This window comes from Muntiacus reevesi, chromosome 10 (assembly GCF_963930625.1).
Source record: "Muntiacus reevesi chromosome 10, mMunRee1.1, whole genome shotgun sequence".
Classification (NCBI taxonomy): domain Eukaryota; kingdom Metazoa; phylum Chordata; class Mammalia; order Artiodactyla; family Cervidae; genus Muntiacus; species Muntiacus reevesi.
The window spans coordinates 32781265-32924889 of NC_089258.1; the positions used below are offsets into that span (position 1 = coordinate 32781265).

Below are 143625 nucleotides of genomic sequence, written 5' to 3' on the forward strand. Positions count from 1 at the left end.
CGTCTCTTTCCACCTCTGATTTCCGTTAAACATTAGCTCCGGGATCTGCGCGCAGACCCCAAGGGGCCGGGCTCCGGGAGACGAGCTTGGACACTCGCCCGACCTCGGCAGAGGGCCGGGGGCGCACTTCCTGCGGGACGGCGGGCGGGGACGGAGCTGACCGCCTCCCCTTCCCCGCCCCTCCCGCGCTCTCCCCGCCCCCTCCCCTCCCCCTGCCGGGACCGCCGGGCGCCGCGGGGGCGGGGCCGCGAGCTGGCTGGGCGGCGTGGCGGTGCGGCCCGGGCGCCCGGGCTAGGGTGCGAGCGGGCCCGCCGCAGGCTCGGGTGCCGAGCGGGGGCGCGCGGCGCGTCTCGGAGCGGAGCAGCCCGGCCCAGCCCAGCGCGGCGCGGGCAGACGCAGCCGGCGGGTGGCGGCGGCGGTGGCGGCGGCGGTTCCCGACCCCGCTGGTGCTGGGCCTCCGATCGAGCGCGGCCTCGGCCGGGGCGCTGGGGGATCCCGCGGCGGCGGGCTGTAGGAGGAAGCGGCGGCGGCGGCGGGCGCGTCCCGAGCCGAGCGCGCCATGTCTGGCGGGCCCCCCAAGGCCCTGCCGTCCACGGGGCCCCAGTCTCTGCGCGACATGCCGCACCCGCTGGCCGGCTCCAGCAGCGAGGAGGCCGTGGGCGGCGACAGCACGCCCAGCCCGGACCTGCTGACTGCCCGCAGCTTCGGCGACAAGGTGGGACGCGCGGGGCTGCGGGCTGGGAGACTGGTTGGGCTCCCGAGGGGGATGAAGGATCTAGAGCCCCGCTGGGCACCGGGCCGCGCCCACCCTGGCGCCCGCTTCCCGGGCGCCGGCGTGCCCTCGCCCCGGAGCCTTGCGAAGAAGCGTCTCCTCTCTCCCGCCCCCGTGGGGTCGCAGCAGCGCAGGGGGAGCGGCCAGAGCCGAGGGGCTGGCCCGGCTTGGCTGGTCTCGAGCGCCAGTGACAGCTGGTGGGGAGGGGTCCCGCCTGCTCGTTGAGGCTGGAGGCGTGTGAGCAGTGCTCGGCGCGGGTGTCCGGGGATGGGGTTCCGGTTCCTCTAGATGCAGTCACTTGTGGCTCCGCCAGTTTGCTGGGACTGCAAGGAAAAAAGAGTTAATGGTTTTCCGTGGTCTTAACTGCCAGAGGCTTCTTAACCCCCGTCTGTCACGTGGGGAGTGATCTTTGTTTAGGTTTGCTGTGTGCCGGGGAGAGTCACCTGACCCAGATCCCCGCCGGCTGCGGGAGGAGAGTGAGCGCCCCTGTGGTTTTCTGTCTGGGGCTGCATTTACCTCTGACGGTCTCCCACGCTGTTTAGGCTTGACAGAGGCTGGGTTTGTGGCTGATGGGAAGAAAGGTCGCCCTTTGACCTCCTTTGTGTAGAGGGAGGTTCCTGATTCTCTTAGAGCAGCATGACCCTCCTGCTGCTTTGAGGTACAGGAGAGTCCAGTGAGGGGTTAGGGACGGCATGTCCCTTCCCCCCACAGGCATTTCGGCTGTGATCAGGACTCAGCAGTGATTGTATCAGCGCTGCTGTTGTGACTTAGTCACTAATTGCAGACATTAGAGTTGTTCTCAACACCTGTGATCAGGATGTTCTCTCCTATTAAAATGCTATGTGAATGCCTCTTTGTCCCAGTACTAAATGAAATCAGGAGACCCAACTTTCTTTCCCCCTTAGATGGGAGGACGTGTGGTGGTGAGTAAAATGAGTTTGAGAGCACTGAGCCGTCAAAATAGCCAGGGAGTGGGACTTGATGAACCTTCCCAAGAGCTTTGTGAAAGCAAGGAGTAGAGTCCGGGGAGCAGGGGGAGAGAGCATTCATTAGGAGCAAGGAAACTTACAAAGCTAATGAAACCAATGGGTTGAGCAACTGGAGGCATGTGTGTGTCTCTTTGTAAATATTTCTCTTTATTTTATAGAACATTATAAACTATATGAAGGCTTCAGTCGCATATGAAGGCTTCAGTCGCTCGGAAATACCTTGCCTATGTTTGCTATTTAATAAGTAATTGTTGAATGATGCTAATTTGTTGCTTTCTTACGGACAGAGAACTTGGTCCTGTGTGTGCATGTAGGATAGGAGTTGAGGTTAAGCTTCTGATTTCTTTTTCAGGTCTATATAGGATAGTGAATTAATTATCTATGGCTGTGTAACCAATTACTCCAACGTTTAGCGTCTGAAAATAGTGTCTGGGTCAGAAATCTGGGAGCAACTTAAATCTCAGTGGTTCTGACTCAGGTCTTTCGTGAGCTTCCCTTCAAGCTTTGACAAGGGCTGCAGTCACTGAAGACTGGATCGGGGTTGGATTCCAGCTTCCAAGCTCACTCACTTGGCTGTTGTCAGGCCGTAGTTCCTTTCCATAAGGCTGCTTGAGGTGACAACTGGTTTCCCCCAGAGCACGGAGTCCAAGAGATGGAGAGATCCCAAGATACATAATCTCAGAAGTGACATAGCTGAGCCATATTCCGTTGGTCACACTGGTCATCACTGGTACAGTCTGGGAAAAAGGTATGAATCCCAGGAAATGAGAATTGTTGGGGCCATCTTGGAAGCTGATTGCTTAATGAACCACTGTTGGTCTCAGAAGTGTGGGCATTTTTGGTGAGTACTGAAAGGACAGATGCCTTGTACCCCCAGGATCTAGTTGGTAGCCCCGAAGTCAAGCTTAAGTCTAATTACCCCTGGCTTCCTTTACAGGGACAGTTCCCTGAGAAAGACAATCTTGAAGGCATTATTTATTATTAATTATTGAAATATTTAATAAGTCTCATTAGAGCTATGTGGAGCATCAAAATGACCTCACTCCCAAGGGCCTGATTTATAGTGAGCCACTTTTCCTTAGAGGCTTATAGAGCAATAGAATTTCTTTCTCTGACTGGGAGGAACATTTTCCTTGAGTCTTGGCATACACATATGTTCTTGTAGCTCTGGAGAAATTTCTGCAGAGAGAAGCTTATCAAGCAACAGAGGTGAATTAGGACCCGTGGAAGGAAGCCTTCGCTTTGCCCCGGTTTCTCTTGCCCAGGAAATATCGGGGTCATTGGAGGGCAGGTAGGAGCATTGAGTGCTATGGTCTGTCTTTGAAAAGAAGCCTGTGTCTTCTTGCCTTTTGGGGCCTTGGGGTTGTGACCCTGGATGCCTGACTCATAGTCAGTTCTGGACCTGGAGAATGAGTGTTTGACAGGCTGCTCATAGTGGAAGGTTATTATATTCTGCAGAGGGGAATTGCTTTCTGTAGTGCTATGAACGGGAAAACCTTGCGTCTCAGTCCAGCAGACACTTCTCAGTGGCCTCTGGAGTTTTGGGAAGGAAGGAAAGACCAAATGTGATGGCCTTTTCACCCACAAAGTCTAAAATCATTCAAACCTTGCTGTGAAGGGCAGAATCCATTCTATTGACCAAGGGTTGCTAGGAATTCTTTTGATACCAGCTAAACTCACCAGGTCTTCTAGCACTGTATCTTTTATCGCCGCCTGAAATATAAATAAACCACTCAGCCCATTTCTCTTTTTTACTTTCACCTGCAAACCACTGTGGGCTTGCTTCTCCCCTAACTCAGCCTCCGGCTCTTGTGTTCCTCCCAAAATGTAACACCAAGTCCTCTCAAGCCCCACCTGTGGTTAACACCTCTACCCACATCCTCAACCTCTTCACTGAACTCTTCCACCTACTTCCTTCCCCCTTAGGTCACTGCTTCTCCTGAACTCCAAAACGGAGGTATCTTTTCCTCCTCCATTCCACTTATTTCAAGTTCAGGAGATGGTGGTTGGTGTCCTTTTTCTCCACTGCCTTTTAATGACCAAGTGCTGCTCCTTTGAGGCTCATGTCATATTTGCTCACTCAGGACATGTTTGAGGGCCTCCTACAAGCCAGGCACTGTTCTAGGAACTCAAGTCAACCAGCTGAAAACCCCTGTCCTGGTTGGGTATATTTTTAGTGATTTTATGTAATGCTGTGAAAGGAAGTCAAACTGGAGGGGCGGGGGGAGTGTTCAGGATCACTGGCTGTACAGAGGTGGGTTTGGGTAGACCTTATTGAGGACCTGAGATTTGAGCAGAGAATTTGAAGGAGGTGAGGGAGTTAGCGAGTGGATGTCTGGAGGAGTGTCCCGATGGAAGGAAGAGCCAGAGCGAAGTCCTGATGGCACCTGCTTAGCGTGTCAGGGGCTACCCTAGAAGCCTGTGTGGTTGGGGCAGAGGGCTAGTGGGGAGGCCTTGACCATGGATCGAAGGGGGAGGGGGCCAGATGATCTAGGGCCTGGTATGCCAGTCTCAACTTTTGCCTTGACTTTGAGTACCTTTGCAAGGACTTGAACAGAAGGAGGGCAAGAATACTTGAATTAAGTATTGAAGGATCACACAGGCTGTTGAATTGAGAATCCTTTGTTTGACTGCTCCACTGAATTTAGTTTCCTTTTAGTCAAAAGGACGTAAACTGAGTGCAAACTGGCTGAAGGAAAGAAAAGAAAAAAGTATCTCTTGGCTCGTGTTGAAAAGCCCCAGGTATTTTGGTTTCCGGAATGGCTGGAACAAGGTATTCAAACGATGCTGGGAGTCTGTCACTTCCCGACTCTTGGCTCTGCTTCCTTCTTTCTGTCTTAACTGGTGATGTTCTCAAGCTGGTGAAGGGATACAGTCTACAGACAAGGTTTGCAACTCCAGCTGAAAGAGAGCACCTCTTTCCTGATATTAATAATTCCAACCAAAGCTCTGGGCTAGAGTCTTCTGGGCCTGATTGGGTCAGGTGTTGACTCTTTGATTGCCCAAGGGCTGGGCCAGGTCCTTATCTTTGGAGGGTGGAGAAGGGAAGTTTTTGTCTGTATGTTTTAACTCTGAGTATAAATATAGATGAAGTATATAAATGTTATCTGTATTAATAAAATGCACCTATACAGTTTAAAGAATAATAAAATGAACACTTATGTTCCTACCCCCACCCCCCGGACATAGAGTTAAGGCATAGACTCTTACTCCTATTTTGGAAGCCCTCTTTGTGCCTGGGAAGAAGAGGCTGGTTTCCAAAGCAGGGTCAGGATGCTACTAGGAGGAGGAGGAATGAATGAATGTTGGACAAGCATCTGTTGTTTCACAAATGTCCATTACAGACCTTTCACTGCCGCCGCCTTCCCTGCTTCTTCGTAACTTCCCTGTTTCTCTTATTCGTTAAAATTTTTAAACCCCCAGCTATCTTCAGTTACATCTTCACTGCAAGAACTCTGTCCAAATCTCTCAAACTGTCAGTTGCTTGACCTCGTATCTTTCACCTTCATCCTTTTTCCCAGTTCACTTGTCCTCCCTCGTGGCCACACCTCGCCCTGTAACACCTGCAGCGGTGCCCGCTCTGAAAAAGTGCCATCAGAGAGCTCTTATCTCGCCTGTCCTCCTGCCAGTCAGTGGGACCCACCTGCACCTGTTCCCCGAAGCCCTGGTCTCACTGGTCTCCTTTAGATTCCACGGCTCAGCTTGTCAGTTTCTTCTGCCGCTGTCCTTGACGCAGTCCCCTCACCCTCCTTCTTCTCCATCCAGCCTGGGTCCTTCCATTTGTTCCTGCCTTTTGCCCGAGCCTCAGGAGGGGAGGTACCTTGAGAGCTGCCGCCAGTGCAGCCTCACAGCTTCCAAGCACAGTCGGGGCCTTGGTGATGTTGGGCTTGTTGTTGTGTAGTTGCTCAGTCGTGTCTGACTCTTCGCGACCCCATGGACTATAAGGACCCCACCAGGCTCCTCTGCCCTTGGGATTTTCCAGGCAAGAATACTGGAGTGGGTTGCCATTTCCTTCCGTAGGGGATGTTGGGCTGGGCCCTCCTTTCTTTCCTCCCGTTCTGCACCGTGGCTGATGGAAACTTTACTCCTCACACCTTGCACCCCGCCTCCACTCCACCTATTCATTCTGTTGGCCTCACTTTCTGCCTTAGAGAAGTTAGAAGCTGCTGTGAAAGAACTTCCTTTCACCAAACGCAGGAGGATCAGAATCCGTGGCCACTCTTTCTGTACCCCCCACCCGGATTGCAGTAGAAGAGATTCTGAGGCCCACCCTGGACTTTGGTATAGCCCACCGCTCCCGTCTCTCAGAGACCCTGCTTTTTGTTGGCCTGCCCTCACTCCTGTGTCTTCACACTCCTGTCAACTGGCTCATTCCCATCAATTTTTTTTAAAGTTTAAAGAAAATAAATTTTTTTAATTAAAATTATTTTTTAAATTGAAGTATGTTTGATTAGCAGTGTGTTAATTTCAGGCATACAAGCACAGTGATTCAGTTTCTGTACCTATATCCATACGTATCTTTCAGATTCTTTTCCCATATAAGTTATTAAAAAATATTGAATGTAGTTCCCTGTGCTATACCGCAGGTCCTTGTTGGTTTTCTGTTGTAAATATACTGGTGTGTTCGTTGATCCCAAGCTCTGAATTTATCCCTCCCCCACCCTTTTCCCCTTGGTAACCATAAGGTTGTTTTCCACGTCTGCAGGTCTGTGTCTGCATTCCCATCAGTGTTTAAACGTCCTCAAGTTGTTCTCGCTTCTAAAACAAAGAGCACAGGGAACTCTTATGATGCTTCCTTCATCCATCTCATACCCTATTTTGTGACTCCTCTTCAGAGCCAAATCTTTCAAAAGAAAGGTTTGCCCCTCTTGTCTCTAGTTCCTAACCTCTGGCTTACTCGGCCTACTGCTGTCTGGCTTCTGGCTTTACTGTAGGTCCCTTGTGACTTCCTTATTGCCAAATCCAGTAGGCACTTCATGTCTTTGTCTTCTCTCATCTCTTGATAGGTTGAACAGCCCTTGATCCTGCTGAGTAACACCCTGCTTGAAGCTCTCTCCTCGCTGGGATTTGTGTTTTAGAGTGTATGCTCTTCAGCCAGGCTGTCTGGGTTTGAATCCCAGCTCCACCATGTGTAGTCTTTGTGACAGTAAGTTATCTAACCTCTCTGAGCCTCAGTTTCCTCCTCTGAAAAGGGGGTAACAGAACTGAGTGCCTCCATCACAGGGTTGATACAGAGATGCAGTGAGTTCATACTCAGAGTAGCGCCTGATGCATCGTGAGGCTTGAATAGCTGTGAGGTGGTGGTAGTGGTATTTGTTATTCCCTGTGACTGACCTCTTCACGTTTTCTTGGTACATTTCTGTCTGTTCTTTGTCAGCTGGAGGATTGGTTGTGGTCTGGTCAGGGAGTTAAAAACTACAGCAGGCTTTTTCAAACCGAGAGACTATAATGCAGGGAGTTAATTACATTGGTGCTGGGAAGACGTGCTGAAGTCGTGCCGAGGACAAGGAGGTAACCCAGAGCCTAGGAATAGCAGGAAGCTGCAGTCACCCAAGGGGGGGGGGAGGCGGTGAGGTCAGCAGAATCCAGGAGCTTCTGCGGGAACTGAACCATGGCTGGACAGCCGAGCCAGTACAGAGACCATAGGAGGAGGGACCTCTGAGAGGAAGCAGCTGCGGCCAGGGGTGCTCTGTGAACCAGAGGGGAGGGGTTAGGGTCGGGGAGAAACACATTCTGGCTTCTCTCCTCCTCCTGCTTGAGGTGTTTCATCTGTAGCATCCATTGGCCCCAGTAGCATCTTTGGGGGACACGTGATCCTAGCAGAACCAAGTAACCAAACAGAGATTTGCTCAGATGGCTGCTGGGGGGAAAGAATCTCTCTTTTTGTTAGATCGTGAGCCATTGTTCCCTGTGATGTGGAGAGTGGAGCCAGAGAGGAATGTGGAGTTGGAGAGGAAGAGGGGGACGATCCCTGAAGATCACTTGAAGCCTGGATCCTCCTGTGCCGGCTGTGACTGAAGCCAGCACATCTGCCCAGGCATCCTGGTTACAGGAGGCCATGATGCACTTTTAAAAAGTTAGTTTTTATTTTTGGCTATGCTAGGTCTTTGCTGTTGTATGCGGGCTTTCTCTAGTTGCGGTGAGTGAGGGCTACTCTCTAGTTGCGGTGCATGGGCTTCTCATTGTGATGACCTCTCTTGCTGTGGCTCATGGGCTCTAGAACGCAGGCTCAGTAGCTGGGGTGCAGAGGCTTAGTTGTTTCCGCATCATGTGGGATCTTCCAGGACCAGGGACAGAACCCGTGTTGCCTCCACTGGCAGGCAGATTCTTAACCAGACCACCAGGGAAATCCCATGATTGCCTTTTTGTTTATACTGTTTTCAATTTGATTTGTTCCTTGAAACTTTAAAAAAAAAATGACCAATACAGCTACTTTAAAACATGAAGTGAAAATTAAATTTTACTTTGGGGACATGGAGTGGAGGGTGCTTAGTTCCTCTTGGTCAGCCCCACTGCTGGATATATTATAAATACAGAGTGCGTTATCAGCAGATCAGCTTTGGTGGCAGAGGTGTGTTTTCACCAGGTCCTTGAAGTTTGAGGAGGCTTTCAGGTGCGGGGTGGGGAAGGCATCATGGGCCCAGGGAGCAGCCTGAGCAAAGCTCCTGAGATGGAAGAGACTTGTGTCCCCTGGGTCAGGTGGCATTGGGTCAGGTCGTGTGTTGGGAGTGGGTTTGGAGAGTCAGGATGGGGATCAGGGAGAGAGGAGGTGGGAAGACAGAGCAGAAGGAGGCTGAGACTGCTTTGGATGCTCTGATGTGGAAGTTGTATTTCTTAGGCAGTAGCCAGCCCGTGAGAATGTTTGAGCAGGGGAGTGTGTGATCAGTGCTTGGGATGGGGAGAGCCTGGCATGAGAGAGCTAAGTTGGGAAGGTGTCAGTTTGGTTTAGGTTGCCGTTGTGGCCTGAGAGAAGAAAGAAGAGAAAATGAAAAGATGACTAGTTTTGGTGCAGTGGGAATGGCTGGTTTTCTAGTCTAAGAAAGACACTGGCACTCTCACTGAGGGAGAACACAGCTGGGGAAGCATATGTGAGCAGGTGTAAAGATGGAGGGAATGCAGCAGGAAGTCAAGTTGGGACAGTTTGTCTGAACCCTGCTGCTAAAAGCCCACTCAGACTTCAAGGTTTAGCACACGTGCTGCCTCTGGGTAGCTCTTCTGTATTATACGAATGTGTAGCCCCAAGAGATCCAAAGCGAGATGAGAGTGGTTGAGGTCAGAATTTAAACATAGTAGTTATTAGCAATCCAATGGAAGGCAGGAGGTCCTAGCAGTTTGTAGGAAGAACGGTGGTAGCTTGATTAAGGGCAAAACAGGGTTGAGGGAAGGTCTTCAGGATGGGGGATCAGGGATTAATAGAGGTTACAAGGAGGAAGGCAGATGTTCCTTGGTAAATGAGTCTCTGAGAGTAAGTACATAAGTAACAGCTTGGCGAAGGTGCAGTAACTCCTATGTGAACAATTGGGTTTGTTTACTAGATCCTGGGGCGGGGGAGTCATAGGCTATCTCAATTTTGACTTGCCAACAGAATTACTCATTTTGGCTGCCACAGAGCAGGGATCAAGAATGTGTGTGTGTGGGGGGGGGGCAGGAGGGGACAAGGGCGCGAGTGACATGCAGAAAAGGTGTTTCAGGACTCTCATTTGAGAAAAAGGCACAGAGGCAGGAAAAGCAGAGAGTGTCAAAGTTGGGGCACTTCTCAAAACCTGAACCTCTGCAGTATCTGTTACATGCTTGGCTCTGTGCTGGATGCTGGGGACATTGAGAAAGATGAAAAAAAAAAAAGACCTCTCAGGACTTCCTTGGGGGTCCAGTTGTTAGGACTCTGCCCTTTCACTGCAGGGGGCAACGGGTTCAATCTCTGGGTGGGGAACTAAGATTCTACATGCTGCATGGTTCAACCAAAAAAAAAAAAAAAAAAAAGGTCTGTCTCTGAGAGAGTCATGGCCCAGTGCAGAGGAGAGGAGACATATACCCAGATGGTTTGCAATGGAATGTGAAAACCCTAGAGTCACTGGTGCTGTGGCCTTGGGCAAGCTCCTTAACCTTCCTAGTTAAGAAACTAGGAAGTTCCTTAGTGTCTCCCTAGTTAAATTTTGGATTATTTCAAAGTAGTGTTCTGAAGTTTAGAATAGTGTCTGGCACATAGTGAGTACTATGAAAATGCTAGGTGTTGTTACTGCCTTAGAAGCAATAACTGGGGGTCCAGGGAGCCTGTATAGAACATGCCGTTACCTCCACCCTGGGAAGGAGCTGTGTTTTCAGACAGCAGCCCTCGTCAGTTACTGGTTGACCACTGCATGGATGTGGTATTGGAGCGTCAGTCTCTGAGCACTTTTCCAGCCTGCCCCGTGGATGGGCGAAGCAGGTTCAGCAACGGGGGAAGCAGTGTGGGCCAAGAAGTGTGGGTGCTAGTGGTTGGAAGCCAGGCCAGTGGGCACTGAACTGGCCAGCGAGAGGAGACAGATGGACACCCACAGCATCTATGTGGTTATTGTGGAAATAACATGTAAGGGGTGGGGTAAGGAGTGACCATGCTCAGGAGCGTGGTGACTTTTCCAAAGGAGATGCTCTTTAAGCTGCAGGGTGAAGTAGATGTTTCCCAAATGGGCAGAAAGGAGGGCTAACTGGAGCAGAAGAACCGGTCTGTGCCAAACCTTTAGCGGTGTCTTTTTGCAGGAGTGGTGGGTGGAGGGGAGGCAGTTTCAGAAGGGCTTTGACTCACTGGATTCAGGGGGTGTACTGGTCAGGAGTTTCGTTTGCAAACAATAGAAACCCAACTCACACTACTTTAAGCAATACCATAAGCACAGACCATTAAAGCTGACTTTTAAAAACGGACAGTGTAGTGAGTTTTAGTATATTCACAAGGTTCTACAGCTGACACCATTATCTAATTCCAGAGGGTTTTTGTGACTCTCTGGAACCCAGAAAACTTGTGACCCCAGAAAACTCTTCATTCTCATTAGTAGATGCTCCATTTCCCCCACTCCCAACCGCCGGCAATGACTAATCTGCTTTTGTTCTCTATGAATTTTTTTATTCTGGCTATTTCGTAAAAATGGAATTATAGAACATGTGGCCTTCAGTCTAATGTTCTTAAGGTTTATCCATGTTGTGTGTATCAGTACTGTTTCCTTTTTATGGGTGAATAATATTCCATTGTGTGGATGGACTGCTTTCTGTTTATCCATTCAGCAGTTAATGAGCATTTGGGTTGTTTCTTAGATACATATGGTTGACCCTTGAACACTTTGGAGATTAGGATGCTGACTCTAACACAGTTGAAAATCCATATTTTAACTTTATAGTCAGCACAGTTCTACATCCACGGTTTCAATCAACCTTGGATTTTGCAGTGAGAAAAATCCAATAATAAGAGGACCCACATGTTGTTCAAGGGTCCACTGTATACTTAAAAAAAAAAAAAAGACACTAGACTTCCTGGTGGTCCAGTGACTAAGACTCCATGCTTCCAATGCAGGAGACTTGGGTTCAATTCCTGTTTGGGAAACTCGGATTCCAGCTGCCCTGCAGTGAGGCCAAAAAAAAAAAAAAGATAGGAAATACAATTTATTTAATTTTCAACAATAATTTTGACATTTGAAGTTAGTAGTAGTTTTAGACATGAATGTACAATTAGATGGTTGTAAATACCCTGATTTTTTTTTTTTAATCATCTCAGCCATTTTTAGGTATTTAGTTCAGTCATGTCTGACTCTTCTCGACCCATGGACTGCAGCACGCCAGGCTTCCTTGTCTTTCACTGTCTCCCAGAGCTTTGCTCAAACTCATGTCCATTGAGTTGGTGATGCCATCCAACCATCTTATCCTCTGTCGTTCCCTTCTGCCTTCAATCTTTCCCAGCATCAGGGTCTGTTGCAGTGAATCGGCTCTTTACATCAGGTGGCCAAAGTATTGGATATAGTTCGGTAGTGTTAAGTATATTCATATTGTCGTGAAATTGATCTCCAAAGTTCTTCATCTTGCAAAACTGAAGCGCTGTACTCATTAAATAGAACAGCTCCCATTATCTCCCTCCCCCCAGGCCATGGTAATCACCATTCCACTGTCTTTATGAATTTGAAGCCTCTGCTTTAGATTCTCCATATAAATAGAATCATACAGTATTTGTGTTTTTTGTGACTGGCCCATTTCACTTAGAATAATGTTTTCAGGGTTCATCCATGTTGTAGCATGTAACAGGATATTCTTTTTTAAGACTGAAAAATATTCCATTGTATGTATATACTACATTAAAAAAATCCGTTATCCACCGATGGGCATTTAGGTTACTTCTGCCTCTTGCCAGTGCTGCAGTGGATATGCAGCTATCTCTCCAAGATCCTGTCTTCATTTTTTTCTTTTTTTTTGGATGTATAAACCCAAAAGTTGATATATAAAAACTGGATCATATGCTGATTCTATTTTTAAAGTTTTGAGAAGCTTCTGTACTGTTTTCTATAGTGTTTGCACCATTTTACAGTCACACCAACTGTGCTCAAAGATTTCAATTCCCTTGCATCCTCACCAGCACTTATTTTTTTCCATTTTTTCATTAGTGGCCCTCCTAATGACTATGAAGTTGTATCTTGTGGTTTTGATTTGCACTTCTCTGACTGAGGATGCTGGGCATCTTTTCATATTCTTGTTGGCTATTTGTATTATCATCTTTGGAGAAATGTCTATTCAAAATCAGATTATTTGATTTTTTTATTGTTGAGTTGTAGGAGTTCTTTTTATATCCTGGATATTAACCCCTTATCAGATATATGATATACAGATGTTTTGTCCCATTCCGTAGTTTGTCTATTAACTCTTTTGATTTCATCCTTTGCACAAATTTTTTTTTAAGTTTGACGTAGTCTCATTTGTCTATTTTCACTTTTGTTCTGTGTTTCTAGTCTCATAGCCAAGAAATCACTGCCAGTTTCAGTGGCATGAAGCTTCCCCCCATGTTTTCTTGTAGAAGTTTTGTAGTTTGGGGTCTTAGGTTTAGGCCTTTAATCCATTTTGAGTTTATTTTTGTATATGGTGTTAAGAAGAGGGTCCAATTTCATTTTTTGCACGTGAATATCCAGTTTCTCAGTATCACTTGCTGAAAAAATTATTCTTTCCCCTTTGAGGGTGTGTATACTTTTAAATATAGTTTCTTACTAGAATCAATAGACCATTTTAATACTTGAAGTGCTAACGTGAATTTTTGTACATGTGTTTGAATGACTCCTCTGTATTATGTGCTCTGGGAGGCATGATGTTCCTTGGGAGTTAAGATACCTACGTTTTGGAAATAACAATTGCCTGGGAGAGGTCAGGGCTCAGACATTCCAGGTGAAAATGTCTTACTGGATATATAGAATAAAAATGGGTTGTAGAATAATTCTTTTATTGTGAAAATGGAAACCTAGACCTTCTTTTCAGGCTGTTTAATTAGGCAAGAGGTATGTTCTCAGGAAGGCTTCCTTGGTGGTCAGTGGTAAAGAATCCACCTACCAATGCAGGAAGATCCCCTGGAGAGGGAAGAATGGCAGCCCTCCCCAGTACTCTTGCCTGGAAAATCCCAGGGACACAGGAACCCAGCAGGCTATAGTCCACGGGGTCACGAAAGAGTCGAATACGACTAGCGACTAAACAACGACGTTCTACGGAATTAGGCTTATCATCTTGCTGTGTCAGCATCTGTGCTGCAAAAATGCAGTATAGCAGCCTTTTCTCTGCGCTATCCGGTCCGGTAAATCTTGTTTATTTCATGACTTGCGTCAGGACTAGTGAAGGACGCTTGGACTTTTTGTTCATTCCTCCGAGATTTACATGGGCCTCTCATGTGCCACGCTTGGGGAATGCAAAGATGAACAGATGGCCTTACCTTCTAGCCACTCAAAGTCCAGGAAGGGAGATAGGGAAGTACAAGTGAGTCTTTGCTGTTTAACGTGATGACAGGGGTACGTGCTGAATGCCAGGGGGTAGTCCGAGTAATTTATTAAAGAAATTTTTGAGTGAAGCACGTTGGAAGGAGGTCTTGGGTTAGCTATTAAAGATAACAACTGCATTTTGCGTTCTGAATTAGCCACTGTTGGGATTTCAATGATCTGAATAATTGTTTTTTGGCCTGAGTTAAGAGTAAGTTTTTTTGTCCTTTAGCTTTTATTATATGCATGTTAATGCAGTGACTGTTCTTTACCAGTGTATGTATATCCAAGATTGGCCATATAATTTGTGGGGCCCAGTGCAAAATGAAAATTCTTACCCCCGTGTTAAAAAAACTATTAAGAATTTCAAGATAGTAATAGCAGAGCATTAAACCTAGTGTGAAATCCTTCAGAGCGTGGGGTCCCTGTGAAGCTGGCCCTGAGTGTATCCTTTGGATGTCCTGGTTTCCAGGTTCTGTTAAAATCACCTCTTGCCCATCTCAGTCTTCTGGGTCAGGACTGTTGCCATTCTGGGGGTATGTTTGCAGTGAGTTGTGGTCCCCCAGGCTGGCTTCTCCATTCTGGGTTGACTGTAGGGCTTGCCCGGAACACTCCACCCCCCCAGTCAACATCTAGACTAACTTCACAGGGTCTCCTGTCTGCCCAGACTGTCATGTTTAACATCTGCTTGGGACTGTTGTCATGTCCCTGACTCTTGCTTCTCTTCTCTTTTCCTTTTGTTCTGATGTCTTCCGCATCGAGGGTGTCCCCTCAGTTATCACCTTTACCCAGAGATGATAGTAACGTGTGTCTGTGATCATTCCAAACCTTTAGGGAGCACTTCTTTTGGTTGGGAGCCATACTGCGTCCTCCCGGAGCACTCCCCTAACATGCATTTACTGTCTCCTTTTTCCTTGATAGCTGGGGAAACACAGGCTTTGAAAGGTGAAGTTGCATTTACATATTCAAGGTCACAGAGCTAGAAGAGAGTGGGGCTGGGATTTGAACTTGGGTCTGTCCAGCCTTAGAGCCCACTCTCTTCACCACCACAACTGCTGCGAACTGGCATCGTTTTCCAAACCCGCTCCCCACTGTTTTGAACATTTATTTGCATTAGGCACTGTAGGTTGTGTTTCTTACACAAAACACAGTTTCAGGCCAAGGGAAATGAAACCAGCCCCTGTGTGTCTTACTCTTGTCTCTTCCCTCATCTCAGTTTCTGTTTTTTTCCAGCCTCTTCCTCATCCCCTATCAGCCTCCCTTGTTAGAGAAGTCTCCCAAGGCTCGCTGCCTCCTGCCTGCTCGCTCTCCCGTCACCGGCAGGCTCCTTGGATGAGCAGTCATTGTGCCCTGCTTCCATCTGCCTCGCCATCTGCCGCTTCTTGCCTCAGCATCCAGCCCCGCGGGCCGGGTCCTGCCTCGACCACTCACAGCCCAGGGAGAAGCGCAGTGGCTGCTTTTGTGCCATTAACAACCCAGGCCTTTAGAGCCGCAGAGGACTCCGTGGTCTCTCCCCCAAGACCCTTTCTTTTCAGTGGAGGAAACTGTGACTCGGAGAGAGGAGTGATTATCAGATAGGGTCCCCCAGCTGGTTTGTGGCAGAGTTGAGGTTAGGACCCAGGTTTCTAGACCCTTGGTTCACGGCTCATTTTCCTTGAGTGATATCATTAACTAGCTTCCCCTCAATGCTTTTTTTCTCTGCCTTTTTTTTCTCAGTGTCTTAAACTCTGTTCACGGCCCAGTGCCTGGCACATAGTGGATGCTTCATTCACTGGATGAATTAATTCTCTCCTCTCTCGGCCTTCCTTCCCCTGCTCCGCCCCTGCTTCTCTGGGCCCTCCTCTCTTTCCTCCTAAGCTCCAACGGTGAGCCCCTCCAGCCATGCTTCCTGCCCTTTGCTAGTTCCTTAGGTTTCATCTCTGGGTGGACTTTACTGCTGCAGCAGAGCGTAGGACTCCCACATCTTCATTTCTAGCTTTAAACACATCTTTCCAGGTATTTTTGTGATTCTTGTTTTAGCACGTTATAATCTCCCTATGGTGAAAGTATTTGAAACCACATCTTCCTTTGCCTCTTTTTTTAAACACCCTGTTTTTGTATATAACATCTTTTTTTTTTTTTTTTTTTTTTTTTAAGGTACAGGGCCCAAGTATTAGCAAGAGCAGATTTTTCCTAAAAATGCAGGCATCTAGGTCTTTTCCTGTAGGCGGCTGTGCGCCCTGATGCGGACGCTCACTACTGTGGCCTGCATATCCCTGGCCACACTTTTGCTCTGTTTTCAGAAGAGAAGCTTCAGGTCAGAGAGAAGTTCGTGCGAGCAGTCAAGGAGGTCTGTTGCCCAGGTTGTCTCTCCAGGTCTTCTTTACTCCAGTCTGATGCAACCGAGGTGTGATCCCCTCTAACTGGTCTCAGGACTCAGTGAAGCTCAGGTTCTCGATGTCTCATTGCAGAAAGAATTCACAAAGAGACAAAGTGATAGGTAAGAAGCGGATTTATTTAGAAAGAAACACACTCCACAGACAGTGTGTGTAGGCCATCTCCGAAGGCGAGAACAGCTGACATCACTATTCTTTACATGTCCTTCTTCATTTCCATTGTCATTGTGAATATCCTAATCGAGATGTATGTAGCTAAACACTCATCATCCGAGGACTTTTTAGACAATGCTGTTGCCTGGGTCCCATCTCAAGAAATTTGGACCCAATGAATCTAGGATGGTCCAGAGACCAGTATTTCTTAAAAAGGGTTTTCCAGAGAATTATAACGTGTAACCAAGGTTGAGATCAGTTGCTTTAAAAGGATCCTCTGAGTCGCTCGGAGGGAATGCGCCCTCAGACGTGTATCTCCTAGACTGTACTGTAAACTCCGTGAGGGCAGGGCTCTGATTGCTTGATGTAATGGCAGTGCGTGAACAAAGCCTCGGATGGGGTGAGTACCCAAGTACGTGCTGACTCAATAAATAGACACGTGCACAAATGTATTTGTTGCAATATTATTTTTAATGGCAAAAGATGAGGAGCCTAAATATCCACCAGTAGGAAGTTAGTTGTGTAAACCGTGATAATCTTTAAAATGTATTAAAAAGAGTATACACACACACACTCATATGCCGTAATGGCAAGATACAGTAAGTGAAAAGAGAAACGTTACAAACCACAGGAGGCCTGCCGTCGCCTGTGTGCGTGTGTAAGAGTTGCGCAGGTGTGAATGTGTACACTCGCCTCGGAAGGGTGCACTGATGCTCCTCAGAAGGTCATCCTCGGACCCTTTGAGAGCGTAGCCTTCCTTCCTTGGAGGCTCTCTGACCCAATCAGAGAGAAAGAGCCCTCCTTCTCTCTTCCTAATTTGGTTAGTAATAGTTGGTTTTGATGGAAGAGGGAAAACTTGACTAACCCTTGTGTAACTGTGTTTCAGACAGACAATGTATACACCTCTGATGCTGTGTATAAAGTGGAGAACTTTTATCAGTATTGTATATAGTGAGAACCTGCCTAGAGCACAGGGAACTCTGGTGCTCTCTGGTGACCTGGATGGGAAGGAAATCCGAAAAGAGGGCATATGTGGATACATGTGGCTGATTCACTTTGCTGTACCGTGGGAGCACCATATTATTGTAAAGCAACTAGACTCCAGTAAAAACTATTAAAGAAAGAGACGTGGGGCTTTTTACTCGCAGTCACGTGGGGTGGGACGTGTGCGTTGTTCCTGCCTGAAAACAGTTAAAACGGCGCGGACCCGAAGAGGACACAGCTCGGCTGTTAGCTGAGGGGAGAGGAGACGATGCCCTTCTGTGGTTTCTTGTTAATATTTATCTGTTTTTGGCTTGGCTGGGTCTTCCCTGCCGTGCGGGCTCTGCTTTTGTTGTGGAGAGTGGACGCTCCTCTCTGGTTTTGGCGCACAGACATCTCATTGCCGTGGCCTCTCTTGTCGTGGAGCACAGGTTCTAGGGCACGCGGGCTTCGGTAGTTAAAACCCACAGGCTTAGCTGCTCTGAGGCATGTGGAATCTTCCCGGACCAGGAATCGAACCAGGGTCCCTTGCATCGCAAGGCGAATTCTTAACCACTGGACCACCAGGGAAGCCCTTTCCTGTAGACTTTAATCTGCTCGCATCAAATACGGGTGAATACCGGCTCAGAGTGAGCTTTTACCCTTTTCTCCCAATGGTCATCAGCTTTCTGAACTATATTTTTTTCCCCACGGTTAAGACGTTTTTTCTTTCCTGCTTCAAGTCACCGAGGAGGCGCAGGACCCTGTCTTGTTTCACCAGCTGCCGGACCTTGCCAGACCCTTGTTTCTTGCCTTGCCCCCACCCTCGCTGACCACAGGGCTGCCGTGGGCCTTGCCTGTCTCCGTGAAGGAGGAGCGTTTTCGGCCAGTGATGTCAGCTCTTCTCCCTCCCAATTTTCCTCATAGCAGTCCTTATCCTGCTGAGGGGTTCTGGGCTTCGTTGCAGCTTCTTAGAGAGAGGGGCGATCAACTTACAAACAAGTGCGGATGGAAGGCGTGGTACAAGGGGGTGGCGATGTTAGTGATGGAGGAGGAAACGGCAGCCCACTCCAGTCTTCCTGCCTGGAGAATCCCGTGGACCCGGGAGCCTGGTGGGCTGCTGTCCGTGGGGTCACACAGAGTCGGACTCAACTGAGGTGACTTAGCATGCATGCACGTGTTAGGGATAGACCGACATCGTTCTGAAATAGTGCAGTGGACTTTTTCAGTGTAACCAAATTCTCCTTACCAGGTCTTCTGGGAAGCTTGGCACATTATTATAGGTATCTATGGAGCTTTCTGAGTAACCTAGGTAGTATTTTATATAGTATTTTAGACTGGACTGTTTAGATTTTTAGAGTGAGATCCAAATTTGGAGCTAACGTGCATCTACAGATATCTTTTTTTCTTTAATCTTTATTTTTTTTAAATTTATTTGGCTGGGTCTTAGTCTCGGTATATGAGATTCTTTTAGCTGTGGTATGTGGGATCTAGTTTTGTGACCAGGGATCAAATCTGGGCACCCTGCATTGGGAGTGTGGAGTCTTAGCCACTGAACCACTAGGAAAGTCCCTACAGATTACTAGCATGTCTCAAGTGCTGTGGTTTGAGCAAAATGGTCACATCTCCACTTTCAACCTGGCTCTGAAGAAGGTAGCCACTGTTTTTTGTTTCTTTCAAATCATTCTTCTCTTGGACATGTGAGTGGAAAAGGATAGCATTCATTAAAGACACACTACAGTGTCCCAAGATTATAAGTTGTAGAAGCAGTGTTTGCATTTTATATAAACCAGTTCTGGTATCACATAGCTGAATATGTTTTCAGGTGTTGACCTTGACAGGCTGGCTGCTTATTTAAAACAAAATCGCAGGACTGTCCATTTTAAACTCTCTTGGAGGTTAAAGTGTGGTGAAACTGACAGAAGAGTCTTGCTGTTGACTTATTCATGAATCAGGGAAACTTCATTTCTCTGTAGGTCTGTGATGTTGCAGGAAATGGATAGAGAGAATCTGTCCATCATGAGAAACAATGTTGCCAGCAGCAGGAGGAATAAAGTTTTTTTTTGCTCCTCTGGTTCCAAATCAAAGTAATTTTGAACTGTTACATTAGAGAAGTTAGAGTAATGTAGGTTTAAACAGGGTGTAGCTGAGTAGGAAAAAAAATGGAACCTTGAGAGTTAGCCAAGGGAGTCCTAATAGAATCACTTACTGGCTGGGAAGTCACTTAACTGCCTGAGGCTCTGTTATCCTGTCAATAAAATGGGAATTATAGTGCACGCGTACCTGCTTAGTTGCACAGTTATGTCCGACTCTTTGGGATCCATGGACTGTAACCCGCCACGCTCCTCTGTCCGTGGTATTCTCCAGGCAAGAATACTGGAGTGAGTTGCCATTTCCTCAGCCAGGAGATCGTCCCAACCCAGGGATCAAACCTGGGTCGCCTGTATTGCAGGCAGATTCTTTACCGCCTGAGCTACCAGGGAAGCCTAGCAAGGTGGTTCTGATAACTAATGACATGCATAGTAGGCCCCAGAAGCTGTTCTCATAACTTTATTTACTTAGTTGTTATTTTTGGCTGTGCTGGGTCGTCGTTGCTGTGTGGGCTTTTCTCTAGCTGCAGAGAGTGAGGGCTCCTTCCTCGTCGAGGCGTGCAGGCTTCTCCTTGTGGCTTCTCTTGTGAATTGTGAGCTCTAGGGCGTGCGGGCTTCAGTAGTGTGGTATATGGGCTTAGTTGCTTTGTGGCATGTGGGATCTCCTGGATCAGGGATCGAACCCATGTCCCTGGCATTGGCAGGTGGATTCTTCACCACTGAGTCACCAGGAAAGCCCCATAACTGATCTTTGTAATTGATACAAGCAACATATTTTAGATGACTGCAAAGATTCCTTGCCTGTTTTGATAGGTACCAGTGGTAGGCATACGTGCATCATGTGGTGTGTTAACATCCAGAACATAACAATATAGGTGAAAGAAAAGAAAAATGCTTCCTGGACTATAACAAGGTTGTATAGTTAAGAATTTTTATAAGACTTCACAGAAGGAAGAGGAAACAGACCCAGTTCTACAGAAAGAATGCATAAATTGTGGGAAAGAAAACCTTGAGTCAGCTGTAGGCATATTTTCTGCACTTCAAGGCCAGATTATAGATAGCTTTAACCAATAAACAGCTCACAATAAACATTCACAATCATGTCATATTTACATTACCACTGATCTGATTATTGCCATGACTTGATTACGGTAGATATTTTCACTTCCTCTCCTTTATTTGATTTTCGTTTTGTTTGAATAAGAGTAAATTACTCTTGGCTCATTCAACATGATTCTAAAAAGGAAAAGAGAAATCTTTCTGACATGTGAGCTGTATACCTTGAGAAGAAAGGTCTGTTTCAACTGGCAAGAAAACAGAACTCCCTCCTAGAGGAAATAGATGAGAGGAACCAGACCTAATCAGGAAGCTCATATTCCATTCATTTATTCATAAAATATTTATCCGGTACCCGGCACTGTTCTAGGTGCTTCTAGCCAAATCCCCTTTGGACAGACCATTGCATTTCTGGGCTTTTCAGGTTCCTGTTTTTCTTCCTCTGCCCCAAGATCAAAAGATAAAGTTCTAAAATAAGAATTACTGTTAATTGCAGTTTCTTATTGCCTGTATATAGAGAAGCTATTTGTTTTTGAAATTTTATCATGCACTTAGCCACCTTATTGAATTCCTAACATGTTTTGAATCATTTTTCATTTATTTTCTACTTGGAAATCCAAGAGAATCATATACATTGCAACTGAATGTTTCTTTCCTAAAATATATATTTTTAATTTTATTGCACTGACCATGACCTATGGAAATTCTTAAAATAGTGAGAGCATTTTTGTCTTGTTTCTTGTTGAAGGGGATGATGGATAGAGTATTTTCTCATTAGATATATTTGCTATTGTTTTCTTATCAAGTTAAGGTTTTTTTGTGTGTTCATTGGTTACCAATTAAAAAAAATTAGGGAATTGGGTTTAATAAAATGCCTCATTAGCATCTATGAAAATTATTTTTTCTGCATCAATATTTTAATATAATTCGTTTCCTAATATTTATACTTAGGATGAGTCCTACTTACTCTTGGATTCAGTTTGCTAATATTTTATGTGGAATTTTACTTTTCTTCTTTATTTTCTATTTATTATGCTATCTTTTTGTTTTCTTTCTCCTTTTACTAACTCTGGATACATTGATCAAGTGTGCTTTTGTTCAATTTTCTTTTTTTCCAAGTTCTGTTTCCTGTTTCTATTTGACTAATGTCTATAATTATATTCTTCTACCATAATCAAGGTTTAATTAGTATCTGTAACTTTCTCCAGAACAAGGAGAGACCTTTGGTTAGTTTTTACTTCCTCTTTTAGGTTTTAGTGAAATTACTGAGTTCCTAATTGTGATCAGTTTTTTTAAAGATTAATGCCTCTTCTATTTTATGAATTCTTTTTAACAGTTGAGTCAAATTTCACAGTAGCATCAGCTCTCCCTTAAACGAATGTTTTCTTTTTCAAACAAATCTTTATGTGATTTATTTTTCAGTATACTATATTTTATGTCTGAGAGTAACTTACCGAAAAAAACACAACCATCCTGGATGGTATATATTATATAACAACAGCTGAGTGGTATATATTATTCTTTTCTTGTCTGAAAGGTAATTTGGCTGAGTATTTCCTCTTGAGACATATACAGAGATTGCCCCCACTGCCTTCTTTTCCACTTTAAAAACATAAATTTAAAGCATTGTTGAGAAGTTACTTCTTGGGGTGTAATTTATATAAAATAACTGTGTCATTTAAGTGTGTGATTCTCAATTTTGACTCTTGCATATATACCTGTGGAGCTGCTATCACAATCCAGATACAGAGCATCACCTACAAAAGTTTTCATGCGCTTTTGCAGTTCATGTTTTCCCTCGCCTAGTTAACCAGTGATCTGCTTTCCGTCACTATGTTAGTTTGTACTTTCTAGAATTTTGTATAATTGGAATCATAAAATATATACTCTTTTTGTCTGGTTTCTTTCAACATGATGACTTTATATTGTTGCTCTATCTATAGTTCTTTTTTAAAAAAATTATTGACTGCATTCATTCATTGAATGAATATAATCGCTATCTGTTTGTCCGTTCACTCATTAATGAATATGTAGGTTGTTTTGAGCTTTGGGCTGTTACAAATTAAGCTACTACACTGAAGGAAGGAGAGCAAACTAACCTTCAAAGCAAACAGAAGGAAGGAAATAAAGATTAGAGTGGAAATTAATGGAATAGAGGATAGGGAGGCAGAAAACAGTCAACAGAATTGGCAGCGTTTAGCTGGAATTGACCAAGAAAAAGAGACGATTCAAAGTACTAAAATCATAAATAAAAGAGTAGACATTCCTGACCTTACAGCAATAATAAAGGATTATAAAGTAATAGTGTGAACAGTTCTGTGTCAGTGAATTGTATGAGTTAGATGGAATGGACGCGTTCTCAGACACAAATATAGCTGCTGTGAACATTCACGTTCCTGTCTTCCATTGACAGGTTTTCATTTCTCTTGGGTGCGTACCTCAGAGTGGAGTCGCAGTGTCCCAGAGTTACAGCAGCTCCATGTCTTTGCTGAGACTTGGTGTTGTTTGATCAAGTCTAGTGGATGCATACTAGTGTCTCATTGCCACTTTAGTTTTTTTTTATGTGGTTACTAATGATGTTAAACCTATTTGCACATGCTAATTGGTCATTTGTATATGTTTTGCGAAGTATCTTCAAATCTTTTGCCTATATTTGTTGGGCTGTTTTTTTACTGAGATATGTACATGTCTATCTATATATTGAATATAATATATATACTGAACTAGTTACATATTCTTCTTTTAAAAATTACTTTATTGAGGTATGATTGACATACAGAAAGCTGTATATGTTTAATGTATATAATTTGAGTTTGGAGATAAGCATGTATCTGCTGAAATTGTCACCATAGTCTATGCCATAAACATATCCATCGTATCCAAAAGTATCCTCCTACCCTCTTTATATTGCTATTACTAATATTGTTATTTGTAATAAGATCTACCTTCTTAGCAAATTTTAAAGTGTACAATACAGTATTGTTTTTTTTCTTTTTAATTTTTTTCTTTGACCACACCTCACTGCATGCAGAATTTCCCTGACCAAGGATTGAACCCACACCGCCTGTAGGGGAAGCGCAGAGTGTTAACCAGGGAAGACTCACTACCGCTAACTGTGGATGCCTTGCTGTACGTTAGATCTCTAGTACTTTCTATCTTGCATAATGGAAACTTTGTACCCTTGGACTAATCCGCCCCATCTTCCCCTTCCCCAGCTCCTGGTAGTCATCATTCTACTCTTTGCATCTATGAAATGGACTATTTTAGATTCCTCAGATCAGTGGGATCAGGCAGAATTTGTCCTTGTGTGACCCACTTATTTCACTTTGCATAATATTAATAATATTCTCCATGTTCGTTCATGTCATTGCAAATGGCAGAATTTTCTATTTTAAGGCTGAATAACATTTTATTGTATATATATATATCTCACATATATTCTTTTTAAGAGTTTTTGATATATTCTAGATACAAGTGCTCATCAGATATGTGTATTGTATTCTCTCCCATTCTATAGCTTGTCTTTTTTACTTTAAATTTGAGTGTGTGTGTGAGAAGGGGAGGAAGGAGGGAGGGTGATTGAAAATTTTTGGTGTGTGGTATAGCTAGTGCACTGCCGTGGCACAAAATTCAGAAGATACAAGATGTTATCCAATGAAAAGTCTCCCCTTTGCCCAGGCCCCATCATTTCCCTTCCTCGACAGCAGGTTTGCCTCCCCAGAAGCAACCAGTTTTACCAGTTTCTGGAGAAACTTTCTAGAGGTAGATGTTACGCGTGAATATGAAAGTACACGCATGTAATCCTTTTGAACGTCAAATGGCAGCATCCTGTACATAGAGTCTTGTGCCTTTCTGTACACCAGTTACAGACCTTAGAGGCCATTCCATATGGTACATGGGTCTGTTCCTCCCTCCCCTCCCTCCCCTCCACTCCCTTCCTTTTTGTTAATGACTGTATAGTATTCCTTGGTCTCAGTTCAGAACTTACAGCCCCAGACGAGAACTCTGTGCCAGTGATTCTTTTTCTTCTTTACCTGATCTTCCACGTATGCCTGCGATTTTCTTCTTAAATTAAGAAGTGTAGCAGCCTGCTTGTATTTAGGTGTATATTTTTCTTAGAGATTTCTACTCTAAAGCCTTTCCATTTTACTGCTTTGTATACATCCTTTTTATTCTTCATTCTCTTTTCTAGGAGAAAGGACTTGTGGCTGTTGGGACTTTAGTCTGTCCTTTTCGAGGCTCCACTTTTTCTGGGCTGATTTTATCAGGTTATATTTTCATTCTTTATATTGGGAGGATTCACTGATTTGATCTTTTGAATGATGGATTTATTTTTAATTTCATTCTACGCCATTGTTTCTGCTTTTCTGTTTAAATTGAATCTAACTTGTGTTTGTTTCAGCAATTATGTTTCTGGACGTACTCTCACAACATGATGTCCGTGATGGTGATCCTGGTGTCGGGCAAGAGCTGACCACCTTTAGATGGAGATGCATGGACCTTCTGGTCTGCACTTTGGGTTTGGCTGCTTCTGCCTTCTTGGAGAGGCACATGCTGTTGTCCCAAGTAATGAGATTTGCTCGTGGGCCTCCTCTAGGGCGTGCATTTGTTTGGCCATGTTATACCTATGTTTGCATACAAACGTGCATATATGGCCATAAGCTGGAGAAGGAAATGGCAACCCACTCCAGTATTCTTGCCTGAAGAATCCATGGACAAAGGAGCCTGGTGGGCTGCTGTCCATGGGCTCGCACAGAGTCGGACACGACTGAAGTGACTTAGCATGCATGCATGCATTGGAGAAGGAAATGGCAACCCACTCCAGTATTCTTGCCTGAAGAATCCATGGACAAAGGAGCCTGGTGGGCTGCTGTCCATGGGCTCGCACAGAGTCGGACACGACTGAAGTGACTTAGCATGCATGCATGCATTGGAGAAGGAAATGGCAACCCACTCCAGTGTTCTTGCCTGGAGAATCCATGGACAGAGGAGCCTGGTGGGTTGCTGTCCATGGGCTCGCACAGTCAGACACAACTGAAGCGACTTAGCATGCATGCATGCATTGGAGAAGGAAATGGCAACCCACTCCAGTGTTCTTGCCTGGAGAATCCCAGGGACGGAGGAGCCTGGTGGGCTGCCGTCTATGGGGTCGCACAGAGTCGGACACGACTGAAGCGACTTAGCAGCAGCAGCAGCCTCTGCCTGACTGCAGTGGTTGGACTGGGCTGGGATGCCACGCGGTAAGAAGAGGATGGGGAAGAGATCTGTGGCATTGCTCTTGGGCAGGCTTCCTGTCGGGGTGGGTGGCAGATAACAGGACAATAGTCTGGGTGGACCCTTCTTAATTGAGGAAGTGGGGAGAGAGTTGCTCTGCAGATGGAGAACTTCACAGTTGATCCAAAAATACCCTTCCTCTTTTCTTTCTTTTGTTTTTTTCTTTTTTTGACTTTGCTGGGTCTTCAGTGCTGTGCAGACTTTTCTCTCGTTGCAGCAATCAGGGACTGCTCTCTCGTTGAGGTGCACTGGCTTCTCATTGCGGTGGCTTCCCTTGTTGGGGAACCTGGGCGCTGGGGCGAGAGGCGAGAGGTCTTCGGTAGCTGTGGTTCCCAGGCGCTAGAGCACAGGCTTATAGTTGTGGTGCATGGGCTCAGTTGCCCTGCGGCATAAGGGATTTTCCCAGACCAGGGATCAAACCCCTGTCTCCTGCATCGGCAGGCAGATTCTTTATGGCTGAGCCGCCAGGGACGTCCCCGTTCCTCTTCTCTTTCTTCAAGTTGCATTAGAAACTCAGCACTTCACTGCCCTTCCCTTACCCCACCTGCCAATTCTGTGCCTGCTTCTGTTCTTAGTTACTCACTTCTGAATTTGGGGTTTTCTCAGACCCTTCACACATCCAGCATTTCCCACCGTGGTCCAGTTAGGTTTTGGTCTCTCAACTCTGGCTCAATTTGATTTTTATGTAAATTTGATCCTGTCTTATCACATCTTTTCCAGAAATACTGGAAAACAAAATTTTTTTTTGAATGATGGCATCCATCCCCACTTTCCAGATTTTGAAAATAGACTTATTCTTAATTTTATATTTCATTTGTCATTTCTGTGGAATTTGATGGAATGCAAGAGTCAAGCCCAGGGCTCAGCATATACCCACTGTGGACGTAGTGGATTTCATTATTTTTTACTGGCAGGAATGTACCTGCCTCTTTCACCAGTTTCTCTTTGTTAGTTCCCCTTCCACATAATTTGAGTAGCAGCAGCAGCAGCAGCTGTTAAATTGAGGGCTGAGGGCCGCATGTTATGTCAGAGCTGATTTAATTGTTCTTTCACTTTGTGCCCACTGTGTACCAGGTGGACGGTGTTTTGGTTATGCACTGCGCTTAGCAGACTGCCCCAAAATGAGGTAGGTTAAAAGACACATTAAAAAAAATTATGTATTTATTTGGCTGCACCGGGTCCTCGTTGTAGCATGTGGGATCTTCGCTTTTCACTGCAACATGCAAGATCTTTGTTGAAGCATGCAGGACCTACGTCTCTGACCAGGGGTCGAACCCGGCCCTCCTGCATTGGAGACGAGCAGAGTCTTAGCCACCGGACCACCAGGGAAGTCCCAAGACACGTTTATTCTCATGCCTTGTGGCTCTGTGGGTTCCCTGGACTCAGCTCCGTGGTTCTTGGTTGGTGTCTGTCGTGTGGTCATCTGAAGGCGCACTTGAGCTGGGTGTCTAAGTTGGCTTGTGGCTGGCAGTTAACTCGAGTGACATTTTCATTTGGCTTGGGCTGCTCAAGGCAGGCTGGCTGGGTTCCTGGAGGACATGTCTCCAAAACGAGCATCCCCAGAGATCGGAAATGGGAGCTCCTGGGCCGTGTGAGGGCTGTGCCTGTAATCGGCACAGCATCACTTTCACCATATTCTTTTGTTCAAAGCATACAAAGGGCCTATGCGGATTCAGTAGGGTGGGCTGATAGCCTCCATCTCTTGATGGGGAAGTGGCAAGGGCACATTGCAGATAAACATGTGGGGTGAGAGATACCATTGTGTCTGTCCTTTAAAGTACATGAACTTGACCCAGACACAAAGATAACTGATCCTCAGACCTTCTGGGACAGAGGCAGGTGGATAGACAGACAGTCACAGCACAGGTGATAACGTGTTTTGAGAAGGGTAGGCACAGGCATGATGAGAGCAGTGTAGGGGATATCTGACCCAAACTGGGCAAGTGCTGGTGTGGATGGGGAGATCTGTTAAGAAAGGAGGCGTCTTAGCAGGAATATCTCTGGAGCTGAGTCTTAAAGCACACGGGGGAAAGAAAAAAAAAAGCACACGGGGACACACATTAGGTAGGTAAAGGTTCTGAAGAGTTCAAAAGATCAATTGCACAACAGTGTGAATGTATTTAACACTGTTGAACTGTACCCTTAAAGATAACTATGATGGTTAAGTTTCATGTTACATGTATTTTTCCACAGTTGAAAAAAAAAAAAAAGCAAACATGGGACCTGTTTGGCACAGCCTAAGGAAAAGGAAATCACTCTCGAGTCCTGAACACTTGATGTGTGGATTTGCTGAAAGCAGTTGGAAGGAGGTCTCTGGGCCTTTTACTTGCACTTTTGGAAGTTGTTATCTTTACACCAAAAGAATGGATTTCCTGCCTGCTTTACAGAGACTCCTCCCTTGGTGCAGTGACACCATAGTGTGTAGAAACTTGCTCCTTACTCTGAGTTTTGGTACACCGTTTGGCTGACTGGCGTTTGTGTCCTTTGCTTCCTTGGGTGATTTTGAGGACTGTCTGCTTTCCTGGGCTTGAATCTCATAGGCAGATGAAACCCACTGGGTATAAATATGACCATCTGCTGTTAGTCTCAGCTGACAGAGGAAAAGCACATGGGTCATTGAAGACAAATACATGTGGGCCATGTCTCCAGCATCTTTGTTCCTGATAGGAGTATTGATGACACCTCGGCATGGCTGAAGATTGAAGGGGGCCACTAGCTCTTATCACCAGCATTTTCTCATGGCCGATGAAGGTAGTTCCGCCCGTCACAGACTCCCTGCATTCTGTGTTGTCACCCGGCCCCAGTCTCTCTTCTTACTTACAGGGTCCTTCCTTGCTCTTCCCTGGAAGCTCTTGGGCTTTCCTGGTGGCTCAGATGGTAGAGAGTCTGCCCACAATGCAAGAGACCCGGGTTCGATCCCTGGGTCAGGAAGATCCCCTGGAGAAGAAAATGGCAACCCACCCCAGTATTCTTGCCTGGAAAATTCCATGGACAGAGGAGCCTGGCAGGCTACAGTCCACGGGGTCGCGAAGAGTTGGACACGACTGAGCGACTTCACTTTCTTTTCTTTCCTTGCCCTTTCTGGCTCTGAACAGAGCTTTGAAAGCCATTTTATCTTGTTGTTGTCCTGGATATTTTTTTAGTGGTGTTGTTCAGTCACTAAGCTGTGTCTGACTCTCTGATCCCATGGACTGCAGCATGCTAGGCATCCCTGTCCTCCACTATCTACCTGAGTTTGCTCAAACTTGTGTTCACTGGGTCAGTGATGCCATCCAACCATCTCATCCTCTTGTCTTCCCCTTCTCCTCCTGCCCTCAGTTTTTCCCAGCATCAGGGTCTTTTCCAAGCAGTCAGCTCTTCGCATCAGGTGGCCTAAGTATTGGAGCTTCAGCTTCAGCATCAGTCCCTCCAATGAACATTCAGGGTTGATTTCCTTTAGGATTGACTGGTTTGATCTCCTTGCTGTCCAAAGGACTCTCAAGAGTCTTCTATTTTAGTATGGTATAGTAGAAACAGCATGACTTTAGAACCAGAAGTAATCTTTTTAACCTGTACTAATTTGACAAGAGAAATTATATCTTGTTTTAATTTTCATTTTGTTGTTTACTGTTGAAGTTGAATAATTATTATTTTTCTTTGAAATATAGTTGATTTACAATGTTGTGTTAGCTTCACGTGTACAACAGAGTGATTCAGTAGGTCTTTTTGGTTATCTGTCTTATCTGTAGTAATGTGTATGTGTTAATCCCAAACTCCTAATTTATCCCTCCCTGCCACCTTTTCCCTTTGGTAACCATAAGTTGGCTTTCTGTGTCTGTCAGTATATTTCTGTTTGGTATAGAAGTTCACTTGTATAATTTTTTAAGGTTCCACATATGTGCATGTGTGTTGGTTGCTCAGTCATGTCCAACTCTTTGCAACCCCATGGACTGTAGCCCATGAGCCTCCTTTGTCCTTGGGATTTCTTGTGATATCATATGATATTTGTCTTTTTCTGTCTGACTTACTTCACTTAATATGATAATCTCTAGGGCCATCCATGTTGCTGCAAATGGCATTATTTCATTCTTTTTTATGACTGCATAGTATTCCAGAACTATCATTATTTATTGGCCATATTTACTGTATTGTCCATTTTTATATCAGGTTCTGTCTATCTTTAATATTGATTTTCAGAACCCTTAATATGTTAAACAGTCTGTGGTCATACATGTTCAAATCCTTTTCCCAGTTTTCTGTTTATACTTTTACTTTTATTGTTTTGTTGACATGGAGGAAAAATTGTTAAATATGTTGCTCTTCCTTTATGGATTCTACTTTTGGTTTTGGGAAAACTCTGGAAAGTTTTTCCCAAGCACAGGATTTTATATACTGTTCATCTAAATTAGGAACCAGCAAATGAAGTCCAAGAGGCTAACTTTGGCCAGCTACCTTGTTTTGTTTTAAATATATATAACTCATGAGTAAAGAATTGTTGTTAACTTTCTATTTTGAAATAATTATAATTCACAGTCAATTATAGATTCACCAAAAGTGTGTATAAGAAGATTCCATGTGCTCTTTATCCAGTTTCCTCCAAAGCTAACATCTTGCTTAACAATACCAGCAAATTGATGTTGGTACGATCCAAAGAGTGCATCCAGATTTCACCCGTTTCACAAACGTTCCTTTGTGTGTACACACAGAACTCGTCCAGATTTCACCTGTTTCACAAGCGCTCATTTGTGTGTACACGCATGCCCGTTGCCTGCTCTGTGCAGTTCTGTCACGTGTGTAGTCTTCTGTAACCAGGACCACCACGGTCAACACGCCGGCTCTCCCCCCACGGCGGGGCGCCCTCCTGCTGCCCTTTAATAACCGCGCCCACCCCGTCCTCCATGACACCTTCAGTCCTAGGAGATTTTTAATGGCATTTTTAAATGACTGAAAACAATTTATATTTCATAACATAAGAAAATTAGTGAAATTCAGACTTCTGTGTCCATAACTGAAGTTTTAGTGGAATGTAGCCACACCTGTTTGTCCACCTACTGTGTAAGACTACTTCTGGACCACGACGGAGACTCGGCTTGGTGCAGTGGAGACCGTGTGACCCAAAAAGCTGGAAATATTTACTGTCTGCTCCTTTACCAGAAAAGCTTGCCAGCCTCTGATATAAAACGTCATCTGGTTATTTTTTTCATCTTGCGTTTCGTTCTTTTTTAAACAATTTAACATATAGTCAATGTATTGCATTTAATTTGGTATATGACATGATATTTATTTTTGTACTTGATGTAAGGATATGACTTAATTGTTTCCTAGTTGGTTAATCAAGTTCTTCATCAGCGTTTATTGACTAATCTGTTCTCTCCTATTTGAAATTCCATAGTTATCATATACTAAAAATTCAGATCTGTTCCATCAATTTAGATATTGACAGGATTAATCATTAGGCTATTTATTTGGGCAGAATATATACTACCCAGAATTTCTCTGGGGATGAGAAGCCCTCGCCTCCTGCATTAACACTAAGTGTTCAAGCCAGATGTACCCGGGCACAGTGATGACCGACCTCAGGTTTATTTCTGTGTGCAGACCCTGTGATGGCTCTGGCTTGATTCTTCTGGAGCCCGTGGGGGATTGCGGATGGCCACATGGAGCTCTTGGTTAATGGATTCTGGTCCTTTATGTTGAATCTTCTCTGGAGCTGGCTGGCTCTTAAAAAATCCTTTGAGAGGCAAAGTCTCTGGCACTGGTGGATTGGGAATTTACTGGTTTGAAGGAACACACGTGAAGGATTGCTCATGACCAGGCTGTGCTGCAGGTTCCGAGGTGAACGCGGTGGTGGTGGGTCTCTTGTTGGGTAGGTCCTTGTTCCGAGAGATCGCCCGTGACCAGGGGCTGGTGCCTCTGCTCTGGACTCAGGGGTGGGCTCCAGTTGTGCATTCTGCTTTGTACTGGCAGAGTGACCTTAGGCCCATCCTCTAACCCTCCAGACCTGTTCTCTTAGTAGGAACACTATAATCAAGCTCACCCCCCATCCCACCCCTGTATTATTTTGAGGGTTGAGACGTACCACGTCAAGCTTGCACAGTGCTCAGCAGAGAGTATGAGCTTAAAATATTTGATTTCTTTGTTTTTCCTTGACTTAGAGGTGTGTGTGTGTGTATGGGTTTTTGTCTCCAAGTCCTGTGATCTTTCTCAGTCCCAAGAGTTTGCTTTCGGTTTTGGCATTTTGTTTTGTTTTGAGTCACTTCATAGCCCAGGCTCCCAGGACGCTCCGCTGGCTCTCTGCCATAGGTGGGCTCAGGTGACAGACCCCTCCGGCCAGGTGCTGGAGCCAGGCGGTGCTGACGGTCTGCGGGCTGTTTGCTCGTGTGGCCTTAAGTGGACGCTGCTGTGAGATTCCCCCCGTGAGTTCCTGAGTGAGCGTGCTGGCTGTGACAGAGGGAAAATGGCCTGAGACAGGTATCCCAGACGCGGGTGATGGAAGGTGAGTGGGTGGAGTCTGCTTGATGGAGACCGCTCCCCCCCATTAAGAGTGGCAAGTCCCCGGCCACCTTGGGGTAAGCCTTGCTGAGCACAGTCGTTTTGGCAGGACTTGCCCGCTCGTCCCAGGGATGGGCTTCGTGGATTTAAGCACAGCACACAGGGCTGTTGACCTTCCGTTTACTCAGTTCTGCTGGAACTTCAGGAATTTCCAATCCTCTGTAATTTACCTGTGTTTGAAACATGATCCTTCTGGTGTGGCCAGACTCTGTTTTTGTTTTTTTTCCTGCGGAGGAGACTTTCATCAGAGTCTCCCAGGCCACCCGACCTTATCGTTGGCGACTCTTCTCACCTGTTCTTCTCTGTGGCATCTCCCACCTGGCTCAGGTACCACCGGGGGCAGGGCAGGGGAGGTGTGCCTGGACAATTACAAGTTCTTCCTAAGTGATCCCTCTCTCGTCTCCTATTTCTTCCCCTCTCTGTTTGATCTGTGTTTATTTCTTTTTTCCTTTCTGAAGTCTTTTTGGAAACCTTACATATGATCGCCACTTTCTTGCCTGAAAGCTTAGCCACTGCCTGTAGGGTGCATCGCAGATTCTTAAGCCTGGTATTTGAGATCCTGCAGAGTTTGGAGCGCATCGGCCTCCCAGCCTCCGCCCCTGGTTCAGCCCACGAGGCCAGTCCCCAGCTGTGTCCTTTGCCTCTGTCCCTGTGTCTGTCCTACCGAGGCCGCGCTCCACGCTGGGGACGCCTTGGCCCCACCTCGCGTGGCTCTTCGCTGTGTACACAGGCTTTGACAGACTTCTCTGTACCCTCCATGCTGCCTGGCCACCTGGATGGGTTGGCCTTGCCATTTTCCAGTGAGCGTTGGTGAATTCAAGTGGTTTTCTTGCTGCCGCAGAGCTGGTAGGAGGGCTGGGATGGCAGGGTGCCTCTCTGGAGCCGGCCTTGAAGTGCAGTGACTCTCGCTTTCCCTGGACCCCAGCACGGCGGTGTCCCCTTATTCGTGTATTTGTCTCACTGTATCATGTTGCTCTTTGTCCTGGGTCCATGCCACACCCGCACTCCACCCCAAAACTTGATTCCTCAAATTCCCCTGCTTCTAGAATAGTACCTGGCACTCAGTGGGAACTCGATAAATGTTTGTTTGGATGGAGACATGAATGAGTAGATTTTTTTCTTTCCATATCCTGTAATTTGTGGTTTGAGGGAAGATGGTACCCTGGTAATTAGGCTACTTAAAACGCCTGCGTGTAGGAAAACATCTCTTTTGGCCTACAGAAGAAATAGAAAGTGGTCATTATTTTGTCCCACTCCCTCTGCCGTCTCACAGAGATTCCTTGAAGTTAGATGCTGAAAACGTATTTAATTACATATATTGTAAGAAGGTAGTCTTTCAGCTAAATTTTGTCAAACAACAGCTATACCTAAAAGTGGCTTTGAAGAAAGTTAACTCTCCCTTGATCTATCAGTCCCCACCTCCCCACAGCAATCACCTTAACTGGAGAGTAATAATAAGCATCTTCACTGTGGACAGGTGACATCTTTCTCTGTTGTGTGTGAAGTGTAAATGAAAGCATCTTGAGAAATCCTTGTGTCTGTTGCTCCCTTGTATACTGGCTTCAAGACAGACCTCCACACCTCCCCGCGGGGATGCATACCCTCCAGCCTCTGCTACACCATTACATGGAAGCTGCCCCTTTGCTGACTTTGTTTTGATTTATGTATTATTTAATTAATTTATTTTTGGCTGTGCTGGGTCTTGGTTGCTGTGCAGGCCTCTCTAGTTGCGATGAGCGGGGGCTACTTTTAGTTGCCAAGCTCAGGCTTCTCGTTGCAGTGGCTTCTCTTATTTTTTGAGTGTGGGCTTTAGGCACACGGGCTTCAGGAGATACAATGCAGAGTCTTAGGTGCTCCTCCGCACGTGGGATCTTCCTGGGTCAGGGATCGAACCTGTGTCCCCTGCATTGGCACGTGGATTCGTGACCCCTGGACCACCAGGGAAGTCCCTGACTTTGTTTTATTATCCTCATAGTTCATAGGCAGAAAAGGTCGCAGTATTTTTTTTTTTTCCTGTCATTCATTCCTTGACTTTTATCTGTTTCTGCCCTTTACGTTTGTACTCGGTCTGAAATACTTCCACTCATCCTTATATTAATATTTACAGGGCTCATTTCTGCCTCTGAGCTCAGAACACCCACTTAAGAGGGCCGGACCAACCAGCATGAAGCCCGGGGCCCTTTTCTTGCACGTTCTTTGTTCCTGCCTTTCCCCCACTTTCCTTGTCTGGTTACTTAGTTGTGAAACTCTCTGGAGCTGTTTTGGTGTAGAATGTCCTATTCTTGCTTTTTCTTTCTCTCCTGATTGTTTAGACTGTGATCAGCTGGATGTTGAGTGCCTTCTTATTTTGCAGTAGATCCATTCACCATGGAAACAAAGAGAGATCCCCCACATCCTGGTCCAGTCTTGTCAGTAGGAGTGTGGGATTTAGATCTGGAGCAACCAGGTAGCCAGGTAGGTCTCAAGCCTGGAAGTGCATTTGTCCTCTTGGGTGGGAGGTGGGCATGCTTCAGGTTTCTAGAAAGGATGCCATGGGGGTTCCGTATCTCAGGCTTTGAAGAATTTCTCAGAAAACCATCTGTCTTAGCTCCTCTGTGGTTAGATGCAGATTCCTGAATCAACATCACAGTGTTTTAATACCACAAGACTAATATTGAGAGAATCCTATTAGGGAAAGAATCCTAATAGATCAAGCAACTGTGACCTATTTGAGTACAATCACATATTTGCTTCTGATTTGACAAATGCTCACCTCAGGTTAGTTTTAGGCTTGGGTGGAGGTTCAAGGGCATCCCTACCCCTAAAGGCAGGGTCTGTGTGTCATGGATCGTTGAGTGTGACAGCACTCAACTCAGAAGCGATTTGAATTTGGGGAGCTCGTGTAAGTTCAGATATACTTCTTCATTTTCTAATTGAGAGAGACAGTTTAGAAGCAGTGGGGCTTAACTTTGTCCCCCACGGATACTTTTGGGACTCTAAAAAATGCTAGGTTCTCTCCAAAGGAAGATTCAGATTTACAAGGGCATGTGCAAAATCTTGCACATTATTTTTGGCATGGGGTGTCTTTGGATTCTAGAGAAAGAGTCCCCATTATGGAGGAATGGTGAGCCTCAGGTCATTTTTGAGGACCAGACACTTTTAGTCTTGCTCAGGGCACCAGGCTATTTTAAGCACAGCTGAGTGGTGTAAGCGTGGCTTTAAGAGTAACCACTTCAGCTGAATTGGTGGTGGAGTCTTGCCCTGGTCTGTTCCTCACTTGAATGGTTTTTGTCCTTGAAAAGGAGTTTGGTCTGAGGTGATGATTAATCAACAAGTGTTTGATCACCTAGTAGATATTTAGCCATGTAAGTATATTGTTTTGTCTCAGTCCTTGTTCTGAAAACCAAGATGCTTCCCTTATCTCTCTGTAGGCGTCTGACTCGTTACCTCAGACGCTTGAGTGCATTCCACGTGTGCGGCGCCGTGTCAGATGATAACGAAAACATGTCAGTTAGGACCAGTTTGTGAGGTGAACAAACGGTACAGTTAGGAGTGTTGTGTGAAGGGTGGAGAAGAACTAACACATTGAAGGGATTGTGGTAGCACACTACTTGCGTGTTTTCTTGAATCCTTACATCCTCTGTGTCGTAGATGGAGAAACTGGGGCTCAGAGAGATTGAGCAGCTTACTCCAGGCCTGGTGAGGAGCAAAGCCAGAATTCAAGCCCAGTCATTTGGACTCTAAGCCCAGGTCTTCCTTCCTGCCTTGCCTCTTCTGTTAAAAGACCAGAGGTAGATGGAATGCGTTAGGGTTGGGTTAAAAATTTTATTTGACTGCACAGGATCTTAGTTGCAGCTTGTGGCATCCAGTTCTCCTGACCAGGGAGCGATCCCAGGCCCAAGCTTGGAGTCTTAGCCTCTGGGCCACCAGGGAAGTACCCCCAGTAGGTCTTTATGAAACGCTGTTTCTCCTCCTCAGTTGATTCCCACCCATCATGGAGCTTTTTCTCAGTTGGTCTTCTGGAGCTCTTCATGCGCCCTGTGCATCACTCTCCTTATGGAGTGTCTGGGTTATGTGGCCTACCACAGAGCTAGGTGAGAGAGCAGAGACCTGACGTCCTCACATTACCGTCTGCATGACCTCTTACATACAGCTTCTGAGTCTTTTCTTGTAAGTGACACAACCTGGATGATCTGAGGGGTTCTCTGCCCCAGACCCCTGCACGATTTTGATGTAGAAATGTCAGGGAGAGAATGCCTTTGCTGCTGAGCTTTCAGTTGGCAGAATGCATCAAGGTGGGAAGGAAGCAGGTTTTCGGAGAGATTTTGAGAGTCATGTTCTCTCCGTTGGATACTTTGGCTGAGGTTTAATTCTTGTGTTCAGAAATGGCTTGGCTTTTTCATTCCTCCACATCACACACGTACTTGACCAGCAACAGCGTTAGAACCTTTGTCATGTGGGTCCTCGGTATCAATCAGTTAGGGACAAGCTTGGAGAAGGAAATGGCAACCCACTCCAGTATTCTGGCCTGGAAAACCCCATGGATGGAGGAACCTGGTAGGCTACAGTCCATGGGATCGCAAGAGTCAGACACGACTTAGCGACTTCACTTTGCAGAAATACCTCTCTTCCTTCAGAGGTAGCGATTTCTTAGCCTGGAATGTCCAGACTAAGCTCTCCCACTATCTTGTTTTTCTGTTCAGCAAATTTCCTTGTTCCTCCCGAGTTGCCGCAGCAGCCTTTGCCTCCTTCATTTTGCATGGACCTCCATTGTATCCCATATTGTTTTGCATCAGAGGTAGAGGTTTTTGTGGCCACGTGCCCAGCCAGATTGAGTCATCTAAACACAGGTGTCGCATCCTCGTGGCTCTGTGTCAGCACTTTGACTAATGTGTGTTAGATGTTTCACTGTGTGGTTGATGGTTCACGATCCATCTTTAGAAGGGTGGAAAGAGATCATGTTTAAATTCATCTGAGGGTAGGAGATAAACCTGTCCTCCCAAAAATCGCAGGAATGTCTGGAGAGTCTTAGAGACAGCTGGTAGTAAACATTGGAAGCTGAGCTGGAGAAGGTGGATGTGGGCTCTTGCTCTTCATTTGTAATCTTGTCGGAGGTCATCTTTTGGGTCAGTCCAGTAGAGGAATTTACTTGAAGGGAGTTTTCCTAATAGAAAAGTTGGGGAAACCGTTTCATTTGAAATGACTTTATTAACATACAGATACTTAAAAGTGATCTCTTAACCCGTGTCTAAAGAAGAGTCTTTCCCTTATAAGTAATGCTCCAGAATCCGAAGTGGGAAAATGTAAGTCTGTTCAGGGAAGATGCTAACCTAGACATCACAGACTGCTGGGCTGTGGGAACTTGGGGACGCTTGTGCAAGCAGCCTTGGAGGTTTTGGAGAATATTGGAGATGCGATTCTAGGGCAGGGGTGGAAAGGAAGGAAGAGTGAACTGCTGATGAGCAAGTAAGAGTTCTAGGACTTAGGTCACATGGTTAAGATGAATTTTATGTAACTCTGCAGAAAAAAAAAAAAAACTATACCTCTTAAAATTCCATGTTCTTTATACACTATTTCCTACCCAGATTTAAAAAAAAAATTACACAGACATTTTTGGGACTTCCCTGGTGGTCCTGTGATTAAGATTCTGAACTCCCAATGCAGGGGGGTTTGATCCCTGGTTGGGTAACTAAGGTCCTTCGTGTTGCATAGCTCAGCCACAGAATAAATTGCATAGCCATTTTTATAATTATATGTATTAGCCTTGCTGTGGTAGTGAACAGCTCCCAAAATACAGAGGTTTGCAGCAAGCATTCATTTCTAGGTCAAGTTTTGTGTTGGTGGCTATGAGTCCGTTGCTATGGCTCTTTTCCACAAGTCTCCGTTCTGAAAGCTCAGCCTGTTTGGCACGTGCTAGTTTCAGAGCAGAGGAGGGAAGAAACCTTGAGAACTGATGGAAACATGCGTGGCTGTTAACGTGTCTGCTCCCATCTGGCGTAGGTCACATTTGCTCATGCGCCATTGGCCGATACAGGTTACTTAGGAAGTGGGGATGAGCCTTCCTGGCGGCAGTCACTTGGCAATAGTGTGGGTATATAATCCTCCTAAAGGTACGGAGTGAATAGTTGCAAACGATAATACAGTCTACCATACGGTTTGGTTTCTGTCCTCTCCTTTTGTCGCTGAACCATGTAGTAAATGCCTTACGTTGGTTTAGACTTACCATTTTAAAATGCTTTGCATGCATTTTCTCCCTGTTATGGGTATCACAGTTTTAGATTAATTTTTGAAGAAACCAGCCTTTTGCCAGAAAGTGATGTGGCAGGTCACTGCATGTTTGGCTTGAATGATTCCAGTGCATGGAGGCCTGTCGGACCTTGTGGCTTTAGCTCAAGTCTCCGGAGCAACATGAATAAAGGGGTGATATTAGGTATCAGAGTCTTGTTTCTGAACTTAATAGACATGCCTTCAGGGTTTCATATTACTTCCTTCTTTAAAACTATATTACTGAGATCTAATTCACGTACTCTAAAATTCATCATTTTAAACTATACAGTTGAGTGGTTTTTAGTGTACACAGAGCACTGTGCAGCCGTCATTAATGCTGAATTCCAGATTATTTTGTCACCTGGAAAAGAAGCCTCGTATTTATTGTGTTCACTCCCATTTCCTCTTACCTCCAGCCCCTGGCAACCAAAAGTCTGCTTTCTGTCTCTCTCATTTGCCTGTCTGGCTTCTTCAGATAAATGGAATTATACATGTGGGCTTTCATGTCTGGCTTCTTTCACTTAGAGCAGTGTTTTCAAGGTTCACAGCTGATGTTTTCTGATATATACTCTTTAACATATTTAGAGACCTTTTTTTTTTCTTAATTAGAGATTTTAATGGAATGAGTGATATTTACCAGTGAATGATGCCAACAAACATTTTGGCAGATGTGGGCATGATTATATTTGACAATGATCAGTTAATATAATACATAGCATTATAACTTTTTTAATGTTAAATAAATTTTTATTTCCTAGAGAATGTTTGAATCAATCCTGATATATTATTTTTCTTCTTTCTTTTAAAAAACAATTGTTTTACTGTACCATTTGCTGTTATTTTATTGACAAAGTTTACACTTAATCTAATAAAAAAATCCTTTTTTTGTCCTACTATTTTTTTTTTTGGTCCTACTATTTTGATATCAGATATTCCATGATGGCTCAGACAGTAAAGAATGTGTGTGTAATGCAGGAGACCCTGTTTGATCCCTGGGTTAGGAAGATCCCCTGGAGAAGGGAATGGCTACCCACTCCAGTGTTCTTGCCTGGAGAATTCCATGGATAGAAGAGCCTGGCAGGCTACTGTCCATGGTGTTGTAGAGTTGGACTCGACTAAGTGACTAACACTTTCAGTTTTTCATAGGTAACTCCTATAATAAAATGATTTGAAACCATCTTCATTTTTTGAAGTGTTTTGGAGTGTTTGAACAAAACAGAGCTTTTTTCCTTGAGTCTCATCAGAGCTCAGCTGTAAAGCCATTGGGACTTAGCTCACCTTTCGGTAAAGGTTCTCTGACCACAGTTCTGAGGTTATTTATTTGTTTAGATTTTCTACCTCAATTTAATTTGTCCTTGGCCATACATTTTCCTGCAAAGTCATGAAATTCATAGAGACTTACAGGCATATTAACATAGCTATTCATAGCACATGCTTGTAATTTATAACTATACATAGAAGTAAGATCTAAACTGTTGTTGCCTGCTGATTTTTCCCCTCACTCTTTCTATATTGATCGGGCTTCCTAAGTTTTAGTTTATGTAATTCACCTTTTAGAAGAATTAAATTTTTGTTTCATTTATAACTTTGAAAATTAAAAAAAAGCAAAACATTTTTTGGCCAAGCAGCATGTAGGACCTTAGTTCCCTGACCCGGGATTGAACCCGTGCCCTCTGCCTTGGAAGCGCAGAGTCCTAACCCCTGGACTGCCAGGGGAGTCCCCTGTTTATTTTCATTTTATGCTTTAGTTTTTTTATGCCCTCTTCTACTTTCTGCTGACTTTTCTTTTTAAATGAGAGTGCAAAGTAAATGTGGACTAGAGTGTACTGTTTCACAGGATAAATCTTTTTCAAATGTGTACATTTTTCTGCTCTTAAGGGCTGTTGCTTTCCTCAAGTTTCAGCTTCCTTGGGTCTGAATGATGAGTTAGTATAGGCTGGATAGATTTTTCGGTTTTCTTGGGTCTAGTAAGGTAATACAGTCCTGCTAGTTGCCTCTCACCAGAACAGGTGAGTAACTGGATACCCTGTTTGCACTTGATGTTACATTTGTCTTCTTGAACTGTAGGTTGAGTTGAGTGACCAGTTGACAGGTCAGTTGAGTGGTCTCGCTGTGGGAAGAAGCCCTAGAAGAAAGAAAGCCAGGGTCAGGGACAGTCGGTGAGGAAGACTTGGCTTGGTTCCTCTTGTTGTTTGGGTCCAGTGTAGCCTGGCCTCCTCCCCGTTTTAGGTGCTCTACTCATCTCGTAGAGTCCAGCCTTTTCAGAATCTGTGATCTTGCCTCCTCTACGCTTGGTGGACCCACCCAGGGCAGCTGACTTCATGAAAGTGCAAGCAGGCACGTTCTTGTTGCTCTGACCCTTCTCTTGTTCAGGATGCCTTGAGCAGCTTTGGTAGGTTCTTCTGGTGGCTCAGAGATTAAAGCGTCTGCCTACAATGCAGGAGACCTGGGTTTGATCCCTGGGTCAAGAAGATCCCCTGGAGAAGGAAATGGCAACCCACTCCACTGTTCTTGCCTGGAGAATCCCATGGACAGAGTAGCCTGGTGGGCTAGAGTCCACAGGGTCTCAAAGAGTCGGACACAACTGAGCTACTTAACTAACTTTCTGAAACTAGATCATCATGGTGGCCACATTTCTCTAACAGTATCAAAAAGAGAAATTGCAGTATTTTAGCATGACTTGTTTTCATTACGTCCATATTGGCTCCTAATGCATACCACTTTCTTTTCTAAACCCTGTGTTTAATATAGCAATAGAATTTTACTGGTGACTTCTGTTAGTTTAATAACCTGTCTTGCGGTTGGCTGACCATGATGTTGGATCTTTTAACTGAATTTCTTTGAATAAGGGTAGTTTCCAGAGTGGCCTAGTTATGTATTTCTCTTCCTAAGTAAAAAGGGGAAGCTGGGAGAAGAAATTCTTTTATAACTGAAATTGCATAGTAAGAATTGATCGTTTGGAGCAATGAGAAGTTTTCATTTATTTGTCAACTCTGTAGTTGTAACTCTCACAAGGGCTACTGTAGATAGACTTATTGTTACAGTGAAATACTAACACAGATATGGTTAGGGCAGGGACTGTGACGCTAGGTGTAATTTTAATTTTCAGCAGCATCTATTGTCTACTGTGAACCCAGCCCCATCGTCTATAAGGGTATGCGTGAATATGTGCAGACAAGTTGACTTCTGTGTGTGTGTGTGTGTAAGTATTTTAATAATGATGCAGAGCCTACCATGTTCCAGGTACTGTTCTAATTGCTCCATATGTTAACTCAATCTCATTATAACCATTTTATAAGTGAGGAAATTGGGACATAGAGAGGTTAGGAATTTGCTGAAGTCATGCTGCTTGTAAATGGTGGAACTAGGCAGTCTGGCAAAGTTGGCCTGTTTCAGTCTCCTTCAACTGGCATTTATTGAGTACGTTATATTGACAAGAGATTGAGTTGGATCACTTCCAAAACTCATTCATTCATCAAATTCTCACTGAGTACCTACTATCTGTCAAAGAACAGAGGGGTGGACAAGACAACGTCTCTGCTTCTGTGGAACTTATGGACTGGTGGAGAGTCAGACATAATTAATTAATATGCAATACATTTTCAGAGAGAGGTGAGTCCTGCGATGAAAATAAAGCCAGGAAGGGACTGGAAAATGCTGGAGGGGTACAGGGCTGTTTTTAGATTTTTGTGGGCTGAGAATGCCTCTCCGAGTGGGTGTCATTTGAGCAAAAACCAGTTCGAGGAGAAAAGCCAGCCCAGTGGCGATCAGAGTGGGGAGAGCCGTGTCCAGGCAGAATGAGCCGCAAGGATGAAGGCCCCGAGGTCAGGATAAGCCAAGGCCAGAGTGTGTAGAGCAGGATGAGCTGGGAGGATGTCTGGAAGGAGGTCAGAGACAGTGACAAGATCATGCTGGCCCTGGTGGGTTATGGGAGGGAATCTGGATTTTATTCTGAACGTAAGTGGATGGAAGTCTTGGAGAGTTTTGAGCCAGTGTGTGTATGTGTGTGTGTGATGTGTTTTGATTGACATTTTTCAGAGCACATTCTGGCAGTAAGGAGGACTGACCATAAGGTAGCAGCAAGGAGACAGGAGGCTTTTGAGTTGAGCCGAGGGGCTGTCTCCCTTCTCCCGTCCTGTAATTCACATTGGTTGCGAAGGCACGGCTCTCCGCAGCACTCGCTCAGGTCTCCGTGACACAGACACGCTGCCGGAGGACTCTGGGACAGAGGAGTCAGGTCACTGCGTCCACCTGACCCCCTGCCCTTCCTCCGAAGATTTTCATATATTCTCTTTACCTTTGTTCCTCATGGAGACAGTATCTTGAGAGGGGTTATCTGGGGAATAAGGTGTATTCAGACCCTCAGGGAAAATGTTTGCGTTCCTGGACTTGCTTTAAAAACAGACACTTTGTGTTTACCTAGAAGGATTTATGGCCTGAGATGGAGACAGGGGTCAGTGTTGGGTTGGGAAACGCTGCACAAAGGGGATTCAGCTTGAGCACACCCTTGACCCCAGAAGCCTGGGCTCAACTCCGCAGAGTGGTGACTGGCTTCCATACGTTTGAACACAGTCCTCAACTTTTTCGAGTCTGCTTCCTCCTTGGTGGAGTATTTGGCTGCTACCCTCACAAGGCTGACGCAGGGGCCGGTGAAATAGGAATGTGGAGGCCCTGTGCATAGGTGTGGCGTGGAACTCGAAGACCGCAGCTTCCGTTTTTAGGAGATTCCAGGCACATCGCTCGTTGACTGTGCGTATATACTCAAATAACACCCCAGGGAACACCTCGTAGGACAGGTACGGGTGTTTTTCCTGGTCGTGTAGTCTAAAGGAAACAATCTGCTATGTGACAAGGTCTGGTTGACGTGCTCTTGTCCTCCCCAAACCCCACTAACTGGCTTGAGAACTGAAGTTCCCACTCTCCGGCCAAGACTTTTCAGACCTTCTTGTGGGCTGTTCCTGGAGGGTTACTGACTGAGGTCCCCAGAGCAAAGGTTAGGGGAGGTGGCTGGAGTCATGGGGGGACCTGCAAACAAGCAGATAATCACACACACACACTCACAAACAAGGCACAGTTACAGTTGTCGGGGATGCACAGTGCTTGTGGGTAAGCTGTATATGTAAATAAATGATTAAAACTATGACAATTGCTTCCATGGAGGTATCTTTAAGGTATCGAGAAGGGAGTGGCTGTTCTGCCTAGGCGTGGATCCAGGAAGGATTCCAAGAGGGGGTCATTTGGGCAGATTCCTGTGAGATCCTTGGAGCCCCGTGCATAGAAAGAGGGGTGTGTATGTGCCGTGCAAGCCATGATGAGGAATATGAAACAGCATAGTGAGTTCCGGGATCAATTCACACCAGACTGTGGAAAACTGCTGTCTGAGCTGGTGTTGGCTTATCTGACTAAAGGTTTTGAATTCTTTAATTCTTTTGTGTAATGTTTAGCTATAGGTGATGAGGCTTTTCTGAGGCCCAGTGAGCTAGAGTTGATTAAAAAAAAAAAATCAGAGGGGGCCCCTCAATGCTGGTTGAGTGTCTTGCCTGAGGTCAGCGTTTAAATATTTACTGGGGAGATAAAGATGTGATGGTTGTCTCAGAGCTCCAGAGATGTCCTCTCACGGATCCCTAGACCCTGGGGTAGGGACACTGCATGCCCCGTGGCACCAGTGTGCTGAGGAAGCAGTTTGCAGGATCTGCTATATCAAGGTTCTGTGGTCCACACCAGAGCAGCTGCCGAGGGGCCTGCCTTCCCAGCTAACAAGCCGCTCGGCTGAGAAGTGGAGGGGTGGGGTCCATTCCCATTGAGTACCTTCTGTGAAATGGTACCCTTTCAGTAATTACAAAACTATTTTTGATGGCGTATGTTAAGAATGTGTTTAAATTATCTGTGGTCAGGGAGACAAAGGAAGGTGCTTTTTTTGTTTACTTTCCGACACCCGTTGAGTTGGGTGACATTACCCTTGACCCCAGACTGTGCTTCTCTCTGCCTTGTTCCAGACGAGCCATGTTCAGCTGGAGCTCGTGGATATGATGGCTTGGTTGACTTTTCATTTCCTGTATGTTCTTTTCTCTGGGGGCTAAGTCATATCCAGCCTGCACACAAGAAGACATCATTCAGGGGAAAGCACCTCTCCACCTGCAGCCTGTGATCTGTTTTCCGCTTTCCTGACCAAGGCCCTTTGCTTAGTATCATGTCATTTTCTTGCCATATTCCTTAGTCTTTGCCTTCTAATTATTCCAAAGTGACATTCAGAGGTTTTTGCATCTGCTAGGACAGGGTTTTGTTCTCTTGTCAAATCTTAAAACCAGAAAAGCAGCAGTAGCATAAGGCAACTGGAAGAAAAGCAGAAAAGGTAACTGGAAGACTGCATATTTTTTTGATATTAAAGGGACATAATTGATTCAAGTGGCTTCCTGCTGAGACCTCAGAAGAAAGAAGTCCCTGAGTTTTTAACCTTTCCTTCCCTTTCTTTGCTGGTACTTGCTCTCCCCACCTCCTTTAAGCTTTTCTATTGTGGGAAATTTTAAACAAATATGGAAGAGGAGAGACTTTATAATGAATCTGCAAGTACCAGCTTCAATAATGATCAACATTGGTGCATCTTGACTCTTTGTAAGTGACCCCATGGACTGTAGCCCACCAGACTCCTCTGACTGTTGAATTCTCCAGGCAAGAAAGAATACTAGAGTGGGTGGCTAGTCCCTTCTCCAGGGGATCTTCCTGACCCAGGGATTGAACCCGGGTCTCCTGCTTTGCAGGCAGTTTGTTTACTGACTGAGCCCCCAGGGAAGCCCATTACCCACCTATCTGTCCTTAATTATTTTAAAACAAATGTTAACACCACACATTCTATCATTTAATCTATGAATACCATAGTTACATGTTACTAAAAGATGAAGACTTTGTAAAATCATCATACTTCCATTACCACACCTAATAATTCCTTCATGTCATCAAATAATTATTTGATATTAAAATTTCCCTGAATATCCAAAAATGTTTTAACCCTGTGTTTTAATCAGGACCCATTGCAATTGTTGATAGATCTCTTAAATTTCTTTACATCTATAGGTGTTCTTTCTATCTCTTTCTCTTTTTTTTCCTTGCAGTTTATTTATTGAAGAAACTGGATCTTTAGTTCTCTTTAGTTTCACATAGTGTAGATTCTGCTTATCACATCCTTAGAGATTGTTTTAACATGTTCCTCACTCCTCTGTGTTTCCTGTAAATTGATGCTGTATCTAGAGCTTTGTTCAGGATATAGATTCAGTTTTCTGGGAAGCATGCTTAATAGGTAGTGGTGTGAACTTATTCTGGGTATGTAATGTTTAATTATCTCTTCGTGACGGTTGGTTGAGTTTTCAAATGTGTTAGGTATTTAAGAGGGTTCTGGCCCTTTAATGTTCACCTGGGCCCAAGTGAAGGTCTTGAGAAAGTGGGGAAATGAAAGAATGTGGTGTGCTCAGGAGTTCCTTCTCTGTCCAAGTCTGACGATGCAGGTGACTCTTAAAGGTTCTCCGTCCCCGAACCATTGGTTCCTGCAGCGCTGGGAGATGAATCAACAGGATTTGGTGGAGAGCGCTGCCTGTCGTGTGTTTCTTGTGGTCATAAAAGACTCTGTTCACGTAAGAAATGTTCAGAAAGGAGAGGATCAGATTCTTTTAAGTTATTTTTGTGTCTGGAGGTGTTTCTTGGTCTGGCTGCACCAGCCGCCTGCCCTGCTGTTCCCTAGGAGAGCGTTTCAGCTCACGTGTAAGGTGATCCTTCTCTTCCCCCAGGATCTCATTTTGCCGAATGGCGGGACTCCGGCGGGCACTGCGAGCCCAGCTTCTTCATCGTCCCTGCTCAACAGACTGCAGCTTGATGATGACATGGACGGTGAGACCAGAGACCTCTTTGTCACGGTTGATGATCCTAAGAAGCACGTCTGTACGATGGAGACCTACATCACGTACAGGATCACCACCAAGGTAGGTCCCCTTGTTCTCTCCCATCTGGTGTGCCCTGTCTTGGAGAAGTGGTCCTCCCGCCCTGATCCCTGCCTTCTCCTTTTCCCTCCCTCTGCACGACTGTGTTCACCTTTATCACAGTTGTGGGTACAGCTCTTTCAGAGAGTGGATATATTCAGATTTAAAAGGGTTATATGTGAGTTTTTTCTTTTATCTTAAAATGCATGAGAAACTGTGACTCCAGTCTTCCAAATTTAGTCATGGAAATAAGACACTTACTTTCTATGGTGGTAGTGTTTAACACGTTAATATCTCATTACTTTCTCTCTCTCTCTCTCTTTTTTTTTTTTTTTTTTGGCTGCACTGTGTAACATGTAGGATCTTAGTTCCCCAAACAGGGATTGAACCTGAACCCCCTGGGCTGCCAGGGAAGTCCCAGAATCTCTTTAAATCTATGAGTCATTGTATCAACCCGAAGCTCTGTGATGAGACCATGATTTTAATTTGGTGTCATTAGACTTGATGTCAAAAAAGGATGGGCACTAATATTTACTGACTTTCTGCCATGTGCCACTGTGTTACATGTGCCTGGGCTTTTCTGCAGTGGTTGACATCTGAAAATTTGTGTGTGTGTACATGCACGTGTGCTAACACAGTTTTCCCCCATCTCTTCTGCCACTAGGTAATATTCCTCAGCATCGCTAAGTGCTTCGATGTGTATTATGTCCTCGGAGGTCCTAGGTTGATACGTGTATTCCCTTGAATCATTTCTAGTTACTTGTTTTTTCCCCCTTGTTGTTCAATCGCTAAGTCATGTCTGACTCTTTGAGACCCCATGGTCTGTAGCCAGCCAGGCTCCTCTGTCCATCCCAGGCAAGAATACTGGAGTGGGTTGCCATTTCCTTCTCCAGGGGATCTTCCCCACCCAGGGATCGAACCTGCGTCTCCTACATTGCAGGTGGGTTCTTTACCACTGAGCCACCAGGGAAGCCCTGGAAAAACCAGAACTTTGACTATATGTACATTTGTCGGCATTTTTCACCCTGGGGTCAGCTTATTTTTTAGCCTGTAGTCAGTGAAATGTAAAACCTGGTTTTCTTGAATTTGTGCTCTAAACAGCTGAATGACAAGGGGACCACCTTGCTGGCACAGCGGTGCCCGCCTGTTCTGGCGCTTCCCTGCCCGTCTGTCCCGCGCCTGCAGTGTGCCTTCTTGGGCTGACGCGGTTCTGCAGCTCACCACGCTGTCCTCTGCCTCCTCTCTGCCCTCCCGTGGCTCCTTTCTCTGTTGTTCTCTTACTTCTGTTTTCCTGGGGTTATTTTATTTTCTCTTAAGTCAAGATTATCTCAGGATAATCTCTTCCAAGTTCCAGTCCCACATTTTCCCTGGGCTTCAAGGACAACACCTCAAGGCTGAGCTTGTTGTGAGGATCAGTTCTTGTTTCTTACTGTGAATTCCACTTCTGACCTCAAACCAGAGTCCTGTTCTTCTCCTGTTTCAAATAGCGACACCAGGTTTAATACCTTGGTGATTTATCTGGAGCCTTCTTTCTGAGTGTTATATAGAAAGGATGCTTGATGTGAAATCAAACAAGACCAAAAAAAAAAAAAAAAAAGAAAGGATGCTTGAAGTGAGTGAAGTGAAGTCGCTCAGTCGTGTCCAACTCTTTGCGACCCCATGGACTGCAGCCCACCAGGATCCTCTGTCTGTGAGATTTTCCAGGCAAGAGTACTGGAGTGGGGATGCTTAGGGATATGTGAAAAGGAGAAAAGGAAGTCTATATCCATCTGAATGCAGAGTTCCAAAGAATAGCAAGGAGAGATAAGATAGCCTTCCTCAGTGATCAGTGCAAAGAAATAGAGGAAAACAATAGAATGGGAAAGACTAGAGGTCTCTTCAAGAAAATTAGAGATACCAAGGGAACATTTCATGGGGAAGATGGGCACCATAAAGGACAAACGGTATGGTCCTAATAGCAGAAGATATTAAGAAAAGGTGCAAGAACACACAGAAGAACTACATAAAAAAGATCTTTATAACTCAGAAAATCATGATGGTGTCATCACTCACTCAGAGCCAGATATTCTGGAGTATGAAGTCAAGTGGGCCTTAGGAAGCATCACTGCAAACAGTTAGTGGAGGTGATGGAATTCCAGCTGAGCTATTTCAAATCCTGAAACCTGATGCTGTGAAAGTGCTGCACTCAATATGTCAGCAAATTTGGAAAACTCAGCACTGGCCGCAGGACTAGAAAATTTCAGTTTTCATTCCAATCCCAAAGAAAGGAAATGCCAAAGAATGCTCAAACTACTGCACAATTGCACTCCTCTCACATGCTGGCAAGAAAGAAAGAGGGAAGGAAAGGAAGGGAAAGAAGGAAAGAAAGAAAGTGAAGTCACTCAGTCGTGTCCAATGCTTTGCAACCCCATGGACTGTAGCCTACTAGGCTCCTCTGTCCATGGGATTCTCCAGGCAAGAGTACTGGAGTGGGTTGCCATTTCCTTCTCCAGGGGATCTTCCCAACCCAGGGATTGAACCCGGGTCTCCTGCATTGTAGACGGACGCTTTACCATCTGAGTCACCAGGGGAGTCCACATGCTGGCAAAATGATGCTCAAAATTCTCAAAGCCAGGCTTCAGCAGTCCATGAACTGATAACTTCCAGATGTTCAAGCTGGATTTAGAAAACGCAGAGGAACCAGAGATTAAATTGCCAACATCCATTGAATCATAGGAAAAGCAGGAGAATTAAAAAAAAAACATCCACTTCTGCTTTGTTGACTACGCTAAAGCCTTTAACTGTGTGGATTACAACAATCTGTGGAAAATTCTTAAAGAGATGGAAAACCAGACCACCATACCTGCCTCCTGAGAAACCTGTATGCAGGTCAAGTAGCAACAGATAGAACTGGACATGGAACAACCGACTGGTTCCAAATTGGGAAAGGAGTACTTCAAGGCTGTATATTTGTCACCCGGCTTATTTATGCAGAGTACATCATGCAAAATGCTGGGCTGGATGAAGTACAAGCTGGATTCAAAGTTGCCGGGAAAAATACCAATAACCTCAGATATGTAAATGACACCATCCTTATGGCAGAAAGTGAAGAGGAACTAAAGAGCCTCTTGATAAAAGTGAAAGAGGAGGGTGAAAAAATTGGCTTAAAACTCCACATTTAAAAAGATCATGCTCAGATCATGGCGTTTGGTCCCATCACTTTATGGCAAATAGATGGGGAAACAATGACAGTGACAGATTTTATTTTCTTGGGCTTCAAAATCACTGCAGTTGGTGACTGCAGCCATGAAATTCAAAGACGCTTGCTCCTTGGAAGAAAAACTTTGACTAACCTAGACAACATTTCAAAAAGCAGACATTACTTTGTCGACAAAGGTCCATCTAGTCAAAGCTATGGTTTTTTCAGTAGTCATGTATGGATGTGAGAGTTGGCCCATAAAGAAGGCTGAGTGCTGAAGAATTGATGCTTTTGAACCATAGTGTTGGAGAAGACTCTTGAGAGTCCCTTGGATGGCAAAGAGATAATCAAATCAGTCAGTCCTTAATGAAATCAGTCCTGAATATTCGTTGGAAGGACTGATGCTAAAGCTGAAACTCCAATACTTTGGCCATCTGATGTGAAGAACTAACTTATTGGAAAAGACTGATGCTGGGAAAGAAAGATTGAAGGCAGAAGGAGAAGGGGACGACAGAGGATGAGATGGTTGGATGGCATCACCGACTCGATGGACTTGATTTTGAGCAAGCTCTGGGTGTTGGTGATGGACAGGGAGGCCTGGCGTGCTGTGGTTCATGGGGTTGCAAAGAGTCGGACACGACTGAGTGACTGAACTGCATGATCTGAGGGATGTTTGGGGCTGAGAGAGGGGACAGATGGCAACACAGGTTCCCAAACACCTGCTTTTGTCTGAGACCCCCACTCCTGCTGAGATTATCAAGCAGAGTTAATGGTTCGAGGATGAGGTTGTACAAATACTTTATTGCTTTGACTCCCAGGCCTAGTTCAGATTTTTGATGACAAAAACTGACCAAAGTACAGAGTTGCTTTTCCTGAGCTCAGATGAACCTAGGGCTGGGAGCCAAAGCAGGCAAAGTGTTCCCCACCCAGGTTTAAGTCATGGGTATCTTATCTCTCCATTTGTGGAGAGCAGCCTTCTCAGGGCCGGCAGATCCTAGCAGTTTTCTCTGCAACCTCTAGAAGATAACATCATCATAATAGAGAATTGCTGAGCATTTCCCACATGCTGTACTTTTTTTTTTTTTTTCAGTTGGAACCCTTCAAATTTTATATAACTAATATGTGCTCATTACAGAGAAATTAAAAAACTCAAGTAAGTTAAAACAATAAAATAAAAGAACAGAAGCTCAACAGCCAGAAATAATAATTTGGAATTTTCTGAACTATTTGTCTCTATCCATTCACAAAAATGAGTATTTTGCAAGTGGCCAATTCACTTAATATGTTGCAAATTTCTTTCTCTTCTAGTAAATGCCAGTGAGCACACTTTTATGCTATCATTTCTAAGAGTGCAGCAGTATTCCATTCTGTGGATGAGCTGTCATTTATTTTGTGCTAAGTGCCTTAAATATATCATCAGTTAATCCTCAAGGAAGTAGGTACTGATAGTATTCTTACTTCTGCAAATGAGGAATCTAAGACACAGTGATATTGAGAAAATTGCTCAAAGACGTGCACCTAACATGTGTTAAAACTTAAACCCAGATCTGTCTCGTGCTGTGCTTTCAAAAGTGAAGTCGCTCAGCTGTGTCCGACTCTTTGTGGCCCTATGGACCGTGGCCTACCAGACTCCTCCGTCCATGGGATTTTCCAGGCAAGAATACTGGAGTGGGTTGCCATTTCCTTCTCCAGGAGATCTTCCAAAGCCAGGGATTGAACCCGGGTCTCCTGAAATGTAGGCAGACGCTTTACAGTCTGAGCCACCAGGGAAGTCCGTGCTTTCAAAAAGACATACTTTTCCAGAAAGTTCCACCCCCACTCCGCCAGCACTGTGGTGTCTGCTACCATGGCCTGACTGTTTGAAATTGATGATGAAGTGCAGGTACATTGGGTGTTAGAAATAGAGAGGTGCCTGCTGCTCCCTTTAGAAGCCATCCTCTTCTTGACTGTTATCGCATCACCAGATAGTCATCACTAAACTTTTTTGTTGTTCAGTTGCTAAGTCGTGGCCTACTCCACGGACTTTGCGACTCCATGGACTGCAGCAGGCCAGTCTCCTTGTCCTTCACTGTCTCCCAGAGTTTGCTCAAATTCATGTCCATTGAGTTGGTGATGCTCTCCAACCATTTCATCCTCTCTCGCCCACTTTTCCTTTTGCCTTCAATCTTTCCCAACATCAGGGTCTTTTCCAATGAATTGGCTCTTCCCATCAGGTGGGCCAAAGTATTGGAGCTTCAGCATCATCAGTCCTTTCAATGAATATTCAGGACTGATTTCCTTTAGGATGGACTGGTTTGATCTCTTTGCAGTCCAAGGGACTCTCAAGAGTCTTCTCCAGCACCACAGTTCAAAAGCTTCAGTTCTTTGGTGCTCAACCTTCTTTATGGTCCAACTCTCACATCCGTACATGACTACTGGAAAAGCCATAACTTTGATTATACGGACCTTTGTCAGCGAAGTGTTGTCTCTGCTTTTTAATATGCTGTCTAGGTTTGTTGTAACTTTTCTTTCAAGCATCTTTTAATTTCATGGCTACAGTCACAATCTGCAGTGATTTTGGAGCCCAAGGCTTATGCCCCAATTAATTCCTCTCTTCAAATGCTTCAGTGGTCAACAGAGGCTAAATGCTGCTGAGGTCAAGTTATATATAAGGATTACAAAATGAGTGTTAGATTTAATGATGAGAAGGCTGTTGATGACTAAGGTGAGAGCAGTTTTGCTGCGGTGGTGGTACAGCACCCCGTTTGCCATGAAAGTCAATGAGAGAAAGACCAGTGGTGTAGTGGGGTTGTGGCTTTGAGGGGAGAGGCATTTTGTTAGGATGGAAGAGACTTGTACAAGTACCACGTGGCCAGTGTTGGTAGAGAAGAACTGGGTCAGAGGTTGGAGTTAAGGATGGAAGCCACTGAGGAGGAGGGGGGAAAGAGCCCTGAGCAGAATTGGGGGAAGGAACAGCCTCCGATGAGGGAGGCCTACTTTTCCCATTGTTTCTGGAGGAAAAACGGAAGTAGGAGTTTTTTGTGGCAGGAAGTTGAGGGATTCTTTGCTTATATCTGCAGTTTTCCCATGAAGAGATGACCAAGTCTTTACAAAGAATGAAGGGGGAGGTTTTGAAGTGGGACTTAGAAGCTTTCAAAACTTAAAACTTTGCATTAACTCATGAGAAATGGGGAAGAGAATTGACTAAGCAAGTATCCAGAGATTGCTTGGCAGTGTTGCGGGTCCAGTTGTAGAATTTATGGTTTCAGTGTGTTTCCCTGGTTTTGTTTTTCCTCCAGACAGTGGCTAAGTCTGGAAAAGCGGCAGTAGGTGATTGCATTTTTGCTGGAGCTGTATGAATGATGGGCTTCCCAGATGGCGCTAGTGGTAAAGAACCTGCTTGCCAGTGCAGGAGACATAAGAGACACATGTTCAATCCCTGGGTTGGGAAGATCCCTTGGAGGAGGGCATGGCAACCCACTCCAGTATTCTTGCCTGGAGAATCCGTGAATAGAGGACCCTGGAGGGCCACAGTCCACAGGGTCGCAGAGTCAGACAGGACTGAAGCGACTTGGCATGCACACATGCATGTGTGAATGGCAGCTTAGAAGGGGCGTTTAGGCTATCGGCAGGTAAGAGGTTGAAGTGACTCATCATGGAACTGACAGCTGAATGAGGAAGAAAGTAAAGACAGGAGTGGCTGGATTGTCAGGAACTGTAGATCCCGAGGCTGAATAAGCAGGGGTACTGGGAAATGGAAGAGTCTGGAGGTGCCAGTTAGCAAGGGAGATGTCTGAACTTCAGCGTGACGGCAGCATCTGTGGAGAGGCCGTGGGCACGGGGTGAGGTGCTGTTGGCTTAGAGGTGAGTGTTGTATGTGGGAGCAGCTGGGTCTTGGGGGCAGCCCAGTTACGAAGCCCGAGAAGCTGTACCGTCAGGGAGTCAGGAGAAGGGCCGAGTGTCCGCGGGTGACAGCGTGAGGAGAGGCAGAGAGGCCTGTGTCCTGACGGCGTGAGCCTCTCAAGGACTTCCGGCGGCCGTGGAGGACCGTGGGAGGCGTGAGCCGGCTGTCGCCAGCGGCTCTCGGTCTTGCTCTCAGAGGCCTGTGAGATGTGAGGACGCCTGCAGCCTTCCACCCGATGGCACAGCAAGGCGGAGAGCGGCGTGTCTTCTTGGGGGAGAACCGGCTCTCTGGATCTGAGCAGGTCGGGGAACTGTAGGATGTTATTACACACGGAACAGGAGTCCCAGGGAACTAGGTGGGAAGATCTGAGGAGGAGGTAAATGGAAGCTCAGGTCAGAGGGAGGCGGCCAGAAGCCTCTTCAGGTGTTTCAGGTGTGCTGAGCGCCGCGGGGCTTTGAAGCAGAATGAGATGCTGCTGCTAAGTCGCTTCAGTCGTGTCCGACTCTGTGCAACCCCATAGACGGCAGCCCACCAGGCTCCCCGTCCCTGGGATTCTCCAGGCAAGAACACTGGAGTGGGCTGCCATTTCCTTCTCCAATGCGTGAAAGTGAAGTTGCTCATTCGTGTCCGACTCCCAGCGGCCCCATGGACTGCAGCCCACCAGGCTCCTCCGCCCATGGGCTTTTCCAGGCAAGAGGACTGGAGTGGGGTGCCATTGCCTTCTCCGGGAATGAGATGAGCTGGCTACCATTTGATAAGGGAAGGGGTCCTTTCTACAGGGAGGGAGTCACTCAGGCTTCTTAGGATCCAGCTGTGGCCTAGATGGATGGCATTTATTACAAAAGACTGAATCTCTCTAGAGTGAAAGGACTGTAAATTTTGAATTTAATGAAAATTCTTGGGAGAAGCTTCAGTCCACAGTCACGGGGCCCATCAGTCCCTAGGAAATAAAGAGGCATTCTTTAGTGGGAAGGTGAGGCCCAGGGGACTGGCTGAGCTCCCGGGTGATTGATTTTACTGTGGCTCTGTGCTTGGTCTTCCAGAGTTAACAAAATGGGGTGGAGATGCTTAAGAATGACCAAGGAGATATTCATAGGGTGCAATGGTGAAAATGGATATTCTTCATTGCCACGTTTGTGCTCGGTTGTCTGTTTGTAGATCTGACTTTAGGTGTGTACACATGATCTTGTCATCTCTGTGGAACATTCTAGACTGTGGAACACAGTAAGGTATGAAGTGGTCGCCTCTCATGGAATTGTGGGTGTACACTTCCTTTTTCATCGTTTTGTTGACTGCAGATACTAGAAAATAGAGATAAACATTTATTAGTACTTTACCCTTCCTTCTAAGTTAGACCCTGAATTTCACAGAGGAAAATTTTACTACAAACTCAGAGTTGGGGTTTTATTGACCTGCATATTTTACGAGCACTGTGTGTCTTATGACAGACTAGATTTCCCTCCAGAAATTCACAGTGATGTCTGTGGCCCAGTTTTAACAAGCATGCCGAATTCCAAGGTGAGTGCATGTTGCTAGCCTCGTTCTCAGCTCTGCTTTTTCTTTCTGTCCTTATTTTTCCTTTATCTTGCTCACCTACTTCTAATTTATGTCACTTGATCATATTCCAAGTATCACTATATCTTTTCTAGAACAAGAAGTGGTAAAGATAAGTAAAATAAATATTGGGTCAGCAAGTGTGAGCATCCTTTCTGTTTTATGATGATGATTATTTTTTTGTGTGTTACTGCTTTCCAAAGCATCAAACAAGTTTTACTGATTTCTTAAGTCCTCTGTTCTTAAATGAGTTATTATTTAAAATGAGCAGGTTTGTTTGTGACTATTGAAGTATTTTACAAGGATATTGGAAAATTTGGAAATAAAGTTGAATGTAAAATAGATAATTGTCATTATCAGTTCTAGATTTGTCTTCTAATTTTTTATGTCCAAAATTTTAATACCAAAGAGATCATATACAATTTCGTATCCTGCTTTTTTTCTTAAAACTATATTGAAACTATATTTTTGTTGTTAAAAGTGTCTTGTAGGCATGATTACTGATAACTGTAGAATAATTATACCATAATTTCCTTGACCATTTTTTTAATTGTTGGATAGATAGGTTCTTTGAGTTTATTTTAAATAATATTGCAGTGAGCATCATTATACAAATATCTTTCCCACAATTTTAAAAAGTATTTTCTAATGATAGAGTCCTAGACATAGAATAGTAGCAATTAAAGACAAATATATAAAGGAGCTTCCCAAGTGGCACAGTGGTAAAGAATTTGCCTGCCAATACGGGAGACGCAGTAGATGTGAGTTCAGTTCCTGGGTGAGGAAGATCCCCTGGAGTAGGAAGTGGCAACCTGCTCCAGTATTCTTGCCTGGAAAATTCCATGGACAGAGGAGCCTGGTGGGCGATACAGTCCATGGGTTTGCAAAGGGTCGGACATGACTGACTGACTGAACACACACACACACACAAGCCACAAATAAAGGAGATAATTCAGGCAGATATTTTTAAAAGCTTACAATGAGGATAGCCTTCTTACCAGTGACACTAAAAGTAGCAACCCTAAAGGGGAAAAGATGGATAAATTTGACTATTTAACAATTTAAAAAATTCCGTGTAGTAAAAGCCATTTGGCAATTATGATAGGTTAAGCGGCTCTAAAGCATTTTCACAAATGGAAAAGACTAGACTCACAAATTAAAAATAAACTTCTCTAGCAAAAGAAGAAAAATGTACAGCCAACAAGTATTCTAAAGGATATTCAATTGAAACAGTCATTAAATAAACAAAATAGATATACTATTTTCAGTTATAATTCCATCAAAGATAACCACTATTGAGAATATATGGTTAGAAAATAAATTGGTCTATATCTGGAAATAGTTTGTTGATTAAAAATAAGTATGCTTTTTCATCTTTCATATTTACTGTTTCATAATTTCAAGAGGATTATGAAACACTTGCTCAGTGATACTGTAATGATCTATTGATTGAAAAATTGGAAATAACCTAAATGGTTATTTGGTTTAATTATGATATATCCATGTGGATTAAAGATGATTATGTAGGTCTGAACTTATTGGTATAGAAGGATATCCAAGATGTATTAAAGAGATAGAGAAAATATAAGTGACTATGCATAGAAAAAAACATGGAAACCATAATATAATTGCATTTCCCTGTTTAGAGGGGTTATGGTTTTTATTTTATAATTTTTTAATTTTCCTGAAGTTTTAAAATAAATGTGTCTAGTCTAAATAAGAAGGAAAAACAAACAAATAAAAATAAAAGCAATTGCCTGAAAGTAAAATTCCTTACAGCAGAAATAAAACTTGTGTTTCATCATACATACTGCTTTTTGTGGTTATCAAAGATTGATTTCAAAGTTAGAGTAGAAATGTTACATAGACTATAATTCAGTGAAATGGTTTTGCAAACTATAGTAAAGAGGAACAACCAGTTGATATCATGTACCACTTAGGAGGGCAGAAAGCAGAGCCCTTTTACCAGTTCTGTTTACAACGAAAATGAGTTGCATTAGTTTGTCATCTTTCAAAATCTACTTCTCATGAGCCCATAATCATTGGCAAGTCCCCAGACAGAGGCTGTTGGGGGCACTCTGCAGGGTCTTGAAGAACTTCCATTCCAACTGCTTCCCTCCCGTTGAGGGAGCCGAAGCTCTGGGAGCCTTGGTGCTGTTCCAGAGCCGCCGGGACTGCTCCTGCCCCTGGCCTTGTTGTCACTCTTCTTGTTGTTGTTCAGTCGTGTCCAGCTCTTTGTGACCCCATGGACTGAAGCACACCAGGCTCCTCTGTCCTCCATTATCTCCCCATGTTCAAACTCATGTCCTTTGAGTCAGTGATGCTATCCAACCATCTTGTCCTCTGCCGCCCCCTCCTCCTCTTGCCTTCAATCTTTCCCAGCATCAGGGTCTTTTCTGATGAGTTGGCTCTTCACATCAAAGTGCCAGGCTACTGCCCATGTTTCTGTCACCCTTGTGCCTAAAGATTCATAAATAGTGATTTAGATTTAAGCTTTTTCTTTCTCCTCTCTCTCTCTCTCTAGTTCTACAACACTAATTCCTTCCGGGAATCTTCTGATAAACCATAAATGCCTAAGTTAAACAAATGTGCCCATGTTTGCCGCCCTTACCTCTGCTTCACAGGGGAAGGTTGTGTTTCATGGGCATCGCTGGTGTGCAGAACTTTGAAAAGGGGAAAAGAGGCAGAAAGAGTAAGTTGGGGTTTAGTCCAAAATCGAGTCCTTTGGCTTCACAGTTTTGCTCAGTCTGTGAGCCTGGCTTCTGGGGAGGATGAAATCATAATTTTTGATGCCAGAGCTGATCATTGGCTGCCTCTGTGATGGATGACTCTTGTTTGTTTGTTTTGGAGATTTTTTGGTGCCATGGATTAAAACAGACTTTTGATGTGAAAGATTTCAATAAATTTGAAAAAGATAGCTCGAGCCATTTTTATTTTGTGCCTTAAATTCTGAGAACTATGACTGTCATATAGTCAGTACCCTCATAGGGAAAAGTGATGTATCTGAGACATAATTTTGGTTTGGACTAATTAATGTATAACAATCTTGCTTTGATATAAATTCATTTTATTTAGTATTGGTTTTTGTTGTTAAATGTTGAAATCACATTTCAGAAACCTTAAATTCAGGGAAGGGGATGTGATTAATATTTTCTCTGCCATACAATGATATTTTAGTATTGTTTCCTTCTAGGTTAAAAAAAATCATCTGAAATGCAGTATAGTTTCAGGCTTATGGTCCTGGTAGGATATGGCAGAGTAGGCGAAACCTTTTCTATTTTCATCTAATCTGGTTCCTAAATGGGCAGGTAATCTGTTGTCTCTACTTTTTGTTTTTACTCTGCCTTTGGCAAAACTTGTCAGCATATTTAGCAGAAGGTGGAAATGTACATATATATTTTTTTAACAGAGTCACAGATTTGGATTCAGTAAGCAAGATTCTAAGTGGAATTACGCTGTGTGTGTGTGTGTGTGTGTGTGTGTGTGTGTGTGTGTGTGTGTGTGTGTGTGTGTGTGTGTGTGTGTGTGTGTGAGAGACTCAGTCGTGTCCGACTCTTTTCAACCCCACGGACTGTAGCCCGCCAGGCTCCTCTGTCCATGGAATTCTCCAGGCAAGAATACTGGAGTGGGTTGCCATTTTCTTCTCCAGGGATCTACTAAAAGAAATTTTCAAAGTTAAGCTTGGAGAAGATTAATCAAATGTTTTCTAAACACAATTCTGGGGGATAGTTCCATTTCCTGAGGGAGGGGTCTGAAACCTCGACATTTTCCGTATGGATCCCTGAAATGTTTAACTGGACCCCACGCCTAGACTCGTCATTCCATCCTGGTAAGCCCTGCCGTGTGGCTAGCGTGTTAGGTGGAAGGAAAGTGTGTTCTAACAGCCCAGTTAGGTTATCCAGAAAGAGCTTTTTTCCTTCCCTTCTGCCAAGACAGCTGCTTTTTCCTTACCCTGATTGTGTTCTGCTCTTCTCATCTGCAGAGTACTCGGGTGGAGTTTGACCTGCCAGAATATTCTGTCCGTCGAAGATACCAGGATTTTGACTGGTTGAGGAACAAACTGGAAGAATCCCAGCCCACTCATCTCATTCCCGTAGGTACTAAGTCAGTACAGCTTGTTACTCACTTTTCCTTCTTTCTCTTTCCTGTTCACTCAACTCTCACCCCTCAAATTATGGGCCAGCACTGCCTTACATTTTATACCAAGTCCACTCATCAACTGTTCATTTTGTGGGTGCTGTATAATTAGTTCACATTTTGGGTTTTGACTTCTGATCTGCTATACAGTATGCTGGTTTCTTGGGTGGAGTGGGGTAGATTTTCATATTCCTTGTGACAAGGAGATTTTTTTTTTTTAGGTATGAAGAGTCCTAGTTCTCATTTGCTGCCGCCTCAAAGGCTGGCTGTTTCACCCTTCCTAGATACAGTTCTGAGGTTTGGAGAGCTGCCACCAGGTGGAGAAAGATGCCTCAGATTACAGCTGGCTGGGTTTTCTTTAGACGTGGGTAATTCAGGGAGCAGGAATCTAGCACACAATCCATCAACCATAGCTTTTCCTTCAAAACAACAAACCCAAAGCTGTCTAACTCTATTTATTGAAGAATCATACTACTCATCCGTTACTTTCATTTCAGTTCAGTTGCACATTAAAAAAAAAACTAGAGCAAATAAGATTTAAAAGACTACTTAAAATCAGCATACATGTGGAGTACTTCTCTGACTACTTTCTTTTTGAAGTATAAATAACTATTTAGATCCTAGATGTTTCTTGAGCTTTGGGGCTTTGGGGAAATTTGGGTCATGAAACACTTCAGCAGGGCTTTATGTTTCAGGAAAAACCTTGGCTGGGTGACTTCTCAGCACTGCCTACTGCTTCTTCCAGTCATCCCCTCACGGCTGGAAGAGGCTGACTCTGCTGTGAACACTGGCAGTTTTCTTAATTTTCAGGCAGAAGTGGCCATGTTACTACTGCTGTGATGAGAATAAACCCCACCCCCCACCCCCCACCCCCCACTCCCATTCCCTCTGCTCTTGAATTCTAAGCTTTTCCTTTTCCTTCTTCTGATCACTTAAAGACATGCCAAAAGAAAAAAAAAAAGCGTATAGTTTGTAAGCAGTTGAAACTATTCCTTAAAAATATTAATTTGGCAAAATTGGCGGCTAGTGAATTTTTTTAAATAGACTTTTGTTTTAGAACAGTTTCAGATTTACAGAATTATTGAGAAGACAGTACAGTGAGCTCTCATAGGCTTCACAGCCAGTTTTGCTCATTATTGACATTTCCTGTTAGCATGGCACATTCGTCACAAATAACGAACCAGTACCACGTTACATTTAGCTGTCGTGTCTCCTTAGTCCCAGGCCGTTCTTGGTTGTGACGGTTTCTCAGGCTTCCCTGGTTTGGGATGACCTGGATAGCTTTGAGGAGTACTGGTCAGGCATTTTGTGGAATGTCCCTCAGGTGAGATTTGTCTGGTGTTTTCCTCGCAGTTAGCCAGGCGTGAAGTGTCTTGTGGAAGAAAAGCACAGAGGTTAAGTACAATCCTCATTGTATCATGTCTAGGGTACATACTGTCATTAACGGTATTTATCACTGTTGATGTTAATCTCGTTCACATCTTTTGAGGTAATGCTTGTCAGGTTTTTCCGCTGTGCAGTTACTCTTTTTTTCTCTCCTCTGGACTGTATTGGAAGAAAGTTGCTCTTTATGTGTAGCTCATACTATGCATAAGGGGAGTTAATGCGCCACCTCCTGGCAACTAGGTGAATTTGAAGTTCCGCACTTACAGATCAAAAGTTAGACAGCGACACCTGCTGGCAAAACACAGTCGCCTCATGTGTAGACCCTGAAGCCAGAATTGAGAGAGTGGAAGTCTTCCAGAATGCCCAAGGTGAATTTTTAAGTCTGTATCTCTAACCAGTATCTTTAAGTCTGGTTTCCTTTGGTCTGGGTAGAAGCACTGAGTAGAAGGTACTTTTGAAGCATGTAGCGATTTAAATTTCTTCATAAATTCTTAGCGCATATCTGGGGAGGAGAGAGATTCAGTGTAGGAGAGCATCTCTGACTTAAACATGAAAGTCAGACTGGAAACAAACTTTTCCCCCCAGAAGTTCATTTTACAGCAGCTTTACTAGGAGGCGATTGTCTGTTATTAATAATCGACTTTGTGTTGGTCCTTTTACCACCCTTGGGAAGGTGAGGGGGTTATAAGATGGACAAAGACTCCTATCCAGGAGAGTTTATCAGAGGGAGACCCAGTAAACATATAACATAATTATTGTTTAAATGTTCATTTCTGTTTTTTTTTTTCTGGAAAAGCTTTATTGAGATCTGATTCATATACCGTACAATTCACCCATTTGAAAATACAAGTCAAGAGCTTTTAGTGTATTCGTAGAGCCATCAGCAGATCAGTTTTAGAGCCTTTTCGTAACCCCTAAAAGAAACCTCTTACTCCTTGCCTGTTAATTCCAAGCCCTGTCTTCCCTAGCGCCTGGCGACCACTACTGTACGTGCTGTCTCTATAGATGTGCCTATTTCTGGACATTTCATATAAGGAGAATCATACACAATGGTCTTTTGTGACAGTTTTTTTTTTCATAGCATAATGTTTTCAGGGTTCATTTATGTTCTAGCACATGTCAGTCAGTACTTTGTTTTTATCGTCAGATGAGCGTCCCTTCTATGGATTTATCACATTTTCTCTGTTCGCTACTTTGATGGACAGTTGGGTTGTTTTCACTTTTTGACTCCTGTGAGTAATGCTGCAATGAACGTCCATGTGTAAGTTATTGTGTGGACATATGTTTTCATTTTTCTCGGGTGTATACCTAAGACTATAATTGCTGAATCATGTTTAACTGTGTATTTAACGTTTTGAGGAACTGCCAGACTGTTTTCCGAAGTGGCTGCATCATTTTACGTTCATGCCAGCAGTGTGTGAGGGTTTTATTTCCTCCACATCTGCATCAACCCTGTATAACCTTTCTTTTTTATAACGGCCACCCTAGTGGGGATGGTTTGGTATCTCTCTCTGCTTTTGATTTGCATTTCCCTGACAGCTAACATCCAACCGTCTCATCCTTGTTCGCTCCCTTCTTCTTCTACCTCAGTCTTTCCCAGCATTTCCCAGTTTCCAACATTCCCCAGTCTTTTCCCAGTGAGTTGTCTCTTTGCATCAAGAGGCCAGAGTTTTGGAGCTTCAGCATGAGTGCTCCCAGTGAATATTCAGGGTTGATTTCCTTCCGGATTGACTGGTTTGCTTCTTGCAGTCCAAGTGACTCTCAAGAGTCCTCTCTAGCACCAAGTTGTCTTTCTATTATTGCATTAAAATGGTTCTTTCTATAATCTGGATACTAGTCCCTTCTCAGATATATGATTTGCAAAAGTTTTCTCCCATTTAATGACTTGTCTCTTTATTTTCTTGATGGTATCCTGTGAAGTACAAAGTTTTAAATTTTTAATGAAGTCTGGTTTACCTATTTTACTTTGTTTGTGTGTGCTTTTGATGTTTTAGCTAAGAAACCATTGCCTTATCCCAGGCCATAGAGATTTACATCTATGTTGCTCTCTAAAATTTTTATAATTTTAGCTCTTATATTTAGGTCTTTAACCTATTTTGAGTTTGTTTTTGTACAGTTAGTTTTCATTATCCAGTGAGTGAAGCTGGATATCTTCCTGTGACTTTACTGGAGGCTGGCGTTTCTTTTACGAATTGCCTCTTAATTTTTAAATGTTTTTCCTCATTGTTTTGTGAATACTCTGTATATCTGCAAAGGACATTAACCCAGTTGAGAATATCTATTTTTTCTTAGTTACCTTTTTGTCTTCAACTTGACTCTGTATTAGATAATATCCATTCCCTCCCAGCCAAGGTAATTTTTCCCATACAGTTTCTGGCTTTGAAGCTTGTTTCTAACCTAGGATGTTTTTTTTCTTTTTTTTAAAAAAAAAGGTTATATATTTTCTTCTATTACTTTTATGTCCTCATGTTTAGTGCTTAAAGCTCGAGTGTATTTTGACGGGAGGTGGGAAGATCTTATTTTTTTCAGATGGTGACTTGTCCCACAACCACTTAGGAGTAGTCAGTCACCTATGTCATAGCTCGTGTATCAGACTCTGTCATGCATTAGATTTGTATGGTCTTGGGCTGTTTCTGAACCTTCTGGTTCATCGAGCTCTTTAGTGTGGTATCCCTGCTACACTATTAAACTATTATAAGTTTACAGAATGTATCAGCATCTGGTGGGACAGGTCCCTATCTCTACCCACAGTATTCTTTGTTTTCCGAGTTTTTCTGGCTATTTGCACATGCTTTATTTTTCAAGTGAATTTTAGACCTTTAGTGAATCAGCTGGAAAATTGGGAATGGTGGTGGAGAAATGGATTTTTTGGTGTGGTGTTTTTTTTTTTTTTTTTTTTTTTTTTTGCCAATGTGGTCGGCTGTGGTTAAAATCTTGTGAGAATCCCTGAGCTTTCAGAGCCAGCTGCTTATGTTAGGAGCGCGGAGATAGAGTCCCCAGTCTTTGGAGGGTTTCTCTGGAGCCACGTGAAGTGGTAGATACACAGCCAGCCAGACCGCGGCGCTGGGGAGGCCCCCAGCTGCTTTCATTCGCTTCTTCCCGTTGGCTGCCCTGCTGCTTGCCCTATTTGCAGCCCCGGTGGCTCTGAACTTGGTATCTTCTGGGGCTCTACCAGGGAGACTCAACCCCTTATTTCCTAAGTCAACTGTTGCTTTGCCTGAATAGTATCACAGGATGGTTAACAGTGATGGGTTTTTCTCTCAACCCGTTCTCTTCTGCTTTGTGTCTTTAAAAAATTCTGTCCTATTAACAGTACCATTATATTCTCTGGTGCTGCAAAAAAAAATTTTCTCTCTTTATATTGCTTTGCTTGTCTGGAATGTGAAAAGCAGAAAGAATCAGGTGTTTTTCAAGTGGCATCCTAAAGCTAGAGCTGTGCTGGGTGCGCATGTTTGTCATCTCGTAGTGGCAGGTCACCTTGTTTTTCTTTGTAATCTGACAGTGGGAGCCGCCGGAGTCTTCACTGTGATGTGGCTTTTGCTTTTTAATTTACATTTTGTCTTAGAAGTTGGCTTTACCACTGCTTCATTAACTAGGGCACAACTCATTACACAGCAGAGATTTCATAACTTGATGGACACAGATTTTGGAAATGAAGCAAATACATTTATTAAAATCTTTAGTTTTTAATTTCACTTGGAAATTTAATGCTTGCTTCAATTTTTATGATGGGAGCTTTTCTAGAAGGCTGCATTTGTGTGTATTATGGACCCATTTATGTTTTGGATAGCGGTAAACTCATACGAATTAATAAGGAGAAATTTGTAATGCAATGTTTGTTTTTCTTAATATGAAATAATCAGTAAAATGTCTAACTTCACTCTCTAGTTGGTTCCTTTTTTTGTACTGTTCAATATATGTGCTTTTAGCTTATCAGGCACGTAATAAGCAGTGAATTCACTGGTTGAACCTTGAATTAAATCAATGACTGTTCTTTATAGGAAGAAATTTTTTTTAAATTTTACTGAAGTATAGTTGAGGTACAATATTATATAAATGACAGGTGTACAGTGTACCGATTCACAGTTTTTAAAGGTTATGCTCCACTTATAGTTACCATGGAATATTGGCTATATTTCCAGTGTTGTACAGTATATTCTTGTAGCTTATTTTACACCTAATAGTTTGTACCTCTTATTCTCCTACTTCTGTAACTGCCTCTCCCCTCTTCCCGTTGGTAACTGCTAGCTTGCTCTCTGTATCTGTGAGTCTGTTTCTGTTTTGGTTACAGTCACTAGTTTGTTGTATCTTTTAGATTCCGCGTATAAGTGGGGATGATGTTCGTTGCCCAGTCTTGACTCTTTATGACCCCAGGGACTGCAGCATGCCAGGCCTCTCTCTCCCTCACTGTCTCTCTCTCTCTCTTTTTTTTTTTTCCCCTCACTGTCTCTTGAAGTTTGCCCAAGTTCATGTCCATTGCATCAGTGATCCAGCCATCTCATCCTCTGATGCTGTCGTCTTCTGCCCTCAGTCGTTCCCAGCATCAGGGACTTTTCCAGTGGGTCAGCTGTTCGCATCAGATGACCGAAATATTGGAGTTTCAGCTTCAGCATCAGTCCTTCCAACAAGTATTCAGGGTTGATTTTCCTTAAGGTTGACAGTGCAGGGGAGTCTCAGGAGTCTTCCAGCGCCACAGTTCGAAGGCATCAGTTCTTCAGCACTCAGCCTTCTTTACGGTCCAGCTCTCACACCCGTACGTGACCACGGGGTTATAAGTGACATCATACAGTGTTTGTCTTTCTCTGTATGACTTATTTCACTTAGTATAATACCCTCCAAGTCCATCTATGTTGTTTCAGATGGTTAAGATTTCCTTTTAATCTTGATGCTCTTTTATTTGTTTGTTACTTATTTTATGTTAGGAGCAATATTTTCTGTTAGTTTGATATGAATAGGAAAAATAGTTTTCTGTCACGTAGTGGCTATGCAGTAAATATTTGTCAAATTGCATAGAAGAAGCAATTAAAAAAATGACAAGAGGACTTTGGACACATAAAGACTGAGCAGTTGAAATCTTCGTCCAGATTTCCTATCCAGAAACAGTAGCTTTTCTGCAACAATCTACCATACTTGTGTTTCATAGATTATAAAATGCTTTCTTATAAACTAACATGAAGTATGGTATATATGAAAGTGCTTTACCAGAGTCTTTAGTGCTCTAAAATGTAAATGTTTTAAGATTAGACCTTGATATATTTAATAGATTATTGTAGCATTTTGCAAATAGGATTTTTGAAAGCTCCAACATATATATGCATATACAGTGTTTTAAAAACTTCACTATGGAAAATGTCAAAGTCGATTCAGTGCAGTGACCCCTCATGTACTCATCACCTAGTTTTAGCACGTATCAACTCATGACCAGTCTTGTTTCATCTCTGTCCCTACCCACGCCCTCATCCCCACACGAGGTGATTTTTTTTTCCCCAAAAAAGTGACTTAAACAACATTTTTTTAATCTAATAGTTTTGGAAGTCAAGAGTGCAAAATCAGTCTCCATGGACTAATATCAAGAATACTGGAGTGGGTAGCCTATTCCTTCTCCAGCGGATCTTCTGGACCCAGGAATTGAATAGTTGGTATATTAATATATATGGGGCTGGTATCTCTTCTGAAGTTTCTAGGGGGGAGTTTGTTCTTCCCTTTTCCATCTTCTGGAGGCTGCCTGCATTGCTTGACTCAGGCCCATTCCTCCACCTTCAGAGCCAGTGGCATTACATCTCCTCTCCTCTCTGACATCTGGTTCCATCCTTCAATTTTTTTTAAAAATTAAGATAAAACTCACATAACATAAAATTCACCAAAGTATATAGTTCAGTGGCTTTTATTATATTCACAGTGTTTTGCAATCACCATTACTATCTAATTTCAAAATATTTTCATCACCCCAGAAAGAAGTCCCATACCCATTAAGTGATCACTTCCAATCCCTTCTTTTTCCCCAACCCAAATATTATGAATAATGCTGCTTGAACATTTGCTATACAAGTTTTTGTGTGAAAACTTGCTTTTGGTGATTTTGGCTATATACCACGGAGTAGAATTGCTCGATCATATGGTAATTCTAAGTCTAAGTTTCTGAGAAACCGCCGAACTATGCCATTTTACATTCCTGCCAGCAATGTGTGAGAATTTCCATTTCTCTGTGTATGTGCCAACACTTGTGGTTTTCCTTTCTTTCCTGCCTTTTATGGCCGTCCTAGTGGATTTGAAATGTTATCCCAGGTGATATTTTTTTAAAAAATACTTTGGCTTAAACATACATGGAAGTTCTGCTGTTTAGTCCACTTTCTTTTTTACTTTCTGTCCTCAGAATTTACAAGTTAATACAGATAGTTGGCATTCATTTGACATCTACCATGTGCTGGGAGCAGTGTTGAGCTCTTCACTTGTATTATTTCATTTACGGGGTATAGTCGCCCTCGACTTGACCAGCAGTCCAGATTCATGTATGGGCTTCCCTGATAGCTCAGTTGGTAAAGAATCCGCCTGCAATGCAGGAGACCTGGGTTCAATTCCTGGGTCCAGAAGATCCGCTGGAGAAGGGATAGGCTACCCACTCCAGTATTCGGGCCTAGAGAATTCCATGGCCTTTATAGTTCATGGGGTCACAAAGAGTAGGACACAACTGAGTGACTTTCCCTTCAGATTCCTATGCTTAAACAACCCAGAGGTAATTATAAGGCTGAGGAAGAGAGTAGGTGTATTCTTTTAAGGAAGCTTGAAATGGGAAGAAACGTGTTTATGAAGCCACAGACATTTGACGATAAGATTGCTTATTACAGAGGGAAATTCTGTTTGCAGAAGTATTCACTCCCAGGTTCCTTGAACTAGCAAGCTTCTTTGGTTCATTAAACCACGTTCAAGGTACTAAATCTGAAGAATGGATAACTATTTTCAGAAAGTTGTCTGTTATGTGAAATGAGGCACACCTGACTACTTATTTGCTCATTAGACCTTTTCCCTAATTATTCTTCAGCATAAGCAGATGAGAGTATGCTCAGCAGGACTCTTGAGATAAAAATATCACTGGATTTGGTAATTAGAAAGTTTTGATAATCTTGAGAATAGTGGTTTCTGCATTAGGCAGGGATGGGGCAGAGAAATGCAGCCTTGAAGGCAGTATCACAGATGGCTTCGTTTTGGGGTAAAGAAAGGTTCGGTTCAGTTCAGTTCAGTCGCTCAGTCGTGTCTGACTTTTTGTGACCCCATGAATCACAGCACGCCAGGCCTCCCTGTCCATCACCAACTCTTTAGGGGCGGAGAAATCAAGGGGAAAGAGTGAAAGTAAAGGTAAATGATTCTTTTCAAAAAGGTTGAATGAGACAGGAAGGAGAGTGGAGAAGATATAAGGTTAAGAGAGAGTTTTTTTTTTTCATGGTCAGTAGCAAGAGAACCAACCATGTTTTTGTAGACTCGGAATAGAGCTAGATGGGCTGTTGAAGACGCACAGCAGAGGAGGAGTAAGTAACTGCTGACGGCAGGTGCAAGGCAGTGAGCTGATGGGCGCAGATGGAACAGTTAGCTCTGAGCATGGGGATGTTCTCTGTAGCAAGCTGAGGCGCGGAGGCAAAGCTGGTACCCAGTGGAGTCTTGACTCCTGAGATCAAAAACATATGGTCTTTCCAAAGCTCTTCAGGTTGAGGCTGTTGAATTCTCTTCTACCCAAGTGCTGCTTTTCCAGGAGTGCTGGGATTGCCGGTTCCTAAATATTTCAGATGTCTTGTGTTATAAAATCTGGGTTGCTTCCTGGCTTTCCCCACTCTTAAGTGCTTAGGATTCTACTTTGGGGGGCTAAGTTCTTGTTCATGTATCTTATTTCAACATTTTTGTATGTGTGTGCACGCACTCATGCGCTTAAGGGTTTATAACTTTAAAAAAATTTCCTTATAGACATATTACAGAATTTAAGGAGGTTGCAGACTTAAATGCTTGTTCCAGTTTTTTGGTCTCCTCATCAGCACTTGTTTCTTTTCCTTTCCTGTCTTTCTCCGTCTCTATTATGGTCATCCTAATGGGTGTGAAATGTGATCTCACTGTGACTTTGGTTTGTATTTCCCTAATGACTAATAATGTCAAGCATCTTTTCATGTGCATTTTGGCTATTTGTATGTTTTCTTTGGACGGATGTCTACTGGGTCACTTAACCTTTTTAAAATGTAAATGTTCTTTTAATATTTCATAATCAAAACACTTCCACATTGTGCATTAGTGGATACTCTCTTTCCCTGTGGTGGCAGTGATGAGGAAGACCTTTTAATGAAGCTGCTACGGAAATAAGTTAAACTCAAAGATCCCTTGGCGGTCAGGTAGTATTAAATTGCCCACAATATTGGCTCAAAGTAAAGACAATGAAGAAATTCGAGTAAGGAGTAAAGTAAGTTATATTATTAAGAACTTTTAAACATAAACCTAAATTTTAAAAAAGGGCTTTGGAAAAGAGGGTATTTTATAGACACAGGGGTTTCCCTAATATGCTTATTTTTTCATTTACCAAATTCTTTTATTCCTTTAACTGGAAGTAGAATCTTAAGATATTTAAATAATATGGCTGTGTCTGGCTCCTTTCCTGTCTTTCTTATCTCGCCCTAACTTTCCCACTTTGTCACCTGTGCATCAAGGGACGTATAGATAACAACTGGATTTACTGATAGATGTTACCCGACTATTTTTGGTATTCCAGAGACCATGCTCTACTGTTTCATTTTTTATTATTATTATGAAATTGACAGTGTAGTTGTAATTTTACCCCATTGGCATTTTTTTCAGTCTTATTTATACTGATGACTACATAAAGATCTAACTGATTTAAGAAAGACTGTTCTTGACGGATGGGTCCCAGGACTTATTTGTTAGCCTAGTTTTTGTTTGCACCTTCCTATCAATTACTCTGAATATTTTTCTTCATGTCATTGTAGCCGCTTCCTGAGAAGTTTGTGGTGAAAGGTGTCGTGGATCGATTTTCAGAAGAGTTTGTGGAGACCAGAAGAAAAGCTTTGGATAAATTCCTGAAAAGAATTACAGATCACCCTGTACTCTCCTTCAATGAACACTTTAATGTTTTCCTTACTGCCAAGGTAAGGCAGACTCTTTCATAGTCCTCTCCCAAATTAGCATTCTTTCTACTCTCCCTTAAAAGCTGTGCTGATCTCTCCGAGGCACACCTGTAGTTAGTGGATGACATAGAATTGCTCTGGGTTTGTGTCTTTCATGTTTTTTCTTGGTGCTCATCTGCTCTGGCATGGTTTCCGTGTTAGAATTCAGGAGAACTCTCCCCCTGCAGCAGCTGAGGAAGTTAGACTATTTTCACTTGCCAAAAGCAGAGATGTTTTCCTGAACACTTACCAGCAGTATTACTGGGCGAGGCCATTCTGATCAACAATGGGCATGAAAGGGCAAGAATGTTCATTGAGTGTTTGGTAAGGACGTTTTTCACAGGAACGTCATGAAGGTTGGCTCAGAGTCTCATTTCACGGGTGAGGAGGCTGAAGTCAGGGTGTGCATATGAGTTCAGCTGGCATCACTGGGTCTTTGTGGCTCCTGAGGCCACAGTTTTCCTGGGTATCGGACCACCTGACCAAGAGGAGTTTAGCATTACTTCAGTTCAGTCGCTCAGTCGTGTCCGACTGTTTGCGACCCCATGAACCGCAGCATGCCAGGCCTCCCTGTCCATCACCAATTCCCGGAGTCCACCCAAACCCATGTCCATTGAGTCGGTGATGCCATCCAACCATCTCATCCTCTGTGGTCCCCTTCTCCTCATGCCCTCAATCTTTCCAGCATCAGGGTCTTTTCAAATGAGTCAGCTCTTTGCATCAGGTGGCCAAAGTATTGGAGTTTCAGCTTCAGCATCAGTCCTTCCAATGAATATAGCATTACTTACCTGCAGCCAAGTTCCTAGTAGGTGGGCATTTTCCAGGCACTTTCCAGGGAAACAGTTAGGATGAACACAGGTGCTGGATTCTACATAGTCAGACTCAAGTTGACCATCCCTCCCCCAGTAAATTTAAGAAAATTGAAATCATTTTCAGGCATCATTGAAATCCTATCAGGCATCTTTTCTGGCCACAATACTTTGAGACTAGATATCAATTACAGGGAAAAAAAGCTGTAAAAAACACAAACACATAGAGATTAAACAATACATTTTTAAATAATGAAAAGGTTACTAAAGAAATAAAAAGGGAAATAAAAAAAAAATTCCTAGAAACAAATGACAACAAAAATATGACAGCCCAAAACCTACGGGATGCAGCAGACTCAAGGTGGCCATCCCCTGACTATTCTCTGGACTTCCCTCTTGGCAGAACTGGTCCAAAACCTGAGGTGCTCAACTCTGACTGTCTGCAGACGTGAGAGCTCATGTTCAGGCTCTCGTGCCAGCTCTCTTCCACCAGGCATCCGTTTATTCTCATGCCTCCTAGTCTCATGTTCAGGCCGTAGGTAATTCATCCCACATTGGCAAGGATATTGAGATCCAGGTACTTTCCAGTTTTCTTTTTCAAAATCCCAAATTGAGAAATATTTACAAACAGCATCACCTGACATAAAGACCTTAGAGGGAATGCCATTCTCCAGACAGCGAGGACCACATGCCAAAGTCCGCCAGTGTCATGGTTGGTTGGTTGGTTGGTTTTCCCAAACATCAGTTGGCACTCAGCCTCCTGGATGACATTCTTATTCATCTTCTCTTTTCCCTGGAAGCCCTCCCTCCACAGTTCAAACTTGTGTTCTTTTTAAAAAATAAATATTTCCTGGTGAACTGCTCCTCCGGCGCAGTTCTTCCAGAGTAAACCCAAAGTAAAGTCTCCCCTGTTCTCCAGAAGTACAACACACCGTTTCAACCAGAATACAGGTTCTTCATCCAGGCAAGCCCTCAAGTTTCATCATTTTTATTGAATAAAAGGACAAAGCAGGAGAAAGCTTGGTCACTAGTAATTTGTGTGAAAAATAAATAGGAAGGTTTTTTTTTTTTTTTTGGTATGCGTGTTTTTTATTTGTGGGCCAAGCAAGATGAACTGATGTTTCAAATGTCTTCAGTTTTGTTATTAAAGGAGAACTTACGTACAGAAAAGTATGCCAATCATAGCTCAATAAATGATCAGAAAATGAACATACCTTTGTGATCGCTACCTGTATCAAGATAGAAAATCTCCAGCACCCTGGAAGCCCCTCCTCCCAGTCACTCCCACCCTCCTCCTCCCTTGAATAAACACTGTCCTGATTTCTAACATCACAGAGCACTCACTGGGTTTTGTCGCAAGGCCTTTCCTGTCACCGCCTCCTGCCTCCCACCCTCCACTTCCCTTACGGGGCTTCGGTTGGATATAAATGAATGAATCTCAGCTCTTGAATTTTGCTCCTAAAGACAATTTAGGATATTTTGTACAGGAGAAAGGGACTCTTTTAAAAAGTTGTATTTAAATAGTCGTGATTAAAGGAAAGTGTGCGGGGTCAGTGTTCCTTATTGGAAAGGTAGGAGTCCAGCCCTGGAGAAGGAGACCTGGCGTACAGGTGCAGGGGTGTGAGCGTGGTGGCCACAATGACAAAGGCGAGGAGACGTGTGTGTGTCTGTGTGTGTGGTTAGTTCCTTACCTAACTCAGCTACTTTTCTTTTTATTTTTTAATAATTAAAAAAAAATATTTCTTTATTTGGCTGTGTCGCATCTTCGTTGTACTGCAGCATTCAGGAGCTTAGTTCCCCAACGAGACTGAACCCCCCACCTCTCCTGCATCACCAGGTGGACTTCTAACCACTAGTCCACCAAGGAGTCCCCAGTCCCTTATTTCCCGAGTCCTCCATTTCCTAAAGGAATGGGTTTACTGAATCCTGGCTGTGTGAGTGGGTGAGCCCTTTGAGTTCTGTCTTGTTCGTGTGTTATCCTTAGGACCTGAATGCCCACAAGAAGCAAGGGATGGCATTGCTGACTCGGGTGGGCGAGTCGGTCAAGCATGTCGCTGGCGGCTACAAGCTGAGAAGTCGGCCTCTCGAATTCGCAGCCATCGGCGAGTACTTAGACACATTTGCGCTCAAGCTGGGAACCATCGATCGAATAGCCCAGCGGATCATCAAGGAAGAAATAGGTGAGCTCTCTGTCAAGGTCTGGATCAGGCCCGTGGACCACGTTTGCAGAAATGGCACTCATGTGTGCCAGGCAGAATCAAACTGCTGAAATGCTGGAGTGGCAGAACCAGGCCACACTATGCTCATAAAACCAACACACACACATATATACAAGGAGCAAGGGAGGTAGTTAGAACCAGAGGGTAATTTTGTACTCCATCCCTGGCCCTGCATTTCATCCTGTTTGATTTCACCACAGCAAAAAGCCACTCTTGAGCCGTTAGGCTTTCCTAATTTTATCTCTCTCTCAACTTTCCTTCTTCCATTGCTAGAGGATGAGATGGTTGGATGCCATCTTCTCTCTCATCCATAGGGACGATCATTTAAAAATTAAACTTAAGTATCTTTTCTAGCAGAAAGGTGGTTCAAAAGGACAGCCCATGTTTGCCAAAGTTCTGATCTTAAGGAGGTTTCAGACTTGAAATTGACTCACCTGCCACGCCTTGGCTTCGTTTCAAGCCCACTCTTCCTGACCGGAGGAGTTACGAGGCCTTTCTTTAACCTTCCTGGTTGCTGCCACTGCTTCATCCCCACCCCTCTCTTGGCCACTTGCTTTTCTGTTTCCCAGAATGTGGGGGCCTTTTGTCTTATACACGTGTAGGCCAGACACACCTGAACAGTATTAGTGATCATGCTGGCATGTGACGTGAAATGTAGGAAAGGATTTCCTGGTAGCTGCAGTACATTGGTTACTAAAAAACGGCAGCAGTGTTTTATCATAATGGCAAGAATCCTGGTGACAATTGATGGCCAGATTTTCTTTGTGAAGAGAAATAAGGCAACATATTGCCCTGTTCTCTGTGTTTTAATTCTCCTGTACCTGCTGCTGGTCTCATGTAGGCCTGCAGGTTTAGAGATGGCTTTAGGTACCACCCACATCTAAAGATCATATGGGGTAAATTCTGATGGGCCCAAGGTGTTGGGGTGACCCCTGAGTGAGAAAGCGAGTCTGCCTACATAAGACCACGTTTTCTTATATCAAGTATTTCCTAAAATTTCATTGTTTTTCCACCATGACTGATTTTCCTTTTTTTTTTTTTTCCTTTTGAAAACATCCCCCTAAACCTATATGAAACTCTGCTTCCATGGCCTATCAAAATATTGCTTCACTGTAGGGGTAGGTGAGTAGGTTTTTTTGAAGATATTTAGTGGATGTCACTCCCAGTACTTTCCCCCCGAAGGCATGGTGGCTCCCATTATCCAGAGGCATGACATTCCCATTATGGAGTGGAGTTGATTGATGTTATGATGTTAGCTGTAACATCAGCTTACAGAGATTGTAAAAAATATTCTATTGCAATCAGTGCTGTGTTTAAAAGGCAAGCAAGCTCAGAGAGCTCTTTGCTGCAGTAGTTATTGAGTCAGGAGTACCAGTGATTGCTGCCCATCCAGACCTCAGCTGGCTTCCCTTCCCCCTTTAGAGTACCTTGTGGAGCTGCGGGAATACGGGCCCGTGTACTCCACGTGGAGCGCGCTAGAGGGGGAGCTAGCGGAGCCCCTGGAGGGTGTGTCTGCCTGCATCGGCAACTGCTCTACGGCCTTGGAGGAGCTGACCGACGACATGACAGAAGACTTTCTACCTGTGCTCAGGGAATACATTTTATACTCTGACTCCATGAAGGTAAGCTGGCTCCCTCCTTGTGCATCTAGGTACTTTCTTTATTGTCAGTAACCAAAAACGGATTGGTTATTGCCTATTTGCATGTGGTATCGGGCTTCCCTGGTGGCTCAGCTGGTAAAGAATCTGCCTGAAATGTGATAGACCTGGGTTCGATCCCTGGGTTGGAAAGATCTCCCAGAGAAGGGAACAGCTGCCCACTCCAGTATTCTGGCCTGGAGAATTCCATGGACTGTATAGTCCACAGAGTCGCAAAGAGTCGGACACGACTGAGCGACCTTCACTTCACTTCACTTAGGTTTCCTTCTTCCTAGATGGGCAGGATCAGACATGTGGACTGACCTCTTTCTTGAACATGTAAAAAGAACACATGGTGAATACAAGTATGTGAATTAAATGGAAAAAAAAAAAAAAAAGAAAGCTTGGAAGAGATTCTTACTAGAATCTTAGAGGGGGAGCTAGCTAGAGTTCTCTGAGAGTTTGAGATATAACATTTGATTAAGAACAGTATGTTGTGGGAAAAGAACAATTGAATAATAATTAGAGCTCTTTGAAGTTAAAGTGTGATTGCTAAAATAAAATTGAAGAGCACAGTTGGAAAATGAGGCTGAGGAAATCTTGGAAAGTATTGTAAAACAAATTAAAAATGTAGTTGGAAAGTAGAACAAATATGCAAAAATACTGAAAATGTGAAAGAATGATAAAAAATGTAGAGGATTAATCTCAAAGGTTCAGCATCTGATTGATAAGAGTTCTTGATTGAAAGAACAGAGAAAACTGAGAAAAGGAAATTATGAAAGAGGCAATACAAGAAAGTTTCCCTGAACCAAAGGGTATAAGTCTTTAGATTAAAAGGACAGGTTGATTACCCAGCTAAAGGACTGGACCAAAAACCAACCCAAAGCATATCATTGTAAAATTTTAGGACAGGAGTGATAAGATTCAGGTACAGGATCAAATGCTTTAATGTCCGCGTTAGAAACTACCCCAGCCTGCACTTAGACTGGTTGGAGAGTGTAGCTGTCGGGGACTCCTATGATGGTGGGCAAGGTTCATCTTGGCTAACTTGCTCATTTTTATAGATGAAGAAGCAGAGGCTCATGGGTAGATCTTTTCTCTGTTCCAGGTCTAATGAGCAGCCACCTTATATTTGTGTCTTTACTGTTGGCGAGAGAAACTGGATCAGTTCCTGCTTTTCAAGGCTGAGACTCACATTGTCTTTAAGTGTAGCTGTGGCACGGTGCATTCTGTTCCCTTCAGAGGCAGGGAAAAAGCACAGAAAAAAGGCACTATGAGGCCTTGTGGAACTGATGAATAATGTTCAGTGGACAATGAAGACAGCTTGTACTGGATTGGTGGTTGAAGATGTGTGTTTCCAAGAACACACATTGGAGTGAGCAGTGCTTGAGAGAGAAGGGTACCAAAGTTACGCTCAGGCTCAGGACTCAAACACGCTATAGACACCTGCAGGTGAGCCCTCATTTGGGCTCACATTCTATACCCAGCCTGTATATAAAATATGATTATGATAGTGATGGGCTGGGAGAGAGAACACATTAGAGTCTAGCAAAGTTCTAGCAATGCTTTTTGAGCACTGGTGTCATTATGACCAGGCCAGGAGTTGGAGAAGCTTTATTTAATAAAGTTAGGGAAGGACCCTATACTTCATATCTCACAGTGCCTTATTCATGGAAGGTAGTCAGCAAATATTTAATTGAAGCTGACAGTGTGGTGTGTTTAGAATGTTTACAGATATATAACTATTGTGCGACATGTATCTTGTTATTTTTAATAACTTGTAGTAGGTTTATTTACAAGTCAAAGAGCATGCCTATCTCAGAGGTACTGGTGATGACTAGTGAGATGAGAGTCAGAGGAGAGAGTGATAAGGTAAAGGCCAATGCAAGTGGAGCCAGTTGAGCAAGGGAGTGGGTGGGAGGTGGGGAGGTCAAATAAGTAAAGGATGAGATATGACGAGATATACGGTAGCATCTTAAAGGTCACAGCTGGTAAGCCTGGATTTTGTTCTTAGGGATAAAAGAGAAGCCATTTGGTCATGCAGGGAAATGACAGGATACGGTTTGTACTTTAAGAAGACAGCTAGTGCTATGATAATGAAGAATGGATTGTGGAGAGAAAGGGTCAGGGAGAGGGAGAGAGAGAGATAAAGGTCCGGAGACCATTAGGAAACTGTTGCAGGGAGCCTAGTAGCAGATAACTAAGTGGTAGGGCTTGGAGAAATGAGCAAACTTGGGATATATTTTGTGTGAAGGACCAACTCGACTTGCTGCTATGTTAATGGAAAGTGAGAAATGAGGGAATTGAGGATGACTCCTAGGTTTTGGGCTTCAGCAACTGTGTTGATAGTGGTCCTCTTTAGTGAGCTGGGGAAGTTTGGAGGAGAACAGTTGGGAATCAAGTTGTTTTGGCCATACTAAGTTGAAAAAAAAGTGCCTATTAGACATTAAAGTAGAGCTGTCATGGCAGCTGCTTGTGAGTTCAGAAGGAGTAGAAATTTGGGAGTCATTTGTTTATAGATGGCATTTAAATCTATGAGAGTTGGGGCGATCATCTGGGGAGATGAGACTGAGGCAAACAGTCCAGAACTCTTCCTGTATCTTCCAGTATTTAGCGGTCTAGCACCTAATTAGGGGGATGGACAAGTAGGAGAAAGGAGCCTGAGAAGGAATGGTCAGTGTAATAGGAGGAGGAGTAGAGGAGGACCTTAGTGAAGCCGAGAGAAACAACTGTTAGAAAGAGTATGATAAACAGTGACCATCAGACTTAATAATGTGGAAGTCACTGCTGATCGTGATTCGAGGTGTAAGATGTAGCTATGAAGTTTGGGTTAGAAGACAGCCTGTTTTAAAAATTCTGATTATTTCATTGCCGTATGATTTCTTGACTTTATTTTTAATTTTTCTTTAAAATAATTTTTTTGGAGTATAGTTGATTTTGCAATGCTGTGTTTTTTTTTCAGTTGTACAACAGAGTGATTCAGTTATACATATATTCATCCTGTTTCAGACCTTTCCCCATATGAGTTATTACAGAATACTGAGTATATTCCCTGTGCTATACAGTAGGTCCTTCTTGGTTATCTATTTTATATATGGTAGTGTGTGCACGTTAATTCCAATCTCCTGATCTATCCCTCCCCCACCACATTTTTCTTTTGTTAACCATGTTCATTTTTGATATATATGTCTATTTCTGTTTTGTAAGTTCATGTGTAGCACTTTTTAAAAATTGGATTCTACCTGTGAGTGGTATCATATGATATTTATCTTTCTCTGTCTGACTTAAACTTCTCATACTATGATGAAGTCCAGATCCAGTCTGATGATTTCTTTGGCCTTCGCGCCTTCTCCCCCCAGAGACCACAAGGTGGAGCTAATGAGTCAAGTGACTAGTCTCTGCTTTTAGGTTGCCTGCTTAGGCAGCCTTTCAAAACCTAAGAAAGATTTTCTAGAAGGCTGATTTGAGGGGAAAAAAGTCCTCCTTCCTAAACAACAGTGACTATAGACTGACGGCCTGATTTCTTGAAAATGTGAAGAATTAGGGATGTAGCAATGTACATAATGACCTCAAATATTTTTAAAATTAGAAAATATAAAAATCAAAACTCTGAGATTCCCAGTTAGGGCTGAATTGGATACATATTGAAACTTCCTCTTTTCATAAAATCAGAATGATTTTTTTTTTTTTTTTTAAGGCTTAAGTCCCGGTCGGAGGAGGGGGTGGAAAGAGCAGCAGGAAGGGAAACAGCAGCAGTACAATTAGGAACCAAAAGCGAATTGAGAGGTGATAGACTCAGGTGACTCAAAGCTCCTTAAGCTGGCTGTGGGGAAAACTGAGAAGCCACCTGGCTTGCACTGAGGACTCCTTCAGAAAGGTTAAGAATTGACAGCACTGGGTACCTGGGACGGAGGGAAAGATGGAGCTGAGGAGAGGGGTTGATCAGAAGTCTGTTTGAGAAGCAGCTGGAGCTTCCGATTCTGTCCTCCTTCCAGGCACCGGGGCCGCTGTCCCTTCCTCACTCGGGCAGAACTGGAGATGTATTCCCTGCTGCTGCACCTGCTCGGCCGCTCAGTCGTGTCCGACTCTTTGCGACCCCATGGACTGTAGCCCGCCAGGCTCCTCTGTCCATGGGATTCTCCAGGCAAGAGTACTGGAGTGTGTAGCCATTTTCCTCCTCCAGGGGATCTTCCCAACCCAGGGATCGAACCCACGTCTCCTGTATCCTCTGCACTGTAGGTGGATTTTTTACCCATCGAGCCGTTGGGGAAGTCCCCATAGAGGGTCTCTGCTCCAAGAGATGGCAGGCACAGTTGAGGGTGTGGCCTGACATCCTAAAATCAAGAGCCAAGGGTTACTAAATGTTGAAACTCTTAGTTGTCTTCCTCTGCTTGGCTCTGAGCCTTATGCCTTTTCCTGAAAGAGTTGGAGGGCCTTTTAGAAAAAATCTAAACAGGCTGGGAGAAGAGACTAGAATAAACTGATATTTAGTGGGAGGGGGGAGTCCTCAATGAAAGGACCCACCAGAGTCCCTGTAGAGAGCTTTCAGGAAGCCCTCAACACCAGAGAACTTTCAGCCAGTTTTTAGTGTTTCCCTCTTGGGCGAGTGTGCAGAAAAGGCTCACCAAATATTTAAGGGAAGGTTCTAATGTGAATACAAGTAAATACAAAGAAGGAAAAACATAAACCATCACTGAGGGAGAAGAACTTTTCCAGGAAAAAAAAATTCATTAATATCTTCAGAAAGAGAAGAGACGTCACAGCCATAAAACAAGCATTTTTAAAATTCCAGAGAATAAGCGAAGAGCTCATGGAATGACGATCAAGATGGAAATGAAAAGAAAAAAAAAAAAAACCACACAAACGGGAGAGTTAGAAGAACAGGTTAAGGAAATGACTATAAAATGAAACAGAAAGACAGATGGAGGATTGGAGAGAAAAAATATATAAAAATGAGAAGACCAGGCCAGATCAGATATCTAATATTTCAGAAATCCAATATCTGAAAAACAGGAAGAGAAAACAGAGAAATGGGGAAGCATCAGAGTCGTTCAAGAGAAAAGCCTGGAAGTGAAGACAAAACATGTTCCAGGCCGTGCCTGAAAGATGAGACGGTTGATGCTTTCCCCCTTCCTCTGCATTTTTCTTTATTTTTCAAATTTCTTGTAACAGATGTTGTTTAAAATGAAGGCACAGTGTGTGGTTCTCCTATTAGCAACATTGTCCTAGAAAATTTAGCTCACAGGTTGTCTGTCATCAAAGAACAAATGTGTAAAAAAGAGATGTTGGAAAGGGAGACCTAAGTTTGGTCATTTAATCACACATTGTGTCACCAGAATCAAGTTCAGACTAATTTTCTTGCCTCCAGGGAAATGCTCTCATAGACGGGCACCCAGATACAGCCCACAAGGCTATGTTGCGTGTCAGATGTTTTTTAATTATTATAAATGTTCAAAATTGAAGTGTATTTGACGTATTAGTTTCATGTGTGCACCCTAATGATTCCACATTTGCATACATTGTAAAATGATCACCAAAATAAGTTTAGTTACCTTCTGTCACCTAACAAAGTTAGTGCAGTGTTATTAACCGTGTTCTCCATGCCACACAGGACACCCTCATGACTTGTTTATTTTATACCTGGAATTTTGTACCTCTGGATCCCCTTTAGCCATTTCATAACCCTCCTAATAACCCTTCTTCCCTCTGACAACCAGTGAACTGTTTTTTTGTGAGTCTGGACTTGGTTTGGTTTTGTGTGTTTGAATTTTACTCTCATTTGAGCTTCTTTGTTACAGAACACTCACCATTATACCCAAATCCCCCCTGGGTCTTTTGGGCTGTCAGCCCTCGGCATACCAAACCATAGGCCACACTGTACTGTAATTCTCTCCCTGTGGCTGAGCTGTTCCTACGGCTCCCATTTACTCTCTCAATCCCATTTCACCTCTTACAAAGGGATTTGACGCTTACAAACTTTGCGGACCCCAGGAGCCTTTGAGATAGCTGCTGACCATTTGCACTGGGGCTGTCTTTGGACTGCATTTTCTTCCGCCCCCACGTCTGTGAACCCACAGCCTCCTTAAGGGGAGGCGTTCCTGTTTCCTGGGTGTCGGGCTTTTCAGTTGATCCTGACCACCGTGGCACTTTGGAAAAAATTCAGATTTTTTTGGAGATGTAGATTTCAAGAGCCAAACCACAGAATGTACTGGGTCAGCCAAAGAAGTTCATTCGGGTTTTCCGTAAATTTGGGTTTTCTGTAATATGGTATGGAAAAACCTGAACAAACTTGTTGGCCTACCTAGTATCTGTGATCTAATTTCCAGATGCTTTTGTTTAATGGCTGTTACTAGTTTGCTCTGTGAACATTTTGGATGACAGGTATTATGTTTCCATTGCTTAATTTTTTTTATTATAAAAAAGTTCAAACATATCTAAAAGTTAAGTGGAAGTGTACTTCCATGTACCCATTAGCCTGCTCCAACACTCGCCCACTCACGTTCCATCTTATTCTAGCTCTCCTCCCACCTGCTCCCAGCCCCCACCCCCTGCTTATTTTAAAGCAAATCCCAGGCATTACATCATTTCATACAAAAATACATATCTCAAAATACAAACATTCTTTTAAAAATTTTTTTAATGTGGATCATTTTTAAAAGTCTTTATTGAATTTGTTACAATATCACTTCTGTTTTATGTTTTGGGGTTTTTTGACCATGTAGCATGTGGGATCTCAGCTCCCCAACCAGGGATGGAAACCATACACCCTGCTTTGGAAGGTGAAGTCTTAACCACTGGACCACCAGGGAAGTCCCCAAACATTCTTTTAAGGAAGAAAAAGAAAAAGAAGAATAACCACATTATTCAGTTCAGTCGTGTCCAACTCTTTGCGACCCCATGAACTGCAGCACGCTAGGCCTCCCTATCCATCACCAGCTCCTGGAGTCTACCCAAACTCATGTCTATTGAGTCGGTGATGCCATCCAACCATCCCATCCTCTGTCATCCCCTTCTCCTCCTATCCTCAATCTTTCCCAGCATCCGGATCTTTTCAAATGAGTCAGCTTTTCGCATGAGGTGGCCAAAGTATTGGTGTTTCAGCTTCAACATCAGTCCTTCCAATGAACACCCAGGACGAATCTCCTTTAGGATAGACTGGTTGGATCTCCTTGAAGTCCAAGGGACTTCAAGAGCCTTCTCCAACACCAGAGTTCAAAAGCATCAATTCTTCAGCACTTGGCTTTCATTATAGTCCAACTCTCACATCCATACATGACTACTGGAAAAACCATAGCCTTGACTAGATGGACCTTTGTGGACAAAGTAATGTCTTTGTTTTTTAATATGCTGTGTAGGTTGGTCATAACTTTCCTTCCAAGTAGTAAGCGTCTTTTAATATCATGGCTGCAATCACCATCTGCAGTGATTTTGGAGCCCCCCAAAATAAAGTCAGCTGCTGTTTCCACTGTTTCCCCATCTATTTGCCATGAAGTGATGGGACCAGATGCCATGATCTTAGTTTTCTGAATGTTGAGCTTTAAGCCAACTTTTTCACTCTCCTCTTTCACTTTCATCAAGAGGCTCTTTAGTTCTTCTTCACTTTCTGCCATAAGGGTGATGTCATCTGCATATCTGAGGTTATTGATATTTCTCCTGGCAATCTTGATTCCAGCTTGTGCTTCTTCCAGCCCAGCATTTCTTATTATTTACTCTGCATTTAAGTTAAATAAGCAGGGTGATAGTATACAGCCTTGACATACTCCTTTCGCTATTTGGAACCAGTCTGTTGTTCCATGTCCAGTTCTAACTGTTGCTTCCTGACCTGTATACAGGTTTCTCAAGAGGCAGGTCACGTGGTCTGGTATGCCCATCTCTTTCAGAATTTTCCACAGTTTATTGTGATCCACACAGTCAAAGGCTTTGGCATAGTCAATAAAGCTGAAGTAGATGTTTTTCTGGAACTCTTGCTTTTTCTATGATCCAGCAGATGTTGGCAATTTGATCTCTGGTTCCTCTGCCTTTTCTAAAACCAGCTTGAACATCTGGAAGTTCACGGTTCACATATTGCTGAAGCCTGGCTTGGAGAATTTTAAGCATTACTTTACTAGTGTGTGAGATGAGTGTAATTGTGCGGTAGTTTGAGCATTCTTTGGCATTGCCTTTCTTTGGGATTGGAATGAAAACCGACCTTTTCCAGTCCTGTGGCCACTGCTGAGTTTTCCAAATTTGCTGGCATGTTGAGTGCAGCACTTTCACAGCATCGTCTTTCAGGATTTGAAATAGCTCAACTGGAATTCCATCACCTCCACTAGCTTTGTTCGTAGTGTCACACCTAAATAGATATTTTTTTTCCTTAATATTTCCTCAAATATCCAGTTAGTGTTCAGTTTGCCCAGTTGTCTCAGACACTGTTTTTAGGCTTTTTCCAAAGTGAGATATAAATAAAATTCATACTTGCTTGATATAGTTCTTAAGTATTTTAAGAATCCCTCCCCCTCTATTTATTTTTCTTTGCAGTTTATTTATTAAAGAAAGGAGTTATTTTTTCCCCCTCTGCATTTGAAAAAAGAAGTAGTGATGTTCCAGGTTACTGGGACCATTTCGAAATCATGATGAAATGCTCAACATTAAAAATATATATGGCATTGAGAGAACTTTACTCAATGTCTCTAATTAAAAGTCTCCTTTCATTGCGGTCCTCCCTGGCCACCCAGTGTGCAATTCGCCATCTTCCAAACCCTCAGTGCTCCACATCTTTCTTTCCTGTTTTCGTTTTTCCTCCTGAACACCTAGCATTACCTTCCAGGGTCTTATGTTGATTATATTTTATCTGTGTATTATCTGCCTCCTCCCTGGAATGTCAGCTCCACGAAGGCAAGGGTTCTGTGTGTTTGGCTCTCTGCTGTATCTCCAGCACTTGGGTAAATGAAGAAATGTTAAAGCAAGACAGAAATGGGGTGGGAATGGCCGTACAGACCAGGGACAGAAGGCCACAGGGTGGGACGCATGTATCCCCGTATCCACTAGCATCCGAGAGCTCTGTCGATCTCTGTGAGAAGCTCAGAGGGTAAAGGTCTTCTGCCCATCACTCGGTGCTGGAGGAACTTCTCTGCAGATGCCGACCCAGCACCTTGAAGGCCCTTTCACTCCACTGAAGGCTGAGGCCCCGTCAACCAGAGGCCAGTGTGGCCAGGTCCATCGGCAGATCCTGTGCTGTTTCGGGAGGGAGGCCAGTCCCTTCAGACCACTGCCCGTGGTGTGCGAAGGTGCTCCCAGCAAGGACGGTAGTCTTCAGCAGTTTATCGTAATTCAGAACAGGTTGCCCTGGCTGGCTGACAGTCAGGCTGGGGAACCACCCGCTCTGGAATTCAGCTGCAAAGCCCGAGTGAGTCACCTCTGTGCTCTTAGCCAGGGGTGTGGCCTCAGCCAGGTTGCTTCCTGGTGCCTCAGTGTTCTTGCCTGTAGAGCGGGGATAGCACCCTTTCACATCCGCAGGGTTGTGGTGAGATTTTGTGGTTGTTGTGAGTTTTTTCTGCAGTCCAGTGAGGTAGGGGTGCTCGCCCAGATCCCCTCTTCAGGCTTCAGGAGAAGGCTGTGTTCCGGTTGCTCCAGGCTTGCAACCTGGAGGAGGAGACAGGGCCCTTACCTCTCCTCGGCCCACGCAGGCCTGAGGAAGGGAGGGAGTGTGGCTGAGTCTTCGGCCCCCTCGTCTGCCTTGAGGGGAGGGAGAGGCTGAGCTGAGTGGAGTTGACAGGACTCCTGTCACCATCCCTCCCTGCCTGAGGGCCTGGGCAACCTCATCAGAGAGACTTGAGATGCTCTCAGCAGAACTGAGGAGAGGAAGCGTCCCACACTGTGCTTACTGTGTTTTGAAGGCATTTTAAGAGCATTTCTAGCTTTGGCTGGGAGTTTCTTGCCACACTGACAGGGGTGTGTCATTGGGACAGCTCATTGTGGAGTCCTGTTCCCAGCCTGGATACACGCGCTTTCCCCCAAACCACGTGAGGCCTCCTGCGAAGAGCGTACAAGGCAGAACCAGATTCCTCAACAACACCCCCCCATCCCTGTCCTCCCGGCCCCCCAGGGAGCCACATTTGCGTCCCCACGGAGAGCAGCTACTGCTGACACCAGACCAGTAGGTTTTGAACGCTTTCGGCTCTGTGAAATCTAGAAAGGAGCCCTGGCTTTTTTGTTCTTTTGTGTTAACTTTATAGATTTGTTCCGTCCAGTAAGACAGCCGCTTGCCATCGGTGGCTATTTCAGTTTAAACTCAAATTAGGGAAAATTAAAGATTTAAATCCAGTTCCTCAGCCACATTTCAAGAGCTCAGTCGGCATGTGGGCCTAGCGGCCCCTGTGCCGGTCCATGCAGGTCGTGGAACCTCTCCATCACAGCAGAAGGTTCTAGGCCCAGAGGCTGAGGAGTGTGGGGAAGAGACCTCAGAGCACCTACGAGAAAGCTGAGAGGAAAACAATGAAAAGCGAAGCTGTTTCAGGTTTCATCTCATGTTCTTCTTGTGGTGAAACACTTCTCCAAGTAAATACTTAAGGGAGAGTTGAGGTTCCCCATGTTGACGCCTTCCATGAGAAGGTTGTCTCCAGAGCGTCGTCAATGACTCAGTCACTCATCACATTTCAGCACGTTTTACATACGGACTGAAGGTGTCCACTGCGGTGGCTGAGGAGCGGCCCCCTGCCACCAGACTCCATGCTCTGCTGGAGAACGTGAGATTAGAAATTCAGAGCACTTTGCGTCTTCTGAGTCAGTAGCAAAGAAAGTTCTTATTACTCTTGGTTTGCCACTTGTGGTTCTATTAAAAGAAGAAAAAGAAACCCTTGGATTAAACGTGCTTTTCTATAAGGTTGACCATCAGCTTTTCTGTTCTACCTGCTGGGATCTGAGCGGCAGAGACAGAGGGAGGCGCCCAGGGCATAAGTTTAGGGACTCACACTCAGGGGCCAGCCTTGTACTTGCACGGACCCAGGACTGAGTGTCTTACAGCTTGCATCCTGGGCGCTTGGCTTACCTCCCCCTAGTCCTGCCCCAGCTGGCCCCTGCGGCCGTGCAGCGCTGGGTCTGGCAGTCTCCCCACGTGGTCGCAGGGCTTCTGGGCTCGTCCGTGGCTCTTTGAGCACAGGCAGCCTCATGCTGTGTCCACACGTCTCCCGTGGCCGGAACCCTCAGGTCCGAGCTGTGTATCTTTGCTCTTCAAGTACCCGGCCCAGAGTGGAGGACAGATACGTGGCTAATAGTGGATCAATGAGCAGCTCAGTCCATCAGGGGTCAACTTGATGAATTAAAGAGACAAGAACTCTCATGACTTAGACTTTTCCAGTAACAGTTCAGACAACGTCCCACCTTGGCACCTGCCAGGCTCCTTGTCCCAGCACAGCTGAGGTCTCTATGCACCGGGGCGCTGAGGGTCCCCTCATCCGCATACCTGTGGAGTGGGCACCGCTCCCCCCACCCACCCTTCCCTGGGATTCTGTGACTTTGAGCATCAGGCTGAGTTACTGCGCTGGAAAGCTCCACCTCTGAGCACGGTTCTCCTCTCCCTCCGCCCCCGGCTCTCTCCGGAGCCGATGTCAGCCACGACCAGACCATCCTAGGAACCAGAGCCTGTGTCAGCCATGGCCAGACTGTCCTAGGAGCACGTGGCGGAGGCTTGGGCAGGTATGGGTGCAGAAGCAATGGCTGTGCTCACGCTTCCGTTTCTCCCGCCCGCAGAGTGTGCTGAAGAAGAGGGACCACGTACAAGCCGAGTATGAAGCCAAACTGGAAGCTGTGGCTCTGAGGAAGGAAGAGCGGCCCAAGGTCAGGGGACCCCCCGGGGGCGGGCGGGCTGTGACACCCCACGGGTGTGCCGGGTGGATTCATGTCCCCTGATCAGTATGACCAAAGCGCCCAGTGCCGGCTGGGTGGGGTTGATGCTGTTCTTTTCCTCTCTTTGCTCCCTTTTATGTCCGATGTACACTGGGGGTTGAGCTTTTTATTACTGTTTCCTGGGATTTTGGATTTTTTTGAGGTTTCCAGCTCTGCAGTTCAGAGGCAGTTCCTGTCTATGAAATGGGACTGAGGAGAAAGGCGAACGGTCTAGATCAGTGTCCTCAAAAGTGTAGTTTGTGGAATGGTCCACAAACTGTAGCCCAGCCCAAAGCAGAGAAGCCGAGAGGTCCACTGTTAAGTGCTGTGTGCTCAGCCGCCCTCTGCCTGCAGCTGCCGGCCCCGCTGACTGGCTCCAAGCCACTCCTCTGATTTTCTGGAACACAGTGCAGCCTGCTGAGCCCACATCTCCATCTCACTTAAAAGAATGACAGGGGACACTGTATTTAAAAATCTCACTGTTAACAATTTAGCTTCTAAATAAAAGTACAGAAGTCCCTTTTCCTGGCAAGGGATGGAAGGAGAGACAAGAAGTTCTGCCACTAGCCCAGCTTGGAAGCTGAAAATCCTATGTTTCAAAGATGTCACTTAAATAGTTCTATCAGCCGTCCTCCCTACTCAGCACCCCTGTAAGCTCTTTCTCAGAGGCCAGTTTGTCTTTTGGTAGATGTTCAGCCCAGTTTGGGACGGCGCCTTACCAAAGACAGGAACTGAAGGGTATGAGTAATAGGCCGAATTAAATGCTGACTGGGCCCTGGACTGCTGGCGGCCTGCGGGTCACACCCACCTGGGAGCAGAGGAAGCTGCTGTTTCTGGCTCCCGAGTTCCACCCAGCCAAGCTGGGGGGCTCGGGCCTCACACTGTTCCCTTTTGCCGTCCTGGGTGACTTCTCCTCTCCTCCCAGTGGGCGTTGCAACCTTCCTGCTGCCGTTGCTCTCGCCTCCCTGGGGCATCAACTCGCTCACACGTCAGACTCATTCTCTCCGCCAGAAGAGTTCTCCCAAGAGGGGGAAGGGTTTCTTTCCAGTCTGGAAGTTCCAAACATTCCTGCACCCTCAGCACAGCGTGGGGGTGGGGGCACAGCGTCTGTCTTCCCTCTGTCTCGTGGGATTCTGAATCACTCCAAAGTGAACTTGCTGCTCAGGTAGCCATGGTGATACTTAACAAAGCAGGGGCCACCACCATGATTCACCGCTAAGTGTAATCCACAGTGGGGTCTGGGGCAGCCGCTGCTTTGCTGGACCGTGGAGGGCTTGGTTGGCGGCCTGTTCAATCCACCACCGTTTGGTAGATGGAGCACAGGATTGAAATCAGATGGCCCTGGGTTTGAATCCCCACTCTGTCCCCCAGCTCAGAGTTTTGCTGGTTTTGCTCACCAGCCTCTGTGGGATTCATCCATGTGATTGCTGTGAAGATGGGAGAGTCAGTCTAGTATCTGATGCAATAGCAGAAGCTCTGCTGGTGGGTCCTCTGTTGTCCAGACTGGCTCCCATTGCCTCTAGTAGGAATGCTGAATGAGAGTTTCGTTTTCTAGGTTTGTTGCCACTTTTTTTTTTTTAATTAAAAACTTTTTTTCTGAGTGCACTGTTGGGGGCATTGTTTCCCTGTGTCCCAAAGTGTCCCCTGCATCCCCAGACCTCCCAGACGTCTGTGGCAGCAGAGAGACAGCTGCTATGGGAAGTGAGCAGCTTAAGGGTTGGCTGTGTTCTGTTTAATGTCTTATGTTTGAGCTTCACTTTGCAGAGCTGCTGGTGGTGAGAAGAGAGCCAGGCTTTCAGGAAGCGGTCAGGGCTGATGCTTCCCCAGGACTCAACAGCTTCTACTGTTGGTAACCGTCATGGGAGCAGGACTGCTCACAGGTCCATCCCAGGGCTGCAGACAAGGAAAGGACTCCCACCCAAAGATGGGGAGTCCTCACGGGGAGGCTGGGGTCTGGGCTGGAAAAGAGAAGATCTGAGGGAGTCTGGGGGCTGACTTCCTTTTGAGGTGAAGTCTTGAAAGGTTGCTCTGAAGAGTGAGGCAGAGTTGATTTTATGTGAACCCATGGAGAGGTATTGAAAACTGACCACTTCTCAGTAACCCAGGAGAAGGAGTTGGTCTCTTGGGTCTCAGTGTCCCTCCCTGGGATTTCTTTCATAGGGGAGTGGATGCCTTTGGACAGAGGACTGAGCCCTGTGACTCCGGCTGTTTGCCGGGTGGACGGGGAGCCCGGTGGCTGCGGCTTCTAGGTGTGTGCCGTGCTGGGGGCAGGCAGTGATGAGGCCTCTGGAACAGGGGGAAAATGTTTGTGTCATAGAATTTAAAGATTGCTTTGGTTTTAGGTGGAGGAAAGTCTGCAGACCCTGAGGTGGTTTATCCTCAGGCACGTGGAGCTTTGATTGTGCAGAATTGGCTTCCTTATTTTAATTTTGATTTTAATTTGCAGAAATGAAAATGCACTGAGCAGGGAGGGAGCTGGCTGCTTTTTGCTGCCTCTGTCGGGACCACGGACTTTGGGAAATCTGAGAAATTGCCCTTCCTTAGAAGCTATCAAAGGGACACTATCAAAGCTATTAGTGGAAACAGAGGGGGCCCAAGGAATTGCCTTTAAAACTGGGTGGGAAGCATGTATACTCTAATGTGGACTCCTGTGAAGGTAAACCACGGGGGATCAGGCACATTATATTCTGTGTTTGACTCTTTGCAAATGCTTATATAGTCACATGTTGATTCAAAAAATTAAAAAAGGAGAGATGCCAAGAGAGAATGTTTTATGAAAAGTTAGAAGAGAGAAGGGCTGTTCCAGACCCCGACCCACTGAAGCCTGGTACCGGATCCGGTGCCTGGTACTGGATCCTTCCAGAGGCTGTTGGAGGTGGGTAGCATCATTGCAGACGGAGGTGTGTGGTGTGGGTGTGGATGGAACAGAAGACAAGATGTACCGCTTCTCAGGGTGAGCTCGGGAGAGGAGGGGAAGGAGTGCTGGAGGTCACTTGGACGAGCCTCTCAAAGGTGGTGGGCCTTTACAATTTCTCAGAACCACCAGAATGGTGAATGTTCTGGAATGAGGGGGATGTGGCAGTGGGTAGCAAGAACTCCAGTTCTGAAATAGCAGATAGAAACAAGGGGACTTCTGAATATGGAGCTTCCACAGGCCTGAGAGTTCTGCAGGAGTGTCTGTGGTTTCCAGATACCTCTGCTGAGTGAGGAGAGGCACGCCTGATGACTCCCAGTTCTCTGCACAGGAGCCATGACCTCAGTCTGGTGTAGGAAGCCAGAGTAATCCGCCACAGCAGGGCAGGGCTCTGTCGCCTCCATGGTTTAATTCCTACAACAGCCTCTATCAATGCAGTTCCCACCTTACAGATGAGCAGCCAGGGCTCAGGGGACTTGTGTGACCCACCCACAGAAGCTCACGCGTGGTGGAGCTGGAATTGGACCCTCGTTTGTCTGGTTTCCAAGCTGGAGCCCTTTATCCCCCCTGCGAGGGCTCCCAGCAACCTTTGCTTCATTGAGGGGGAGGCTTCCTGCTTTTGGAAGATGTGTGGCTGATGGCGGAGGGGCTGGGGGGAGAACCTGGGCCTGCCTGGGCTCTTAGTCTGTGTCTGCCCGTCCATTCAGCCATCGTGCGTGTGAGCTCAGGGCTCCTCTCTCCTCAGCGTGTCCGCTCTTCTCAGGTCTCGGGCGCTCACATTTCCCTCCTCGCCAGCCATTCTCTGAAGTTTGCTTCTTTTTATCTATTTTTTTTTTAAAGTGTTCTTACTGAATATTTGCCAAATTCAGTAGCCTCTTTCAAACTTTACCCTGCCTCAATGTTTTCTTAACTTCTCTTCCATCTCACAGGTCACATAGAAAATGTAAATATTTGTATGGAACATTGGGTTTGAAGACCAGATTGATTGAAAATGGAGGTGGCCAGCTCTGACTTCCTAGGGGGCTGGGGGGGGCGGTGGGGGAACCAGTATTGCTTTTGTTGACACGGCACCAGTTAGGAAGCTCTGCCTGTTTTTCAGTTAGCAGCACGTGACTGAGAAGACGACTGTCTTGAATTGACTCTGTCATTGGTCCCAGTCCCTGTCCCCCAGCAGCCATGAGTCCCCTCTTTCCCCTGGTACTGGGGTCATGTCTGCCTTACGTAATCTTTGCGGACTTTATTAACCTACTGTCATCATGGGAGCAGATAATATGACGTCTCCAGCCTACCTCCAAGAAGGAAACTTAGAGATTCACATGTAGGGCCGAGCAATACCTGTTTCATGGAAAGAGCTCAGTGATAGATTTCTCATTGAATGCTGAGTGAATTCACATTCCCGCCCTGCTCTCTAGCACAGATATATGCTTTATCTCCTCCCGTGTTACCCTTCTCCCTTCACTCCATAACTCATATTGTGTAATGGAATTTCTCATGAGAGGTAAGGGAACCAATATGAAGAATGTCCTCTCTTCAGAAATTTTGGTCTCATGAGGTCTCCTCTGGGGCTTCCCAGGTGGCTCAGTGGTAATGAGCTCCTGCCAATGCAGGAGCCATGAGAGATGCAGGTTTGATCCCTGGGTTGGGACGATTCCCCTAGAGAAGGAAATGGCATCCCACTCCAGTATTCTTGCCAGGATAATCCCATGAACAGAGGAGCCTGGCGGAATACAATCCACAGGGTCATAAAAGAGTTGTACATGACTTAGCGACTAAATAACAGCGAAGTCTTATCTGGACACTTTTTTGTCCTCCTTGGTGTGTTGTGAGTGGCAGCACCAGCCATTAGCATTGGATATTTTCATCTCTAACCCCTCCAGACAATACCTCTAAGAGTATCTCAGTCAAAAAATCGAAACACTGAGATAGGAGGGAATGCTGGTGGTTGCTCATGGGTAGACTGAGACACCATCCAGAAAGAAACAAAAACAAGAGGAACGCAAGCCCCAGCGGCCCTTCTCTCCATAAAGTTGGCCAGTTCAGTAGCTGGTTACTTCAGAGTACAGCTCACCTCTTAACACAGGATTCCTGTTATTCTCTTCTTTTAAACTCCCATTCCCCCCACCTCCTCCATCCTCGTGCTTCTGTGGCTCTGCTCGCTCTGACTTATTTCCTGCTTCTGTGTCCGGGTTTCTTAATAACTTTTGCTGACTCCTTTAGTAACCCTGTATGTGTAGACCCTTCCAGGAGTTCTACTCTTTGTTCTCTGCCAGCTGGGGTTCTCTCTCTCTCTCTCTCTCTGTCTTTGGGGGTCTGTGGCCTGTGAGCTGTTCCTGAGGTGGGTCCAGGGGTTGTCTCACCTCTCGTCACTTGTCTGTCCCTCTGGAGCCACAGGTCCCCACTTCCACCATCTTTTTTTTTTTTTTTTTAACATTTATTTGTTTGACTGGGTCTTAGTTGTAGCACGTGGGATCTCTGCCGGGTCATGTGGGTCTTAGTTCCTGGACCAGGGGTTGAACCCACGTCCTGAATAGCAAGGTGAATTCTTAACCGCTGTAACACTGGGAAAGTGCCTCCGCCATCTAAGTGTCGCCTAAGTGGTATTCCTCCCATCTCCCCCGTCCACGTTGTCCTCACTCTCCAGCTCCTCCTCACAGTGTGCGTGTCACAGGCTCCAAGTGAAGTGAAAGCCCTTGAACCATCTCCCCTCCGTGTCCAGCCACATTTGTTTTCTTCCCACCTAGACTCTGGGTGACTTGAGACAAGATCTGCCTTCTGAGACTTCAGCACTTTCATGTCCCCCCCTGTACCCCATGTGGAATATGTTGGGAAAATGATAAGCTAAAAGCATTTCCCACATTGAGGCTCGGGTAACCATACAATCCAGAGTTTCCATCCCCAGACCAGACCCAGGCATCTTTCCTAGACGAGCACTCCCTGGAATCAGAGAGCCTACCCGCCTCTTCTCACCTGTCCAGGAAGTCTTCCTTTCAGAGCCTGGCTTTCCTCCTTGCCGCAGCAGTTTTGTTAAGCATACAGGATGTTGTTTCTGGACACTTTTCCCCAGATGCTAAAATTAGCAATGGTTGCAAGAGGAATATGGGAAGTGGACTGTGCCTGCTGGGAGGGCGGGGAGGCATCTGGAGCCTGGTTTGCTGGGTGCCTGCTGAGGCTGGTTCCCAGGATGTTTGCCAGGGATGCTCTGCAGACTTTGCAGATGCAAAGTCAAGGCAGTGTTGTTTTTACTTCAGTTTCCCCCAAGGTGGCCAAGAGTAACAGGTGAATCAGCAGGGAAGGGCAAAAGTGACTTCGGTTCTGGCATCAGAAAATAAAAATTGTGTCCTTTATAAAATTTCCTCCAGGAATTGAAGTGCTTTAGAGGACACTTACCCCAGCCCTTAAACGTTCTTGCTTGTTTTGTTTTGCTGAGTAACTTGCAGGATCTTAGTTCCCCAATCAGGAATTGAATCTGAGTCCACAGTAGTGGAAGCACTTACCATCAATATCCTAGTCACTGAACCATCAGGGAATTCCCCAGATTTCTTTTCTTTTCAGTTGTTGCCCAGGATATCTGACTATATCTTCTTCTCTCACTCATCCTCGTCTCTCCCAGGATAGTTTCCCTGCCAGACAACACTTGAATTCCTTCACCTGGGTGGCTCCCGTTCCCCTGCTCTTGCGTACGCAGCCATGGCCCAGTGGTCTGGCTGGCAGACGGCCAAGTGCCCTCAGCACTTTGGAAACCCTGAAAGAGTCAACTCCCCCAGGCTTGCCTTGTTTCTGGGCTCCTTGCCCATAATGTCTGGGTATAAAACTTCCCTGTTGGTAGAGATTGACCTTGATGGTTACATTCGGGATCAGAGGCCCCAGCACACAAAATGTACAAGGCCTCACTTGTTTTGGGAAAGCATTTGGTAGGTGACTGTGTGACCCAGCTTTGGGCAGGTTGACTCCCTGGCTGCCATCAAAGTCCAGTGGAGCCTCTTGAGTTAGGAGAGAAGCCAGCTTTGTGTTTGGGGTACCAGGGTTACCATTTCCCATTACCTTCTTTTAAGATTGGGTGTTTTCTTTCCAACTGTGTAGAGTGGATGAAACTCACCAAAGCAAAGTGAAAGTTGTGAAATTCAGGCAACCTAGTTCTATTTTGAGAAAGTCTTCTAAACTTCCTTAAGAAAAACTAGAACTAGCCTGCTGTATATTTCTTCTTTGAATTTCATGGTTTATGGCATGCATGAACAACTTGCCTTCCATTTCCCCAGAATTACCCAGTTTTAACTCTATTTTTGATTACCTGCTATCTGAGAGTGCGTGGATAAGTCTCCAGCTGATTTGTAAAGTGGGTCAGTTGTCTTCATATTGCAGTGAATTCTCTGGTTAATGAGAAACATCATGGGTAATGGACAGTTCATGTGATGTGAAAACACCGATCTTCTGCTTTCAGTATGGGGCATCGGAGCATAGCAGGGCAAACACTGGTGTATGCTTACGAAACCTACATACACTTTCACTTACAGATGGGCAACTCCTAAAAGGAACCAAAGACCGATGACTCTGAATCACAGCGTTTCTTCTTCCTGTTTGTAAACAGACAGGCGTTTTCCCCATGAGTCACCGTTTAGCTTGGATGGGTTTGAAAATTTGGGTCAGGGATGGTACCTTTCAAAATTCCTTTCTTCACTTGGAAACCCAAGGCTATGCCTGCACCTCCAAAGGAGGGAATGTTCATGGCATTTTAAGGCAGTATTCTGGCCTCTCTCAAACGCGTGAGCACAGGGGCATGAGGTCCTTGTTGTAAATACAGAGCTCTCATGTACGCATTCCCCTCCCAGGTCCCAGCAGATGTGGAGAAATGTCAGGATCGGATGGAGTGTTTCAATGCTGATCTGAAAGCCGACATGGAGAGGTGGCAGAACAACAAGAGACAGGACTTCCGGCAGCTGCTCATGGGAATGGCCGACAAGAACATCCAGTATTACGAGAAGGTAATGAGCTGATGTTGAGACGACAGTCCTCCCCTTATTAGCCAGAGCCTCTGGTCAGGGCCTGCCAGAAGGCCAGAAGGATCCTGCCAGTCCCATCTCCTTCCCTTAATTTACATGTTTAGTCTTAGTGAGCCCCGTGTGTCCTCGCCCCGCTCTGCTAGATGCGGTGCTGGGTTTGGAACCGGGAGCCCCCCTCACGTGCCCACAGGGGTTTCACCCTGCTGATGAAACTGTGGTTTTACCCTCCAAGTCCTCTAGTTCTTCTAGCAGCTGCTTCCCAGTCAGTTGATGGAGCTTTGGGGCCCTTCAGGCTGTTCTGTGGTTCTGCACCCAAGGGTTCTTCGCATTTATTCTCCTATGGATCTCTTTGGTCATCTGGCGAAGCCTTGAACCTCCTTGCTAGAATACTGTTTGTTTTTTAAAATAGACTTTAAAATACTGTTTTTAAATACCTAATACAAAAGGATATAGGATTACAAAGGAAAACTATTAACACTAAAAAACAGGTTTTTTTTAATGAATCCCTTGACCTGTGGACTTCAAATTAAGCACCCCCAACACACACACACACACACATGCACACATGCACACACACTCGACTGTCATCAAGCTGCAGCCGAATATCCTCAGTCAAAGTTTGCCCCTAGCACATTCAATTCTAGAGCATGGTTGCTAATGAATCCTAGTATTTCTTAAAAGCTTAATGAAGATGAAGAATGGCCCAGTCATAGTTCAACAAGTAACCTGTAGACTTGAAATCAAGCTGGACAAACATTAACTCAGCTACTCCCACCACAATTCTAGAAATATGTCCTCCGCCCAAACTGGAGGAATCCATCTCCTTCAAAAACACTGATGCACTGGCCTGCTCAGAGGTAGTGTCTGTGTCTTAATTTGGAGGAGAGCTAAGGGAAAGAGTCATGGAATGGCCCTTACCTGCCAGGTCTGAGGATGGACTGTTTCAGGGGGAAAGGGGAGGGGCCATTCTCCTTTTCTCAGTACCTCTCTCCCGGACACTTGCTGTGTTTCTGAGTTGACATTGGGCTGGATGTTTTGCACATGTCAGCTTGTTAAATTTAAACTTAACCTTCACCATAACACTGTGAAGTGGATTTTAGAGGCTCTCAATTTAAAGCTGAAGACATGGAAGCTCAGCCAGGTTTTAAACCTCTGCCCAAGGGCACAGAGCTTGTGAATGACTGAACTAGGGTCAGACTTGGCTCCACTGGGTCCACAGGTCTGAGGATTCCCACACACTGTCAGTGAGGGAGACAGTCCTGCCTGCCTACAGGTGGAAAGATCATTCCAGGTGCAGCCAAGGCTTCATTCCTCTGCTGACTGGGCTGTTAGGCAGGGTGCCTGTCTCTGCCTTTGTTTCTTCATCTGAATGATGGTGAAGAAACAATGAAATGATGCCTGAGCACCTGGAATATGCCTGGCATGTGGTTGATATGCAGTGAATGGGGCTTCCATCCCTCCCTCCCACCCTCACTGTCCCCCACCTTCCCACTGCACCAGGGCCAACTCAGCTGATGTCCCCTCCTCTTCTTGGTGATTAATTCCAGTGTTCCCAGCGCACAGATCTCAAACCCAGGACCTTCATCTGTGTCCTCCCACTATACTACAAACAGGGCCCCTGTCCTGGGGCCTCGTCTTGGCAGATGCTTTTTGTGTACTATCTGTGTACCTTGTACACATCGATAGAGCAGCAGGACTCCTGCCATTAAGGACCCCTTTGTCCAGTGGAAAGTGAAAGTGAAAGTCGCTCAGTCGTGTCCTATTCTTTTCGACCCCATGGACCATACAGTCCATGGAATTCTTTAGGCAAGAATACTGGAGTGGGTAGCCTTTCCCTTCTCCAGGGTACCGTCCCAACCCAGGAATCAAACCCAGGTCTCCTGCATTGCAGGCAGATTCTTTACCAGCTGAGCCACAAGGGAAGCCCAAGAATACTCCAGTGGATAGTCTATCCCTTCTCCAGCAGATCTTCCTGACCCAGGAATCAAACCAGGGTCTCCTGCATTGCAGGAGATTCTTTACCAATTGAGCTACCAGAGAAGCCCCTGTCTAGTGGAGGAGACACGTTAAGTCAAGAATCCCACCTCTTCAGAGAGAGGCAGGCCCTCCAGGAAAAGAACAGGAAGCTGGGAGGAAAGTCGAGGGAGGCGTCATTCAGATCGGGATGGAAGAGGCAAGCAGAGTGGGCAGGAAAGTCTGAGGACATAACTTTTAACCTGAGTTGCAGAGACAAGGAACAAATATTCCAGGCAAAGGGGACAACGTATGTAAGGGTCCTGGGGTGGGAAAAAGCTTGAGCATTTGGCCAGTAGTTCACTTGGTAAAGAAAGCTGGTGTTTAGTTGGTTCATTTGTATTGTTTGAATTTTTTTTACAGTGAAAATGTTTCCATGTAATAGTTGTATAATAAAATATGTCTTTAAAATTATAAAAAGGAAGCTAGCAAGCAGGCAAGCTGGTATGGCCTTGGTCCCCGTCACCAACATAGAACCTTCCAGATGAGAGATGATGGCAGAGGTAGAGAGCGGGACCCAGGATGTCACCAACCCCACACTGGGTCTTTCTCTGACAGCAAGGTCCTCGAGGCTCCCCAGGCTTCCTTCTGTAGGGCAGGGTCTGAGTCCAGCTTCTTCTTCTCCAACTTCAGAGTCACCAAGGAAGGAAGCGGTGAGCTGTTCACCACTCCCTTCCCCCAGCTTGACTTGGGGATGTGTGTCTCCTCCCCTCTGTTCGTGTCTCCGCCTCCCCAATGACTCAGCACAGCGTCCTGCTTCACCCTGGTGCTGCCTCTCAGGAAGGCCTCGTGTAGTTCTCCACCTTAAACTGAGGTGGCTGAACGAGAGCGCCCTGAGTCACACGTCTGGCCCATTCCAAGATGGTTTCTATCCTGCCACCCACACGTGGAGCAGTGTCTCCACCCCAGATGGGAACCTGGGGCCTCACCAAGAGTTTGCAGCCTGCCTCTCTGTTCAGGTTTTGGAAGGGAGGGGATTTCTTCCAGTGAATACCTTTCCACTCACTGGGATGAGCTTTGCAGATAGTTCGTTTAGGCTTCACAGAGACATTGCTGCCTTTCCTAGAGATGGGGGAGGGGGGTGTAGTCAAAACAAGCGTCTGTGGCCTCCCTCCTTTCTGCTAGCTCTGAATAACCCGTGTAGGGCGTCATTAGGCAAAGGTGACCCAGCAGATTGACTGTGGGAGGGTAGCTCAAAGCTGACCCTGAAATCTGCATCTCCACGCTGATGCGCAGTGTGTGTGTTGTCGTTCCAGTGCCTCATGGCGTGGGAGTCGATCATCCCGCTACTGCAGGAGAAGCAAGAGGCCAAGTAAGCTCCTTCTCGGGACTACCCACGCAGGGCCTGGCACCCACCCCGGAATGTCCCTGCGGTGCCGGACACGCAGCGCCGAGAAGACAGCCACAGCAGCATCTCTCCTCGGTGTATTCCTCCCCCCCACCCCTTCGTCCGACAGTTGTTTTCCATGAGTATTTATTCCTTGCTGGAGTCCATAAAGGGCTGTCGTCATCTCTCGGCGGAAGAAGCGTGCCTCCGTGGTGTGAAGGAACCTGCTCGGTGGGACACTCCAAAGATTTGAAACTGAGGCACACGTCAGCCCTCAGCTGACATCCTGACATCTCATTACAGTCCCTTCTCTGGGGCCAGCAGAGTTGCCTGCTGAGGAAGAGAACCGGGTCCTGCTTCACCAGGCCGTGAGGAAGGCATGAACAGGAGGCAGCTCTTGCTTTCTGTGGATGCCCGGCCGCTCTGACATTGGCCTCCATGGGCCTTGACGCATCTCAGCCTGGAAGGTGGTGTCGGCGCCTCCAGGAGAAGTCCCTAATGTATATACAGTGGCCTGTGTGGCTCTGAGTGTGGCCTGCTGCCTGCCCGTCATGAGTGACACCTATGTTACGGTTTCTGGTTCATGTAGGACCGTTTAAATCGGTGACTTGGTGCGTCCACACTCAAGCCAGCCAGCCAGCGTCCTTGTCCCTATGCCGATGCCTTGGGGAGTGGAGGGAGCAGTGTTCCCCAGACTCATTTTCTGACACTAAAATGTAGTAGATTGGGAGCTATTTTGTGTAAAATGAAAGAAAAGGGTGCATTTTTCTCTGTGACGTTCTTCACCGTTCTTTTGCTTGTTAAATGTCATCAGGGTAGAGAGACAGGCCTGATAGGGGTCATCTGTTGTCTTGAAATTGGAATAACTGAGTTGTTGAGTTGCTGAGGTCAGCGGGCATATACCAAGCCCCACCTCCCATGTCCGCTTTGTGCAATTTGCCTTTACCTCACCAAAAATTGCTAGTTTTAATGTTTCCTCCTGTGTCCACTGAACGTTTGGGCAACCTTTGGGGGAGAGGCTGGCGTGTTCTTAGGATATAGTTAAGGTTTGTAAACTATAGTGTGAATGAATGCTCTACATGAAGTGCTTTAACTTTACTGTTTCCTAGTCAGAAAGAAGAGCCTGCATCCAGATGGGCCTCGAAGATGACGTGTGTGACAGCAAATTCTTTGCTTCTAGTTAAGCTCACATCTCCTCCTGGCTCCATTTGAAGCCTTCATTTCAGAGTCATAGCAGGTTTCCTTTTCAAATGTGTCAACACAAAATAGACAAAAAGGATCTCTTCCTCCAGCTTATTATCTTTCCCCTCTTGAAGTGAAACTACCTATGTCATGTTTGTGTTCTTTTGTCTGTGGCTCATCTCTATAAAATTACAAATCTGAGCCTCAAATAAGCGATAGTATTATTTTTGTTTGTTTGGTTGTTTTTAATGAAATAGCTGTGCTGAGACACTGCTGTGTTTTCAAGTGAACCTGCAAATACTGGTCAGCATGCAACCTCCTGAGGTCACTGCATCGTGCTTCCAGCTGCAGCGTTGATCTTGGGGCAGCCATGGCTGTGATGCTGGTGGGGCAGCCATTGGACAACCCAGAAGAGCTTGGTTCTGTGTTCATCATGTCTGAAAAAGTCACGGTTGAAGTGATAATGTGTGTGTCAGTTGGTACTTTCTTGCGCTGTTAGACCCCGTTTGTGCCATTCTAAAATCCTCTGATATGAATCTTCCTTTTGGTACAATTAGAGATGATTCAGTGGAGAAAAAGGGTAAGAACAGTTCATTGACCCCGAGGGGTGATTCAGTGTTTCATTCTACCTCTAAACCATCCTATTGGTGTGGCTGTAGTTGTGTGGGTCCAGCCTGACAGCTTGCTGGTAGAATCAGGGCGTGTAACTGATAGTGGGTTGATGGCCTTCTATGGATATTTGGCAGAAGACACTAGACTGTCCCAGAGGCGAACACTCATCTTGGCAAACATGCAAAGTCTTGCCTGGTGGAACGTATGCTTTAAACATGCCCGGCATGATGAATGCTTGGGAAGAACCGTGGGAGGAATTACAGGAAGACTAGACTCTAGTCTGCCGCTACTGGCCAGAGCCCACGGACGTTCCTGTGGGAGGTCAGTTGTGCAAGAAGGCAGCCCTTCAAAGAAGCCCATCAGGTTCCTTGCTGGGACGTATGGAGGTGGGTGGGGTGCACAGGCATCCTCTTACATGATTGGAGGCAGAAGACTGGTTCTGAAGCATTGTAGGCACCTTTGGCTTTTGTCTTTCTCTGTTTGGTCCCTCAGTGAAGTGCCTGCACTTTACGCCTCCAGGGAGAGCTGGAATGAGGCAAACCAACCTCTAGCGTGCCACTGTTAGCAGAGCTTGGAGGACCAGGGTACCTTGCAGCCTTCCTTGGAGGAGTGGTCATTCCAGAAAATGAACCTTTGTCCCTTACTTCTGGCTGGCATCTGATGAGGTGAGGAGGCTGGCCCAGAAGGCAAGGGATAGTAGGCAGTGGTGGAGACTCTCCAGCCCTTCGCATCCCCATGGGTCCCACCACTGAAGGTCCGCAGCCCCAAGCATTCACCTCTTTATCTCCATCATCACAAAGGTGATTCCCCATGAGAAGTGTAACCCAGAGACCTCTGTGCCAAAGACTGCCTCCTAGAGGGTTCGTCACCCTATCCTTCATGGCTCCGCAAAGTCGTGAATCACCAACTCCTGTCTTGTGTTTATTTTCCAGGAGATGTTTGCTTGAGGATGTGTCTTAACCTTAGACACATGTGGACAGGTTGAAACTTGAGTACATAGCAGTGGAGTGGAAAGTCATCCCTGTTGACTGTCCCTGGGCTGGGGAAGTGGAAGGTTCCATTCACCTGCGTTAGAAGTCCAGGCTAGGGCAGAAGAGAGGACTCGTAGAAACTGAGCAATCTTAGAGATGCAGGTGAGGTTGAATAGAGCAGTGGTGATTTATAGCATTTTCAGGACACTGCTCTTCCTTACCCCATGCTGGATTGCCAAGAAGGCTCTCAGCTACTGTGCTTAAAGCAAGGAACCTCTGCTCTTGCTCAGGCCAGGTTCGGGGTTGGGTTTTATCCTTTATTAAGACTTAACGATGATTCCTCAGATAAGTGCGATTATGGACGTGACTGGCTCGTATTTCACTGTGCTGCTCATTGAACCCGCCACACACCTTTCTTTAGCTGAAATAACAAAAACCAGCACACCTCTGGGGATGGTGGTGAATGTAACCTAAGTGTGTCTTCATGCCAAATTTCAGCCACACCCAGAGGGTGTCTTACGTGTTGTTGAGTTGAATGTGTTTTCTCAGTCGCCATCCACAAGGGGCGGAATAAAAGGCACACCTGGCCCTCATTCCTTGTGAGGCTGCCGTTTGTGTTGGAACGCCGGGCAGTTCAGTCTAGAGAACGGCACCTGCCATGTGGCTGTCTGCACGTGGGCTTGCTCTTGGGAGGGTATCAGCCCAAGAGGCACTCGGAGTTTGTATGACTTGGCCCTGCTGTTGACAGCATTGAAGTCGCGGGCACTTGATTCTGTTTTGACGCCGTTCACTGAGTCTCATGAGACTCCTTCTCTGCCCTGTATCCTGAGCTGGTGAGAGTGAAGGGAGAGCAAAGTCCAGACTAGCCCGTCTTCTGAGCAGAAACAGCCCTTTAGAGCAGCCAGGGTGAAGCCCAGTTTCAACCCATCCCGAGACCCAAACAGATGAGGCCAGTGTAGGTCTGTGTGTGGTCAGGGTAGGGCACACCAGTCCTGGTCCCCGCCTTCTCTCTCATGGCCTACTTTCAAGGTCTGTGGAAACAAGGTGATCTCATCATCAGGCTGGGGTAACTCAAAATTATGTTGGGGATTTGGGTCTACCTTCTCCCTTCCCAGAGTCCTCAAGGGGCCACCAGGTGGAACACACCCGCTTACTCACTCACTGACTCTGGTCTCTTCTTCCGACGGCATTTCCCTCAAATTTGCCTGCCACCCTCTGGGCCAGACCTACAGATGGAGCTGGGTGTGTTGGAGCTGTTCACCTCCTTATGGTTTTGAATTCAGTGAATTTAAGGAACTTTTCATCAGCCCACCCAGTAGGTAGCCAGCTTTTTAGGCTGAGGGTACTTGGTCTCCCCATGTTGCACAGATCAGCTCAGGCACAGGGTTGTCTATGTTAGAAAAGCTTTGGGGGAGGGGTGTTATGGGGGTGTGACTGTTCTCTCAATCGTACATGTTTGAAATGTTCTCTGGGTATGACTGTCTAACCCTTTCTGTGTGGCAAAAAAAAAAAAAAAAAAAAATGTTATCCAGGTAGTTTTTACTACCATAGCTAGCCTGTAAATAAGTGCTTGGAAAAAATAACTCTAACAAACCAGTAAGATATTTGTCTCATTCATAAACATTGTTTATTTAGCACTTGAAAATCAACAAATCCAGACTTTTGGACATGCCACAGACTGTTAAAAGCCTAACTGTACTTTCTGAGAATTTGTCAACACCTACTAATATGCCTTATTCTTCAACTACTGTTTTTTAGATTCTGGATAGAAAAGAGTTTTTAGAGATGTAATCAGTTGTTCAGTTTAAACACTTGAGGCCTAACCTAGCCAGTCTTCATTTCTCTTAAAGAAACAAGCCAGAAAGTGAGGTTCATAATTAGGGCTGCCTTTTGGGAAGAGAAAACTAAGTATTGCTATTGCCAAATGATATTTTTTGATAATGTCAGGAGATACAGGGACCACAAAACCTTTTTTGTTGTTGTTGTTTTCAAGTGTGAAAGATGCATTTAGTGCCTTTTGGCACATTTTTTATTGTAGAGGATATTATGGTATCAGCATCGACAAATCACAGATACAAAGAACTCTATAGATGATGACAATATTAAAGGTTTACCCCGATTCTATAGGGCAGCTTTTTAAAAGATACCGTGGGGGCCTCCGAGTAGCGTATTTTACATAGAAATTCTCCACTGGTTGAAATGCCAAAAAAACAACGAACACATGGTGTTGACTCACATAATTTAGTCCTCTGTCACAGAGCTTTTGCTATTAATAAAAGCCAGCGGTTGGGTGTCACACAGTGCACCTCTCCAGGCACTGTGGCCCTCTCACCAGGTGATTCTGGGCCCCCTGTAGGCCGGGTGTGAGCAGGTAACCCAGCCAACACCGCTGCGTGACAGGCTGGCTCACAGTCTCAGACCATCCCTCCAGTCACAGGTGATGCTGGAAGGAGGGAAGGGGGCTCGCTTTTTCCCCAGTGGGGAAGTGAGGAGGAGATAGTACACTGCAAACGAAAAATGTGACCCAGGGGGACGAAGGGAGGCCCGTGTCAAGTGACAAACCAGCATCTCGGAGCAGTCAGCGCCATGCCCTGGGCACCCCAGGGGTTCGGTCCTGCCTTGTACCGCCCCGTCCTCTGTCCCTGGATGTCTGTGTGTTGGGGGTGTGTTCAGACATGGGGTACATCTGATAGATTCCCATGAAATAAACTGCCAGCAAACTTTCTAACTTTTAACTGTTGGGGGGCGGGGGAGGGAAAAACCCAAACCTTTTTGCTTAGGTCATGTCCAAATTATCGACTGTTTATTATTTGAGAAATCATTCTTTACACTTAAAATTTTAAAAGAAAATCCTTGAGGTATTGATGAAGTCCTCCGTGTAAATGTGTTCTATCCATGCTGCCATTAAGCCAAATCAAAAGCTGTGAAGAAAAAAAAAATGTGCTTGAGAATGTGTGTTGTAGATGAGAAAGTGATTTACAGATCGAAGTCTTTGTTTCATGAAGCTACCAAACTTTAAAAAGAATGTCACCTTTTTTTGTTTGTTTATTACAGAACCCAGAGATTATAAAAAGAAAAAAAAAATTCTTGTTGCATTTTTGATGCTGGCATGAGGTTTTTGTCCACTTTTTTTCATATCTGTGTAAAAAAAAAAATTCTGTCCATTGTTTATTATGGGATTAGTATTACATTTCAAGGTAAAACAAATGAATTTGTATTGCTTGATAAAAACTATTAGCTTGTAAATTTTAAAAAGGTTTCTTTACCTCAATTAACTTAAAGTAATGGACCAATAAACCTATAAAAGATGCTTTCTTTACCTTGAGTCATGTTCCATTTGTACGGCTTTATAGTACAGAACATGCATGACTCTTAATCCTATTTTCTTATTTTCTCTAAGGAGGTATCCATTTATAGGCACGAATCAGGATATGCAAAGCAACAGGAAAAAATACCTTTGAACTGTTTTATTCTTCATTTCTATCCTCAATTTACCCTCTCCTACATCTTACAAGATGGCACTGATCTGAGAAGATGAAGAAACCACCTACTGTCCATCTGTAACTGTGATTGGCAGGAAGGCTGGCAGCTGGCCTAGGTAACTACATGAAGGATTTCTTCCCACTTTATCTCATAGCAAAGCACAGTGTCATATTCTGAGTCAGAGCCAGTCATTGCCTATTTTTTTTTTTTTATTGCTATTTTTAAAAAATCTGTAAAGAAAGGGGAAATATCTGTGGTTCTCTAGCGCATCTGAGTGTGTTGTAAATCAGAAACCACAATGCTCAGTTAAGCTTACCTAATGGTGGCCATGCACTGGAAATAGACTTCTACTGGTGCTAACCTTGGCTTTTTGATAGTAGACATCATTAATATAAGACTTCAGTCACACAAAATGAGGCAGTAAGGTGTGGGGCAAAAGATTTGAGATCAAGTCTTAGCTTTTCCACTTACTAGCTGTGTAGCTTTGGGCAAGTGCCATCTCTCTGAAATTCAGCATTATTATCTTTGAAATGAAGACATGCCTTTCCTGAAGGGTGGCTGATAGGACTAGCAATAATGTCTACAAAGCACCTAAGTGTGCTGGGCCCTCGTTATGTCATAACCCTTATGGGAAGACTTATCCTGTTACTTGTTCAAATACAGCCAATTTAAATATCAGAGATGTTCCTGTAAGAATCTTTCCTGTGTGCTTTACTGAAAATTTATTTGTTGCCAACTGAAAATTTTAAAGGGGGTATATAGTTTTTTAAAACTGTTTTCCTTTTAAGAAGATTATGAAAAAAAATAGTGTGCTGGAGGACTGTAGTCAGGCTAAAGGTCTGGGGAAATAGAAGGGAGTGGATGATAAACTAGAAGTGATAGAAAGGGAGATGGATTTCAGTGGTGAGGCAAAGAGGTCAGAGATGACTTGGTGATTTTCAGCCTGGGAGCTGGGAGGTGATGCCATTTACAGAAATATGAAATCAATCGGCAGAAAAACATAAAAGATGGAGTAGGCTTAGATGGTGGGGTAGGAGAAGAATTTGGTTTGGACTTACATTTGAGGAGACCCAGGGGGAGGTGCTGACTAGATTGTTGGAGAGAGAGTTCTGGTAGACTAGATTACCTGGGAGAAGAACCGAGGGCAGGAATTAGGGATCCTGGGAGAGGTGGAGGGGGGCTCAGGGAAAGTTCGAAAGAGAAAAAGATCTCCATAGATTAGAATAGTGGTTCCTAAGCTTGAGAACTTGTGAAAACACCAGTTTGGAGGCCCCACCCCTAGAGTCTGATGGTATTTGTCTTTCTGATTGACTTTGCTTAGTATGGTAAGCTCTAGGTCTCAGATCAAATTAGAGAATTTGCTTTTCAGACAGGTTCCCCTTGGCTGTTGATGAAGCTGATCCAAGAACCACACTCTGAGAACTAATGGTTTAGAACATCTGCTGGAAGACCTGGAGAACGCTGAAAAGGTTTGAAACTACTACCCTGGTGACAGGTGGGGTTGAAAAAGAGTCAATACTATGGTAGTGTGAGCCCAGCTTAGGTGAATACCCACAAGTTTATGGCAGGGTCAGTATGGACAAGTAAGGAAATCTTTCTAGATGTTGAGAGCAAGCTTGAATGGAGAAGCTAGTGATCAGATTCATTTAGGTGGGGTACTGGTCAGGGGCTGGGGTGGAAGGCAAGGAGTCAAGAGGAATGACCAAATTGATGAGTTTGCCTAGAGCATGGGCTTGAACTCATCTTCCCCATCCCACGTTCTGTGCTCCTGTTGCCTGTCTCGGCAAGGACCTCTGCCTCCTTTCTAGTTGCCTGAATCCTAAATCTGAATCATTCTTGCCTCCATCTGCCTCACTTTCTGCAGTTCATCCACTACCCACTCCTGCTGACCTCTAGCTTCCAAATATTCCCCCAAGTCTGCCTAACCTTTCTCCATCCTCATAGCCTCTTACCTACTGTCAGTCCACCATCACCTTCACCTGGATTCCTCAACAGCCTCTCCGCTTGTCGCTTTTCTGCAAGTCTTGCTCACCCCTTCCAAAGCCAGTTCCTTTTCAGTGCTGCCAAAGTCCTCTTTCTAATGTACAGATGTAAGCATTCGACATTCTTGCCTAAAACCATTCAACAGCTATCCTATTACTCTAAAGAAAAACTGATTTTTCCTTTTAAAAAAATTTTTTATTGAACTATAGTTGATTTACAATGTTAATTTCTTCTGTACAGCAAAGTGACTCAATTATACACACATACACACACATATCTTTTTCATATCCTTTTCCATTATGATTTGTCACAGGATATTGAATATAGTTCCTTGTGCTATACAGTAGGACCTTGTTGTTTATCCATCCTATATATAATAGCTTGCTAAACCCAAACTCCCATTCCTTCCCTCTTCTACACCACCCCCCAGCCCTGCCTTGGCAGCCTCCAGTCTTTTCTATGTATCTATGGGCCTGTTTTTGTTTCATAGATATGTTGATTTGTATTGTATTTTAGATTCCACTTTATAAGTGATATCACATCATATTTGTCTTTCTCTTTCTGATTGACTTTGCTTAGTATGATAATCTCTGGGTCTATCCATGTTGCTGCGAGTGGCATTACTTCATGCTTTTTTATGGCTTATTAGCATCCCACTGTATATATGTACCACATCTTCTTCATCCATTCATCTGTCAATGGACATTTTAGGCTTTTCCTTGTCTTGGCTACTGTAAATAGTGCTATGAACTTAGGGGTGCATGAATCTTTTTGAGTTATAGTTTTGTCTGGGTATATGCCCAGGAGTGGGATTATAGGATCATATGGCAACTCTAGTTTTTGAGGAATCTCCATACTGTTCCCTGTAGTGGCTGTACCAGTGTACATCCCCAGAAACAGTGTAAGAGGGTTTCCATATCCTCTCCAGCATGTGTTATTTGTAGACTTTTTAATGGCAGTCATTCTGACTGGTGTGAGGTGGTAGGTACCTCATTGTAGTTTTGGTTTGCATTTCTAAAGAGAAACTGTTTTTTAAAAACTCGTGTATTCACTTTGGGTTGCGCTGTGTCTTTGTTGCTGCGTGAGGGCTCTCTCTAGTTGTGGTGTGTGGGCTTCTCATTGTGGTTGTTCCTCTTATTTTGGAGCACAGCTCTAGGCATATGGGCTTCAGTAGTTGCAATGTTTGGGCTGTAGGGCACAGCCTCAGAAGTTGTGGCACACGGGCCTAGTTGCCCCATGGCATGTGAAATCTTCCTGGACCAGGGCTTGAACCTGTGTCCCCTACATTGGCAGGCAGATTCTTATCCACTGCACCACCAGGGAAGTCCCTAAAGAGAAACTTTTTAAAGGCTCTGTTTTGATGTTCCTCCTCACTGTCCCAGCTCACCTCTTGATTCCAGCTCCCTGGATACCTCTCCCTCCATCCCTCTTTTCTCCCTTCACATTGATTTTCCGTATTTGGGGATATTTTCACCTTCACGTCTTCTAGCATGTTCCTTCTGCCTGGAATCTCACTCAACATCCAGCCTTGGTGACTCATCTTTCCAGTTTTATGCCACTCCTCCTGAGAAGTTTTCTCTGCGCTCTTGGATTTGGGTTATATGAGCCCTTATGTTAGTGTTCATTATAGGATACACGACTGCCTGTTGTTCTGTCTGCTCCACCAAGTCAGACACTGGTGGGGTAGGCGCTGTCACAGGCTTGCTCTACCTCAGCACCTAGCATGGTGCCAGGATCCGAGCAGATGTGCCTTGACGGTTTGGACCAGTCTGTGCAGGGCATCAGTGATGATAACAGACTCTGAGCCCAAATGCTCTGAGATTTAAATGCATTCTCTAGCTTTAAGTTTTACCCCAGTCTGAGAATGCCATGTCTGAGTTCTAGAGGGAAGCTGACCAAAGAGACAGTGAGTCACATACTCATGCTATGAATGTTGATTTATTAGGAGGTGAGTCTTTTATTCACATAATTAAAAAAATAAGTACCTCAAAATAATGTTTTGAGATATGTTAGCATATCTCCCCTCTCCTTTCACACCTCTCACTTTGGGAAGTACTGTTGACGGAAAGTATTCCTTTGAAGAAGGCCTTTTTGATAATTGCCTTCTTAAAAACAATAGTACCAACAAAACTATGCTGACTTCAAATGCCCGAGTCCTAGATCATTCCCAAGTTATTCATGGCTAACAAGGCCTGAGGGAAGAAAGCTAAACTTTGTTTTCAAGGTTCTGTTTTAATTTTAAAAATACTGAATGATGTTCACTATTGGCAGTTCTTTTGAAAATTCCCTTCCTCATCCCCCTCAGGTGGTTGACTGCCTTTGCGTTCTTACACAGGACTCCTGGGTGACTAGTTGCCGTGGTTGGAGCCCCCAGAACATTTCTGGGAAAAAACTGGCTTCCATGTTGGGTAAGGCCGTGCCTGTGGCCTGTGTATCTGCCTTGAAAGTTCTCACTCTACTGTCTGCAGAATCCACCTCTGCTTAATAGCGACGTCTGAAGGCTGAGAAAGTATCTCCATCACCAGTTAAGTGCTTTCCCCCACCCACCCAGGACCCCTGAGCCCCAGCAAGCCATTCTGAGGCCGACTCTGGCTGGAGCTTGGGTTCCTTGAGCAATGGATTGCTGTGAACACCAGTTCCTGGTCCCGTCCTTGGTCTTCGGAGGGAGTCTGGCCGTTGCTGGTGTTTCTGGCTCCCGCAGATCAGCACCTTCATTTTTCTGTGATGTCTCCAGGCTGCAACCACGAGGCTTGCTTATAGGCCACGATGCTGTAAGAATTTACAACAGAGAATTACAGGAGAACAGCTGGAATGGGAAGGGAGGGTCTCTAGCTATCTCTCAGAGACTCTGTCCATAATACGGAGAGCCCTTTGCATCTACATTTTCCCTTTCTTGGAGCCTCTTCCCATCTCACTTCCGTCTGATGATACACTCCCATATGGACCTGAAGCTCAAGCTTCACTCATCCCAAGCAGAATTAGTTGCATCCTCTTCTGCCTTTCCATTGCCCTTTTCTCTCTTCCATAAATCATTAGGTTGTTTAAAAATATTGGGAGATAAAATGGAGGCCTAGGAATGAAGAGCTGTAGTTGAAGTCTTGAATCTCTGTGACCTTTGGCATGTCCTTCAACCTCTGGTGTTCTCCTTTTCCCAACTGTTTGAGCTCTAGGAACCCCAAGTTCTAAGCTGGAACACAGTTCTTCCTAATGGATGGACCACATCTGGAGCTATTGGGTGGGGTGTGGGCAGAAATCCAAATCCTTCTAAGGAAAAGCTTTGTAGAAACTTCCAAACACAGATTCCCTACCTTCTGTGACCCCAGGGCTCTTCAGGGAGGAGCACTCACTATTCTTAGAGCTCACTATATGACAGAGCTAGCAAGAGGCAAGTAGAGGCAGGCAGCCCAGGACCCCATGAACTGTTCCAGGCCAACTCCACAGTTCACCCCAGCTGTGGCACCATGACAGCACAGCCACGTGGTTGGTGAATTATTTTAAGGCAGGACAAGAGAGCTTTTCAACATGAAGATTCTCTGCCCATGTGAGTAACTATCTCCTCCGCTTTAGTGTGTATTGCGTGCCTACATTGTGTTAACTTGATCCCCTTAGAAGATGCAGGAATTCCTACTCGCTGGGGAAAAAAAAGAATTTCTTCCTGGTGCCAGTAAGATAACTTCCCGGGAGATAACATTCCTTTCTCAATCTTGTAATAGGTCACAACCCACTGCTCACCTTGTTGGACTACATAAACTGTCAATATGTTACTTTGGTTTGTCCTCCACCCTGGTCCATATTGGGAAATGTTTAAAAATTGAAGTATGTTAATTTATAATGTGTTTTTTTCAAGTGAAAAGCAAAGTGATTGGATTCTCTTCATTATAGGTTAATAGATATTGAGTTCCCTGTGCTATACAGTAGGTCCTTGTTTACCTATTTTATATATAGTAGTGTGTATATAGGAGAAGGAGATGGCAACCCACTCCAGTATTCTTGCCTGGAGAATCCTGTGGACAGAGGAGCCTGGTGGGCAGCTGTCCATAGGGTCACACAGAGTCGGGCACGACTGAAGTGACTTAGCAGCAGCAGCAGTGTGTATATGTTAATCCCAAACTCTTAATTTATCCCCCACCTTGTCCACAATACGTTGTCTCACAAACATTTAACTCTGACTGCGCCTTGGCGTCTTATAGGTAGAACACTCCTCAGAGTTTCCTGAAATTGTCTCCCTCTGGGTTATAATCCTTGGATTAGCAGGACTGAAATTTTCTATTTCTTCCTTAGGTTGACTGTTGATCAACTTTTGTTGATTATGGTGGTGGCCAACCCCTGACATCATTCCAGCTCAACAGGCAGCTCCTGGGCGGTCAGTAAGTGCTGGCGTCACATGCCCCGACAGACTGTTCATTCATGAAAGACTGAGTAATTCTTATGCACTAAGCCTCTCTGCTGGACACAGGGCACAAGGTCACTCAAACAGGCGTAGTTCCTGCCCTCAGGGAGCCTATGGTCTAGTGATCAAGCGTGTAAAACAGATCATCACTAAGTAATCATCAACTCTCAGGCTCTGAAGGAAAAGTATAGGAAGCTTGGGGAACATATCATAGAAGGATCTAACTTAGATTGGGAAGGGAATTTTCTCAAATCCTCTTTGAGAAAATGGTGTTCAAGTTAAGACCACATCTAGCGATATTAAGAAAGAGGTGTGGGGTGTCAGGCTTCTCAGTGGTAAAGAATCTGCCTGCCAGTGCAGGAGACACAGGTTTGATCCCTGGTTGGTCCTGGGAAGATCCCACATGCCACGGAGCAACTAAGCCCATGAGCCACAATTACTGAGCCCATATGCCACAACTCCTGAAGCCCGCATGACCTAGAACCTGTACTCTGTGACGAGAGAAGCCACCGCAGTGAGAAGCCCCTGCAGAAACGAAGATCCAGCCTAGCAAAAAAAAAAAAAAAGAAGACATGTGGGTAAGGAAAGGGGAAGGGCATGAGGGGGAGGCTCCTGAGGCTGAAGCATAGAGGGGGCAGGGTGGTGAAGGGGAGGAATAGGAGGCTGGAGAAGATGGTGAGGCTGGGTTATGCAGGACCCGTGGTCCACCATAAGAGGTCCACCATATGCAGGACCTGTGGGGCCACCACAGTGGCTCTCAGCCTAAGAACCATGAAACCAAGTACAGAGCTTTGAGTAGGAGATGATGTGAACTGATGTCCACTCTAAAGAAATTTCTCTGGCCACCTGGTAAAAAGAGGGTGGATGGATGTGAGGAGACTGGCTCAGGGGTGAAGTTGATCCCCCAAGTGCTTTGGACTAGGGGTAGCAGCAGTGGGGGTAAAAAATAATCAGTTTGAGGCATATATTGGAGGTAGAATCAATGAGGCTTGATGGATGGGAGGTACGGGAAGGTGAAGAAGCAGGAGGACTTTGGTGACTCTCAGATTTCTTCCCTGGCTGAGTGTGATGCCATTTAATGGGATGGGCAAGACTGGAGGGGAGCAGATGTTAGGAGGGCGTCAAGGATGCAATTTTGGAAACTGAGATGGTAATTTGAAATTTGAAAATAATTTAGATTGCTTTGAGATTATGAAGTGAGAAGACAACCCAGGTCTGAGCCCCAAAGAATTCTTCCATGTAGAGATTTGTAGAGAAGTCAGAGAGGTAGGAGAAGGAGGTAGAGGTAGGGAGAGGAGGTGTTAAGAAAGCCAAGTGACAAGTGCCTTCCAAGGAAGGAGTGACCCACAGTGTTGGCGGCCCCTGAGAACCGATGGGGAGGGGATGGCAGGGAGTCCAGTGTACCCAGCTGTGAGGAAGTCAGATCTCAGCGAAGCCCTGGAGGCATTGAACAGGGAAGTCAGTCTGGAGTGGGTTGAAAGTGAACGGGAAGTAAGCAAGTGCAGACCTGCACCGGAGAACATGGCTGGGGGGAGGAGGCGGCGAGAGGGTGGCAGACCACGTGTCAGTTCTGATAGGAAGAACTCAGGAGACAGAGTTGCTAAGTAGTACAAGTAAACTCAAGTAGCTTCCCTTGTAGCTCAGTCGGAAAAGAATCTGCCTGCAATGCAGGAGACCCAGGTTCAATTCCTGGGTTGGGAAGATCCCCTGGAGAAGGAAATGGCAACCCACTCCAGTATTCTCGCCTGGAGAATCCTATGGACAGAGAAGCCTGGCAGGCTACAGTCCATGGGGTCACAAGAGTCAGACATAACTTAGCCACTAAAACACACAACTAAACTCTAAGGGGACAGAGGGGTCCCAGATACCCAGGGACTTTTCTGAGACACAACGTCAAATAGTGTCTCAAAGACACTATAATAATGTCAAAAAGAACCAACTGCCTGAGTTCACATCCTATCACTGTCCCTTATTAACTCTGTAGCCTTTGGCAAGTTACATAACACCTTAGATTTTGTTTCTTCATCTGCAAAATGGGGATAAAATAGTAATTGCTTCAGAGGATTGCTTGAGAAGGTTAAAACATATGAAACATTCAAAGTAGTGCCTGGCACATAATCAAGGCTGTTTACGTGTTTGCTATTATTATCTTTGAGAGATTGAGGGAGAGGAACAGGATGGGTGTGAAAGAACACAGGCGTAGAGGTCTGCTTTGAAGAAGATGAGCCCATTCGCTTCTGTGGCATGAACCACAACGCAGCAGCTGAGTGCCTGTGTGATGAGGGGTTGGGGGCTTGTGGATGGGCAGAACCAGACAGACATTCCCTCAGCATCTCCCTGCTGCACATAAAGAAGAGTGACAAGGAGAGGGCAGGTTCTCACAGTGCCATGGAGTTGGCTCACTTCGGTACTAGGAAGGGCTGGGGCCACAGTCACTTATTGCAAATGAGCTGCTGGCAGCTGGGCGCAGGAACCTCACCTCTCCACCTTCTGCCCTCCACAGCTGCCTCCACTCCCTGCTGTGACATGTCTTCCTGGGCTTTTCTGTCATTGGAATGTAGCTCTTCTTTCTGCAGTTCAAGAGTTCTACTGGTCTTTCCTGTTGATCGTGCTTAATGATTGGTGGTACAGCCTTGGCCGCTTGAAAGAATTTTTCAGGATTTTGTTCATTTAGTGACTTTGCAGAGGGAAAAGTACTAGAAACACTCCCTTTCTACCAAAGGTTCTCAGCCTTGGTTATACATCCGAATAAACTGGAGAGCTTTAAAAAATTCCTATGCCCAGGCTGTATCCCAGATCAACTGAGTTAGAATCTCCAGGGGTAGTAGGATCCATACGGTAGTAGTTTTTTAAATCTCTCCAAGTGATTGCAATGTACAGCAGGCAAAGGAAGCTTTGTTAGCACATGAGTCCCTCTACTGCTAAATGTCTCCAACAGAGGCGTCTACTAGAGTGCCTCAGTTCACGTAAGCATTACTACTTACGACTGGTTCAAGATACTGACCCGACTTCTTTGGTATAAGATGATGAAAATCCTGTATATCTTAAAATTCCATGCACACAATGGAGGACTGGGCCCAAGTCCATTGGGGTGAGGTGTCCCCACCTGCCTCACATACCCCAAAGTCTCTTTAAAAAGGGAAAGCAATGAAACTGTAGAAAGGAACCATTTATTGCATATTCTCATTGCTTTCGTTTGTCTGTTTATATCTCTAGCTATGAGATATTAGCTAGTCTAGTCAGACTTGTTTTCTTTTGTTGTTTTTTGTTGATCTGTTTAGGTCAAAGAGACTATTTCAACCAACTGCCAATCAAATAGGACTGGGTAACTTCCAAGTGGCACAGTTATTAATCCATTACTCACTTGGACAAAGAGCTGGCACTCCAGAGAATTGTGGGTCAGATCTAGCTAAACCCAACCCATTCAGCCAAGACACTCATGAAAACAGGGGAACATGAAAAGGCCTAAGGGATGAGCAGTTTGAAAATGAAAACTGGCCAGAGACGGCACTGGTAATCAAGTCTGCTGTTTTGTACAAATTCTCTCAGCTGTTTGATCTTATTTTCTCAACTATGAAATCAAAGAACCCTCATAATTGATAGCTTCTGTCTTAGGAGGCTCAACTTTCTATGCACGCACATCAATCTATACAATGTGATGTGAGAATTCAAAAGCGGCCCTTTTCACCATCTACTTCCCACTTTTTCCAACCTCCCTTCAGTTTTATCCAACCTGCCTTCAACTCTTCTACTCTGCAGCCTGTAACACCACCATTAATGATATGGAGGGCTCCAGTGTGCTACTAAGCAGGTCCCTTTAAACGCAAATCTATATCATGTCCCTTGTATCTTACTGCGAATATCTTTATTGCGTTCCTTTCTCCTCTAGTGGGATTGATACAAGCGTGAGAAAAGGGCCTAAACAGACCAAAGCTCAGCTGTCTAATATGTAGCCACTAGTTACATTGGTTTCTGAACTCTTGCATTCAAATGGAGTCCAAGTTGAGATGTGCTGTCAGTATAAAACACATACCAGATTTCAGAGACTTAATTCAAAAGAACTCATTGATTTTGTAGGTTGATTACAAAGATATTTTGGAGCTGTTGGGCCAAATCAAATATATTATTAAAATTATTTCACCTGTTACTCATGTTGTTTTTAAACGTGGCTACTAGAAAATTTAAAATCATATAACATGGCTTGTGCTTGTGTTTTTGCATTTCTTTTGAACGGGGCTGGTTGAAGACCAGTCTATTTCATGTGGTCCATATTGATAATAACCTCAGCTGGCAACTTTCCCCATGGGCCTTTGTATCTCCAACCTTCCTCCTGCCTGTTATCTCCCAGAACCTAAGCACTCTTGTTTTACAAATGAGACAATTTCCCCAGAGAGGTCAGAGGCATTACCCTTGTCCTGCAGAGGTGCTCAAAGCCCTCCCAAGATACAGAGACAAAGAATACTTGAAAGTGAGGCTGGATGACTGTCACCTAAAGGAGACTCAACGAGGTCTGAGTGATTCAAGAGGGTTTCTTATTCCAGCCTCTGATTACAAGAATGTATATGAGGCTTCTATTACAAAACTGCTAGGAAGTGAGCCAGCGTGTTGAGGCCCTCTGTTTATGACTTAAGGGAATTCCCAAATGACCAGATTACTAGTTTGGGAGAACAGGAGAAGTTTTTCTTAGTGGGAGAGGCTACTCAGAACCCATTGTGTAAATGTGAAAAGTAAATACTTTACGATAATAGGCTGGAAATGCTCCAACAGTCCTTGACCTCAGCCCTAGCCCAGAGAGCAGGAACTGCTCCTGTCTTACCCAATCGGGAGGATGGCCAGGAAGGAGAGAAAAGAGGAGAGCGCAAAGCAGGTGCCGATGAACTTCTCCATGGTGAGCTGATAGATCTTGTTGTACAGGGTGGATGTCACCACCCCAGTCAGGGTCAGGGACAGCTGCAGGATGACAAACACCTTTCCTGTGGAAGGGATGGAGGTTACCAAGGTTACTGTGCTGTCCCTCTGTGTTCCCTGATAGCTGAGTCTCTGGGAGGCTCTCCGGAGCCCCCTCCCCTTCCCTGACTCCCTCTGTGTTCGCAGCTCGTGTTACCAGGATTCTGGCCTCCATCCATTTGGCTCTTCCCATAGCCCTGGGGTAGCAGTATTTTCCTTTGACTGGTTTTTCCGTGGCAGACCCTCCCAGTCTCTCCCCTGCTCCTGCTCTCACTCCTTCTGCCCTGGATAGACACTAGTGTGTGCCGTGTCTGCAAGGAGCTGCTGGAGCTCTCTCCTGTGCCTTCTGCCAGTCCAAACCCTGTGCCTCAAACCAAGTGGCTCTGAAACCTCTCAGATTCCTTTCACTCACCGTAAGAGGAACCCTTGATGAGTTTGGACATTGCTGATCGAATGGTTGTGATGGGGATGAGAGCGAAGAGCATGATGGCCCGAGCTGGAAAAGAAGCACATGAGAACACTCCTCACTGGACCCCAGCCTTGGCCAAAGAGTAAATCAGAATAACAGAAAAACCTCCCTTAGAAGCCCCCTCCCACAATCCTTTCCCAGGGCAGACTGACTCCCTGAGCTCTCGGATGGAGCTGTAGATGCTGCAGACCCATCTTGAAGATGGCAAGGCACTCGGGACATGGTGACAGGTGGTGAAGGGCGTCTTTATTGGCAGAGTTAAGTGGTTTCTAGGGAAATGGAGCTGATGTCACTCAAGTGACTTACAGCTCCTTGACTCCCAGGAGGGAGGTGTCTGCCCTCACCCTTCATCATCATCTCTGGGACATAGTCCCAGTAGCTTTGGCAAACTGCATCCAGAAACGTGAGTCCCTAACACAGCTGCTCACCCCCTCTTTCCCTCTACCCCTGTTCATCATCCTGATGTGGGGTGTGTGTGTGTGTGTGTGGCAAGGGTGAGGGGGTGGGGTGGGGTAGGGTGGGAGAGGCTAGAAGTGGTGCAGAGGGAAGGGGAGAAGTTACTCAAGCCCTTGCACCTGGCCTGTTTAACTGGGAGCTGGCTAAAAGTAATCTAACCATTTTCTGAGATGTTTTTCTGAGCCGTGTGACCTCAGTCAAAGGGTGGTCTCTGGGAACAGTCTAGAGTTGTTCCATTAGCCACTAGCCAGTCACATGACTACTTAAATGAAATAAAATGAAAATTTCTGTTTTAGGTGCACTAGCCACATTTCAAGGGCTTGATAGCCACACATGGCTAATGGCTGACTGTATTAGGTGGAAACATTACAGAACATTGCTATCACTCTAGAAAGTTCTATTGGAGCACTGGTCCAGAGTGCTCTGCTTGCGGTTGTCTGTGTCCTCAGAGACTTCATTCTGCTTCCTTGAGGGAATGTATATTGGTTGTGGAAGGCATTTATGGAGAATTTTTATCTCTCTTTGAAAAGCCTGTGCTTGACCTGAAATGATTTTAATGAAAGGATCTTTTCAGCTGGATTACTTGAAAATGTTTTATCCCTTTAAAATCGGGGAGAAGAAACTCAACCCCATCTCGTCCACTCAGGGCCATCCTGAAGCCTCTCCTGACTCCCGACACCACTGACCATCCCTCCCTTGACTTGCTAGAGCTACGGCCCCCACTCTGATTACATCTCAGTGGGCAACACAGATAACACAATATAGACGGACTCAAGGGCACATAATCCTCTGTCCCCTGTGCCTCCTAGGTAGCAGACATAATCTCTGGCGCTGAGCCGTGACAGACCATAGCACCTAGGGTGTATGTCCCATTACCTAGGGGATCAGCAGTGTCCTCGTCCTGCCTCCCCAAGAATGCCAGACTCACCGATGTAGAACATGTATGTCTCTTTCACAAAAGCCAAGAGGAGGGCTCCTGACGCAAAGGAGACCATTCCGATCATGATCATGGTGGTGTCCTGGAAGCAGCGGGAGAAGACCAGCACGCCCAGGAAGCTGGTGATGAAGATGGTGTACCCCGAAGCCATACCATAGCCCACCTGCACTTGGTTCCAACTCAGAGGCTCCCTCAGCACAAAAAGCGGCATCACGTCCACTGTGCCCACCACGGCCAGGTCATAGATGATGGCGCCCACAAACAGCAGGGCAAGGATGATTTGTCTGGGCTTAGCCACTGCAGGAGGTGAAGGGGGCCCCACCACACTCTGCTTGTCTGTCTGATCAGGGTCCAGGGTGTCATACCGGCCGACGGTGCCGGGCACTATGTCCACAGCCTTGCGGGGCTTGGCCTCGGACTCGGGGACCTTCAGCACGAAGAGGCTGTACAGAAGGGCGCAGGTGGCACAGCTTACACTGCAGGCGGTCAGCACCAGGCCCTGCTTGGAGTGCCCGACCATCTGCTTGAAGAGATGTCCCGAAACCATGCTCCCGCAGAACCCCGCCAAGCCCAGGATCAGGTCGATCACAATGAGGCGCAGGGAGCGGCGGCCCTCGGAGGAGCCGAGGGATCCCAGGGCCATGACCCCCGACCAGAAGGCGGAGAAGCCGCCGCACAGTCCCGTCAGCGCGGCCGCTGCGTACAGCATCTCCACGGGCCAGTCCAGCAGCACTTTGAGCAGCAGCGCGAGGCGGGAGAGCAGGAAGCCCAGCAGCGGCACGCAGATGGAGGCCTTGCGGTGGTAGCGGTCGCTGAGCCAGCCCAGCCCGTAGGCCGACAGCAGGGGCGTCAGGCCCATCACCAGGTTGTAGACGATGTAGAAATTGGAGATGGCCCTCTGCTGTTGGTCCTCGAGAGCCCCCCGGGGCGACGGGCTGGAGCTGTGATTGGAGAAGGTCCCGACTCCGAAGGAGGCTTTCACCACGAGGAGCAGCCCCGCGTCGTAGAGGGAGGCGGCCACCTGCGTGGAGGCCACCACGGGCTCGATCCAGTTCCACACCTGGAGGCGACGCAGGGGACCGCTCCACGGGCAGATGCTCCCCTGGCCCATGATAGGGTCTCTGACAGCGGGATGGCGGGACTGGCCGGCTGGCGCTGCGGCTGCTACTCCCGAGGGCTGGGGCTCCGGGTACGCGCGGGAAACGGGTGAGCTGAGCTGAACCGAGCACAGGGCGTAAGTGACAGCAGCCAGCCCTGCGGTCCAGTGACCTCCGGGACCGCGGCCACACCTCCCCGGACCAAAAAAGGCCACGCTCCGCCCCCGCCGGGGCAGCGGGCCTGGCAGCCGCCCAGGGAAGCCACGCGTCCGGGGAGCGCACAGCGAGTCCCGGCCCGCGTCACGCTGCTCCGATCCGCGCGCAGGTCGCTGGGCGCTCGCTCCCCTGGGACTTCCCCAGACCTGGCTTGAATCCCCTGGGCAGGAGGCAAAATTCTGGAAGGCAGTTTGGAGTAAGCAGTGGGGTGCCTAGGAATCCGCATGGCATCAGTGGAGGGAAAGGGCAGTTTGGTTTTATTTAAGGGGCTTAAAAGTAACGGGGACCTGGAAGGCAGTTTGGTTTTATTTAAGGGGCTTAAAAGTAACGGGGACCTACATACGTAGCGCCAGACTGCGAGAGAAACAAACTCTCAGGACGCTAATCTCTCTTTGATTTCAATCTTGTAGATAACTAGCCGCGGGATTGCTGGGTCATAGGGTAGTTCTGCTTTCATTTTTTTGAGGAAACTTCGTTTTCCGTTGAACCTGCCCCACTTTCCTTTCACAGCCACAATGCCCAAGGGCTCCAGGGTCTCCCGGCCTCACCAGCACCCCTATATCTATTCTGGTAGAGCCATCCGGAGAGGAATCAGGTGACACCTCATTGTGGTTTGGATTTGCATTGCCCCGACTATTAGCGTGTCTTTTCATATGCATGTTGGCCATTTGTATCTCTTCTTTGGAGAAATCTCTGTCCAAAGACTTTTTTTTGGTCTAAGTCATTAGCACACTTTTGTTTTACGACTCAATTGTAGGAATTCTTACACATTTTGGAGATTATCTTCCTTTCAGTTATGTGATGTGCACTATTTTTCTCCCATTCTGTAGATTGCCTTTTGACTCTTGATTTTTTCTTTTGCTGTGCAGAAACTTTTTAGCTTGATGTCGTCCCACTTATTTTTAGGTTCTTGAAGAGAGATTAGAACTCTTGTAGCACTATTCACAATAGCTAAGATATAGAAGCAACATAAATGTATATTAATGGATGAGTGGGAAAAGAGCATGTGCTATATAAATATACCTGAATGTTATTTGGCCTTTAAGAAGAAGGCGGTCCAGAGGTTAAGAATCTGCTTTGCAATGCAGGGGAGAAGGTGGTCCAGAGGTTAAGAATCTGCTTTGCAATGCAGGGGACGAAGGTTCAATCCCTGGTCAGAGAACCAAGATCCCACCTACTGAGGAGCAACTGAGCCTGTGTGTGCGGCAAAAAGAGTCTGGGCGCCGCAACAAAGATCCTGCATGACCCAGTGAATCCCTGGGTTCATGCTGCAACTAAAATCCGATGCAGCCAATAAACAAATAAATATTTTTTTTAAAAGAAATCCTGAGATTTGTGGATTCAACATGGATCAAACCTGAAGACATTATGCTAGGTGAAATAAGCCAGTTGTAGGAAGACAAATACTGCATGATTTCCCATATGAGGTACCTAAAATCGTCAGAGTGGAATGGTGGTTGCCAGGGATGGGGGTGGAGGGAAGAAGAAATGGGGAATTACTAATCAACAAACATAAAGTTTCAGTTAAGCTAAATACAGAAGCTCCAGAGATCTGTTGTACAATGTTGTATTTATAGTCAATAACATTATACATGTAAAGGTTTAAGAGAGGAGCTCTCATGTTAAGTATTCTTACCATAATTTAAAAAAAACAAAAAAACCAAAAAAAAACCCTCAGGAGAAGCTATGCTTAGCCCTTCCTTCATACCAAAGACCTCTCAGAGAAGAGTCCTGCTTTGAGCACCTGAATTAATGGGCCCGGAGCCAGGACAGGACCCAGGCCAGCATAGATCTCTGCCTGGAAGCTTTGGCTTCAAATCACAGGACTGACAGAGGGGGAGGTCCTGTCAGCCTGGCATGTCCCTACAAATGCTAAAACTAGACTCTGGGAGGGGCAGATCCCACAAAAACAGAGTCACCAGGATTATTTGCTTCTGAGTAAAGTCCTCGGGACCCTTTCTCTTTTCTTTGCAGTTCTTCTTCCATTTCATGGGCTCACTGCCTTGGACTAAGTGGAGATGGGTCTCCCTGTCCGCCTTGCTGCCTGTACACACTCCTGCAAAGAGGACCGGGGTGGTGGGTGGTGCAAGGGCAAAGCTGCACCACAGACAGCAACGTTTCTTCGGGATCATCCCCAGGGGTGGAAAGTCAAAACACTCCAGCTCTCTCCCTGTCTGCTTAACCCTGACCCAGCGCAGGCAAGCAGGAGCCTGAAGTCATACAAGGGACAATCAGATCTGCACGGAGAGTTTATAAAGCCAAAAGGATAGCGTACCTGTGGGAGTAGGGACTAAACTCTAAATGATCTCATGTAGATGTGCACCCTTCAGACAGTTTTTAGATGAGCTATAATCTTCTCTACCCCTCCCTGTGCTCAGGGTCCTGTGTGCAGGTCCAGTCATCTCTGCCTTCTACAAAGAGAACGTCCCACCTCATCTCCCTAACAAGCCGGGCAGTCCCTCAAAACTCCCACACTGCCCTCTTGCATTCCATCACGGAGGCCCACCTTGGGAGGTGCTGGTTTCGCCCAACCCATGCCTGGCTCTCCCACTCCATTCTTAACCCTGTTCTTCCAGAGGCCGCAACAAACAAAGCAGTCTGAGCAGCCTGTACCTGTAATGGGCAGAGGCTCCAGGGGATGGATAGCTTGTGGAGGAAGATGGTATTCACCCATCAGATATGGCCACCAGAACAACAGCTTGGACCAGATGGATCACTTCAGCGATTTAATCAAGAGGTCTGTCTTTTCTTGGGGCCACAGAGCCTAGAAGACAGCCCTAGAGGTCTGGGAGGGTCCATGGGGTCTCTCTTCTTCACATACTTTGTGAAACCAGGGAAATTTGAGGGGCCTCTGAGAGATTGATGCCCAGTCCAGGACACATTTAGTGGTAGCTGTGTCATCATGGTGCTAGCCAGCCCTGGGACCTGAATTCTCTGGCCCAGAAATGAACTATTATCAGGGCAATTGGCACCTCTCCCAGTTTAGGCTACTGAGGTTTGCATTGTATTTTTCATCATATCCCACTCCTCTCTCCATCTCTGAAGCAGGCTCTAGCTAAGTGAATGCCTGGCTGTCCTGTGCAGTCTAGGCCACCAGCAAGTATAGCCCTTAAGCCAAGTTGAGGCCTGACCCTGCCACTTCAGTCTCTAGCACAAGTCTGGCTTTATTCAGCTGCAAAGGTTAAATTCTCACTTTTCTGCATTGATAAAGTCACACTATTTGAGGAGAAAGGGACTTGTAAAAAGGAGCAGCAACATTTACTGAGCCTGTATTATGTACTAAGCAATTTACAGGGGCTTCCCCAGTGGCTCAGCGGCAAAGAATCCATCTGCCAATGCAAGAGACAAAAGAGATGTGAGTTCAGTCCCTGGGTTGGGAAGATCGCCTGGAGTAGGAAATAGCAACCCACTCCAGTATAACTGCCTGGGAAATCCCATGGACAGAGGAGCCTGGCGGGCTACAGTCCATGGGGTCGCAGAGTCAGACTAAAGTGACTGAGCACATCCAAAGCAATCTACAGGAATAAATTTCATCCCCCACCCCCCACCAAACGTCTATAAACTAGTTTATCACCTCATCTTATTGGTGGAGAAACTGAGGCCAGAGAGGTGAAGTCATTCACACAAGATCACACAGCTAGGAAGTTGGGGAGCCAGCATTTAGCACCTGTCTTTGAAAGCCTGTAGCTATGGGGAAAATATCCTGAACAGGGGATGTTATTTGAGGCATCCTCCCAACCAGCGCTGGAATGTGGAGACGAGCAGGAGCACTTAAGTCATGAGGAAACCTTTCTTGATCAACAGTGTATTGCACAAGTGGAGAGGACTCAGGGGAGTGGATGAAATGTATTGATTGAATGTGTATCCCAGGCACTTCTCAACCAAACAGGACATCTGTTTTCTCAACAGACGGCCCCCAAAGAAAGGAACAGTCAGTCTTTGTTTGGAAAATGCCTTGGGTTGTTTAGAAGGTGAAATCCCCAGGCCTGGGTTTCAGCTGCGGAGGAGGCACCAGAGAGGGGGTGGAGCCTCTGTGCCTGAGTCAGGAGAGCAACCGGCGGCTGCCCCGGAGGGAGGGGGCGTGGGGAGGGGGTGTAGTGGGGGGGAGTGGGGTGGGGGTGGGGAGGGGGGAGGGGGTGGGGAGGGGGAGGGGGCGTGCTGGGGGGGAGTGGGGAGGGGGCGGAGCCTCTGTGTCTGAGTCAGGAGAGCAACCGCGGCTGCCCCAGAGGGAGGGGGCGTGGGCGTAGTGGGGGGGAGTGGGGAGGGGAGCGGGTGGGGAGGGGGTCAGACGGTGGGGAGGGGGGAGGAGTGGGGAGGGGTGGAGGGAGGGGGGAGGGAGGTAAGATAGGGGGTGTGGGGAAGTGAGAGTCCTGTCTGTCGAGATCAGGAACTCCCCTGTCCGGCAGCCAGAGGAACTTTAAAAGAATAGGAAGATCTAACAGGGCTTTAAAGAGCTTACAGTCTCTCCTGTGTGTGTGTGAATGCTTCCTGAGACCTCACCCGCACCCCCTTGGTTCTACAGAAAAGTCTACTCGTGAATGTATTGACTGAGTCGGATTTTTTTACTTTGGTGGAAACTGGTTAAGGAGCTGTGATTCAAGTCTGGATTAACGTAACTCTGGGCAGAAATCAAAGGAGCAGAAAGAGACCATAGGAACAGCAGTCTCCCAAGGACTGGCTGTAATCTGGGATGGGCTTGTCACAGGCTGTGGGCTGCGGGAGCTAAGTCGTCTGACCTTGATGGCCAAGGAGACCCTGGCGGCTGATGCAGCCTGCATTGATGGGAAAGGTGTTCTTTATTGCTGATGTTTTAGGGGCCGAGTTGAGCCTTTTCCCAAGACACTGCAAGTGAAATAAAGAAGGTGCCCTTCAAGACTTAACTATATAATGAACAAAGATGCACAAACTCATCCTAAGATACAGAGGTAAATCTTGTCAACTGACCATCCAAGAACTTTCTTTCTAGGGTTTCCCAATGGCTGGGCCATCTCTGCATGCAGGAGGCAGCCCAAGCACCTGCGCCTGAGCACAAGCAATCATATAGCTGCACACAGGAGAAGATAAGCTAGTTATGTGAGTAAATAATTTCTCATAGTAAGTTAATACACTGGTATTCTGAATTCTCTGCCTTTCTAATTTGGTCAATGTGGGCCTCTTTTTGGGAAATGACTTCCCTCTGTACGTGCTGATGAAATGAAGTTTTTTACTCTGTCAGGCTGAGAGTTAAGCCTCTTCTATAATAAGTTATCAAAATAGTGAATGCAATCTATGGATCCCCTTGGGAAATTGTCTCATTGGCCATTCCCCCTCTGCATGGCACTCTAACCAGTTGGTGGCCCTGCCCAATTTTACAGATGAGAAAACTGATATCTAGGGTAGTTAAGTCATTTGCACACCATCACACAGAGCTAGAATTCAAATCTTGATTTGTGTAACTTCAAAGTCTATGCTATTTTCACAATGCTCCATTTCTGACATAATTGAATAGGATACATTTTGAAAAGTCATGTATTTGTTGAACACTTTGTCAAGAACTGTGAGCCTGTTTCTATCTAAGGTATTTTCAAACTCAGTGATTAATTAATTCATCATCCATCATTTACAGCATTTTTTGAGGATAAGGACCACTATTTGGTACCAGGAAGACAAAATCCTTTGCCCTCAAGGATCTTTCAGTCTAAAGAGTTGTCAACAGGCACTGTACTAACTCTCCAAATCCTATTTTACACATGAAGTCACTGATGCCAGTCCATAACTCCTCTTTCAAAGATTCTGGCTTAATGGGGTTCCTTTCCACCCCAAGTTCAGCTCCCAAACTGAATGGCCTGATGAACAACCTGCTCATTACTGTAGAAGTAAGACATCTGTTTTTACTAGCCAGGACACACCGATTCTTCTTCTGATATCACACCCCATTTTCCCTCTGATGAACCATTCCAAGGGTAGGTGAGGCTCAGTTCTGGCCAATCACAGCCACTGAGTGATTGTGATCATAGTAACTGACTCATAGATGAAATATGACCCAAATTTGGGCCAATAAGAACCGGCCCAGGACACTGGCTTAAATAGTTAGGGAAGAGACATTTATTCTTCTCTGCTCATCTTAGACTAGTAAGGATGAAAGCTTGAAGTTTCTGGCAGCTATTTTGCTCCCACTAAGGCAGAGCTTGCCTGGGATTGAAGTCCTTATCAAGGACAGCAGAGCTGAAAGATGGACAGTTAGATCCTAATGGCATCCTATGAGCTGTGCCTAAGCTAAACTACCTCTTCACTTTTTGATAACAGAAGTTTCTATATTCTTCTTTCCCAATCCCAGTTTGATTTGGGTTTTGCACCAGCTGCAAATGAAAGAGATTTGATGGAGCCAAGCACACGGCCTATCATCTCTTGTGACATCTACCCTTCTTCAGCCACAAACTCCCTTGGATCCTGGGTCTGATCATCAACTGTACCTGTAGCACCTCTAAAGTCATGGAAAAGGTAATGACAAACCACTCACCATTCTTGCCTTGAGAACCCCTAAGAGTATGAGAAGGCAAAAAGATATGACACTGAAAGATAAACCCCCTGCCAGGTCAGTAGGTGTCCAGTGTGCTTCTGGAGAAGAAGCAGAGAAATAGCTCTAGAAGGAATGAAATAGGCTGAGCCACAGCAGAAAGGACGCCGAGTTGTGGATGTGTCTGTTGGTGAAAGTAAAGTCCAATGCCGTAAAGAACAATACTGCATAGGAACCTGAAATATTAGGTCCATGAATCAAGGTAAATTGGAAGTGGTCAAACACAGAGATGGCAAGAGTGAACATCAATATTTTAGGAATCAGTGAACTAAAATGGACAGGAATGGGTGAATTTAATTCAGATGATCATTATATCTACTACTGTGGGCAAGAACCACTTAGAAGAAATGGAGTAGCCCTCATAGTCAACAAAGAGTCTGAAATGCAGTACTTGGGTGCAGTCTCAAAAATGACAGGATGATCTTGGTTCATTTCCAAGGCAAGTCATTCAAAATCACACTAATCCAAGTCTTTGCCCCAACCACTAATGCCAAAGAAGCTGAAGTTGAACGGTTCTGTGAAGACCTACAAGACCTTCTACAAGACCCCCCAAAAAAATGTCCTTGTCATCATAGGGGACTGTTAAGAGATACCTGGAGTATCTTGCCTGGAGTAACAGGCAAGTTTGGCCTTGGGGTACAGAATGAAGCAGGGCAAAGGCTAACAGAGTTTGGCCAAGAGTACACATTAGTCATAGCAAACACCCTCTTCCAACAACACAAGAGGACTCTACACGTGGACATCACCAGATGGTCAATACTGAAACCAGATTGATTATATTCTTTGCAGCCAAAGATGGATAAGTTCTATACAGTCAGCAAAAATAAAACCGAGAGCTGACCGTGACTCAGATCATGACCTCCTTATTGCAAAATTCAGACTTAAATTGAAGAAAGTAGGGAAAACCACTAGGCCATTCAGGTATGACCTAAATCAAATCCCTTATGGTTATACAGTGAAAGTGATAAATAGATTCAAGGGATTAGGTCTGGTAGACAGAATGCCTGAAGAACTATGGATGGAGGTTCATGACATTGTACAGGAGGTGGTAACCAAAACCATCCCCAAGAAAAAGAAATTCAAGAAGGCAAAAATGGGTGTCTGAGGAGGCCTTACAAATAACTGAGAAAACAAGAGAAGTGAAAGGAAAAGGAGAAAAGGATATACCCATCTAAATGCAGATTTTCAAAGAATAGCAAGGAGAGATAAGAAAGCCTTAAGTGCACAATGCAAAGAAATAGAGGAAAACAATAGAATGGGAAAGACTATTGGTCTCTTCAAGAAAATTAGAGATACCAAGGGAACATTTCATGGAAAGATGGGCACAATAAAAGACAGAAACAGTATGGACCTAATAGAAGCAGAAGATATTAAGAAGAGGTGGCAAGAATACATAGAAGAACTATACAAAAAAGGTCTTAAGGGCCCAGATAACCACAATGGTGTGACCACTCACCTAGAGCCAGACATCCTGAGTGTGAAGTCAAGTGGGCCTTTCCTAAGCATTACTACAAACAAAGTTAGTGGAGGTGATGGAATTCCAGCTGAGATAGTTCAGATCCTAAAAGATGATCCTGTGAAAGCGCTGCACTCAATATGTCAGCAAATTTGGAAAACTTAGCAGTGGCCACAGGACTAGAAAAGGTCAGTTTTCATTCCAATCCCAAAGAAGGACAATGCCAAAGAATGTTCAAACTACCCCACAACTGGACTCATTTCACATGCTGCTAAGTCACTTCAGTCGTGTCCGACTCTGCGACTCCATAGACGGCAGCCCACCAGGCTCCCCCGTCCCTGGGACTCTCCAGGTAAGAACACTGGAGTGGGTTGCCATTTCCTTCTCCAATGCATGAAAGTGAAAAGTGAAAGTGGAGTCACTCAGTCATGTTCAACTCCCCGCGACCCCATGGACTACAGCCCACCAGGCTCCTCCATCCATGGGATCCTCCAGTCAAGAGTACTGGTGTGGGTTGCCGTCACATGCTAGCAAGGTAATATTCAAAATCCTTCAAGCTAGGCTTCAACAGTATGTGAACTGAAAACTTCCAGATGTACAAGTTGGATTTAGAAAAGGCAGAGGAACCAGAGATCAAATTGCCAGCATCCACTGGGTCATAGAGAAAGCAAGGGAATTCCAGAAAAATATCTACTCCTGCTTCATTGACTAAGCCAAAGCCTTTGACTGTGTGGATCACAACCAACTGTGGAAAATTCTTAAAGATATGGGAATACCAAATCACCTTGTCAGTCTCCTGAAAAACCTGTATGCTGGCCAAGAAGCAACAGAACTGGACATGCAACAATGGACTGGTTCAAAACTGGGAAAGGAATACATCAAGGCTGTATATTGTCACCCTGCTTATTTAACTTATATATAGAGTATATCATGCAAAATGCCAGGCTAGATGAAGCACAAGCTGGAAACAAGATTGCCAGGAGAAATATCAATAACTTTAGACATGTAAATGACACCACCCTAATGGCAGAAAGCAAAGAGGAACTAAAGAGCTTCTTGATGAAGGTGAAAGAGAAGAGTAAAAAAGCTGACTTAAAACTCAACATTCAAAAACCTAAGATCATGGCATCTGGTCCCATCATGTCATGGCAAATAGATGGGGGAAAAAATGGAAACAGTATTAGACTTTATTTTCTTGGGTTCCAAAATCACCATGGATGGTTCCTGCAGCCATGGAGGAAATTAGCCAAGTAGTAAATTAAAACACTTACTACTTGGAAGGAAAGCTTTGACAAACCTAGATGGTGTATTAAAAAGCAGAGACATCACTTTGCCAACAAAAGTCCACATCATCAAAGTTACGGTTTTTCCAGTAGTCATGTATGGATGTGAGAGTTTGAACCATAAAGAAGGCTGAATGCCGATGTTTTCAAATTGATGTTTTCAAACTGTGGTGCTGGAGAAGACTCTTGAGAGTCCCTTAGATGGCAAGGAGATCAAACCAGTCAACCCTAAAGGAAATCAACCCTGAATATTCATTGGAAGGACTGATGCTGAAGCTGAAATTGCAATACTTTGGCCACCTGATGCAAACTGACTCTTGAGAAAAGACCCAGATGCTGGTAAAGATAGAGGAGAAGTGGATGACAGAGGATGAGATGGTTTGATGACATCACTGACTCAATGGCCATGAGTCTGAGCAAACTCTGAGAGATAGTAAAGGACAGGGAAGCCAGGCATGCTGCCGTTCACAGGGTCACAAAGAGTTGGACATGACTGAGCAACTGAGAAACAAAATTCTGACTAGAGTCTCCTTTTCTGTGTTGCTTGTTCAGCTATTTCTACTTCAGTGTTTCCTTTATCAGGACCTGCTCACTCCTACATTAATGTATGACTTCCCAAATCATTCCAAATCAATGTATGATTTTTCCTTCTTTCCCATCTTAGATTTTATGGCATATCATTTTAGCAATACCCTTTTCCATATATCAAACTCTGGTTCTTCTACCTTTGCATATCAACCTTGGATGAACCTGGTTATTTGCTGGCATTCAAGTAGCTGAGGACTGTTGTAAGTTTCACAATAAGGCAGATTTGAACTATAAATTTATTGCCTCCAGTCTCAAATGAGTCCTCTAAGCTACTCAGCAGTACTGTGATTTTCCTCCAGTCAACTCTCACTGTTTCATCCTCCAAAGTTACAAGTTCAGAACTTTGCCATTCGCTTCACACTTTCAAATGTTATTTTTCATTTTACTTCTAGCCAGCACATTCAGACTTTTCAGCTCTACAATTTTGTATCTTCAGCTCTGTCACAAAATGGATTTTCTGAAGTTATTGATTCCATGTCATTAAATCTAATGGACATTTCCCGTCCTCAGCCTACTTTACTGAGCAGAGTTTGCATGTCTGTTTAGACATTTGCATGTCTAAACTACTTTACTTTGGAGAGTTTTGGCCTCTCTTTTAAACCTTTGAGAGTTTATGCTCTTGCTTCGCCTATACCACACTTCCTGGTTTGTCTCCTTTCTCTATAACCACTCTTTGCTTTCACCTTTGAAGACTCAAACCCTAGCTAATCTTTAAAAGTTAAAATTCCTTGTAAGTTGGTGCAGCCGCTGTAGAAAATAGTATAGAGACGCCTCACAAACTATATAGAAACTAGCTTCTATATTATAGAAAACTAAATACAGAATTACGATATGATCCACTAATCCCACTCATGGGCATATATCCAGACAGAACTATAATTTAAAAAATACATGCACCTCTATGTCCATAACATTAGTCACAATAACCAAGGCATGGAAACAATCTAAGCATCCACTGATGGATGAATGGATAAAGAAGATGTGGTACATATATGCAATGGAATACTACTCAGCCATCAAAAACATGAAATAATGCCATTTGCAGCATGGACCTAGGGATTATCATAATAAGTGAAGTCAGTCAGAGAAAGACACATACCACAGGACATCACATACATGTGGAATCTAAACTATGACACAAATGAATCTCATCTATGAAATAGAAATCACAGAGAATAGACTGGTGATCGCCAAAATGGAGGAGGTTGGAGGAGGGATGGAGTGGGGTGTTGGGGTTAGCACATGTAAACTTTTGTATATAGACTGGATTAAACAACACAGTCTTGCTTACACAGGTCTCTTACACAGAGAACTATATATAGTGTCCATAATGGAAAAGAATGTAAAAATGAATATAAAGTTAAAATTCCTTATTGGCTCAGTCACAGGCTTTCATCTCAGTCTCTTCTCTAAACAATCTCACCTACACATATAGCTTTAAAAAAAGTATTTAATTGGAAGCTAATTACAATATTGTGGTGGTTTCTGCCATACACTGACATGGATCAGCCACAGATGTACATGGTCCCCTATCCCAAACCCCCCTCCCACCTCCTGCTCCATCCCATCCCTCTGGGCTGTCCCAGTGCACAGGCTTTGAGTGCCCTGTTTCATGCTTCAAACTTGGACTGGTCATCTATTTCACATATGATAATATACATGTTTCAATGCAATGCTCTCAAATCATCCCACCCTCACCTTCTCCCACAGAGTTCAAAAGTCTGTTCTTTATATCTGTGTCTCTCTTACTGTCTTACGTATAGGGTTGTCGTTACCATCTTTCTAAATTCCATATATGCGCATTGTGAAGTGAAAGTGAAGTTGCTTAGTCGTGTTGGACTCTTTGTGACCCCATGGACTGTAGCCTACCAGGCTCCTCCATCCATGGGATTTTCCAGGCAAGAATACTGGAGTGGGTTGCCATTCCCTTCTCCAGGAGATCTTCCCAACCCAGGGCTTGAACCCAGGTCTCCTGCATTGTAGCCAGCTTCTCCTGGAGAAGGGAATGGCAATCCACTCCAGTATTCTTGCAGCCCCCCAAAAAGGGGCTCAAAGAAATATATGCATTAATATACTGTTATTGGTATTTTTCTTTCTGACTCACTTCACTGTGTGTAATAGGCTCCAGTTTCATCCACCTCATTAGAACTGATTCAAATGCATTCTTTTTTAATGGCTGAGTAATATCCCATGGTGTACATGTACCACAGCTTTCTTATCCATTCGTCTGCCGATGGACATCTAGGTTGCTTCCATGTCCTAGCTATTGTAAACAATGCTGCGATGAACATTAGGGTACATGTGTTTCTTTCAATTCTGGTTTCCTTGGTATGAATGTCCAGCAGTGGGATTGCTAGGTCATATGGCGGTTCTATTTCCAGTTTTTTAAGAAATCTCCACACTGTTCTCCATAGTGGCTGTACTAGTTTGCATTCCCACCAACAGTGTAAGAGGGTTCCCTTTTCTCCACACCCTCTCCAGCATTTATTGTTTGTAGACTTTTTGATAACAGCCATTCTGACTGGCATGAGATGGTACTTCATTGTGGTTTTGACTTGCATTTCTATGATAATGAGTGAAGTTGAACATCTTTTCACGTGTTTGTTAGACATCTGTAGATCTTCTTTGGAGAAATGTCTGGTTAGTTCTTTGGCCCATTTTTTGATTGGGTCGTTTCACCTACATATTTATCTTTAAGTACCATTTATATATATCTGCCTGCAATGCAGGAGACCCAAGTTCAATCCCTGGGTTGGGAAGATCCCCTGAAGAAAGGCACAGCAATCCATTTCAGTATTTGTGCCTGGAGAAGCCCATGGACAGACAGAGGAGCCTGGCAGGCTACAGTCCATAGGGTCACAAAGAGATGGACAGGACTAATCAACTGACACTTTCACTTTCATATATAGATGACTCATTGCTCTGTCTCCAATCCAGACCCTTCTGAACTCCAGACCCACATATCAACTCTCTACTTGATATCTTTCTAATGTGTACAAGTCCATACTCATAGTTTCCTTTCCCCAGCCCCATTACAGCATTCCCCGTTATTGTGGACAGTACTACCATCCATCTGTCCAGATACATGTTATAAAAGTATCCTTGATATCTTTCTCTCTTGCCTTATTTATGCAATTCTTTACCAAATGATCTTTTCTTAATCTCTTAAATATTTCCAGGATCCATTGAGCTGTTTCCTTTTTGATATTAGCACCCTAGTTCAAAGTATCATTATCTCTTGTTTAACCCACACAATCAACTACTAATTGATCTTATTTTCATTCTTCTTCAGGAATGAAATCAGATTTCTCTTTTCAAGATACATACCCTATTTGAATGCCCAATCGTCTTACCCTGGTCTGCCAGCCTTGCAGAGTATGGTTGTTGCCTTCCTTTCCAGCTTCATGTATCGCATTCCTTGCTGTCTCTACTCTAGCCATGTTGGCTTTCTATTTCTCAAATATTCTTTGCACTCCTCCTATCATAGGCTTTTGCACATGCAATTAATTCCTTCTCTCTAGAAGTTACTAAAGTCCTATTTTTGACTGGTTCACATTGACTTATCCTTTGGTTCTCAGCTCAAGTACCACTTCCTCAGGAAAGCCTTCCCTGACTTTCCTGGCTGTCATTGCACCCCATCCCCGTGAGAGGGTCCCTCAGCGCCTCATAATCCCTTTTGTCAAAGTTGTAATTTTCACTTTTGGTGGTAAATTTGTTTCATGTCTTTTGATGCCATCAGATTGTTAAAAAAGAAAAAAAAAAATCAGTGAGGGCTGAGACCATGTTTTCATTGCCAACGTCCCAGAGCCTGATATATTGTCTGGCACCTAGAGGGCACACGATCAATATTTGTTAAGTAAGTGAATAAAGATGTTACATTCCCACTGTCTGAAGAACCCATGGGTTTAGACTTTTAGAGACAGGAAAATTAAATGTTAGTCATTATAAGGAAATTTAGGCCCCCTATCCACAGTTTGTTAGCCCTAGTCTAACTATGTGACCCACACCTTCCATTGTATCACTCTCCCTCCATCAGGCTGTGGCGATGGGTTGCGCTTAAACTAAACCCTCTGACATAGTGTGTGTTTGCAGCAGAGTAGCATGTGACCATGGGGCTGTTTGACTCGCTGGAACCTTTGGGATGAGACGCTTAGCCGCATTAGCACTACACTTTGGACACACAGTAGACTTTATTGAGTGGTGACAAACGTGAAGTCATAATCCTACTATTCTTGCAAGCCCTGATTTACTGAAAGCTCTGCAGTCAGTGCGGCTGGATGTAGAGGTGGGGGCTACAGCCCAGATTTCCTGTCTCATCACCTTCTGGCAGCTCCTAATAAACCAAGAAACTTCTTTGGCAAAGGGGCCTTAGGGAGCGCATTAATCTTATCAAATCAGCCCTTGTTGGTTCTCCTAGGTCAGGATATAGCAACTCTTAAAATATACACACACACACACACACACACACACACCTACCTTGCATCTTGTCTCAGTCAAAAGCTAATGAATGTAAATTGATACAGCCATTTTGGAGAATAGTATGGAGATTCCTTTAAAAACTAGGAATAAAACTACCATATGACTCAGCAATCCCACTACTGGGTGTATACCCGGAGAAAAACCACAATTCAGGAAGACACATGTACCCCAATGTTCACTGCAGCACTATTTACAATAGCCAGGACATGGAAGCAACCTAGATGTCCATCGACAGATGAATGGATAAAGATGATGTGGTACATACATACAGTGGAATATTACTCAGCCAGAGAAAGGAACAAATTTGAGTCAGTGGTAGCAAGGTAGATGAAGCTAGAGCCTGTTTAAAGCAAGTCAGAAAGAGAAAAACAAATATATTAATGCATATATTTGAATCTAGAATCATCATAGTACTGATGAACTTATTTGCAGGGAAGGAATGGAGTCACAGATGGATAATGGACTTGTGGACACAGCAGGGGAAGGAGAGGATGTGATGAATTGAGAAAGTGGCATTGACATATATACACTACCGTGTATGAAAGAAATAACTAGTGGGGAGCTTCTGTATTAACACATGTGTCTTTCTGTGATGACCTAGAGGGGTGGGATGGGAGGGGGGAAGGAACCTAAGAGAGAGGGGATATACATGTATGTTTATATATATATAATTATGACTGGTTTGCATTGTTGTACAGCAGAAACCAACATAATATTGCAAAACAATCATCCTCCAATTAAAAAAATAAAAAGAGCTAATGCCACCATTCCCTCCACTCAGGTACTTCACCATATCGATTCTCTAGGGGAAAAGATCCCTATATTTCAGGAGCTAACAGAAACTTGAAGTTCCCTAATTTAGGAGTGGGGTTCTAAATTATACTCCTTACCCAACACATGCTTGGCCACCTCTGAGTGAAAAAAATCTCCACAATGTTACCCCCAAAATTTAAGAAATTAAAATACAGTGTCTGTTCCTAGTTAAAGGAGTTTTGTCTCAAAAACCATCTTTTGTAATTTAGGAAGAGGGCAAGGAAAAAAGGGGAAGCAGCATTACTACTATTTTAAAACTGAAGTATAAGCATATATGAGTCATCCTGATGCACTATTTTTTTTTGTTTGCACTATCATTTTTACGAGTCAAATTTTCTTGTGTGTGTGAAACAGAAAAAGTAGATCTTAGAGAGACATGAAGGGCATAGGCCTGGGAACACTTCTGTAGTGAGGTAAATCAACTTAGGACATGATCATTTTCTGATTTCAGAGAGTAAAAGTGTCAGGGAAACACAAACTCTATGAAAAGGCTGAAACTAGTCCAGAGGAAGAAAGAAACTATCAAGGGCAATTTCCCACGTGTAGATATTGCCAAACTTACAGAATCTCAGTGGGGCTGAAGAGAAAAGACCATCTGCTTCCCCTTTCAGAAATCAATTTAATGTTTTCAAGATTTAGGCCGAGTCATAATAGATCTGGGTTAGTTTATTCCACATCACTTCCCTTTAATGAGGGAGGGGCTCCAAAATCACTACACATGGTGACTGCAGCCATGGAATTGTAAGATGCTTTCTCCTTGGAAGGAAAGCTATGACAAACCTAGATAGTGTATTAAAAAGCAGAGACATCACTTTGCCAACAAAGGTCCATATAGTTAAAGCTATGGTTTTTCTAGTAGTCATGTGCCGATGTGAGAGTGGGACCATAAAGAAGGCTGAGTGCCAAAGAACTGATGCTTTCAAACTGTGGTGCTGGAGAAGACTCTTGAGAGTCCCTTGCAGTCCAATCAGACCAGTCAATTCCTAAGGGAAATCAACCCTGAATACTCACTGGAAGTACTGATGCTGAAGCTCCAATACTTTGGCTACCTGGTGCAAACAGCTGACTCATTGGAAAAGGCCCTGATGCTGAGAAAGAATGAAGGCAAAAGGAGGAGGGAGTGGCAGAGGATGAGATGGTTTGATAGCATCACTAACTCAATGGACATGAATTTGCTCAAACTCAGGACCAAGGAGCCTGGTGTGCTGTAGTCCATGGGGTCACGAAGAGTTGGCTATGACTTAGCAGCTGAACAATAATAACAACATTTCCACTGACACTTACTGCATATAAAATTGTGTCCTTTTGGTTAACCACTAAAAATATTATACAAAATGTATTATTGATTATGGTAAAACTTTTTGTCATGATTTTTTATGACCTTTGTTAGATGGTAAGATAACAGTATAAAAGCTGTCTTTTGGTTGAAACTTTTAGTTCATTTACATTTAGAGTAATTATTGATATGTATATTCTTATTGCCATTTTAGCTGTTTTGGGGTTGTTTTCATAGTGCTGGTTTTTTTTTTTTTTTTTTTGGTTGTCGTTTTCTCCTGTGATTTGATGACTTTCTTTAGTGTTATAGTTGGATTCCTTTTTTCTTTCTCTGTATTTACTATATATTTTTGGTTTGTGGTTATCATAAGGTTTTTAATATAGCAGTCTATATATAGGATAAAGTTTCTGACTTCTTAATTTTAAATGCATTTTAACAGCCCTGCATTTGTACTCTTCTCCTCTTATGATTACTGTTCTTTTTTTTTTTTTTATTACTGTTCTTAATATCATTTTACATCTCCATTTTTGTGTATCCCTTAACTGCTTATTGTGGATATAGTTGATTTAGTACTTGTCTTTTAACCCCCTGCTAACTGTGTGTGTGTGGATGATTTCCTACCTTTACTGTATGTTTGCCTTTACTAATGAGCTATTTCATAATTTTCTTGTTTCTAGTTGTGGCCTTTCCTTTTTCACTTAGGCAAGTTCCCTTAACATGTGCTGTAAAGCTGGTTTGGTGGTACCAAACTCTTTTAGCTTTTGCGTGTCTGTAAATCTTTTGATCTCTCCACCAAGTCTGACTGGGAGCCTTGCTGGGTAGAGTATTCTTGGTTGTAGGTTTTTCCCCTTTTATCACTTTAAATATATCAGAACATCACGCCACTCACTTCTGCCCTGCAGTTTCTGCTGAAGTTGGTTGATAGCCTTATGGGATTCCCTTGTCTTAGCCATAGCAATCAGAGAAGATAAAGAAAAAGAATCCAAATTGGAAAAGTAAAACTGTCACTGTCTGCAGATGATGTGATACTATACATAGAAAATCCTAAGATGCTACCAGAAAACTACTAGAACTCATCAATAAATTTGGAATTTTGCAGAATATAAAATACAGAGAAATCTCTTATATTTCTATATACTAACAAAAGATTAAAAAGAGAAATTAAGGAAACAATCCCATTTTCCATCACATCAAAAAGAATAAAGCACCTAGGAATAAACCTAAGGAGGCAAAAATCTCTACTCAGAAAACTGCATGATACTGATGAAAGAAATCAAAGATGGCACAAACAGAAGAAGAGATATACCACACCCTTGGATTGGAAGAATCAATATCATGAAAATGATTATACAACCCCAAATAATCTACAGATTCAATGCAATGCTATAAAATTAACAATGGCATTTTTCACAGAACTAAAACAAAGCATTCTACAATTTGTATGGAAACAAAAAGACCCCAAATAGCCTAAGTAATCTTAAGAAAGAAAACTAGAGCTGGAGGAATCAGGCTGTCTAACTTCAGACTATACTACAAAGCTATGGTTATTAAAACAGTATAGTACTGGCACAAAAACATAAATGTAAATCAGTGGAACAGGCTGGAAGTCCAGAGATAAACCCATGCACTTGTGGTTACCTAATCTGTGACAAAGGAGGCAAAAATATATGATGGACAAAAGACAGTTTCTTCAATGCTGGGAAAACTGGACTGTTACATGTAAAAGAATGAAATTAAAACCCTAACACCATATACAAAAATAAACTCAAAATGGATCAAAGACATACAGGTAAGGTTGGATACTATAAAACTCTTAGAGGAAAATGTAAGCAAAACACTGACATAAATCTCAGGAGTATCATTTTTTTATCTACCTCCTAGAGTGATGAAAGTAATAACAAAAGTAAACAAGTGGAACTTAATTAAACTTAAAAGTTTTTGCACAACAAAGGAAACCATAAACAAAATGAAAAAACAACCCACAGAATCGGAGAAATGAAATGACCTACAAAGGATTTAATCTCCAAAATACACAAACTCATGCAGCTCAATAACAACAACAACAAAACCAACCCAATCAACAAATAGGTGGAAGACCTAAATATACTTTTCTCCAAAGAAGACATACAGATGGCCAAAATAGCATATGTAAAAATGCTCAGCATCACTAATTATTACAGAAATGCAAAAGTGACACCTACAATGAGGTATCACCTCACACAAGCCAGAATGGTCATCATCAAAAAATCTGCAAGCAATAAATGCTAGGGAGGATGTGGAGAAAAGGAAATCCTACTACACTGTTTGTGGGAATGTAAATTGGTACAACCATTATGGAGGACAGTATGAAGGTAACTTAAAAAACTAGATATAGCACTTCCCTGGTGGATCAGTGGTAAAGAATCTGCCTGCAGTGTGGGAGACCCGAGTTCAATCCCTGGGTTGGGAAGACCCTGGAAAAAGAAATGGCAACCCACTCCAGTATTCTTGCCTGGAAAATCCCATGGACAGAGGAGCCTGGCGGGCTGCAGTCCATGGGGTTGCAAAGAGTCGGACACGACTGTGTGGCTACCATTTCACTTCACTTCACTTGGTGGTCGAATGTTAAGTTGTGCAGCCACTTTGGAAAACATTCCAGCAATTCCTCAAAAGGTTACATACTGAGTTACTATATGATCCAGCAATTCTAGTCCTAGATGTTTATATGACAATACTGAAAACATATGCCCCTACAAAAACTTGAACATGAATGTCCATAGTAGTATTCATAATAGCCAAAAAGTGGAAGCAACCCAAATATCCATCAACTGATGACTAGATAAAACAATGTGCTGCTAAGTCACTTCAGTTGTGTCTGACTCTGTTTGACCCCATAGGTGGCAGCCCACCAGGCTCCCCTGTCCCTGGGATTCTCCAGGCAATGGAATACTTTATCATAAAAAGGAATGAAGGGCTGATTCACACTACAACGTGGATAAATCTTGAAAACATGCTAAAGTGAAGATCAGGCACTAAAGGCCCTATATTCTATGATTTCACATATATGCAGATTAAGCAAATTCATAGGGAGAGAAAATAGACTGTTGGTTGCCAGGGACTGCAAGGAGGGAAATGTAAAGCCCATTAATGGGTAGCAGATTTTTTGGGGGGTGATAAGTGTCCTGGAATTATATGGTGGTGATGGATATACAACCTTGTTAATATTTAAAAACCACTGCATTGTATACCTTTACTGAGGTATGGTTGATTTACGTATTGTGTTAGTTTCAGATATACAGCAGAGAGTTGGTTATACATACCTATTTTTTTCTTATTCTTTTCCCTTGTAGGTTATTATACAATATTGAGTGTGGTTACCTGTGCTATACAGTAGGTCCTTATTGGTTATTTATTTTATATATAGTAGTGTGTATATATTAATCCCAAACTCCTAATTTATCCTTCCCCTTGCCTTTTCCCTTGGGATCCTAAGTCTCTTTTCTATATCTGTGAGTCTATTTCTGTCTTGAATATAAGTTCATTTGTATCTTTTTTAAATTCCACCTATAAGCAATATGATATTTGTCTCTCTTCTCTGTTGCTTCAACTTGGTATGATTATCCATAGGTTCATTCATGTTGCTGTAAATGGCATTATTTCATTTTTTGAATGGATGAGTAATATTCCATTGCTAAATATATCACATCTGCATTATGTACTTTAAAAGGATAAATTTTATGGTATATAAATTATCTCAATTTTTAAAGGTGAACTGTAAGCAGATTCTTCAATTTCATTCAGAAAATTACAAGCCAGTATCACTGATGAACAAAGATGCAAAAATCCTCAACAAAATTCTAGTGAACAAAATTCAACAACGCATTAAAATGATCATACATCATTATCCAGTGGGCTTTATCCCAGGGATACAAGGATTCTTCACTGTATGCAAATCAATCAATGTGATACATCATATTAGCAAATTGAAAGATAAAACCATATGATCATTTCAACAGATGCAGAAAAAGCTTTTGACAAAATTCAATACCCATTTATGATAAAAACTCTCCAGAAAGTTGGCATAGAGGGAACATAACTTAATATAATAAAGGCCATATATGACAAACCCAGAGCAAACATTATCCTCAACAGCAAAAAACCAAAAGCATTTTCTCTAAAATCAGGAAGACAAGGGTGCCCATCAGGTCAGTCAGTTCAGTTGCTCAGTGTGTCTGACTTTTTGCGACCCCCTGGATACTACTATTTTTCTAATTTTAGACATTGTCTTACTCTTTGTGTATGACCAAACTTTTAAATCACCAAAAGATTATAAAGATTTTTTTCATTGTATAAATTTCGTTAAAAATGCATAATAGTCATTTACATTCTTGCTTGCCACTTAAAATTAGAAATTGCTCTGGACACAATTTTAAATTGTAGCATATAATTTAGTATGTCATTATGCCAACATTTATGTTATTGTTATATTAATAATGATACTCCTCACAAGAGATTTCCATGAAGAAAAACCCTGTTTTAACTCTCCAGCACCTAGCAATCTCTGACATTCAGCAGATATTCAGTAAGTATTTGTGAATAAATCAGTGGATGATTAGTTAAGAGTTACAATTCCAAAGTTTTTTCTAAAGCCATTTAGCACTTCCTGGTCAATAATATAAGACACTAATACAGATGAAAGGTGAATGAGGAAGATAAAGTCAATTTTCTAAAATTGATCCTATGTTTTGAAAGCATGTTCTTTTTTTGTAATTTGTTGGATGTCGGCCTGCACCCTGCAGACCTGCAAGCTTTGTAGTTGCCCGGCCTCGAGACCAAAAAAAAGAGCCTGAAGACAGTGATGGCGGAGACATCAGTAGTTTATTGGACAGGGGGACCTTTTTAAAAATTTTATTTTATTTTTTTCCATTTATTTTTATTAGTTGGAGGCTAATTACTTCACAACACTGCAGTGGGTTTTGTCATACACTGACATGAATCAGCCATAGAGTTACACATATTCCCCATCCCGATCCCCCCTCCCACTGCCCTCTCCACCCGATCCCTCTGGGTCTTCCCAGTGCACCAGGCCCGAGCACTTGTCTCATGCATCCAACCTGGGCTGGTGATCTGTTTCACTCTTGATAATATACATGTTTCGATGCTGTTCTCTTGAAACATCCCACCCTCACCTTCTCCCACAGAGTCCAAAAGTCTGTTCTGTACATCTGTGTCTCTTTTTCTGTTTTGCATATAGGGTTATCGTTACCATCTTTCTAAATTCCATATATATGTGTTAGTATACTGCATTGGTCTTTATCTTTCTGGCTTACTTCACTCTGTATAATGGGCTCCAGTTTCATCCATCTCATTAGAACTGATTTAAATGAATTCTTTTTAATGGCTGAGTAATATTCCATGGTGTATATGTACCATAGGTTCCTTATCCATTCGTCTGCTGATGGGCATCTAGGTTGCTTCCATGTCCTGGCAATTATAAACAGTGCTGCGATGAACATTGAGGTGCACGTGTCTCTTTCAGATCTGGTTTCCTTGGTGTGTATGCCCAGGAGTGGGATTGCTGGGTCGTATGGCAGTTCTATTTCCAGTTTTTTAAGAAATCTCCACACCGTTTTCCATAGTGGCTGTACTAGTTTGCATTCCCACCAACAGTGTAAGAGGGTTTCCTTTTCTCCACACCCTCTCCAGCATTTATTGCTTGTAGACTTTTGGATAGCAGCCATCCTGACTGGCGTGTAATGGTACCTCATGGTGGTTTTGATTTGCATTTCTCTGATAATGAGTGATGTTGAGCATCTTTTCATGTGTTTGTTAGCCATCTGTATTGGACAGGGGGATCTTATAGGTCTGAAGCAACATCCGGATGAGGCAGGCAGGCAGTGGAAGCAAACTTCACTACTCGGGGGTGTGGCTACCATTTATAGGGGTAATTGATGTCAGGTTAACTCATCAATTACCAAGGAAACCACCAGGAGGGGAAAGTCCCTCGCAGACCTTGCAGATTAAGGACCACCAGGAGAGCAGATGTTTCTGCTCTTGTTTAGCTTATTGTTTAACTTATTGATTCCCTTCAATAAGCTAGCAGGTAGAGCCAGTCTGGCCCAAGGATTCCAACAATCACTAGCTGGGGAAGGGGGCAAAGCACTTTCATATGATTTGTGGGCAGGCAAAGTGGGGACTGGTCAAGCAGGGGATGTCCAAAGAGCAAGAGAACAGCCATCTTGAGTGGCCTGACCGTACACTCTGTCCCTACATGCTCTGCATGACCCTTGCAATGGTGGACCCTTGGTCCCCCCCTCTTCTGCTAAATCCTTGGGGTCAGGCTGTAGAGACGCATTGCAATGGAATACCACAAATGCAATAGATTACCAGCAGCTAACAAGTAGCAAGAGGATGCCAGGTGCTTATCGGGTCAGTTTTTCATGGCCAGAGGAGGACAACAACCACATCTCACTGTAGACCCAGCAACCAGACTCATTTCACAGTAAGGCCAACACTGTTACCCAGTTTGCAAACAGATTGCCTCCGCTCAGACTAGAGTGGAAAGATGTTTAATAAGTGTATTACAGGGAAGATCATGACCATTAAGCCAAGTGCAAGAAGTAACAATATTCTGAGAAAGTACCACCCCTGCCTGCGATTTTTGTCTCGGCCTGCAGGTCCATACCACCTGTCCACCCCAGTCCCCACAGCTGGGGCCAAATCCTGGTTAGGCTGTGAGACAACAGACCACCAGTTAATACAACGGTGCCTTTCTCCATGAGGGGGCCCATACAAACTTTAGTAATCTCAGGTGGGGCTGGTGAGATCTGTAAACCCCTTTCCAGCCCTATTTCCCACTGCCGTGGCAAACCCAGACCACCTGGAACTTATCTGCCAGTCCCAGGGCCATTTTATAATGTGTTCCCTGGGGGTCGATCCTGTGGCAAAGGCAAAAGTTATTGTCCTGGCCAACAGCTGGCCGGTGAGGTGGTTTCGATCCATGTTCACGGGGGCCCAGTATTATTACATACAGCCATTCTAGACCCCAAATAATGCTTTCCTGCATTGCTTGACAACTCAGGTAGGCCTTTCATGATGTCTTCCACCTGTTGTAACACATCATATTCAGCATGTGGCTATTTTCCATCACATACATCTTTGCTCTGTCCCTTCCCATAGCTAGCACTAAAAGCCCAAGGGTATTTTTATTATTTTGCTGTTGCCACAGGTCCCCTCCAAACCCTTCCAGGTAACTGGCCACGTCCAATTCATAAACCTGTCCCTGAGTTAATATTCCCAACGCCCATGCCTGTAGTTGTTTAGGTGTGGTGAGTAGGCGGTATGCTTGTATTTTGTAGATATTCCAGGTCCTTATGTTTTGCCTGTATTCACCAGCCACCCCCTGTGCAATCAGATGAGCCGTGAGCACAGGGCTGCTACTTTTAAACTTGAAAGAGACTGAGGCTAACAATGCACCATCAACATAAGAGAAAGACACCTCTCATGGTGGTCAGCTGCCACAGGGTCCCACGTGCTAGTGGGTGGCCGCTTCAGGATTACCCCCACCACTTTCCCTTCCCCATTCTTATTTCCCAACATCTTGGCGCTCATCAGAGTTTCCTCGGCCTCCCAGCTGCTTTGCCAGTTGTTGGGCTGCACCCCAAAGGCCTGCAAGCCTCGTAGCTGCCCAGCCTCAAGACCAAAGAAAGAACCCAGAGATAGTGAAAGAGACAACCCGTGGTTTGTTGGACAGAGGGATCTCACATGCCTGAAGGAAAAGGCCCAGGAGCAACACCCAGATGAGGCAGGCAGGAAGGCAATGGCAGCAAACTTCACTACTGGGGGTGTGGCTACCATTTATAGGGGGAATTGACATCGGGTTGGCTCGTCAGTTACCAGGGAAACCAGCAGTTAGGGCACGTCCCTCATGGGCCCTTGGATTAACAATCATCACAAGCTCAGAACTTTCCTTCAATGTACTAGCATGTGGAGCCATTCTGGCTTAAGGATTCGAATAAGCCCTGGCTGGGGTAAGTGCAAAGCACCTTCATGTGAATAAGCGCTTAAGACTCTCTGCCACCTTTTATGCTGTGGCCTGCCAGGCTTCTCTATGGGTTTTTTCAGGCAAGAATCCTGGAGTGGGTTGCCATTTCCTCCTCCAGGGGATCTTCCTGGCCCAGAGATGGAACCTGCATTTCTTATGTCTCCTGCATTGCTGGTGGATTCTTTACCTGCTGAGGCACCGGGACAGCCCTCATGTGAGTAGGGGCAGGCCAAACAGGGGCTGAGGGTCAGGGGATGTACAAAGAGCAAGAAAACAGCCATTCTGAGTGGCCTGACAATATACTGGAGATCTTCCAATATTTGTTGTTGTTTTTTAGTAGCTAAGTTGTGTCCGACTCTTTGTGAACCCATGGACCTTAGCTGGCCACGCTCCTCTGTCCGTGAGATTTCCTAGGCAAGAATATTGGAGTGGGTTGCCATTTCGTTCTCCAGGGGATCTTCCCGACCCAGAGATCTTCCTGATCCAGGGATCGAATCTGCATCTCTTGCGTCTCCTACATTGCAGGTGGATTCTTTACCACTGAGCCACCAGAGAAGCCCTCTAAAAGATAACCAATTATTATTTGGAGTTTATATCTGACTGTTCTTTCAGTGTCTTAAAATATTCTTCAACTGGGCTTTAGATTAAAGTCAAATAATTATAAGCTCTCTGATTATCTTCTTCTCTAACTTTGGGCTTTAATTCCTTTTAATCATGCTTATATTTTCCCCTTCTAAAAGTTTGAAGATAGTTTTCTTGCCTTGGAAGGCAGTATAGTGTAGTGGTAAGAGCATGGTCCCTGAAATCGGGGTAGTGCTTGAGTCTAGGCTTTCATGATTACTGATTGCATAACCTTAGGCTCTCATACCTTATTTTTCCATCTGTAAAATGAGAATAATATTAGGACCTACCTCAAGGGTTGTTGTGAGGACTAAGTGAGTCAATGCACATAATATAT

At 44.7% G+C, this 143625-nt stretch overlaps 2 protein-coding genes across 2 annotated transcripts; one reads left to right on the forward strand and one right to left on the reverse strand.

Annotated features, from left to right (window-relative positions):
* Window positions 1–268: 268 nt before the first annotated feature.
* Window positions 269–103543, forward strand: SNX30 (sorting nexin family member 30). Its single transcript, XM_065946478.1, has 9 exons — window positions 269–715; window positions 46191–46382; window positions 58977–59087; window positions 69496–69654; window positions 72466–72661; window positions 74123–74322; window positions 86065–86151; window positions 93940–94092; window positions 97380–103543. Exons 1-9 carry the CDS (start codon window positions 560–562, stop codon window positions 97437–97439), a joined length of 1314 nt encoding a protein of 437 aa, XP_065802550.1. The 5' UTR covers window positions 269–559; the 3' UTR covers window positions 97440–103543.
* A 4723-nt stretch (window positions 103544–108266) lies between these two features.
* Window positions 108267–119226, reverse strand: SLC46A2 (solute carrier family 46 member 2). The gene is made up of 4 exons (XM_065946477.1): window positions 116872–119226; window positions 115431–115514; window positions 114888–115044; window positions 108267–108450 (listed from the first exon to the last, which is right to left on the reverse strand). The coding sequence occupies exons 1-4, from the start codon at window positions 117989–117991 to the stop codon at window positions 108393–108395; spliced, it is 1419 nt and encodes a 472-aa protein (XP_065802549.1). The 5' UTR covers window positions 117992–119226; the 3' UTR covers window positions 108267–108392.
* Between the last annotated feature and the right edge of the window lie 24399 nt (window positions 119227–143625).

Excerpts from the sequence above, each read along its gene's own strand:
- SLC46A2 (XM_065946477.1), bottom strand. The coding sequence starts at position 117,991 with ATGGGCCAGGGGAGCATCTGCCCGTGGAGCGGTCCCCTGCGTCGCCTC. Across the intron at positions 115,515-116,871 it reads GACATACATGTTCTACATCG|CTCGGGCCATCATGCTCTTC; the intron begins GTGAGTCTGGCA and ends CTTCTTTTCCAG. Across the intron at positions 115,045-115,430 it reads CATCAAGGGTTCCTCTTACG|GAAAGGTGTTTGTCATCCTG; the intron begins GTGAGTGAAAGG and ends TCCCTTCCACAG.
- SNX30 (XM_065946478.1), top strand. The coding sequence starts at position 560 with ATGTCTGGCGGGCCCCCCAAGGCCCTGCCGTCCACGGGGCCCCAGTCT. Across the intron at positions 74,323-86,064 it reads TATACTCTGACTCCATGAAG|AGTGTGCTGAAGAAGAGGGA; the intron begins GTAAGCTGGCTC and ends TCCCGCCCGCAG. Across the intron at positions 86,152-93,939 it reads GGAAGGAAGAGCGGCCCAAG|GTCCCAGCAGATGTGGAGAA; the intron begins GTCAGGGGACCC and ends TTCCCCTCCCAG.